Below are 120,718 nucleotides of genomic sequence, written 5' to 3' on the forward strand. Positions count from 1 at the left end.
GTTCAGCACTCATCCTGGTTGCATTAATGATCCCATGGACCCTGGGGGGCGTGGTCCGTGGTCCGGTCGGGCATGTGAGAGGACGCAGCACTGAGAGGCTCCCGTTCAGCCTTCCTGTAATCCAACAACATCCTCAGTCTGCAGCGCTACTTATCGCTTCTACAGACCCCGGGCAGCTTCCCCGAGCTGTGCGGTTCCCTCCTGTGCCGAAATGACTCGCACCGGGAAGAAGGAGAGGGAGCAGAGAGACGTCGGGCCTCCGGCAACCACGAAACAAGATGGCACCGCTGCAGAGGTGCCTGGGTAAATACGCTCGCTCCTCCTCTGTGCTCCCTTTGACACTAGCGGTCGACACCCCTGTACACCCCTTAGAGGAGCCCATGCCAAACCCCTCTGGAGGCTCTGAAAAGGTTCACATGGCCCCGAAAATGGCAGCCTTACAATCAGCAGGAGTAAAGGTTATACAGGAAAACGCCCCAGCCTGTGAAGTACTAGTCAAACTTATGGAGTTGGAGCACTCTGTTACTACTGGAGATGTCTTTACTGCTGTGCAACACTCCAGCTGCTCACTACATATTCTTAATACAAATATGGGCAGTCTGCAGGAAAATGTCTCCCTCATCAGGCGAGACCTCAGACAGGTGAATGAGAGGCTCAAAGAGGTGGAAGATAGAGTGAGCAGTATTGAGGATCAGCTACCCCCAGAGAAGGGGGATCTCGGCAGAATTATACATAATGTGTCTTTATTAATGTCCAAAACTGACGACCTAGAAAATAGGTTGCACAGAAATAATCTCTGGCTGATTGGGGGTCCCTGAAAAGGCTGAGGGATCTGACCCAGTAGTGTCTTTTGAAGATTGGCTGACCCTTAAATTTGGCAAAGGACTCTTTGCCTCGTGTTTTTGCCATTGAAAGAGCACATAGGGTGCCATTCCACGCTCTGCCACCAGGGGCTCCCCTCGTCCAGTCCTGATGAAGCTGCTGCACTTCAGGGACAGACATGCTATCATCAAGAAGGCTAGAGATCATCCTGATCTCTTAATCAATGGAAATAAAATATCTATCTTCCTGGATTTTTCCGCTGAGGTCCAGTGCAGAAGAGTGAAATTCCAAGATGTGAAACGTCGCCTACGGGACTTACAGATTCCCTATTCTATGTTGTACCCTGCCAAGCTGCGGGTGGTAGCGCATGGAGAAGTTTGCATATTTGTAACACCGCTGGATGCGGTGCAGTGGTTGGAAACCAACGAACGCTCCCTCAAAGCTTCAGCGAGCACAGGCTGAATACGTCTTCTACAATTCCGTGGGACTTTTGTGAATCCCGCTCAGTTCACAAGACGCGCCCTATAAATGCAATATATTGTTTGTTTGATTTTTACCTTGTTACTGTGGTCTCTATCTTTAGTATTAGACCTCTTAGAACTGTAATAATACTTACTATTGGTTCACAAGAGATAGTAGTATACTTTTACTAGAGTGTATACGTCCGTCTGTTTTAGGCCACTCGGTTGAGGACGCATTTTATATAGTACATAATTCGTCTATATGCTGCAGACTGTACTGCCTAGGAGGCAGGTTAGGGAAGCAACCTTGCTTACTGTTAGTTCAAAATATGTTTTTGATAGTTTTTTTTACTAAGCCAGTGCCTGGCTACAGGAATGTTTTTTTGCCCCATATATATATTTTTTTGTTACATTCTTTATGGAGCGCATTTCTGGAAAATGACTTTATGTTTAAACTGTTTATATGGGTTTGGGGAGTGGGTGGGTTGAGCGGTGAGATGGGTACACTGATAAGCGATAATTGGCAATTTCAATACTTGCCCGTCCGCAAGGTTGGACAGGATAGGGGCATCGGGTGCAGATAGAGACACTAAATTTGCCACAGTACTATGAGAGCTGGATTTGCATGATATCTGGCGAGTGAGAAATCCGGACATACACCGATTCTCCTGCTTCTCCAGCTTTTACCACTCTCTCCCTAGGATAGACCTAGCTATAGGGTCCCCGGATATGTTGTCTTTGGTAGTGGATGCTATCTACCTGCCGAGAGGTCTATCTGACCACTCCCCTATTAACCTAGTGCTTAAATTGGGTGAAAGGAGACCTTTTGGGGTTGGTACATGGAGGCTCAACCCTTTTTGGTTGCAGCTGGTGGATGGTGGGGAGGGTATCGCAGGAGAGCTGCGGGAATTTTTTACTAACAATGAAGGGTCGGCACCTATGGGAGTAGTGTGGGATGCCTGTAAGAAATGTATCCGTGGACAACACATCCATCGGATTAGTCAACACAAAACTAGGTCCAGAGACACTTTAAAACAGCTCCAGGACCTAGTTATGGAGATGGAAAAGAGATTTGTTGAACATCCCTCACGTTAGCATGAGACGTCATTGGTGACGGCGCGGACAGACCTAAAGAAACATTTACTCCATAACGCTGATAATAGACGCTTTTTTCTCAAGCAACAATATTTTGAAGCTGGGGGGAGTTCTGACAGGCTTCAGAGAGCTGATGGATCTTTGGTTACGGCAGACTGATATACTGGCGGTATTTCATACGTATTATAAAACTCTATATAAGTCTAAGTTAACGATGGGCCCCACAAATATTGCAGATTACCTTGCTGGGATCTCTACCCCACGGTTCTCAGCAGAGTGTGCGTCTAACTTAGATAAACCTCTGTCATTGACGGAATTAGAAGTGGAGCTTAAATCATTCCTGAGTAAAAAAAGTTCCCGGGTTAGATGGACTACCGGCAGAGTTCTTTGAAAAATATAGCACCCTTTTACTACCTCAGTTGCTATTGGTGTTCATCGACTCCCTTCAAAAAAGAGAATTGCCCGGTTCTATGAAGGAGGCAATAATCGTTGTATTGCCAAAACATGGGAAAGACCCGACTCTCCCTGATTCGTATAGAACGATCTCCGTTAACATCTGATGTTAAGATTCTGTTGAACAGGCTACAAGCCGTAATCTCGGCCATTATACATAGTTATCAAGCTGATTTTATGCCTGATAGATCTACTTCAATTAACCTTCGACGGCTATTTCTTAATTTCCAGAGGCGGTCGGAATCGGCAGGAAGTCGGGCTATACTATGCCTTGATGCCACCAAAGCCTTTGATCGTATTGAATGGCGCTACCTATGGGAGGTATTAAGAGTCATGGGATTTGGGGATACTTTTATTTCCTGGGTTCAACTACTATATTGCGGTGCCAAAGCTAGGATCAGAGCTAATGGTGGTACATTGGAAGCCTTTGAGTTGGGGAGGGGTCCCCGTCAGGGATGCCAGTTTTCCCCTCTTTTATTCGCTATTGCAATTGAGCCACTTCATGCCTGCTTCGATTATCTAATAGAATTGTGGGGTTCCCAATGGGAGTCAGAGGAACGCGTCTCCTTATATGCGGACGACATGCTCATATGTGGGGGATGTGGAGGGGTTGATAGGCCCATTAATGTCCCTTATACAAGACTTTGGAGACCAGTCTGGTCTTCGTATAAATTGGGACAAGTCTATTCACCCAGGTCACTCCTCTATGGAGAAATCCCCAGTTACTTCAAATGTATCGCCTAGAGGGGTTCTCCCAATGGAAACGGAAGGGTGTGGTGTTCCTGTATCAACTGCAAAGAGATGGTGTGTTTCTTTTGAACAATTCAGGAATGAGTTTGCCTTTCCTCATATGGCCTTTTTTAATTTTTTGCAATTAAGACATGCATTCCAGGTACAGGCAAAATCTATGTGGCTTACATGTACAACAGTCCAATTGCTGCAACAGATTCTCACCTGTGGCTCCTCGAGTGGACTAATATCGTCCATATACAGGAATCTGTTTGTGAAATCTCTGAGGCATGACTCCTTGGTGGTCAAACAAAATGGGAGGGGGAGGTTGGTTATATATCAGAGGATCAATGGAAAGCCATACTGGCACTAACACCTCAGTTATCAGTCTGCGAGGGCCAGCGTATGTTCCAATTCTGGAACATCCTTTCTGTTCAAGATCAGGGTTAGGAATGATGCTTCCTGTCCTAGATGTGAGGAGAGTCCTGTATCCCTGATGCACATGTTCTGGGAGTGTGCGGAGCTTCGGAATTTCTGGAAAGGCGTTCTAACCTATATTAAAGATGCTTACCACATTGTGGTCCCGCCTGGTCCGAGGACATGTGTGTTGGGACCGTTGGACATTACAAATCGCAATTCGCACCTGGGGGTGCAGTGTTTGCTCTTCCAGGCCAGGAAATGAATAGCTAAATACTGGCTTAGACCCCAGCCCCCTTCTAGATTCTTCGTCTGGAAAAAGGAGTATATATTAAAAAGCCAGCACTTGGCCAAGTTCACAAAAATCTGGGACAAGTGGGTATCTTATAGCAGTGGTCCCCAACCACCGGTCCGCGGCCCAGGACAGGGCCCTGGATTATTGTTTGCCAGGCCGCGAAAATACAGACAAGTGGAAATGCAAGAGCCGGCAATCTCCATACCAGTATGACCATCATTCAGGCAGCTTCTCCCAGCCAATCCCAGTGCTTCTTTCATGTACACCTGATGTGAGAGCAGCTATAACAGGCCCACTGATTGATTAATGGTAAGACAAATGCTGATTGGCTATAAATGGATTGGGGGTGGGGCTTATCACAGTCAGAAGTGTAGTGTTTTCAGGTTAGTGTGGCTTGCTGTACATTACTCTGGCTGGTGACGACCTGCAGTGCATGACCCTGTGTGCTGTGTGGGCCCTGGCTGCTGTCATGGGGTTGTCGCTGTTACTGCCTGAGGTAGGTGATGCTCTGTGTTTGCATCATACAATAGGTTAGTTAAAAAAAAGCAACCTATGGCCTTAAGTGCACTACAAAGCCCAGCAAGCCCTCAGCTATTCATGCCATGCAGACACTGAATAGATATTGTATGGGGGGAGGAATTGTTGCCACATGCAGTATAATATCACCATTTGGCCCACCCCATGCAGTATAATGTCACCATTTGGCCCACCCCATGCAGTATAATGTCACCTTGTCCCAAGCCGCCTCGTACAGTATAATGTCTTTGTGGCCCCATGCAATATGTCACCTTGGCCCCAGCCGCCTCATACATAGTGTTATATATTTTAATATGCACCTTGTGTTTTGTTATGCGCGTGAATCAGTCAGTGCCGACCAGATCCCCCCCCCCGGTCCCTGGGAAAATTGTCTTGCATGAAACCGGTCCTTGGTGCAAAAAAGGTTGGGGACCACTGTCTTATAGGATCAATGCGGCATAGTTTGGCTTATGATTGCCGTGGCTGTGATGGGAGGTGTGGCCTCAGAGCTGCGTGTGGTTTCTGAGTTTGCACATACGAGACCGGAATTGGGAATGATGACTATGGTGGGTGATCCTGGGGAGAAGGAGTTGAGAGACAAGTTTATCATGGAAAGTGAAGGGGCTAAAACCTTATTCAGGGTGACAGTTCTATCTTCTTCAACGTTCTGACACACGCTACCTATACAAGTGTTGGAGTACCTGTCTCATCGCTGGTAGGTGGGTTGTGGGGGGGCGGTTTATTTTAGGGTATATTTCTGTTTCTTTTGCTTTCACTATTGAAATATGGATGTCAATTATGGAAAAAGTCTTGACAATTATCTAAATGCCAAATTTGATTGTCTATACCCATCCCTTTATTTATTTTTCGTTTATTTTTTTCTGTATCTTGAATACTTGTTTAATTAAAAAAAATATCTGATTTAAAAAAAAAAGTATCCCATGGACCTGTCACGGACGTTCCCGTGACAGGTGCCAGGAGATCTGTGAGACTGTCAACAAGTGGTTTGATCTGACAGGTTTCTTATGGATCAATTTGTTTCTGGTATGGTCTCACCCCTTGCCTCAGGAGTTGCTTATGTAGTCATTTAACCTTCCCTATTTATTGTGGCTTCTCCCACCATGCTGTGCGCTTTATAGCTTCAGTCTTGTTTTGGATTTCTAGTGTTTGGATCTCGGCGAAGTTCCTGTGCTTCCATAGCCATTTGAAGTTAAGTGTCTCCTTCCCCTGTTTATTGTTGGGGTTTTCTTGTGTTGTTCTTTTCCCTGCCATTTTTGTTTAGGCCTGAGGGAGACTCCTCTTCGTCCTACAGTTTTGAGGAACAGGTTGTCTCTTATCCTGACATTAGTACCAGGGTCCTACAGGGTGAGTTAGGATTTTAGGTTCCTGTGTATGAACTCGCCTACCTCTGGGGTCAGTTCATACTTGCAGTCAGTCAGGACTTTCATTAGGGTTTCTCTAGGAGGTGACCTGCTCCTTTCCCTAGTTACTAAGCCTTTCCCCTCACCCCTTTCCTTCCTGTGTTCGGTGTGGGTTTCCCTCCTACAGCAAAGCGTGACAGGACTCCCATCATCTCTGTCTCCTTCCTTCTTTCAGTCAGCAGCCTAGAAAAATGCTGCATTTACTGTCAGGTCCCCAGCTCCAGAGACCTCCTGTGGTATTAGTACAGGAAGGAGGAAGCACCACCTACAGGTCACAATAATTATATCTCCTCCTAATAACCTAGGAGAGGTAATTATTCCAGATTTTACACCGCCAGACATGGTGAACCTTCTGCACAAGTGATCTGTCCATCCCTGCATACACAGGACAGCAGCTCGGCAGATGCCTTCACACACCATAGGCTTTGACACACTGGGGCCTGACACACATTTACAAAAGTGTCACCGCCTGTTTTCATGAGTTAAAAAATCCTTATTTTTTTAAGTCTCATTTATCAATTAATTTTGCACCCATGTTGGAGGCATTTGAACCTGTTTTCATTTTTAAGACTAATTCAGAAGTTTTCAAACTTTTGCACTAATTACGTAGGTGTGCCTAATTTAGTCGTAAAAACAGTCTAAGGCAGGCATAATTTTCTTCATGTTTTGAGTGGTGAGTTGCGCCACATTTTGCCTACTTTCATGGAGACATGTCAGTATGATTTCATTGCAGAAAGGTCACGCAGAAGCACGCAGCATTATCAATCATGATAATACCGTCCACTTCCTAAGTCCAGAACACCCAATCCCTCTCCCACACGGAGCGTGATTCCTCGTGTGAAAGAGCCCTTAGAAGTGCAGAAATACAGGCCTGGATTTAATGCTGTCAGTGTTAGCGTCCATTCACACGTCTGTATTTCTGGCTCCGCATCTGTTCCGCAATTTTGCGGAACAGGTGCGGACCCATTTATTTCAATAGGGCCTCAAAAGATGCGGACCACACATGTGTGCTGTCCGCATCCGTAGTTCTGCAAAAAAGATAATGCATGTCCTAGAATAGGCATTTCATCCATGGGGCCGGCCATGTGTGGCCCGCAAAATGCAGAACGCACACAGACGGTATCCGTGTTTTGGGGGTCCGCAATTTGTGGACCACAAAGCGCCTATGGACGTCTGAATGGACCCTTACCCAATACATTCCAGAACTGTTACATAGCATCAGGGGCGGATTGGCCATAGACCTTACAGGAAAATTTCCCGGTGGGCTGATTCCCAGGGGGTAGCCCAAGTCCCCCATCTCTGCTGCTGGCTGGATACATAATAGGCTATCAGTGGTAATTAACTCTGTGAAAATCAGGTACTCGGGTACTTGGCCAGCAACATGCCCTCCTGAAATCAACTATGTCCCGCATCTCACCTCCTAAGCACCCTGCTCCATATCTTAATCAGAGACAACTGGAAGATGTCAAAATTGCCTCTATTGATGACCAACTCAGAAGGACAGCTTTTGGGGCAACATATTGAGCAGCACTGTGGTATGTGGTATTTTGCGCTATGGTATTGCTGACACCCCCTGCCTCCTGTCAATTTATGGGGTCACTTTTAGGTATTTTTTTTTCCATGGCCACTTTTGGCATAAATCTATATAATACTATGAGCCCATCAGTGATGGGAGGTAAGGGTGGAAGCTGCCGCGTACTCGCACTGCGAGTCCGATGCATGGAACTCGCTAATCTGAAAGGGGCCTTATGGTAGTATAAGATGTCTGGATCTAATGGACGTCTGATGACAATTTAAATTGACCGCACAGGTAAAAGTAGAGAGTTAGGAGTGTGATGTATTTGGACTTCCTGTCTAGTGCAGTTGTTAAGTCTCTGGATGTGACTCTTGTGCTCATATACGGTCTTCTTGGATCATCCGCCATATCACTCATTCTTCACGTTGCAGAGCCTCAGCTGTTGTTCTGGGTGCAGTCGTTGCAGTGTCGTATTTAGAGTTGGTATTCGCCATTTGCTGGAGTACAAACTTGCCAACTCTCTCGTCACAAAGGAGAGACCTATCATCTTCCCAGATGAGTTATCAAGGCACCAGTGAAATCTCCCAGAAGGGAGCTCTGCAGAAAGCTGGCCTCTTCCCTGGCGTCAGATGCTGCATCATCAGGCTCAGCCCCAGCTTGAGGACTGTGGGCGCCACTACAATAGGATATACAATCTAACCATGGCGACAGGAACATGATTTCTAACCATGACTGATCTGTCACACATAGGTTGGTCTGATCTGATGTTGGGTTTTGGGTAAAAAAAAAAAAAATGAAAATATTAAGAGAAGACTCTCTGTGTGGTCTGAACAGAATTTGTAGGAGTGGTCTGGAGTCATAGTGGGTGGATCTTGGCTGAGGTCTGTATTAAAGGGAGGAGTCTTGACTTGGGTCTGTATTGGGCCCCAGTCACACAACCGTATTATTGGTTCGCATCCGATCTACAAAAAAATGCGGATTGGACCCATTCATTTCAGTGGGGCCACCAAAAATGCAGACAGCACACCATATGCTGTCCACAACTGTATGTTCGTTCCACAGCCCCGCAAAAAAAAGATAGAGCATGTCCAATTCTTGTCGGTTTTGTTACAATGAGTCTGCAAATAAATAAAAAAAAAAGGACACATAATAAATATGGTTGTGTGAATGCACCCTTAAATATAGATGGGAAGGTCTAATCTGTGGGTCATATTCATTATTTGACTATTTTCACTATTTCAGTTTTCCGAATCTCTTTGCTGTCCCTTCTCAAAAATTGTCATGTATGATTATTAGTGCCAGCCGCCTCTGTAGATTTTTTTTTTTTTTTTTTTTGCATGGTTTTAAATAACCCCTTAAGGACCCCAAACAAACAAGTTTGATCTGGCTTTTTTTTTTTTGCTTACTGAAAGAACAGCGCTCTTTTTTTTTTTTTTCATATTTAATGCGTTTATGTTTTTTTTTTGTTTAGTTTTTTTTGCAAAACTATTTTTTTTTTTTTTTTTGGGGGGGGGGGGGGCTTTCTCATCTACTCTGCATCTCATATTTTGCATCCCTCTTGCTCCATTGGCTCCATGCGTTCTAGTGGCAGGATTCTGATGGTTGCCATCACACCCGGAAGCCTTAAAAAGGCTTTTGCCATGTACGGAATCATATGAGGCCCATAAATAAAAAAAATTTAAAAAGTGTTTTATAATAGAAAAAAAATTAAAAGACATACTAGGTACCGCCACATAAATTTATCTCTCTATAAAATTTGCTCTATAAAAATATCACATGATCTACCCGTCAGGTGAATGCTATAAAATACGGTAAACACGGTGACAAAAATGCCTCTCTCTTCACAAAAAGTGTAATATCGAGTGATCAAAAATGGTTCAAATGAAAAGGTCACCACATCCCACAAAAAATAAACCCTCACACAAAGCGTTTGCCAAAAAATAAAAAAGGCATCACAAAAACATTATAATTTTTTTTTCAAAAATGCTTTTATTGTGTAAAAAAAAAAAAAAAGTTTAATTAGATATTACTGCGTCCATAATGACCTGTTCTCTAAGAATGTCACATTATCTATCCCGTCAGCTAAATGCTGTATAAAAAAAAAAAAAAAGTTAAATAAAAACTATGCCAACCCAAAAAATTCTATCTTTCCTTCTAAAAATCATTTCAAGCAATCAAAAAGTCACATGTACCCCAAAATGGTACCAATGACAATTATGCTTCATCCCACAAAAAATGAGCCCTTACACAAGATCATCATCATAAAAAGTTTCAAAGATATGGCATTCAGAAAATGGCAACACAAAAACAGGTTTTTTTTTTGTTAGTTTTTTTATGCGTTGTGTAAAAGTGGTAAAATAAAAGATATGAAAATGGTATCTCTGTAATCGTACTGAACAGCAGAATAAAGATAATGTAATTTTTCCTGCATGGTGTATGCCACAATAACAAAATCCAAAAAGCAGTGACAAAATTGCTGCTTTTTCTTTATCCTCCTTCCTAACAAGCAAAATAAATAATTTTGATTTAGTTCAAAACGCTAAGGCTACTTTCACACTAGCGTTGTTTAAATCCGGCGTTCAATTCTGACACCGGAACTGCCTGCCGGATCCGGAAAAACGTGTGAAAACTGATTACATTTGAATCCTGGTCAGGATTTTGATCACAATGAAAAAATGCATTGGAAAAAACGGATCCGCCATTTATGGACTTTAACTTTTTTTTAAAATTTTTCGGGTTTAATGAACACATGGTGCCGGATCCGGCGTTAATGCAAGTCAATGGGAAAAAGACCGGATCCGGCGTTCAGTCAAAGTGTTCAGGATTTTTGTCCGGAGGTAAAAAATACAACATGCTACGGTTTTCTGAAAAGCCTGATCAGTCAAAAAGACTGAACTGAAGACACCCCGATTAGGGCTGAAACGATTATTCGAATAACTCGATTAAATCGAGTCAAAAAATTCATCGATGCAGTTTCCCTGCATCGAGGAATCGTTCAGATCACGTGATCACGGAGCGGGAGTGAAATTAAGCGTCTCACTCACCGCTTCCGTGTCCTCCGGAGCCAGAGAGGCAGGACTGAGCGGCCGGCACAGCTGAGGGAAGAGGAGGAGGGAGTCCCTCCCTCCCCACTGTGCGCGGCTGCCGCTGAAGACCAAGTAGGAGGAGGGGAGGGACGGAGGAGGAGGGGAGGGGAGGGACAGGACTGTGGCCACTGCGCCACCAATGAATGTGCCGGACATATCCCACAGGGTCCCCCTCCTCCCCCCCATCATTGGTGGCAGTGTCAGTTCCGATTGGAGCCCCAGCAGTGTAATGCTGGGGCTCCGATTGGTTACCATGGCAGCCAGGACGCTGCTTAAGTCCTGGCTGCCATGGTATGTTAGTGAGCAGACAGCAGCACATTATACTCACGTGCGCTGTGGCCGGCGGTCGCTCCTTCTCATAGGTCTGTGCGGCGCATTGCTAATGCTGTAAGCAGAGACAGAAGAAGGAGCGACCGTCGGCCACAGCGCACGTGAGTATAATGCGCTGCTCTCTGCTCACTACTAACATACCATGGCAGCCAGGGCTTCAGTAGCGTGACTCCTGGCTGCCATGGTAACCGATCGGAGCCCCAGCATTACACTGCTGGGGCTCCGATCGGAACTGACACTGCCACCAATGATGGGGGGGAGGAGGGGGACCCTGTGGCCACTGCCACCAATGATTAATACTGGGGAGGGAGGGGGGGGGTTGCGTTACCAGAGGGGGCATATCAGAGGCTGGGGGGAGGGGGGGAGGCAGATCAGAGGCTGGGGGGAGGGGGGGAGGCAGATCAGAGGCTGGGGGGAGGGGGGGAGGCAGATCAGAGGCTGGGGAGAGGGGGGAGAGGCAGATCAGAGGCTGGGGGGAGGCGGGGCAGATCAGAGGCTGGGGGGGAGGCAGATCAGAGGCTGGGGGGGAGGCAGATCAGAGGCTGGGGGGGAGGCAGATCAGAGGCTGGGGGGGGAGGCAGATCAGAGGCTGGGGGGGGAGGCAGATCAGAGGCTGGGGGGGGAGGCAGATCAGAGGCTGGGGGGGGAGGCAGATCAGAGGCTGGGGGGAGCCAGATCAGAGGCTGGGGGGGGGAGCCAGATCAGAGGCTGGGGGGGGGAGCCAGATCAGAGGCTGGGGGAGGGGAGCCAGATCAGAGGCGGGGGCAAGCAGATCAGAGGCTGGGGGCAAGCAGATCAGAGGCTGGGGGGAGGCAGATGGAGAGAGAGTGGTTAATGGAGGCTGCAAGCACCACCTTGGCATGTATAAAGTTATTGGTTTAGAGAGGGGTTAATGAAGGCACCTCCAAGGTGCTTTCATTAACCTCTTCAGACCAATAACTTTATACATGCCTAATGCCAAGGTGCTTCCATTAACCCCTCCAAACCCAATGGGCATGTATAAAGTTATTGGTTTGGAGGGGTTAATGGAAGCACCTTGGCATTAGGCATGTATAAAGTTATTAACCCCTTCAAACCAATAACTTTATACATACCTAATTACGTACGTTATTTTAAGTAGCTTTTTCTTATTAGATTACTCGATGAATCGAGAAATATAATCGATAGAATACTCGATTACAAAAATATTCGTTTACTGCAGCCCTAATCCCGATGCATACTGAACGGATTGGTCTCCATTCAGAATGCATTAGGATAAATCTGATCAGTTGTTTTCCGGATTTGAGCCCCTAGGACGGAACTCAGCGCCGGAAAAGAAAAACGCTAGTGTGAAAGTACCCTTACTCCACCCCTTAATACTTTTAATGGACAAAGTTTCCAAAAAGGGGTCACCTCTCAGGGGTTACGAACCTCTACAGTTGTCAGCACAAGATGTGTAAATCACGACATGGGCCCTCAAATGTGCATGGTGCTCTCTTGTATGTCCAGGGATAAGATTAGGGCCACATGTAGGGGATTTATAAAACCAGAAGACCATGTTTTCACACTGGCATATGCTGCGCACTAAATTCTATGAAACATCTATGGCAGTGATGGTGAACCTTTTAGAGGCCGAGTGCCCAAACTGCAACCCAAACCTCATTTATTTATTGCAAAGTGCCAACACGGCAATTTAACCTGAACACCAGTATAATATATCTACCATGTACTTTATCATTTAGCTATAACAGCCTGCCTACATTCAGTGCGCTGCCTGTGCTGTTCATAGTGCACCCTGCGCTGATGAATGGCAGGGAAAGGCATATTGGTACACCATAGACTTTTTCCAGGGTGTGGGTGCCCACAGAGAGAGCTTTGAGTGCCACCTCTGGCACCCGTGCCATAGGTTCCCCATCACTGACCTATGTGGTCAAGGCTTCCACTGTAGGGATACCACAGGTTCTCATCAAATGTTGCATGGCACCCAAAAAACCTTTCCAGCAAAATCTGCCCACCAAAAACCATGTGGCGCTCCTTCACCTTTGAGCTCTACCGTGTGCCCATACGGCAGATTACAACGACATATGGGGTGTCTTTGTAAAATTCAGAATCGGGGTAATAAATATTGAGGTTTGTTTTGCTGTTAACCCTTGCTGTGTTACAGGAAAACATGGATTGAAATAGAAAAATCTGCAAATTGACATTTTCAAATTTCACCACCATTTTCCTTTCATTCTTGTGGAAAACCTGAAAGGTTAACTAAATTTGTAAAATCAGTTTTTGAATGATTTGAGGGGTGTTTTTTTTCTAAAACTGATGTTTTCTATTATGTAAACCCCTGAACGTGACTTTAAAACTAAACCTGGTCCTTTGCTTTTAACATTTTAAGTCTTCTCACCTCACCTAAAAAATAAAATAAAATGACGTTTGCAAAATGACGCCAACATAAAACAGACATATGGTGACTGTTAAAAGTATTGTGCAGCCTGTTAATATTGATGACCTATCCTCATCATCAATATTTGATCGGCAGGGGTTCAACACCCATCACCCCTGCTGTTTGAAGAGGAGACGGAGTTCCATGTGAGCGTTGCTTCCTCTTCATGACGCTACACGTTGTCTCTTCTCTAATGGTGGCATAGTGTAAATACAAGTACTCGCTCCATTCAAGTAAATACTTCTAATTACACTGCACTTACAAGACGATGGGCAGTGTAATAAATAAGAAGCAGTGCTCACATGAAGCACTGCCTCTTCTTCAAACCGCTGAATGGAGGGGGTTCCAGGTGTCAGACTCGCGCCGATCAGATACCGATGATGTCCTATCCTTCAATATAAACAGGCTCGCCAACCTCTTTAATTAGTGAGAGGTATCACTATCTGTCCTAAATGCAGAGAAATGAAGATTGCTCACTTTTTGCAAACTTTCGGTAAATTTTAGATATTTTTTTATAAATAAAGGTAAAACATAAAAATCATATTTACCACTAACCACGAGCTTTAGCAAATAAACGGTCTCAGAATTGGTTAGATAAATAAAACCATTACACAGTTATTATTACCACCAAAAGTAATACATGTCAGAGTTGCAAAAATAGGCTCTGTCAGGAAGGTGAAAATGACGGGTGGGTTAAATGGGTTTTTCCAGGAGTATAATATTGACCTATCATATAAAATCATAATACAGACTACCAGAATTGCCTTTTTTTGTCACTTTGCCGCGACCCCCTTCCCCCAATGAGTAAAAAATTCTCAAGTTGTATGCACCCGAAAATGGGGTTGATAAAAGCTACAGGTCAGACAGCATGGCAGAAAACTAAAAAGTCATGGGTGTCAGAATATGGTGACTAAAAGCAAATTTTTATTTTAAAAAGTCTAAGCTTTGGTATCACCATAATCGTAGTGAAATGCAGAATAATGGTATCATGTCATTTTTACTGCATCATAAATACGGTTGAAAAAAAATTAAGGAATTGCTGTTATTCTTACATTTTTCTGATCCATGCCAACGAGTGAACAGCCAGAATGTGTTTAAAAAAACTAAACTAGATTTAGTTGTTCTCGTCTCCACCATTTGTGCACATGTCACAGATGAGGCCAAGAATTGAATCTTGTGAACTGATATGGAATGTCATACCTTGCGGTAGGGACAGGAAAGGTAGCACTGGAACATCAGGACTTTCAAAAGGTGAGTGTTTTAGGTTTTTTTTCCCTTCCCCCCCAAACTCTTTCTAGCCCTCTGCTCCTTTTTTGTAGATGTTTAACAACCCTTTTAATAAAGAGAAGGAAGATCTCCCTGGGGATTGTGAGGAATATGTGGAGTTATGATTTAACTCCTGCCATTTGCTCAGGGTGAGGGGTAGTTGGGCAGAGGAAGGCTCCACAGGTGGCCCTGCTTTAAAACCCGGCCACATGTTTACATTTCACATCCCACACAGCCACATTGGCAGCTCAGCTCCTCTTTCAGGATGAATGCCTATGGGGGGCAGATTTGGTCTGCAACAACAAAGAAACTCTAGACTTCAGGGAAAAGGCAGTTTATAAGAAATTATGAACTAACTGCACATCTCAGAAATAAACTGTTTATGTCTCTGCGACCCTGGGACCGAGACGGATGTTCTCCCGGTCTACGTTTGCTTGTGGGACACAGGGAAAGGGAGATATGGGGAACCCCTAACTGGAACCAAATATCAATGCCATGTTTGGTCTCCACGTGCTCCAACGGTCCAGGCGGATCCATTGGCACCAGGGGTGTGAGTGACTAAGGGTTAAAGTGCCCATGCAGGGCACAGGCCATTGTCTTTCTCTGAAGGGGGTCACGTCATGTAATGTGTTTGGAGGGACCTTGGAAGACATGCTCACGTCACTGCCTCCCATGTGACTGTAACAACCAACCATCCAAGAATACAGCAAAAAAACTGCAGCTTTCAAGAACCACTGACTTCTTTCTTGCCCTGTTCTGTATCTCGATCACGAAATCCCCACGTCCGTGTCTCGGCATAACCTGGGTTTCTGGCCCGATATAATCCCGTTAACGTACCGGGCTTGTATCTAACAAGAAACTGGTGTCAGTCTACCGGGCTGGAAGAGCTCTGTTTCACTGAGGCAGTGAAAAAGCTCTCTCAGCTTGTCAGGTTTGTGAGCGAGTGTTGTGTCACGCCAAAGGTATCGTGGACCACCCTCTATCACTCCCCGTGTGGAAAACTGTGCCAAGCTGACCTTACGTACTCCCAGGAAGGGCGGAACGTCACATCTTGGTAACCTGTGACAAAACCGTACCACATGATCCCGACGTACAGTGGTGTCAGGCAGGGCTGTGAGGTGCGGTATCGTCACAGGGATATTTTAGTTAGGTGGGAAATAGATGTAGGTTATTTGTGTGAAAAGCAGTGTAGAAGGATCTTAAAGGGGTTGTCTCACTTTAGCAAATGGCATTTATCATGTAGAGAAAGTTAATACAAAGCACTTACTTGTATTGTTATTGCCCATATTGCCTCCTTTGCTGGCTACCTTCATTTTTCCATCACATTCTACACTTCTCGTTTCCCTGGTTACAACCACCTTGCGATCCAGCAGTGGTGGTCATGCTTGCCCACTATAGAACATCCTGTGCACACTACCACAGTCCTGGCCACCAGAGAGGACAAAACACCACCCTCTCTGGTGGGCAGGCCTGTGGTAGGGTGCACAGGATGTCGCTTTTTCCTATGGTGTGCAAGCACAGCAACCACTGCTTGTTGGCAAGAGTTGTAGTTCTCTCCTCTTATACCCCCGCACTGAAATGTCCTCCGATATTACACTAACAACCTGTTGTAGTTCTTTCCTCTTGTACCTCCTCCCTGTAATGTCCCTTGATATCCCATAATAATGGTCTGGACATGCTGGAAATTGTAGTCCTCTCCTCTTACATCCCCTCCATTCCTCTATTACACAATATCACCCTGGACATGCTGAGAGTTGTACTCCTCTCGTCTAATGCCTCCTCCCTATAATGTCCTCTGACGCTGATGTATAGATTAGTTTCCATTCTGAGTGTTGTATCGGCATCCTCTGTCCCGTGTCCAAGTGGTCCTTGTAGCTATATTTAATGTGGTATTTCTCCATTGTGTAACATACATCACTTCTTTGGGTAGACCGGAAAATGATAAATTCTGTGGTTAAGGGGGTTATTACTGTACACGTCATTTAGTGAGTCTCTCATGTTAAGAATGGTGCTGGGTATTTCCTGGTCCCTGTAGGCCGGTGACCTCACAGATATAAATATAAGGAGGTGTGAAACCTCCAGGGCGGCTCCAGACGGTTTAACTCTCCTCAAGCTGCTGTAAGTAAAGATGGCTATTACACCACAATGTCATAATTGAGTATAGCTTATAACTTGTCATGACTTATAATGTTACAGGTATCTTAAATACTAATGATTGGAGTATTAATCTTTTCATGTACAGGTCAGTTTCCTTATCCTCATTGTATGCAGGGAAAAGCGTTTTCTAACAACTACGGTATAACTTTTTTAAAAGTCAGCAGACAGAAAAGGATTTAGTGATAGGCATCATTTCACCTCATGGAGCAGAATTATCCCAGAGACAAGGAGAATTAGAAGGAATTGCTCTAATTACTGAAAATAAGGCTACATGCACACAAACTGCGGATCCCCAAAAATGGAAGCCGCAATTTGCTGAACGGAATGGGCGGCCTATTGTAGACCTGCCTATTCTTGTCTGTAAAACAGACAAGAATAGGACATGTTTTACGGCAGCTCGGATGCGGACCCATTCACTTAAATGGGGCCGCAAAAGACGCGGACAACACACCGTATGCTGTCCGCATCCGTGGCTCCGTTCTGCAGCCCGCTAAAAAAATATAACATGTCCTATTCTTGTCCGCGCTTTGCGGACAAGAATAGGCATTTATATTGCTGGCTTCCGTTCCGCAAATTGCGGAAGGCAACACGGACGGCTTCTGTTTTTTCCGGATCCGCGGTTTGCGGACCTAAAAAAAAGGCACGGCCGTGTGCATGAGGCTTAAGGATGAGAAAACATTTGGATGTGGCAATTTATGAAGTTTCTGGGGAAAATGTAGTAAAAGGTGTAAAGAATAAAGGATGCATTACAATTCTCCTTAGTTTCTAACTACAATATAATGAAAATGTAAAATCTTAAGAAACTTTAAGGGTAAAATTATTACTAAAAGTCCTGTATTTTACTACAAAAGTGCCCGTAATATTAGGGACGTTTTGTTATATAATTATTATTATTATTAGCTGAAAACGAGTGGATGGAGCCAGGCGCAGAAAGCTCCATCCACTGTGTAGTGGTCACGCCGTGGTAAGGGTGGCTGCACACTAGTGTAGGTTTACAAACAGAAAATCCACACAGATTTCTGTGTATCCAAACTAAATCTGCATGTTATTTGCCGTTTTCGTGGTGGACTTGATGTGATGTTATGGCAGATCTCACCGTTGCATTGAGAAGCGTGAAATCTGCAAGGTAAAAAAAAAAAAAAACACAACAAATTGACATGCTGCAGGTTTCAGAATCTGCAGGTCCGGTTAATTCCTGCATGGAACAAAAAAGCAGAGTATACAGGAGATTTTTCTAATCTCATGCATTTTGCTGGTACTGTGTTTTTTTTTTTTTTTTACGAAAGTGGAAAAAAAAAATGTTAGTGTGCATGACCCCATATTCTGCAACATGTGCTTATGCAATTCACTTACAGATCTCCACCCATCCATTTCTCCATTTCACTGCTACTCTAAACACTGCACAATCTCGGGACATAATTATGCTGGGGAAGTAACGCTATGTACTCTAACACTGCCTCTGGGTACAAGGATATAGCTAGAATAATAATGCCACTGTGTACAAGCATATAAATACTATAAAAGTTCCTCCTACTGTACCTTACTAGGAAAATTCCCTTGGACATCTGCCCATGGGGCCACTTGAGCCCTCCTTAAGGCCGCTGGCTGGGTACATAACAGTCTGATGCTCTCAGTATTAATTAATATATATACCTGGGCATCAGCCACAGATGACCTCCTGAATTCAACTTCATCACCGTCCTCAGTATTTTATGCGGCACTGTGGCATTTGGTTCTGCTGGGGCGGTATTTTATGCTGCTCTATTGTATTGCTGGCCCCGCCTACTTCTGTTGTCCCTGCCTACTTGTGTTGGCCTGCCTTCTGTAAATTTGGTCTCGCCTACAACATGGGGCCACTTTTAGGGGAGTTTTTTCCAGGGCCACTTTTAGGGGAGTTTTTTCCGGGGCCACTTTAAGTTCCCTGTCTGCCCCTGAATGTAACTACTATAATATTACCCCTATATACCAGAATATAACTATACCTATTATAATACTGCCCTGATGTACAATAACATAACTACTAGAATACTGCCCCCTTATGGACATGACTTTTCTTTACATTTTGCTTTGTCTCCATATTTCAGGTCCCTTCTTACAAGGATGAGCGTGGAACTCATTTTTGTCGCATTCTTGGAGCATCAGAAGACCGTGGACGTTGAGTTTAAGGCAGAGCTCCAGTTATTAGTACGGTCACTCAATCAAGATGGTGAACTGGAGACGGACAGTCATGGTGGCGTATCCTTTCACTGTGCAGAAATGTCCGGTAAGATGCAGCAGTCTCTGATGTAATGCACATTCTCAGATGGGGGGGATCACTCCCCAATTCTCACTCCAGGCCACAGCTCACAGACTTCAATTTCAAGTTGCAAAAGTCTCTTCTGGTTTATACCACCACATATGAGCACACAACGTGTAAGCTGGTTACTAATCATATACAGTGTTAGCAATTCATCAATAGAGAAGTGTCATAAATATTTTAACAAAAACATACAAAATTAGCTCTGTTCATACATCAGACCAATCTAAATGTCACAAAAAGTGCTGGTTACTCCTGCATTTTTATTTTTGTACCGGCGCTTTAAGTGATTTCCTTGCATAAATTTTTTTACCCCTTGTTTTTTTTACCCCCCTAATCAGAGCAGTCTTTGGGAGTGGTGTATATTTTTTCATGTTTTTCCATAGATCTCTTTATAGGGGGGGTGGGGGAAGTCTGCAAGAAAAAATGTGACTAAAAACGCCACAAACAAAAAACAAAACAAAAACAACTTGCAAAAACCAAAGGACTTTGCTGTTTTTTATAAGCTAAAAAAAGACCATGAAAAAAATCAGTATGGGAGCACTGCCGAGTATACAGAATTTGCGCCATCGCCCGTTATAAGCGGTACAGATCTGACTACTGCGTTGTACCTGTCTGATCATTTGGTGGTGCGGTGGCGCTCCTATTATGTACAGGGAAGGCTGGATGCCGATGCATTATTATTTCCATCAGTGGTAAAAGTTTTTGGCTGTCATAATACGTCTATCAAAGATTGTTGGTGCCCAACATCAGTGCCCAAAACCTATAAAGTGGGAATAGGTGATAGATCAGACCCAGGCTGGACATTAAGGCCTCTTTCACACGGGCGGCATGTTTTTTGCCCGGATAAGAGCCGGGTGCGTTGCGGGAAAATGCGCAATTTTTCAGCGCGAGTGCAAAACATTGTCATGCGTTGCACTCGCGTGAGAAAAATCGCGCATGTTTGGTACCCAAACCCGAACTTCTTCACAGAAGTTCGGGCTTGGGATTGATGTTCTGAAGATTGTATTATTTTCCCTTATAACATGGTTATAAGGAAAAATAATAGCATTCTGAATACAGAATGCATAGTAAAACAGCGCTAGAGGGGTTAAAAAAATAAATAAATAATTTAACTCACCTTAGTCCACTTGATCGCGAAGCCCGGCATCTCCTTGTGTCTCCTCTGCGCTGAACAGGACCTGGGGTGAGCTGCTATACCGGTTAAGGACCTTTGATGACGTCACTCCGGTCATCACATGGTACGTCACATGATCTTTTACCATGGTGATTCACCATGGTAAAAGACCATGTGATGACCGGAGTGACGTCATCAAAGGTCCTTAACCGGTATTTAATGCAGCAGCTCACCCCAGATCCTGTTCAGCGCAGAGGAGACACAAGGAGATGCCGGCTTCGCGATCAAGTGGACTAAGGTGAGTTACATTTTTTTTTTTTTTTTTTTAACCCCTCTAGCGCTGTTTTACTATGCATTCTGTATTCAGAATGCTATTATTAAATTAATAATTAATAATAATGATTGGGTCTCCATCCCGATCATCTCCTAGCAACCGTGCGTGAAAATCGCACCGCATCCGTACTTGCTTGCGGATGCTATGCGATTTTCATGCTTCCCATTCACTTCTATGGGGCCTGTGTCGCGTGAAAATCGGACAATATAGAGCATGCTGCGATTTTCACTCAACGCACAAGTGATGCGTGAAAATCACTGCTCATGTGCACAGCCCCATAGAAATGAATGGGTCAGGATTCAGTGCGGGTGCAATACGTTCACCTCACGCATCGCACCCGCACGGAAAACTCGCCCGTGTGAAAGGGGCCTTACAGTCTATATAGTGAATAGTTCCTCTATATGAGATGTTCCATGATCATGCACTGGGCTTTGGCCCTGCACATATGCAGTATCACAGGTGGCGCATGAGCCTTTTCACGTGTGGTGGCAAATAGTCTTTTGCAACTTGAAAATGGAATCTCTACAGTTTCCTCTTTGAGCAGGGAGGCAAGAATATGACTTGTTCAGGAGGGATGGGATTGCGCCCATTACTTTCTGTCTGCACAACCAGAAAAATGACCGCTCTGTTATTACTGGGAAGCCCCCCCCCCCCTCCTAAAGCCATTATAACTGTTGGAATATAAAGGAAATGAATCTGATGAGTCACTAAGACTTTAGACTGCATCTGTAGTAGTAGCGGTCATGAGGACAACTGGCTATGCCCGAGAAAAAGGTTGTCAGAACTGTGTGTAATGGTGGGCACCCAGAATCCTGGTAGTCACCCAGCTTTCCCAGAAACAGATATTACTAATTGTAATCAGTTGTTATAATAAGCTGACTGCAGGTGAGCGCTAAAGGACTTTTATTTTTTTTCCTCAGTAGGGCCGCAGCATGTAGTTGATGAAGATCTTTGCCGCAGGATAGGTGCTCAGTTGGCAGAGATGGGAGACCGATTTCAAAAAGAAGGGAGAATCAAAACGGAAGTTGTGGAAAGCTTGGTGCACGATATTCTCAATGAGTCTCTGACGGAGGATGTACGTATGAAAACGCAGCAGGAGCCAAACCAGTTTGTTGTAGCTTTGGCTGTGAATGGTGAAAAACAAATAGAATCAGGCTGGCCTTACACATTAGACAGCTGAACACTACTTCAACTGGAAGCTCACGTTCAACTGATATACAGATGCGTGTTCGGATAAGTATGCATGTGTCCTGAAGAGGGAAGAAAACTGCTACTAGACACGTGTCAACGACTTATCGCCACGTGAAAAATAGAATTGGGCAGTTAAAGGGGTTGTCCAGGATTTAAAACACATGACTTCTTTCTTCCAGAAACAGCACCACCTCTGTCCACAGGCTGTGTGCAGTATTTCAGCTCTCACTCCAATGGAGCTGAGATGCAATTTCAGACACAGGCTATGGATAGGTGTTTTCGGAAGAACGCAGCCATGATTCTGCCCTTTGGTCGTCTGATGTGTGGCAGGCCCCCCAATCAGTCCCGCTGAATGATGAGTTTGCCTGACATTAAGCTAATGTTTATGGTCAGCTTACCACAAAATGGTAATGCTGTCCATTTTGCAGTCAGTAGAATACAGATGCAGTCCGTGTGCCCTCTGCATTTTGTTGCAGATGCATTGATACTCGTGTGCATGAGGCCTAACTTGGGATCTCAGCAGTGAGACCTCCCACAATCCAATATACTTTTTGTGGGATAACCCCTTAACCACCGCCCACTATTTTTTGATGGCAGGCAGTGCAGATACTTGGTCTGCAGCAACAGCTTTTTCAGTAGCGACTATAGCATCTGTGGGGTTAGATGGGGGAAGGTGGCGCCCTCTGTCCCACAATTAAAATTGTCCACTTTCCCCATAATAAAAATAAACGTAAAAAAAAAAAGTTATTTGCACTGCCATCTTCCCAAATTAACATTTATCCCATACAGTGAACCCAGTAAAGGAAATTTTTTTTTTTGTTACGTCACCTCTCTAAATATTGAACAAAAAAGTCATACACAGTGCAAAATGGTATCATACAGCTCCATACATGTAAATTGGAAAAAAAAAGTTATTGGGGTCAGAATATAGTGATGCAAAGAAAAAACTTTTTTAAAACTTTATTTTTTTATTTTTATTTTACAAATATTAAAACACAGGAAAAACTATATAAATGTGCTATCGCTGTAATTATACTGACCTGGAGAGTGAACTGAACAGATTAGTTTTACCACAAAGGGAATACTGTAAAAACAGATTCATAAAACTATGGTGGAATTGCGTTTTCAATTTTACCCACATCGTATGCTATATTAAATAGAACTATTAGAAAATGTAACTTTTCCTGCAAAAGACAAGTCCCATATGGCTATATGAATGGAAAAATAAAAAAATGATGGCTCTGGGAAGGCAGGGAACAAAAAAGCGAAACACAAGAACGCAAAATCCCAGGGTTTTGAAAGGGTAATGTCATGGAACCATGAACCAGACGTACAACAAGAGATAAGTGGAAATAAGAAGGCTTTATTGAAAACCAAGCTGTAGGGCAAAAGTCCAAACGGATGGCTAAACCGAAGCAGGGTCTTGCGAAGCCAGAGGTCAGGAACCAGAAGGGTAGTCAGACGAAGCCTGCATCAGGAACCAGCAGGGTAGTCAGACGAAGCCTGGATCAGGAACCAGCAGGGTAGTCAGACGAAGCCAGGATCAGGAACCAGAAGCAGCAGCAGTCTTGGAAGCATGTGAACACAGGAGGACCAAGCAAGGAACTGAAGCCACAGACCTCCTATATATATGAGCTAGGCATCCAGCTCCTCCCAGTGGGAAGGAGAAGCCGCAGGGTGGGAGGCTACAAGAAACCCAGAAACCAAGATGGCCGCCAGCACATGTCAAACGAAGGAGAACAGCAAGAAGGTAAGACCATGACAGTACCTCCCCCTCAAGGGCCCCTCCTCCGCGGAGTAAAGAACGGTTTCTGAGGGAAGCGTGCATGGAAGGCTCGGAGCAAGGCAGGAGCATGGACATCTGCGGAGGGAACCCAGGAACGCTCCTCTGGACCATAACCACGCCAATGGACCAAAAACTGCACCCGACCGCGGACCAGGCGTGAGTCCAGGATATTGCTCACCTCATACTCCTCATGATTGCCCACTTGGACCGGACGAGACCGAGGAAGTGAAACGATTACACACCAGTGGCTTCAACAGGGAGACATGAAACACGTTGGAGATCCGCATGCCAGGAGGAAGCGCAAGGGCATAGGCTACCGGGTTTACCCTGCGAAGCACTCGGAAGGGACCAACAAAGCGAGGCGCCAGCTTGGGAGTGGGCACTCGAAGATTGAGGTTGCGGGTGGACAACCATACGCGGTCTCCGACCTGGTAGGAAGGAGCGGGCGCTCGTCTGCGATCAGCCTGGAGTTTCTGGCGCTGCGCAGAGACCTCAAGGGACCTCTGGATCTGTACCCAAGAAGCACGTAGGACGGAAAGGTGATCCTCCACAGCCGGAATATCCTGGGGAGAGAATACCTCCGGTAACACGGCAGGTTGGAACCCATAATTGGCCATGAAGGGAGACGTCCCAGAGGAAGAGTTCACCGCCGTGTTCCTGGCAAACTCAGCCCAAGGCAGGAGGTCAACCCAATTGTCTTGGTGATCGGAGACATAGCAACGAAGGAATTGCTCCAAGGCCTGATTGGATCGTTCTGTGGCCCCATTGGACTGAGGGTGGTAGGCCGAGGAGAAAGAGAGATGAATCCCCAACTGGGAGCAAAAGGCGCGCCAGAACCTGGACACAAACTGACTCCCCCGATCCGACACAATCTCCTTGGGCAAACCGTGCAACCGGAAAACCTCCCTGGCAAAAATCGTGGCCAACTCTTGTGCAGAGGGTAACTTCTTGAGAGGAACACAGTGGCACATTTTGGAAAACCGATCCACAATCATGAGAATGACCGTATGGCCTCGGGATGCAGGGAGGTCCACAATGAAATCCATCCCCAGGTGTGACCATGGACGCTCCCCGGTGGCTATGGGTTGCAAAAGGCCCAACGGAAGGTGCCGAGGGGACTTACTCTGGGCACAAACGGAGCATGCCGCTACATATGCGGCGATGTCGGAACGTAGAGAAGGCCACCAGAACAGACGTGAAACAGCCCAGGACAGCTGATTCTTTCCAGGATGCCCCGCGGCCTTGGAGTTATGGTAGGTTCGCAACAACCGAGTGCGCAACTCCTCAGGCACAAAACATCTGCCGTTGGGTCTCCCAGAGGGAGCACCAGATTGAGCCGCCAAAATCTGCTCACCCAGGGGAGAGGTCAGGCTGGTGCGAATGGCGGCCAGGATCTGATTCGGAGGTATGACCGAAGTCGGAATCGACTCCTCCCCGGACAGCTCGGAGTACTGCCGTGATAAGGCCTCCGCTCTGATGTTCTTGGAACCGGGTAGGTAGGAGACCACGTAATTAAAACGTGACAAGAACAGAGCCCATCTGGCCTGACGTGGTGTCAATCTCTTGGCCTCAGAGAGGTAGGTCAGATTCTTGTGGTCCGTCAGGATGAGAACCGGAACCACCGAGCCCTCGAGCAAGTGCCTCCATTCTTTAAGGGCCTGCACGATGGCCAATAACTCCCCGTCACCAATCTGATAGTTGCACTCCGCGGAAGACAGTTTCCGGGAGTAAAACCCACAAGGAAGCAGAGGACCCTCTGGTGTTCTACGCTGAGACAGAAGGGCGCCTACTCCCGTCTCAGACGCGTCCACCTCGAGGACAAACGGCAACCCAGGGTTGGGATGCGACAGAATCGGAGCAGACACAAAGGCGGACTTTAGACCCTCAAAAGCTTGGATGGCCTCGAGCGGCCAGACCTGGGGATTACTGCCCTTCCTGGTCAGATCCGTGAGAGGCTTGGCTAGCATGGAAAAGTCCCTGATGAACTTCCAAAAATAATTGGCGAAGCCCAAAAAGCGCTGCAGGGCACGAAGACCACTGGGCTGGGGCCACTGTAAGACAGCCGAAACCTTCTCAGGATCCATGGAGAACCCCTCAGCGGAAATGATGTAACCTAAGAAGGTTACCTGGGATCGGTGAAATTCGCATTTCTCAAGCTTACCGAACAGCTTGTTCTCTCGTAACCGTTGCAACACTCGTCTGACATCCAGAATGTGGGCCTCCATGGATTCAGAATATACCAAGATGTCATCCAAATAGACCACCACACACTGCTGCAACAGGTCACGGAAAACATTGTTGATGAATTCCTGGAAGACTGCGGGCGCATTGCACAACCCAAAGGGCATAACCAAGGATTCATAATGACCGGTCCTGGTGTTAAACGCGGTCTTTCACTGATCGCCCGCCTTGATCCTTACCAGGTTATATGCCGCCCTCAGGTCGAGTTTAGTAAAGACCGTGGCCCCTTTGAGGCGATCGAACAGCTCGGAAATCAAGGGTATCGGGTAAGCGTTCTTGATCGTGATGCGATTGAGACCCCTGTAATCGATGCAAGGCCTCAACTCACCGCCCTTCTTTTTCACAAAGAAAAATCCAGCCCCTGCCGGGGACGAGGATTTGCGAATGTGTCCGCGTGAAAGCGCCTCCCTCACGTACTCCTCCATGGCCTCATTCTCCGCTACCGACAGTGGATAGACTTTGCCACGAGGAGGAACGGCACCAGATTGTAACTCTATGGCACAATCGTATGGGCGGTGCGGAGGTAGGGCAACCACACGCACCTTATCGAATACATCCCGGTACTCCTCGTATTCAGGAGGCAACAGAGAGTCCGAGGAAGTACACAGCAACTTGACAGACCCATGGATGCAACTAGCCCCACACTGCGGTGACCACGAGAGGATCTCGGCCGACCTCCAATCGAAAGTCGGATTATGCTTCTGGAGCCAGGGGTACCCCAAGACCACCGAGTAGTGTGGAGACGAAATAACCTGGAGACAGACCGACTCTCTGTGAACGGCACCAATGGCCATCCCCACTGGAAGGGTCTCCTGAGTCACGTGTGGCGGCAGAAGGGGTCTGCCGTCTATCGCCTCAAGAGCCAGTGGGGAACCTCGAGGCTGCAGAGGAATGGAATTGGCGGCAGCGAACACACTATCAATGAACAAACCACCAGCACCAGAGTCCACCAACGCCTGGGTCGTCACCGAGCCCCCGACCCAGGAGAGGACAACAGTAATCAGTGGTTTGTCAACACGGGAAACCGGGGACGAGGAGACTCCACCCAAGATCTGCCCCCGACAGGATCTCAGGTGCGAGAGTTTCCCAGACGGTTCGGGCATGCCAACCGAAAATGCCCACCGAGACCACAGTACATGCATCGGCCCTCGCGTCTCCGGAGTACCCTCTCCCCCTCGGACAGGCGAGCAAACCCCAGCTGCATGGGTTCACCCCCAGACAAGTCATCCCCAGGAGGCGTGGGAGGAGAGGGAGGCACGGGTGGGACAGCAAACATAGGCGCCAATCTGTTAGAAGACCTCCGCAGGCTCTCCTTAAAGGAAGGTCTCTCCCTGAGTCTGGTGTCAATCAAAATCAGGAAAGAAATAAGAGACTCGAGCTCCACTGGTAGGTCCTTAGCTGCAACCTCATCCTTCAAGGCATCCGAGAGACCATGAGAGAAAGCAGCGACCAGAGCCTCATTATTCCAGCCCACCTCTGCTGCCAGGGTACGAAACTCAATGGCGTATTCAGCTACGGATCGTGAACCCTGTCCGATGGACATAAGGAGCTTCGCAGCAGAGGCGGCACGAGCCGGCACATCGAATACCTTCCGAAGAGAAGCAACAAAACCGGAAAACTCGGCAACCACCGGATTGTTGTTCTCCCATAAAGGGCTGGCCCAGGCCAAGGCCTTGTCCGAGAGCAGCGAGATCAAGAAGCCCACCTTTGATCGCTCAGTAGGAAAGGCATGTGGCAGCAACTCGAAATAAATGCCCACCTGGTTAAGGAAACCTCGGCACTGAGTTGGCTCTCCCCCAAAGCGCTGTGGAAGGGGGGCAGAACCGGTCATACCCCGAAACACCGCAGGCGCAGCAACAGGTGTCGGGGTAGACTCTGGCGCAACAACCGGAGCGGCAGTAGGAGCGGGCCCAGGAGCGACAACCGACCCATCGGCAACGGAAGCTAAATGAGCCGTGCGTTCAAGCAGGGTTTGCAACGCCACAGCGAACCGACCCAACAGGTGATCCTGCTGATCAAGTCTGGCAACCAGCGTAGGTAGCGAGGATGGCCCTGTACCGTCAGAATTCATGGCTTGGTCCTAATGTCATGGAACCATGAACCAGACGTACAACAAGAGATAAGTGGAAATAAGAAGGCTTTATTGAAAACCAAGCTGTAGGGCAAAAGTCCAAACGGATGGCTAAACCGAAGCAGGGTCTTGCGAAGCCAGAGGTCAGGAACCAGAAGGGTAGTCAGACGAAGCCTGGATCAGGAACCAGCAGGGTAGTCAGACGAAGCCTGGATCAGGAACCAGCAGGGTAGTCAGACGAAGCCAGGATCAGGAACCAGAAGCAGCAGCAGTCTTGGAAGCATGTGAACACAGGAGGACCAAGCAAGGAACTGAAGCCACAGTCCTCCTATATATATGAGCTAGGCATCCAGCTCCTCCCAGTGGGAAGGAGAAGCCGCAGGGTGGGAGGCTACAAGAAACCCAGAAACCAAGATGGCCGCCAGCACATGTCAAACTAAGGAGAACAGCAAGAAGGTAAGACCATGACAGGTAAAAAATTCAAGTTGCCTCCCTTTTCCCTAATTTTACATATTAAAATAAACAATAAAAAAAATTAACTGTGTACCAGAATGCCGAAACTATTAAAATAAAAAAATATTTTTCCTGGCTGGAAAAATAAAAATCCCCTATTCATCATTTTTGATCACCTTGCCCCCCTAAAATAGAATAAAAATAATTTTTAAAAAATTGGACACACCCCAAAGTGGTAGCAATAAAAACTGCAGTTCGCCCCACAAAAACAAGCCCTCTTACAGCTCTGTAGATGGAAATATAAAAGCTACTTGTGTCAGAAAATAGCGATGCAAAGACATTTTTTTATAGGTAGTAAAAGAAAACCCAAAACAAAAACTATACAAATCTGGTATCGCCATAATCGTACTGACCTGCAGAAAATAGAGGTCATGTCATTTTTAGCCCATGGAATGCCATAATATCAAAACCCCAAAACTTGGTGGAATTGTGTTTTTTTTTTTTTTTTTTTTTTTTTCCAGTTTCAGCCCACAAAGATATGGCAAATGAAACAGTGCCATTAGAAGGGCTTTTGGAAGGTATATAGGAACAAACGAAAACACAAAAATTGGCCTGGTCCTTAAAGGGTTAGGCTAGTTTTACATCTACGGCACAAATTCCCCGGATCTGGCATTGCCGAATGCTACTGGAATCCAAGATCTGTCCGCAAGCCCTGCAAAAATAGTTAGAATTGGCCGGACAGAAACTGATATGCACAACAGTTTTTGTCCGGTCAATTCCTGGCTGTAGTGAACATGTGAAAGTAGCCTTAAAAAAAAAAAATATGGCTGCTGCTAGTCATTAATGGGTTACATAAATCTGGTTCCAAATACAACTCTCCTAGTAATGAACTTTTGTAACCCAACTTTTTTTTGCAGCGCTTTGAAGATGCCGTCAAGAGTTTGCTGAACAACCTTCCCCCTGGGACGGAAATGGAGCAGGCCACACTGGTAGTCGCCATGTCTTTAACTAGCAAAGTTGGTTCCAGCGTCCCCGATCTACTGCAGAACTGCTTCACCACCGCCCTGACCTTCATCCAGAGGAACTACAGGTCTTATATTGAATGTCTTACCAGTCAGGTGAGTGGAGGATTGAGTGCTAACACCTTTCAGCAGAAGTCAATTTGCCCTATTTTTTTAATCTGACGTGTCACTTCATGGGGTAGTAACTCTAGAACAAGTTTATGTAGCCAAATGATTGTTTTTTTTTTTTCGTTTTTTTTTTTCATTACACATTTTACTTTATGTTGGTCTGCTTTAGGTTAGCATGAACCCATGAAGTAGCACCTTATGGATCTGTGGGTCGTCTTTGTCATAGGATGTTTTCCAGACACCAGAAAAGGTTTGCAGAGGTGCCAAAATATAAGAACTTTCCCTCTGCCCAAATTACCCCATTTTGAAAACCTCAAGGGGTATAATGAGCTATTTGACAACAGATGTGTCATTAGAAAAATCTAATTTTTTCCAATCCGTTGTTTTATCCCAAAGTTTTTAGGGGTATTAAAGTCAAAATCTCCCAACAAGTTGTTAAACAATACCCCATATGTGGTCGTAAATGGCTGTATGGGCACAAGGCAGGGCTTAGAAGGGAGTGACCCTGAGGTAAAAGTACTGTGGAAACCCCCAAGACCCCATATTGGAAAGTAAACACATGAAGGAATTTATATTGGGATGTAGTGATTGTTTTGACCCCATAAGTGTTTCATAGAATTTATGAACACTGCGCAGTGAAAATGAAAAAAATTTTTTTTTTCCACCCAATAAAATGTTGCTTTAACCCCAAATGTAGCATCTTCACAAGAGGATAAAAACCACTCCACCATTTGTTGTGCATTTTCTCCTGAATACTGGCAATATGTGATCATAACTGTTTTATTGTCACGCTTCGGTGTGTGAGGGAAGGGGGGTAACAGGAAATCAGGCCTGAGAACTAGGAAAGGAAAATGGACACTTCCTAGTGAAAACCCTTACCAAAATCCTGACTGACTACCAGTATGAACAGACCCCAAAGGTAGGCGAGTTCAAATGCAGGAATACCTAGATTCCTATCTAGCCCTATAGGACCCTGGTACTAATGGCAGGGAAGAGACTACCTGTTCCTCCAAAAGGAAGGACGAACAGGAGTCTCCTTCAGGCCTAATACAAACAATAGGGAAATGCAACATACCGAACCCAAACAAAATACAAAAGGGAAATGAAAGACTTAACTTCAAAGGAGCAATGGAAGCACCAGGAAAACTCAGCCAAGATCTAACCACAATCTATCCAAAGGTCCAAACAGAAGCTATAAACCGCACAGCATTGTGGGAGAAGCAACTATAAATAGAGACGGTTAAATTACCCTAATAGCCACACCTGGGGAAAGAAGGTGTGGCAAGCACCAGAAACAACACAGACGTCATTTGATCCAAATGGAAAACATGTCAGTCTCAGTCTGACGTCAGAAAGCTAGAGCGCCGTAATCTCGCGATGGGTGAGCTAGCTAGTGCATTGCGAGATTACGGCGCTCTAGCTTTCTGACGTCGGGGAGCAAGGAGGAGATTCTGAGGATGTAGGGCGGTGCTGGGCTCCTTCACGCTGGACTCATCTCAGGGACAGGACACATCTCAGGTTAATTTGCATATGTATCAAATCGTAGTTTTTTTTACACAATAAAAGCACACAGAGCTATGGGGACTGGGTATTCGGAAGTGCTAGCGGCCATCTAGCAACCCACGTCCTCAGCTTTATACACAAAATCCCGGTGACAGGTTCCCTTTAACCACCTCAGCCCCCTGGACCCCGCCGATCAGAAGCTGATGATCTATCCAGAGGATAGATCATTAGTTAAATGAAAGTGCAGAACCCCTTTAATGACAGACCACTTTTTACAATTCTGCACTACACTACTTTCACCGTTTATTGCTCGGTCATGCAACTTACCACCCAAATGAATTTTACCTCCTTTTCTTCTCACTAATAGAGCTTTCTTTCCAAAATGGGGTCACTTGTGGGGTAGTTATACTGCCCTGGCATTTTAGGGGCCCTAATGCGTGAGAAGTAGTTTGAAATCAAAATGTTTAAAAAATGCCCTGTGAAATCCTAAAGGTGCTCTTTGGAATGTGGGCCCCTTTGCCCACCTAGGCTGCAAAAAAGTGTCACACATGTGGTATCGCCGTACTCAGGAGAAGTTGGGCAATGTGTTTTGGGGTGTCATTTTACATATACCCATGCTGGGTGAGAGAAATATCTCGGCAAAAGACAACTTTTCCCATATTTTTTTTATACAAAGTTGGCATTTGACCAAGATATTTATCTCACCCAGCATGGGTATATGTAAAATGACACCCCAAAACACATTGCCCAACTTCTCCTGAGTACGGCAATACCACATGTGTGACAATTTGCAGCCTAGATATGCAAAGGGGCCCAAATTCCTTTTAGGAGGGCATTTTTAGACATTTGGATCCCAGACTTCTTCTCACGCTTTAGGGCCCTTAAAATGCCAGGGCAGTATAAATACCCCACATGTGACCCCATTTTGGAAAGAAGACACCCCAAGGTATTCAATAAGGGGCATGGCGAGTTCATAGAAAAAAAAAATTTGGGGCACAAGTTAGCAGAAATAGATTTTATTTTATTTTTTTCTCACAAAGTCTCCCTTTCCGGTAACTTGGGATAAAAATTTCAATCTTTCATGGATTCAATATGCCCCTCACGGAATACCTTGGGGTGTCTTCTTTCCGAAATGAGGTCACATGTGGGGTATTTATACTGCCCTGGCATTTTAAGGGCCCTAAAGCGTGAGAAGAAGTCTGGAATATAAATGTCTAAAAAAATTTACGCATTTGGATTCCGTGAGGGGTATGGTGAGTTCATGTGAGATTTTATTTTTTGACACAAGTTAGTGGAATATGAGACTTTGTAAGAAAAAAATAAATCAAAAATATTTCCGCTAACTTGTGCCAAAAAAATGTCTGAATGGAGCCTGACAGGGGGGTGATCAGGGAGTCTATATGGGGTGATCACCACCCTGTCATTGATCACCCCCCTGTAAGGCTCCATTCAGACGTCCGTATGTGTTTTGCAGATCCGCTGTGTCCGTGTTTTGCGGATCCACTGATCCGCAAAACACATACGGATGTCTGAATGGAGCCTTACAGGGGGGTGATCAATGACAGGGGGGTGATCACCCCATATACAGTGATCAGGGAGTCTATTTGGGGTGATCACCCCCCCCTGTAAGGCTCCATTCAGACGTCCGTATGCGTTTTGCGGATCCAATCCATAAAACACATACGGACGTCTGAGTGGAGCCTTACAGGGGGGTGATCACCCCATATAGACTCCCTGATCACCCCCCTGTAAGGCTCCATTCAGACGTCCGTATGTGTTTTGCGGATCCGATCCATGGATCCGCAAAACACATACGGACGTCTGAATGGAGCCTTACAGGGGGGGTGATCAATGACAGGGGGTGATCAGGGAGTCTATATGGGGTGATAACCCCCCTGTCATTGACCACCCCCCTATAAGGCTCCATTCAGACGTCCGTATGTGTTTTGTGGATCCGTAAAACACATACGGGCATTTGAATGGAGCCTTACAGGGGGGTGATCAGGGAGTCTTTATGGGGTGATCAGGGGTTAATAAGTGACAGGGGGGGGGGGTGGTGGTGTAGTTTAGTGTGGTGCTTGGTGCTACTTATCACAGAGCTGCCTGTGTCCTCTGGTGGTCGATCCAAGCAAAAGGGACCACCAGAGGAGCAGGTATATTAGACGCTGTTATCAAAACAGCGTCTAATATACCGGTTAGGGGTTAAAAAAATCGCATCTACAGCCTGCTAGCGAACGATCGCCGCTGGCAGGCTGTAGATCCACTCGCTTACCTGCCGATCCTGTGAACGTGCGCGCCTGTGTGCGCGCGTTCACAGGAAGTCTCACGAGATGACGCATAGATGCGTGACTGTGCCTGAGACAGCCGCCTCCGGAACGCGATCCTGCGTTAGGCGGTCCGGAGGCGGTTAAAGAGGACCTTTCATGGGTCCAGGCATGATGAAATAAGTAGCGGGTTGTGTAGGGCATAATTCATGGATGTAATATCACTTACTAGTGTGTCTGTCCTGCAGTCCGTTCCCCCACTGTGGCCCCCGTTCACTTTGCCCACCTGGTTTGCTAATGAATATCATCGGTACTGGGAGGAGACTGTCCTGTTTCTCAATGGTCGTCTCCTTCTCCCTGGCTGTAGTGCGGTCCAATCACAGTGGAGAGCGTCACAGCCAGCGAGGTGTTTTTTTTTTTTTTCTCCTCGAGCCAGGGAGAAGGAGATATGAAGTACAGAGAGGATGGACAGGACAGACTGTGATGATATGGATACTGCATAAAAGTGCTGCTGCTTCTCATTAACCACATTCCCATTTCCAAGATCTTATCAGCTGTATATAGGATCAGAGGATGTGGCAGCTCTTTAGCTCACGGTTCTGTAGTAACTTGTCCTCCTGTGTGATTAGGACAGGTTCTGTGTGAACTAAAAGGATGGCGGCCATTTTTTTCTCTCCTAATGATTGCTCCCTAGACAAAACTAGCCATTATAACTAATGGAAGGTATTTGGGAATATATTTAGTATTTTAATTTTCTTAATTCCCGGAGAACCCCTTTTAACTTGAATGAAAACACAAACTGTGCTTCATCTTCACTGGGGCTGTTCGTGTCAGAGCAGATCATTTCATATACCTGCTCAGCTGGAAAAAGCATGCTGGCCTTATCATGCAAGTGAAAAAGCGGGAAAACTATTATCGGAGCGAACTGACGACTCTGCCCAAATGTTTAGTATAGGAGCACGCTGCTGACTAAAGTCTCCTGTTTCTGAAGGAGACTTAATAATAATAAATAAATAAATAATAAATAAATATTGCCACATGGCCAGGGTTACAGCCACACGTAGCAGATTTTCTGAATTTCCGCAGAGGAAATTTCGCTGTGGATTTGCATTGCAAAGAGTGATATACTTGGTGGATGTCTGCAGTATAACGGACGTGCTGTGAATTAAAAATTCACACTGCAGGCTAAGGCTACGAGGCGATATGTGTCACACGCGACAAAAGGGTTCATATGTGCCCACATTGATGAGAAAAATGTTTTAATATATGCGAATGAGCCTCTTGGAGCAACAAGGGCGTAGCCGTTACACCTAGAGGCTCTGCACTTTAACTGACAGAACCAGGCAGTGAAAACATAACTCCTGGCACTGTCAATCACAGTGGAGAGGGCAAAGCCGTTGCAGAGATAGCAGAGCCTCTAGGAGTAACAGCAACGCCCCCGTTGCTCCTAGAGGCTCATTTGCGTATACTAAAACGTTTTTCTCAGCAATGCAGGCACATGGGACCAACATAGATGCCTTCAGCTGCCAAGCACACATGCAACAGGTCAGCCAGTTAAATGGCTACAAATCTGCCGCCAGATGTCCTTTAGGCCCCTTTCACACGGGTGACTTTTCAGCGCGGGTGCAATGCGTGACATTGCACCTGCACTGAATCCTGACCCATTCATTTCAATGGGGCTGTGTACATAAGCGATGTTTTTGCACACATCACTTGTGCATTACGTGAAAATCGCAGCATGTTCTATATTCTGCATTTATCACGCAACACAGGCCCCTGTGGCAGGAGCAGCACTATGAAGTGGCTTTTGCGCTGTGGCATTAGAAGAATTTTGATATCTCTGACCTTTTAGTCTAACCAAACTGTATTACTCTGTAATTCCTCTAGCGCCGTTCTATGGAAACAGTAAGTTTAAAGAGCACACCAAATGCTTCAAATATCTTCTTTATTAACTTCAACTTTTCTTCATATATAACACTGCCACATCCGCAGCAGATAGTCCATGTACATAACACACATAATGGCGGTATGCATAAGATGGTGGTTCAACTGTTCAATCTTGTCATTCAACATAAAATGGATATATTTCTCTCTTCAGTATCTGTACTCTCAGTTTAAGTTATTTGAGCACTTTATAATCTCTCTGAGAGGTATATCTGAGGTCTAACTAATAGTTCTACTTGCTGAGTTTGGTCGCAATTTGCAGTTAGCAGTAACTATTTGCAGATTGGTTGAGTATGAGCTAGTATGAGCAGTTCACATTTGTATGCATTTTGTTTGATTGTATGGTATTTGGTGGAATTTGCAATTGGTGAAACTGTGAGGAAACACATATATAACTGGTTTAGTATACAGTTCTATTCATTACATTAACAATAGGAACATTATATAACTGTTCTAAATACGTATTTTAGGCTACTTTCACACTAGCGTTCGTCGGTCCGCTCGTGAGCTCCGTTTGAAGGGGCTCACGAGCGGACCCGAACGCAGCCGTCCAGCCCTGATGCAGTCTGAATGGAGTGGATCCGCTCAGACTGCATCAGTCTGGCGGCGTTCAGCCTCCGCTCCGCTCGCCTCCGCACGGACAGGCGGACAGCTGAACGCTGCTTGCAGCGTTCGGGTGTCCGCCTGGCCGTGCGGAGGCGTGCGGATCCGTCCAGACTTACAATGTAAGTCAATGGGGACGGATCCGTTTGAAGATGCCACAATATGGCTCAATCTTCAGGCGGATCCGTCCCCCATTGACTTTACATTGAAAGTCTGGACGGATCCGTACGAGGCTATTTTCACACTTAGCTTTTATATGCTAAAATAATGCAGACGGATCCGTTCTGAACGGAGCCTCCGTCTGCATTATTATGATCGGATCCGTTCAGAACGGATCCGATCGAACGCTAGTGTGAAAGTAGCCTTAGCCTCTCTGCTTCCATAAAACACAGCTCTTAGTGGAGTGAATGTGTGTTGGCTTCTCTCCTGTGGTGTAATCATTCCATCTATGGGAATTTCCCACACAGGCTGTGTGTGAGGCTGGCTGTGATTGGTTTAGACTCCTGCCCAGCAACAACAGTTTAACTCCATGCTTTCCGTTGTTTCTGCTGTGTCATTGAGCTTACCTCACATCATATAATGAATCTTAAAGGAATATATATTGTGTTCACAGGAGAAAAGATAATAACAGTTATAGGACATCAAAAAATGAAGTCACTGTAAATAACTCTGCTTTTGTCTTTAACACACAAACATAGGAACTGTATTAAGGTTATTGGCAGGTCTTAGCTGGCCAGCTACAGCCCCATAGAAGTAAATGGGGCTGCATGAAAATCACATTGCATCAGCAAGCAAGTGCGGATGCAATGCGATTTTCACGGATGGTTGCTAAGGAGATAATGAGATGAGCCCGGGACCCCATTTACTTACCTCATCCACTTGATCGCGCAGCCGTTATAGTCTTCTTTCTTCTTCTTGCAGGACCTGCGCTGATGTCATCATGCTCACCATGTGGTGAGCGTGGTGACGTCAGCGCAGGTCCTACTGAATGAAGATAGAAGATCCTTCTATCTTCATTCAGCAGGACCTGTGCAGACGTTACCACGTGGTGAGTGCTATTACATCATGAAAGGTCCTTTTGCAGGTCCTGAAAGAAGACTATGCTGGCTGTGCGATCAAGTGGATGAGGTGAGTTAACTTTATTTTTTAACCCTTCAAATCGACATTTTACTAAGCATTCTGTATTAAGAATGCTATTATTTTCCCTTATACCATGTTATAAGGGAAAATAATACTGTGAATTTACTTTAATGGGGTCCGGGGTTGCTTATCCCCATCATCTCCTAGCAACCATGCGTAAAAAAAATTAACACAGCCCCATTCATTTATATCGGGACTGCGTTGTGTGAAAAACGCTGAATATAGAACATGCTGTGTTTTCACGCAACGCACAAGTGATGCATGAAAATCACCGCTTATCTGCACAGCCCCATTGAAGTGAATGGGTCCGGATTCAGTGCGGGTGCAATGCGTTCACCTCATGCATTGCACACGCGTGGAAAACTTGCCAGTGTGAAAGGGGCCTTAAGCTGCAGATTTTCTTTTTTCACAGCATGTGGATGAGACTTCTTTAAGGGTGCCTTCACAAGTGGCAAATCTTTTGTCAGAAAATGTTGCCACTGAAAATCAGTTCTATTCATTTGAATGGGGAATCAAGCACATGGATTTCTGCAAGCCCAATTAAGGTGAGCGGAACTGATTTGCTGGCACACTTAAAACGTTGCAGATTTACAGCAGCACCCTTAGCGCTCATGCACGCAACCATAATCGGCCCGGGAAACATAGACCGTGTCAGCTGCATCTCCCTGGCCAACCGTGGCCCCCCTGACCTGACCATATCATAGTAACTTATGATACAGTCAGTTTTTAACTGATCGCAGGTCTGTTGCAGTGTAATCACTACCACTATGAGCAGACAGACGAGCTGTATCATAAATTACCGATAGTGTCAGTAGAGATGAGTGAATTTCATATTTTGAAATTCGTTCACACTTCGTTTGTTGGTTAAAGGTGAACTGCGTTATGGATTCCGTTACCACGGACCATAATGCAATTCTATGACAGAATGCCTTTAGAGGACTCCCCTGCATAACGGAAACAAGACGGATCCGTTTTGCAGCCCATAGACTTCTATTATGACGGAATGAATAACGTAATACCTCTAAAGGTATGCATTCCGTCATAGAATTGTGTTATGGTCAGTGGTAACGGAATCCATAACGCAATTCACCTTTAACCAGCAAACTAAGTGTGAACGAATCTCATAAGCGGAAATTCGCTCATCTCTAATAGTCAGTTCCGGACAGGAGAGCCGCGCTTGTCCCAGGAGATGCAGCCGACACACGGGACATGTTTCCTGGGCCAATCAGCTCTTATGGAGTATTTCCTGCTTAAAGTGCACCTACCAGAAATAATGTCCTTTTCATATTTGTGAAGGGGTGGGCTCTTCCTGATGTGCTGCACCCCCTTTGGTGTCTTCGCCTGCTGCCAGCACCTGCCATAGCCATCTGAGCTCTTCAGACCATCTCTCGCACCTTGTGTGCTCTCTATCACATAGGGAGTATACTACAGCAGTGGCATTCCACCTCCTCCTTGTTCAGAATGTACTGAATTACCTTTATCTTGTGCTGCCGCTGAAGTTGGTGAACATTTACACCTTAGATACCCTTAAAAAAAAAAAAAATCTACTTCTGCTGCCTATCACCAGGTTTATGTTGCCTGAAGCGGTGGCACTGGTTGTCTTGCTGTAGTTTTCATAAAATCATTCTTTTTCACTAGAGATGAGCAAATTTCAAATTTTGAAATTAGTTCACGCTTCATTTGGTGGTAAAAGCAGAATCGCGTTATGGATTCAGTTACCAAAGGCCATAACGCAATTCTATGACGGAGTGTATAACGGAATGCCTTTAGAGGCATTCTGTCATAATAGAAGTCTATAGGCTTCAAAATGGATCTGTCCCATTTCAGCTATGCAGGGGAGTTCACCCCATGCATAACGGAAACAGGACGGATCCGTTATGCAGGCCATAGACTTCTATTGTGACAGAAAGAATAATGGAATGCCTCTCAAGGCATTCCGTTATGCATTCCGTCATAGAATTGCGTTATGAATTCCGTTACCATGGACCATAGCGCAATTCTGCTTTTACCACCAAACGAAGCGTGAACGAATTTCATAACATGAAATTCGCTCATCTCTATTTTTCACCCATGACCAGAGCAGAGTCCACAGTATTCATGAGCTGGCAGTTCTCCAGCCCACTTGCCCGAGGGCACTGTATAGAGAAAAAGTTGTCAATCAATGCTGGGAGGGACCCGCCCTTCATAAATACTAGAACCTTGGCGCTGGGCACCACCTGCAGGCAAAAAAGAAAATTACAGCAAGACATCCAGTGATACAAGGATGGAATCAAGGGCTCCATCTCTACTTTATGCTCCTTCACATTGGGTAGCATAAGCTTAATGACAGACCCCCTTTAAGGAAACTACAGGGGCAGATCTGTGATGATCTTTTGCAGGCATGCTCAACCTGCGGCCCTCCAACTGTTGCAAAACTACAACTCTCATCATTCCCGGACAGCCTACAGCAGGGCATGGTGGGAGTTGTCGTTTTACAACAGCTGGAGGGCCGCAGGTTGAGCATCCTTGATCTTTTGTTGTCGCCAATCTTTGTAAATCAGAATTGTCATTTTTTTTTGTTTTTTCTTCCACTTTCTTGTAGGGTGCCCACTGACCATCATCAACAGCAACGTTCCAAAGAAATGTGAAGCTATCCTGCTTTTTTTTTTCTTTTTCATCCATGTGCTGCAGCAAAGCTGGACATTTGACGTCATCCATGTTTATCCCCCATTCTTTATATTCTCCTACGTGTCTTTGCTGTACTGTGCTTACATAATAATGCATTTTTATGTTGAATTTGGCCATGTTGTCAGAAGAACCAAGAAAATTAATCTAACTTAATTCAGACAAATCCCAACAGAGCTATTCTACCTCCATGGCAAACCATTTGAATTTTGTGACTAAACCGCCTCTTCACCGGCACCTTTAGTGATGTCACTTGTTCCTACCCACCTGACTGGTTTACCTAAAACATGGTCGTCTGCCGTGTGTAGGATACAGCTACGGTACTTATGTTAAGGCTACATGCACACAACAGCATGCGCTGTCCGCATCCACAAGCTATAGAACATGTCCTATTTTGGTCAGGAAAATGCTGTCCACTGACCCATTGAAGTCAATGGATCTGCAAAAAAAAAATAATAATAATGCAGATGGCACATGGACATTATCCGCATTTTGCAAACCACAAAATACAGATGGTCGTGTACATGTAGCCTATTTTTTTTTTTTATATTTTGGCTTATAAAATTTTCTTCTCCGTTATTCACAGCCAAATTTTTCTCCAGTATAGAAAAAATACTTTTGTACTTTAAGCTACCCAGAGGATTAAAGGGGGAATTTCAATAAAGGTTTTTGTGGTTATGAAAACATAACTTTTTTTTAAAACTTCATTATACTTTCTCTTGCTTCTAGTATAATGTTGTTCAAGTTGCATACTGCGCAATCGTCATTTTGGCTACATACACACCAATGCATGTACATGTGGGTATTTGTACAGCAAACCCAGTGTAATACCGTACCAGCTGAGTGGATCAGAATTTAAAAATCTCCTCTCTATACTTCTGTGTGTAAACTGCCCTGCGGTGTCAATTTCTGATGTGGCACCGATGTGACTTGTTGCAAATTTTCCCCACGGTGTTCGATGAGGAAGCGAAAATCCACACCATAATCCAATTATTACACATTTTGTGCAGCAGGAAATATAGGCTCCTGGCAGACTAGCGTGTCTGGATGCGTTCAGTGAAAAATGCGCAATTTCATAGGCAAAGTCAGTTATGCCTGCGATCGCGTTCAGTTTTTATCACAAAGGTGCAATGTGTTTTGCACGCACGTGATAAGAGTGAATGTATACAAACATCATCTCTTAGCAACCATCTGTGAAAAACGCATCGCTTGCGGATGCGATTTTCACGCAGCTCCATTGACGTCTATGGGGCTGTGAAAAATCGCTGAATATAGAACATTCAGCGCTTTTCACGCAACGCACAAGTGATGCGTGAAAACCAACGCACATGTACACATGCCCCATTGAAATCAATGGGTCCGAATCCTGTGCGGGCACAATGCGTTCATATCACTCATTGCACCCGCACAGAATACTCGCTCGTCTGCAAGGGGCCTACAGCCATTAAAAAAAAATATATATATAATTATATATATAAAAAATTGCCTCCCTTCTGCGATGATATTTCTTCCCATGTAACCGCTGCAGACTGACAAGGAACAAAATGTTTTTTTCCGCAGGTGAAATCTGCGCCAAAATCTGCATGATTTAGTGCAGAACTGCTGTAGTGCGCTAGAGTGCATGTAGGTTTCTGCAAGATTGTCCTGCAGAAGAAACTACTTCAAAGTGGATGGCGCTTATTCATATAGGACACAAAATGAGCACTTTGGGTTTATTTCCTGGACTTCGCGTGGGCTTTGCTTCACAAACAGGGATTTAAAAGGGAAGGTATGATACTGACCAAATTTATCAAAGTAGTGCACACCATACAGTATAACGTATTTGGTTCGACTCATGACATACTAGAAACAGTTCACACCTCTCGGCCCCTGTAAACTTGCAGAGGAAATAATTCGGCCAGTACAGCCATACCCCTTCGAGGCAGCTTGTTTTACCTGTATATAACCAAGCGCCTGACGGGCTGAACCCTTGCAGTGGAAGAATGTGTTGCTATGGACCTGCTGCAACCAATTATATCATATTTTAATTTACTAAAACCAATCAGATCTCTGCTTTAACAAAAACAGAATCCGATTGTGAATTTATACCAACCAATCAGATCCGTGTTTTCAACTATTGTCTGCTGCGGCCAATCATACCAGTTTTCATTTTTCAGTCTGCCCCAGAAGAACAAGAGCACAACCTGATTGGGTGGCATCGGCAATGTAAGGTCTGAAACCTCCATACGATAGCATGATTATTATAAGAAACATAGGTTTCCAGCACAGCATATAACTGTACATCTAATATATAAAGCTTAGTGTGTGTGTGTGTATACGGGCAAGTTTTCTACACGGGTGCAATGCGCGAGGTGAACGCATTGCACCCGCACTGAATCCGGACCCCTTTATTTCTATGGTGCTGTGCACACGATCGGTGATTTTCACGCATCACTTGTCCGTTGCGTGAAAATCACAGCATGCTCTACATTGTGTGTTATTCACGCAACAGATACCCCATAGAAGTAAATTGTATAAAAATCGCAAGCAAGTGCGAATGCGGTGCGATTTTCACGCATGGTTGCTAGGAGATGATCGGGATGGGAACCCGATCATTATTTTCCCTTATAACATGGTTATAAGGGAAAATAATAGCATTCTTAATACAGAACGCTTAGTAAAATAGGAATGGAGGGGTTAAAAAAATAAAATAAAAATTAAACTCACCTCATCCACTTCTCTTCTTTCTTCTTCTTTTATGACCAGAGAGGAAAAGGACCTTTAGTGACGTCACTGCACTCATCACATGGTCCATCACATGATCCATCATCGTGGTGATGGATCATGTGATGGACCATGTGACAAGCACAGTGACCAAAGGTCCTTTTCCTCCCAGGTCATCAAAGAAGACAGAAGACCAGCCGGGCAGCGCGAACAAGTGGATGAGGCGTGTTTAATTATTTAAAAAAATTATTCCTATTTTCCTAAGCGTTCTGTATTAAGAATGCTATTATTTTCCCTTACAACCATGTTATAAGGGAAAATAATAAAATCTACACAACACCCAACCTAAACTTCTGTGAAGAAGTCCAGGTTTGGGTACCAAACATGCCGATTTTTCTCAAGCACGTGCCAAACGCTTTAAAACGCTTTGCACTCGCTCGCAAAAATCACGCATTTTCCCGCAACGCACCCGCATCCTATCCGGCCCTCACACGCGACGCCCATGTGAAAGAAGCCTTAAAGGAGTGGAGTGCTGTGGAGGTCACAGTTCAGGTAGGGTGGCCATTCAGGCCAACCTCAAAAGACAGACTTTAAAACGCCCACGGTCCTACTAAGTCACGCCTTTGACCTGGTTAGGCCACACCCCCTCACACTCCACAGCCGACCAGGATTAAAAAATGAAGGGAAAAATAAACTTGTCAGCTGCAGGGGTGGGAGGGAGGGTGACTTTTTCCCTGCAACTCACGCTCAGACAGCACAGTGCTGATGTCTGAGAGTGAGCTGTTCAAAAGGACATCCGCAGATGTCGGGGCACCCCACACTTTTTATGGTGCACAAGCTTTGGCAAAAATACCGGGCGCTGTTATCAGTAAGGTTTTTTTTGCAGTTTTCCCCTATTTGGAGAAATCCGCACCTTCCTGAACTATTCCAGTTAGATGGCTTCTCACCCTGGGCGCGCAAAGGAGTGAGATATTTAAGTCAACTTCAGAGTGCCGATGTTTTTAAGTCCTTTGAACAGTTGAGAATTGAATTTGGTCTCCCACACACGGCCTTCTATCAATTTCTACAACTTCGTCATGCCTTTCAGACACAGGCTAAATCTGTGTCGTTGAAATGCACTACGGTCCCATTGTTTCAGCAGCTTCTCACAAACGGCTCCTCGAGCGGTCTGATATCCTCTATGTACAGGAACTTGTATGCGAAATCACTGAAGCAAGAGGTCTTAGCAGTCAAATCTAAATGGGAAAGGGAGGTCGGGCCGATCTCAGAAGAGCAGTGGAAATCGCTTTTGGCTCTCACTCCACATTTGTCAGTTTGTGAGGGGCAGCATATGTCCCAGCTGTTTTTAATACACCAGGTGTATAGGACGCCAGAGTTTTTATGCCGGATAGGTGTTCGGGAGGATGCGGATTGTCCTAGATGTGGCAGGGGTCCTGCATCCTTGTTACACATGTTCTGGGATTGTGCGAAGCTCCGGAACTTTTGGTCTGCGGTTCTAGCCCTAATAAAAGATGCATATAATATTGAGGTCCCGTCTGGACCAAGAGCATGTGTGGTCGGGATATTGGACATCAAAAATCGACATCACCGTCTGGGAGTACAGCATCTGCTATTTCAGGCTAGGAAACTAATAGCTAGATATTGGCTTAGACCTCAATCCCCAACTAGGGGAGAATTCCTCAATAGAATATCAGATATATTACGCTTAGAGAAAGGTGTGCATGTTAAAAGAAACCGTGTTGTGAAGTTTAACAAAATATGGGATAATTGGGAGAAATGCAGGGTACAGTGTCCGGTTTAGCCTCTCCTTGCAGTCGAACAGTAGGGTAGGTAGTGGCACAGGTCTTGTTTCTGCGTGCTTTCTATCTCCTCTATCCTATTTTGCTCTGGATGTATGCTGTATGAAGGTGTGTGGTACTACGTAGGTCGAAGGTCTGCTACACAGATGGGAAGAGTACACCAAGAGATATGCCTTTGTTATGCTAATAGGTTGACCAATTTTGGAGTTCAGATCCGCTCCATCGCTCGGGTAGGGGGAGTTGGGCTTTAGGTGGGTAGGGAGCGATGGTTTCCTGTTTATAAATTATTGGATGGGAATTCCGGTTCTGTATCAGGTATGCTTTGTAACTGGATTACGTGCTTTTATGTACCTCTTGTACTATGGTTGATGTTACTTGGGATACTCATAGGAGTACCTACTTGTCTGATTGTGTAATGCTATGGTATTTTTGTCATCAACTGTTGCATGTATGCTGTGCAGACTGTCTTCCTTTGTATTTTAGTGATTTTCAAAAAAACAAATAAAAATTATCTGATTCAAAAGGACATCAGTGTACGTCGAGGCCCTGTGCCGGACCGAGGACAGGAAGTCTGAAAGCCGGACTGTCTGCCCTAAAATCTGACCTCTGGACACCCTAGGGGCAGGCCGCTGTGGAGGTCACCGGTAAGGGAGCAGGCCGCTGTGGAGGTCACCGGTAAGGGAGCGGGGTGCTGTGGAGGTCACCGGTAAGGGAGCCAGGAATGGTGGATGCCACAGTTAAGGGGACTATAAGCTATGGTCAGTGTTAAGGGGCGGGTGCTGTAGAGGTCACTGTTAAGGGGGCGGGCCCCTGTGGAGGTCGCTGTCAAGGAGGTAAGGTGCTGTGGAACTCACTGTTAAAGGGGCAGGCTGCTGTGAAGGTCAAAGTTAGGGGGTGGGCTGCTGTGGAGGTCCCATTTTAAGGAGACAAGGCAATGATGCGGGGGGGGGGGGGATCAGTGTTAAGGGGTGGGGGACTGTGGAGGTCACTGTTTAGGGGGCGGGGTACTGTAGATGTCACTATTATAGTGGATAGTGTCGATGTCTTTTAACAACACACACAAACACTAAATGCAATATATAAAATCTACCCGTGCGAAGCCGGGTCCTTCAGCTAGTCATTATATATTTTACAGGTCATGTACACGAACGTACTGTATTTTGTGGTCCGCAAAACACAGATGCCGCCTGTGTGCCCAGTATAGAAATGCCTATTGTCTGCAAAATGGACAAGGATAGGACATGATCTATCATTTTTGCGGCCCCCCTGAAGTGAATGGGTCCGCATCAGAGCCGCACAAAATGCGCTATAAGGGAAAGCCAGGTAACTACTCCCTTGGGAGCTGTAATGGCGGCCATATTGGTCATCACCAGCTATCCCAAATGCATATATAACACCAGAGAACAGCTCGTCGCAGCTTCCACACTCACACAATCAGTCAAAGTTCAAGCAGCAGAGGTTGGGCAGTTTTTCTTTTCATCTTTTAATACTCTACAATTTACAATTTCTCGATTGCTCCATAAAATAAGTGCTTTTTTTCCCCATTTGTTAAAAATAAAATATATATCTTTGCAATGCAGGAAACCCAACCCATCCCACATCTGAGTGACCACCGACCGAGAGACGCCATCTTATCTCCACAATCAGAGGTGGAACGGTCGTCACTCACGGGCAAAAATAAGAAATGATCAAATTAAGTTTTGGGAATTTTATTTTTTTTCTTCTCTTTACCTTTCATCAAAAATAAATCAGTGCGGTGTAATTGATCGTTCTTGAAAAAGAAAATAAACTGCCTTACGTCTAAACCTGCGTATTTAAAATGCATCTTGTGCCTTTTATACATGTGGCCTGTTTTTAAAGGGCCACACATAGAAATCGTTTGGCCTGTGGCAAGATTGGGTCCATAGCAGAGGAAAAGGTATCCTGCCCCTTTAGCGCTGTCCTATGTTGGGGGGGGTTCATGCGAGATTGATCAGAGGTGGGATTGTGCCATCAGACCTTACTGGGTGTCAGACGAAGATGGAGAATTAGCCATTGCATAGCTCACCTCTAGTCACCGCCAAGACTCATCTTGGCAAAAAAAATAAAATAACTAAAAGTTATATCCATATAATAAATGGTTACATCTTTCCCTGATACGGGATTAGTTACAGCCTTCCTATGGAAAGTGGGGATCATTCTACAACGACAGGTTCAATATATTTCTACCCATATTTGGTATATTTTTAACGGCCACTAGCAATACATGCCTTGGTCACTGTTACTCAATTTATGCAGCACAATGAGGCATTCTGGTGGCAGCCCTGGCAGTGATGGCAAAGGAAGAGTTAACAGCTTGGTCAAGCCTGTGCAGTGAATTATAACAGCAGCAGGGAAGTCTAACACAGACTCCCTGACCAAATCACCGGAGCTTCTCGCACCCTCTCCTCCTCTAGGTTTCGGTCATTTTTACTGCTTGGGGTATGAACGACACAGGTGACACAGGTGGCACAAGAGGGAATTGGGCAGACTTAGAGAGAGAAGCAACCTTCTGCTGTTTACTTTTACTTTTTTCTCAGTGCCATTACCGTGGCCACAGCTACTGCCAAAATGGCGACAGCAGCTGCCCCTCCGACTAGGAGGATGGATTTTCCTTCTGAAAAGAAAACAGGTTTTTCTTCCTCCATTTCGGTTTGTTGAGGCAGCAATGGGGATATGGGAGATTCAAACTTTTCTTTTGGCTCCAATGGTGAAGGATCGGAGACGCCTTCTTTCCACTCCTCTGCAGGAGCTGGAGGCTCTATTCCTGAAACTTCCATTATGGCTATGTCCACCTTTGGGGGCTCTGATACATGGGGAGTGGGGCTCTCCTCTTCTACTTGAGATGGAGGTGATGGGGTGCTCAGTGTGGTCAGTGCAGCAGAAGGGATGAACAAGATTTCCCTTTCTTCAGCCTCAACATCCTCTTCCTCCTCCTCCGATTCTTGCTGCTGCTGTTCAAGTCTCTCCTCCACCACCGCTGCCTCCTTTATGACTTCAGCAATCTCCTCCTTCTCCACGTGGACGATGTCAGAGTTAGAGGAGTTGTTCTCGCTGCGTTCCTCCCCTCCGCCGTTGCTGTCCAGGCTTTTTAGCTCCTCAGGATCCATAACCACCTGCTGCCAGGACTCGGGACCCAGGGAAGTGGGTAAGCTTTCAGTTTGCCAGGAGGAAGAGATGGCGAGGCTCTCAGGAGGACTCACCTGTTCCAAGGTATCGCTAGTTAGGATGTAGATGTCGTTACTGTCTTCAGCAATCAGGCCTGGAACATCTTCCTCTTCAGTTTCCAGGCTGAAAGCTGTGCCCTGAAACACACAAGACACAACAGGCACCATTAAAGGAGTTCTGCAGTGCAGTATAATTTATGACTACATATCAATAGAGCCTTTGGTGGTAAGTAAGAGACAAACATTAGCCACAATTTCTACCGTTGCACCATCCACGGTGCACTGATCTAACAATTAGGTAAAAAAAAAAAAAAAAAAGCCACTAGGGGACACTGTCTTAATACTCCATTACAAAATATTTGTCAACTACAGATTGCCATTGGGTGAGCCATGTTCTGTTTTTCTGCTAGATTTGATTAAAGCAGTTCATCTACAAAGTAACGAGCACTAGAAGGCCATGTTGTAATATAGCCTAGAGCTCAAAAATGGACACTAGGGGCCACTATTGTAATCTATAGCTGAGAAATTGACAATAAATTGACACTAGGGACTGTGACTACAAGAGGCTAACTTGCTTGATGGAAGTGAATAGAATCCAGTCAAGATGGCTTCTGCAGGGCCTGGCACAGTGAACACCGACTCATTAATAAATGAGTACATTCTTCACTGAACTGCTGCTCAGAAAGGTCAAGGGAACTAATGCAATTAGAGTGCATTCTGGGCTGCAATTACTGGAACACAAACTGCCAAGAAATAACAGGTCCAGAATGTGGCTGTAACCCAGGAATAATCATCAGAAGGATCTGATGCCCGGTGATTACTGGATCCACAAGTGCATCACATGTCCAAGTTGTGGAAGGGAGGACAACCTTCATCATACAAAACCAAACTTCCACTACTTCTTCTAATGGACTGAAAAGTGACTGAGTTACACCCAAGCAATTAACTTAGTATAATATTTATAATCATCTTGCACCGCAGCCAAGATCTAATCAATGCTGAATAAAATACTATAATACTGTCCTGTATGTTCAAGAATATAACTAATTTAATTCCACCACCTATGTGGAAGAATATAATTACTATATTATTGCCTTGTATGTACAAGAATATAACTACTATAATACTGCCTCCTATGTACAAGAATATAACTACTATATTACTGTCTCCTATGTACAAGAGTATAACTACTATAATGCTGCCTCCTATGTACAAGAATATAACTACTATATTACTGACCTTATGTACAAGAATATAACTACTATAATACTGCTCCTATGTACAAGAGTATAACTACTATAATACTACCCCTATGAGCAAGAATATAACTACTATAATACTGGCCCTATATACAGTAATATAACTAATACTGCTTGTATGTACAAGAATATAACTACTATAATACTGCCTCCTATGTACAAGTATATAACTACTATAAAACTGGCTCTATATACAAGAATATAACTAACACTGCTCCTATGTACAAAAGTATAACTACTATAATACTGCACCTATGTAAAAGAATATAACTAATACTACTAACAATATACTAGAATATATTTATAATACTGCTCCTATGTACAAGAATATAATTACTATAATCCTGCCTCCTATGTACAAGGATATAACTACTATAATACTGCTTCCTAGGTACAAGAATATAACCACTATAATACTACCTTCTATGTACAAGAATATAACTACTATAATACTGCAGTGCACCCATGTACAAGAATATAACTAATACTACTAACTATATACTAGACTATAACTATTATAATACTGCTCCTATATACTAGACTATAACTATTATAATACTGCTCCCATGTACAATAATATAACTACTATAATACTGCCTCCTACGTATAAGAATATAACTACTATAATACTACCTCCTATGTATAAGAATATTACTACTATAATACTGCCTCCTATGTATAAGAATATAACTACTATAATACTGCCTCCTATGTACAAGAATATAACTACTATAATACTACCTCCTATGTATAAGAATATAATTACTATAATACTGCCTTCTAGGTACAAGAATATAACTACAATAATACTGCCCCTATGTAAAAAATTATAATTACTATAATACTGCTCTTTGAGCTGTGAGGTATGAATAGTCAGGATGCAGCAGATATGAATATGAGAAGCGCCTCCTTTGTTTCTTCCAGGATTTAGATTTCAGAGACCCCGGGGACAGACCAAGAGATGCTCATCAGTAATAAGTTCTGATTTGCACAGTAACTTCTGAGAGGCAGTAAAGTCTCCACGGACCTGAGTAACTACCAGTAATAATTAAAGCTTTCCAGAGAGCGCTTAACCCAGAGCAGACGGGAAGGGAGGATATCAGTCTCGCTCTCTCCAAAAACTTGTGATTTACCGACCAAAACTCCACTTTTCATTAAAACTGGCAGTGATGGTGAAACATCCACATCGGAACGCCACTATAGTGAAAGGACCAAAAACACAAAAAAAATATATCAAGAGCAGATTCTTCATGGTTTATGGAACCTCTGATAATATTCTGTGCATTGCTTCTCAGAAAGTGAAGTCCTTTTAAAAACTGCTAAAAAAGGTAAATGTATAAGGGTGGTTTCAGATAAATCTTTTCCAAAACGCAGCTTTTTTTTTTTTTTTTTTATGCAAAAACTGCTGTGGCCAGATGTTACATTATAAAACACTCTACAAACGCGGTGTTTTTTTCCAGTGGCATTTTAAGACCCCATTCACACGGCAAAATCTGTTGGAATTTTAGCACAGATTCAGTGCCAAAATTCTGCTGATGCCGTTTACCTAGCTAGAAGTTTAAAGGGAACCCGTCGTCAGATCTGTGCCATGTAACTAATCACACGCTGCCCCTGAACTCATCTGTAATTGTTTTATTTTTTTTTTTTTATCTCCTCAGCCATTTGGAAGAAATTACCTTTATAAAACGTACCCGACATGCCCGAACTCTGTGACCTAGAGTCACGGAGGGACATTTATTAAGCCAATTACGCTACTATTGTGGCTTCGACAGTTTTCCGATGGGCTTAACAGAAGTGGGCGGGGCTTTGTGCCGCCAGCAGCATTTACTATAACCTTCGACAGAAAGTGGTGGAAGTTATAGCTGAAGTCTACTCCCCATTGGGGCGGCTCTGTGCAATTGCCGAGTCACTGCTGTGAGACCACCCATCCAATTAGGTCATCCCTCTAGCCTGGCGCATTCGAAATCTTGCTCATGGCCAAGCTAGAGGAATGTCAACCAGAGCTGGATCGGCGGTCTTACAGCAACTGCACGGAGCTACCCCAGTGACTCCATGTGTCTAGGAGGAAATAAAAAACAACAATTACCGATGCAGAGAGCAGCATGTTGTTACTTACATAGCCCAGATCTGATGACGGCTTCCCTTTAAAGTCACAACTGTGCCAAGAAAAAGCATGTCCCTTTTTGGTGCGGTTTCCTGACTGACTCTGTGGCGGGTGTCTGCTGCCAGTTTAGCTCTCATTCAAAGAAAAAAACTGAGGCAGAAACTGCTTCTGCAGCAGAATAAGTATCAGATTATGACTATCAAAATCCGCCATGTTACCGTGCCCTACCGTGATTTCCTTGCTTTTTTGTGCTCACTTAACTTTTTATCTTTTTTTTTCCTCCCTCTGCATTTTTTGTTTAATCACAGTATGCTCTGCTGCGATTCAGACAGTTTCCCCGAAAACCTTACTATTGAAAAATAAAATCTGGAAGAATAAATAAATGAATGAATACACAGCACATTCAAATACGAACAGAGGAAGATTATGGAGGGGGGCTGAGGATCATTAAATGTGGAGCACACAAACGTATTTTTTTCTGTTTCAGTTCCTTTTTTTTAGGTCCGTATGTGGAATCATAAAATGATGTCCTAGTTTTTTTTTTTTTGGGGGCAGATTTGTGTTTTGCAGAATGCAAAATACATATGGTCGGCTACACGACAATCTTTGTCACATCCAAGGATCGTGGAGTAGCGGTGCTAGCACAGAAATTAATGGGGTCACAGCAGGATGCTCTTGTTTGGTGTGACTGCAACCCTAGAATAAAAAAAAAAAAAAAAAAAAAAAAAAAAAAAAAAGAGAAATCCAGCAGTGTTGCGATTTGGGGGTTGCAAAGTCGGACTGCGACCCCCATTCGTTTCTATGGCAGCTCCGCTACACTGCAATCCTTGGGCGCGACTGCTGTTGCACAACCAATATCGCCGTGTAGCCAAAACCCCGATTGGTCAGTAGCGATTTAAATACGTATAATTGTCCAAAAGAAGCAAAATCAGCCAAACATCATCTTGGGGAGGTTGACTGACTGACAGGAAGGATCAAAAGAGGTTTGTAATGTAATATCGCCCTCTAGCGCTAAAGGAAAAAGAAAAATGAATCAAAAAGGCACAATATACAATGAATAAAGGGAATCTAATAAAATACAACATTAATGTCACAGGGGGAAACTTGGGACACGATTTGAGGTGGACGTATCTCTTTAAGGATCGGAGACAAACTAAAACTCATCAGTGCAGACAGTAAAGCTGCTTTATTTGCAGGAATGCCACAGAACAGCTACCCAGTATCCTCCTCTCCTCATTGCTGCCAGCCCCGGGCAGTGCCTTATGTAACAGGCAGTCTGGGAATCACATAAGAGACATTTTTAAGATGTTGCTAGTGGTTCAGATTTTCTGTATACATTAAAAATGGAAGCCATGCATATCCACTCCAGATCAAAGTATAGGTATAGCTCCAATATAATCCTGCACATCAGCGAGTATGTCTAATGACCACCCCGGTACCTACCTTTATAATGAGGCTGGGAGACGCTGTGCTACATCATTTCCGTAACGTCTAGTTAACGGCAAGGTAGAGTGGGGGGGTGACGAAACATTATTGACATGAGACTTGATTGTCACATGGCGGGGGGGACAAGCGTCCCACAGTGGCCATCCGATCACAATGACACAATACAATGAGATCATGTCTCCATTTAGATCACATCATCTAAGCCAGGGACATCGCTGCTCTTGGCTCCCCTTAATAAAACCACATTAGAGACAAGTTAGAGCCATTAACAACAAGATGGGAACTCAAAGATCAATGTGTTGCTGCCCCGGGACTCCCCACATCACAATAGATATTTCATATTGTAACAGCGACTTAAAGGGGCACTGACGTATACAGCATATGTGACAAGTGGGCGTTGTGGGTTATGTAGTACACCAGTGGTCACCTGACAGAATGCAATTCATCAGAGCTACTGTGAGGGGTATCGTCCGTTGTCCTGGCAACTAGAAGTATCGTAAATGCAGCTTTGGAGGTGATTGGAGTATAAGACAGTGGAGAAGATTTATCAAAACTGGTGTAAAGGAAAACTGGCTTAGTTGTCCATAGCAACCAATCAGATTCCACCTTTCATGTTCCAAAGGAGCTCTCAAAAATGAAAGTGGAATCTGATTGGTTGCTATGGGCAACTACGCCAGTTTTCCCTTTACAGCAGTTTTGATAAATCTCCTCCACTGAGCAGTAGATGTAAGGCAAAAGGATTTCCAGTAAGGTAGAGTTTAAAGAAAGATGAAGGGGTTAACCAAGGACTGAGCGTCTGCACCTGGAAAATGGGTGTGAGAAAGTCGGGGCTAACGGAGCAGAAGAAGTGGAGCTGACAGAACCCAATACAATGTGCGGGTAAGGGGGGCCTGGGAGAGGATTTCATTAAGAACCGGCAACCAGACAAGACCACCCAGCAATCAGTAAGGGGCATATTGAGCTGGGTCATTCAATGTCAACCTCTGGCCCCAAATGAGTAATGTCACAGATACTATAACATTCCATTAATCTGGCATCTGATTGTATTGGCTTCCACCAGCAGGACTTTAGCCAGTGTCCATTCTATTCATGAATCAGCAGGCCCAGGATGAACAAAGCTGTAGGACCTCTCCAATACATTGGCTGCAGGGCAGGGAATGGTGGGAGGACACAGCTGTGTCTGTGGGGGCTCCGAAAATTTCCCCCTAGTGTTCCCTAGCCCTTATGTTAGGGGTCACTTCATATCTCTGTCTACAGTCAGAGCTTCAGAGCTGAATTCAAGCTGTTTACATTAGCATCCTCTGTAAGGAATGCACTCCATATTACCTCGGTGGTGCCAAAAACGCTGGCAAGAAAAGCAGGGACATTGCAAAGTTCTCTACATTGAGACACCGTAAGAACCAGAAAGATGCCAAATAAGTAAGGCTACTTTCACACTAGCGTTCGGGCGGATCCGTTCAGAACGGATCCGCCCATAATAATGCAGACGGAGGCTCCGTTCAGTACGGATCCGTCTGCATTATTTTAGCAAAAAAAAGCTAAGTGTGGAAATAGCCTGGGACGGATCCGTCCAGACTTTCAATGTAAAGTCAATGGGGGACGGATCCGCTTGAAGATTGAGCCACATTGTGGCATCTTCAAACGGATCCGTCCCCATTGACTTACATTGTAAGTCTGGACGGATCCGCACGCCTCCGCACGGCCAGGCGGAAACCCGAACGCTGCAAGCAGCGTTCAGCTGTCCGCCTGTCCGTGCGGAGGCGAGCGGAGCGGAGGCTGAACGCCACCAGACTGATGCAGTCTGAGCGGATCCGCCTCCATTCAGACTGCATCAGGGGTGGACGGCTGCGTTCGGGTCCGCTCGTGAGCTCCTTCAAACGGAGCTCACGAACGGAATACCGAACGCTAGTGTGAAAGCAGCCTAACTAGTGATTGCCCTCTAAATGACAAAAGCGATCTATGATAACTGCTGGACACGAACACATCGCAGTATTATTGTGACGGCGAAAACAGGCCACCAAATGTCACTACTCCCTATTCTCACATTAATAAAAAATAAAGGGTTATATGTAATCTAAGGGTTAAAATACTGCAGACTTCAAGCAGAACCCCGCTGCCAAATTATATAAGAGGAGCCACATAAGTGACAGTCTTACCCGGCGAGACGGCTGGAGAGCTGCAGATTCCAGTGAAGAGACTGTAACATCTGCGCTGGGAGCAGTGACGAGGGGCGCGCGCGCGCTTGACACACACACACACACACAGCAGAGGGAGGGAGCGCGCAGCGACCCAGTTTTGTTTAGGCTTTGACTCAGCTGCAGGGCAAATGGCAACGTGATGCCAAAGCGATGCTGGGAAACAACAAAGCAAGAGCGAGCGGGGAGAGTAAACAGACTGTGGATCAATAGATTATGAAATAAAAGGTCTGGTCACAGGGATCATGTGGCTGACTGCAAGCAATCTGGGAGACGCCGACTGTAAGACCGGTGAATGCAGTGCTCTACAATGGGATAAGTGAACGTCCCGGACCCCCATGATCACTACTTTATGTCACACCTCCAGAGCTGAGGACCCCCAGAGACATTTATATCATATGTGACTGATATCAGCCACACCTGTTATAACGCTCCTTTCATTCAACTGCATGGTTCGTGGTGGACTGGGGTCTCTAAGTGTCCCCCAACTGCAATGAAAAGCAGCTGGTATATTTACACGATCTGCAAGAACACGTGCAGAGCGTGAACACTTCAAGGTCTCCTAATAGTGCAAGCAGCTGTATAATAAAAGCAGTGCCCTTGTGCCCACCCCAACATTGCTTCACCGTCTAGATTCTTATACCCACAGATGTGTCCAGTCCCAGATCAGCTGCCAAAAAAGGAACCACCGCCTTCGTACGGTATATCTGAACCCTGAGGAATGTGGTTAATGGACTGGAGATTTCAAGCAAAAGGAGGTCACCCTGAGAGCGCTGGAGATCCTCACGTGTCTGACATCTGCACAGGGAGCAATGAAAGGCTCTTATAATCCATCAGGAAATGACTCTGTCCGCCGAGGCTTTAGCCGGGGAGAATTTACCTTATATCCAGCTGGACGGCCACGTCCTATAATCCTGGGTATGAACGCAGAGACTGATTTTGTGGCTCAGCGACATGGTGATATGGAGGGCACTAAGGAGGCTGGCACATCCAAGGTGAAGACACCTCTCTGTGGAGAGCCAGCAGGCACTGAGCGCAAAGGCAACAATGTAGAACTGACCAGAAGACTCAAGATATCACTGTCCAAAATCTCACCTCCCAGAGATGAAAGGGAACAAATCTATTCACTGTAGTATTATAGTAGTTATATTGTTGTACATAGGAGGCAGTATTATAGTAGTTATATTTATATACATAAGAGGTAGTATTATAGTACCGTATTTTTCGCTTTATAAGACACACCTAAATTTAGGAAAAAATGGTCTGCTTTTGGTGGGTTTTGAACTATGGGGAATTTGGAATCTGTTGATGTCGCAGCGTTATGAAGGGGGGGGGGGGGTCCGTGGAGGATCTGGGGAGGACAGTGTTATGAGGGGGGGGGGGGGATCTGGGGAGGACAGTGTTATGAGGGGGGGGAATCTGGGGAGGACAGTGTTATGAGGGGGGGGAATCTGGGGAGGACAGTGTTATGAGGGGGGGGGGGGGAATCTGGGGAGGACAGTGTTATGAGGGGGGGGGGGGGAATCTGGGGAGGACAGTGTTATGAGGGGGGGGGGGGGAATCTGGGGAGGACAGTGTTATGAGGGGGGGGGGGGAATCTGGGGAGGACAGTGTTATGAGGGGGGGGGGGGGAATCTGGGGAGGACAGTGTTATGAGGGGGGGGGGGGGAATCTGGGGAGGACAGTGTTATGAGGGGGGGAATCTGGGGAGGACAGTGTTATGAGGGGGGAGGAAATCTGGGGAGGACAGTGTTATGAGGGGGAGAATCTGGGGAGGACAGTGTTATGAGGGGGAGAAATCTGGGGAGGACAGTGTTATGAGGGGGGGGGGGGGGATCTGGGGAGGACAGTGTTATGAGGGGGAGAAATCTGGGGAGGACAGTGTTATGAGGGGGGGGGGGGGGATCTGGGGAGGACAGTGTTATGAGGGGGAGAAATCTGGGGAGGACAGTGTTATGAGGGGGAGAGATCTGGGGAGGACAGTGTTATGAGGGGGAGAAATCTGGGAGGACAGTGTTATGAGGGGGAGAGATCTGGGGAGGACAGTGTTATGAGGGGGAGAAATCTGGGGAGGACAGTGTTATGAGGGGGAGAGATCTGGGGAGGACAGTGTTATGAGGGGGAGAAATCTGGGGAGGACAGTGTTATGAGGGGGAGAAATCTGGGGAGGACAGTGTTATGAGGGGGAGAATCTGGGGAGGACAGTGTTATGAGGGGGAGAAATCTGGGGAGGACAGTGTTATGAGGGGGAGAAATCTGGGGAGGACAGTGTTATGAGGGGGAGAAATCTGGGGAGGACAGTGTTATGAGGGGGAGAAATCTGGGGAGGACAGTGTTATGAGGGGGAGAAATCTGGGGAGGACAGTGTTATGAGGGGGAGAAATCTGGGGAGGACAGTGTTATGAGGGGGAGAAATCTGGGGAGGACAGTGTTATGAGGGGGAGAAATCTGGGGAGGACAGTGTTATGAGGGGGAGAAATCTGGGGAGGACAGTGTTATGAGGGGGAGAAATCTGGGGAGGACAGTGTTATGAGGGGGAGAAATCTGGGGAGGACAGTGTTATGAGGGGGAGAAATCTGGGGAGGACAGTGTTATGAGGGGGAGAAATCTGGGGAGGACAGTGTTATGAGGGGGAGAAATCTGGGGAGGACAGTGTTATGAGGGGGAGAAATCTGGGGAGGACAGTGTTATGAGGGGGAGAAATCTGGGGAGGACAGTGTTATGAGGGGGAGAAATCTGGGGAGGACAGTGTTATGAGGGGGAGAAATCTGGGGAGGACAGTGTTATGAGGGGGAGAAATCTGGGGAGGACAGTGTTATGAGGGGGAGAAATCTGGGGAGGACAGTGTTATGAGGGGGAGAAATCTGGGGAGGACAGTGTTATGAGGGGGAGAATCTGGGAGGACAGTGTTATGAGGGGGAGAAATCTGGGGAGGACAGTGTTATGAGGGGGGGGGGGGGGAATCTGGGGAGGACAGTGTATGAGGGGGGGGGGAATCTGGGGAGGACAGTGTATGAGGCGGGGGGAATCTGGGGAGGACAGTGTATGAGGCGGGGGGAAATCTGGGGAGGACAGTGTATGAGGCGGGGGGAAATCTGGGGAGGACAGTGTTATGAGGCGGGGGGAAATCTGGGGAGGACAGTGTTATGAGGCGGGGGGAAATCTGGGGAGGACAGTGTTATGAGGCGGGGGGAAATCTGGGGAGGACAGTGTTATGAGGCGGGGGGAAATCTGGGGAGGACAGTGTTATGAGGCGGGGGGAAATCTGGGGAGGACAGTGTTATGAGGCGGGGGGAAATCTGGGGAGGACAGTGTTATGAGGCGGGGGGAAATCTGGGGAGGACAGTGTTATGAGGCGGGGGAAATCTGGGGAGGACAGTGTTATGAGGCGGGGGGAAATCTGGGGAGGACAGTGTTATGAGGCGGGGGGAAATCTGGGGAGGACAGTGTTATGAGGCGGGGGGAAATCTGGGGAGGACAGTGTTATGAGGCAGGGGGAAATCTGGGGAGGACAGTGTTATGAGGGGGAGGAAATCTGGGGAGAACAGTGTTATGAGGGGCGGGAAATCTGGGGAGGACAGTGTTATGAGGGACGGGAAATCTGGGGAGGACAGTGTTATGAGGGGGGGGGGGGGGAATCTGGGGAGGACAGTGTTATGAGGGACGGGAAATCTGGGGAGGACAGTGTTATGAGGGGCCCTAGTCATAGCAGCCATCACATATAAAGTGTATACAGCAGCCCCTAGCAGTGCTGTTTTGCTAAACTTGAAGTAATCACGTATCTGTAAGCAGTACTCGCCATGCACGCAGCAGGCAGGCCGGCAGCGCACATAACTCCCTCAGTCACGCTCTGGACCCGCCCACTTCATTAATGAAGTGGGCGGGGCTGTAGTGTGACTGAGTGACGTGAGATGCCGGCCTGCCTGCTGCGTGCATGGCGAGTACTGCTTACAGATACGTGATTACTTCAAGTTTAGCAAAGCAGCACTGCTAGGGGCTGCTGTATACACATTATATGTGATGGCTGCTCTTACCCGCTACTACCGCAGGCCGCTACGCCGATACAACACAGCACGGCCTGCAATGTGCCGGCCATGTAATACCGCTGTATTTGCTGTATAAGACGCACGTCCATTTCCCCACCACTTTTGAGGTGGGGGGGTGGGGGTCTTAAGCCTCTTTCACACGACCGTATGGCTTTTTCAGTGTTTTGCAGTCCGTTTTTCACGAATCCGTTGTTCCGTTTAGTTTTTCTGTATGGCATATACAGTATACAGTAATTATATAGAAAAAATTGGGCTGGGCATAATGTATTTCCGTATGTGTTCAGTTTTTTTTTTTGCGGACCTATTGACTTGAAAGGAGCTACGGAACGTAAGGCTACTTTCACACTTGCGCTTGATCGGATCCGTTCTGAACGGATCCGATCATATTAATGCAGACGGAGGCTCCGTTCAGTACGGATCCGTCTGCATTAATAACTTAGAAAAATTTCTAAGTGCGCAAGATGCCTGAGCGGATCCGTTCAGACTTTCAATGTAAAGTCAATGGGGGACGGATCCGCTTGAAGATTGAGCCATATGGTGTCATCTTCAAGCGGATCCGTTCCCATTGACTTACATTGTAAGTCTGAACGGATCCGCTCGCCTCCGCACGGCCAGGCGGACAGCTGAACGCTGCAAGCAGCGTTCAGCTGTCCGCCTGGCCGTGCGGAGGCGAGCGGAGCGGAGGCTGAACGCCGCCAGACTGATGCAGTCTGAGCGGATCCGCTCCATTCAGACTGCATCAGGGCTGGACGGAGGCGTTCGGGTCCGCTCGTGAGCTCCTTCAAACGGAGCTCACGAGCGGACCGACGAACGCTAGTGTGAAAGGAGCCTAATTTGCAGGCAATAATAGGACATGTTCTATCTTTGAACGGAACGGAAAAACGGAAAGAAAAACGGTCATATGAAAGAGGCCTTATAAAGGGGAAAATACGGTAATTATATTCTTGCACATAGCAATAGTATTATAGTAGTTATATTCTTCTATATAGGGAACAGTATTATAGTAGTTGTATTTTTTGTATATAGAGCCGTATTATAGTAGTTCTATTCTGGTACATTGGAGGCAGTATTATATTAGGTATATACTGGTACGTAGGAGGCATTATTATAGCAGGTATAATATTGTACACAGTAGTTATATTCTGGTACATTGGAGGCAGTAGTATAGTAGTTATATTCTTGTACATAAGAGGCAGTATTATAGTAGTTCCTTTCTTGTGTATAGGAGGCAGTATTCTATCCTTATACATACGAGACAGTTTTATAGTAGTTATATTCTTATACAAGGGGGAGTTTATAGTTTTGTATATAAGGGCAATATGATAGTTACTTTCTTGTACATAAGTAACAGTATTATAGTAGTTATATCCTTGTGCATGGGCGTTAGTATTACAGTAGCTATAATCTTGTACATAGGAGGCAGTATTATAGTAGTTATAGTCTTGCACATAGGGACAGTATTCTAGCAATATTCATACAGATGCTGGATATCCCCTGTGGTTTGTTATTACAAGCTCTTTCAACTTAGAGTCATAATTCAGTGATCTGGCAATCAAGCTGGTCAGGGGAGCTGCTGTATACCCTGATCAGCATGTTGTTTGGGCAGGCATTTCATTTTGTAGTAGTTTACATTCTTGTATATAAGGGCAATTTGATAGTGGTAACATTCTTGTACATAAGTAACAGCGTTATAGTAGTTATAGAGGACCTTTCACTAGTTTAAAAACTAAAAACTAACTATATCAGTGGGCAGAGCGGCGCCCAGGGGTCCCCCTGCACTTACTAGTATGTCTGGGCGGCGCTCCGTTCGCCCGGTATAGGCTCCGGTGTCTGCAGCTCCCTCTGTTGTACTGGACGGAGTTTTTGTATTAGGCATGTCCCTTGCTGCAGCGCTGGCCAATCGCAGCGCACAGCTCATAGCCTGGGAGTCCCAGGCTATGAGCTGTGCGCTGCGATTGGCCAGCGCTGCAGCAAGGGACAACCCTAATACAAAAACTCCGCCCAGTACAACGTATATTCTTGTACATAGGGGACAACATTATAGTAGTTGCTGCAAAAAATAATCTGGATAAATGTCTTTACAACTTTTCACTAATAAATCCTGCATTCATACCCATCCTCCTTGCTGGATGATGAAGTCTGCGCACATGTCCTCCAGATAAGAGACCCCAAGTTGTACGAGATTGTCTAGTTGGCAATTGCCACGTCTTGTCTGCTCCCACAGGAGGCGCTGCAGGAGGACAAGAGGTACCAGTACCTGCAAGATAAGGAAATACTATATCATTTTTTTGTTCTGCAGGAAACAAATTGTGTAAAGAATCAGATAGAGAAGCAGCTATATTGTAACTGGCTAACTGGAGAGAGTGATCATTAACCTCCTAGACACCAGCAATTGTGGAACTACAACTCTCAGCATGCCCTGACAGCTGAAGACCCCTCGAAAGCAATTCTGCCTGGTCATGCAGTGATATGACAGCAGAGGTGTATTACTGCATAAGGAGGAAGATTCATCCTTGGAGAAGCTATGTGACAGCCAATGTTAGGCTACTTTCACACCTGCGTTCGGTGCGGATCCATCTTGTATCTGCACAGATGGATCTGCACCGATAATGCAAGATAATGCAAACACTTGTATCCGTTCATAACGGATCCTTTTGCATTATTCATTAAAAAAAAAAAAAAAAAAAAAAAAGACGGAACGGATCCGTCTGGACTTACACTGAAAGTCAATGGGGGACGGATCCGTTTTCAATTGCACCATATTGTGTCAGTGAAAATTGACCCGTCCCCATTGACTTACATTGCAAGTCAGGACGGATCCGTTTGGCTCCGCATCGTCAGGCGGACATCAAAACGCTGCAAGCTGCCCTTTAGTGTCCGCCTAAAAAGCGGAATGGAGGCGCAACAGAGCCAAACTGATGCATTCTGAACGGATCCTTATCCATTCAGAATGCATTGGGGCTTAACCGATCTTTTTTGGGCCGCTTGAGAGAGCCCTGAAACGGATCTCACAAGCGGACCCTGAAACGCCAGTGTGAACCTTCACCCAGCAAATATAAGAAAAGAGGACAACAGAACAGTGTCTTGTCCTCAGCTTCCTCGGCAAATTGTATATGCTGGGTGCTGGACTCCTTTTCGGCAATTTCTTGTACTAAACAGAAATAGACAATTTTGATATGGGCAGGTTTAAAAAAAACTAAACCCCAGTTACAAAAGAACATATTGGTGGTCGAGTTGCTCCAAATCTACCGACAGGTTCATTGTAAGCTCTAAATCTTGAAAGGACATGTAATTAATTCATAGTGTAAAGTTATGTGCTTGAGGCAAAGGAGGCAATGCAGCTGGTACCTCAAACATGCCCCAAGCACAATTACAGGAGTGGGTACAGACATTGCTCACCTTATTCCAGCCAGTGGTCTGTAAAGCAGCGTCATCCGATTCCTTCTTGAATAACTCATAAGTCAGGCTCCTGTGACAATGAACTAAAATTATTATATTACTTATATGGTGCCAAAGCAGGCCCCCCTGCCATACCCAGTTATGGAATACCCACGCATCAATCACTCCCATGCAATGCCGAGTACAGAGGGCAACACCACAGATTGATGATTAATTTACTATACATTTTAATAAAGTCACACCGTGCCTCACTTTATCCAACTTCTATGTCACAAAAAGTGAAATAGGGGCGTCATGGAGCTTATTCTGACCACCATATTTCTTAATATATTTACACCAGACAACTGGTATACATACTCAGATCAATCTCCTGCTTCCCTTCTATTACAAAGCTGGCTGCCTGCAGCCACCAGTAGGGGGAGCTCAGTGCATAGAAATGTATGCAGTTATTGTAATGACCGGTTTCCTCTGAGTTCACATTAGAAAATTTCGTTCAGTTCAGTGCTGGGCCCCCGAAGCAGTTGCATACCTCCATTTTTAAGGTATGCAATTTGCCGCTAAGGCGGTTGATAGTGTAGAGTGGAATTATCTGTGGGGGATTCTGAGGGCTATGGGCTTTGGCGCACGTTTTATCCAATGGGTACAGGTGTTATACTCGAGTCCTAAGGAGCGCGTTAGAGCTAATGGGGGTTGTCGGATAGCTTTACTCTGGCTAGAGGCACTAGACAGGGATGCCCACTGTCGCCTTTGTTATTTGCTCTAGCTATTGAGCCACTAGCAGCTTTAATACGCCTGTCACCTCATATTTTGGGGTTCAGATACGGTGTGGTGCAGAATAAAGTGGCTATGTACGCTGATGACACCTTGCTGTTCTTGGGCGATACTGGGACATCCCTGGATGCGGCCAAGGCTCTAATTGATCGGTTCGGGAGCTTCTCTGGACTTACGATTAATTGGCAAAAGTCTGCTCTGGTGCCTGTAAGATGGGCAGGTTCCGTCGGTCGAGCAAGTAAACAGTAAGGTACCCTGGGTGGATAAATGCAAATATTTGGGGTTGTACATAACACCTAGATTGTTGGAATTTGAAGAATTAAAATCTGACCCCTTAACCTGCTACTTTTAGACTAAAGGTACGGACGCGGTGTAGGCTCTTTCTATCTGTAGTGGGTAGAGTGAATCTTTTAAAGATGGTAATGATGCCTCAGCTGCTTTATGTACTCAACAATGCCCCTGTGTGGATCCCTTTGGCTAGGTTTAGGAGGATACATTCTATGTTCAGGGACCTTATTTGGAAGTGTGGTCGAGCAAGGATCAAACTGGAAACGTTGCCTAGACGGAAGGAGGTTTGGCAGTCCCGAATGCCTGGATTTATTGCTTGGCCTCTCGGTGTCAGCACTTTAAGGGCTGGATTGATTTTCAGACGCCGGATGTGACAGGTAGGATACTGCAGCCCTGGTTGGGCAGTCGTGACCTTATGTGTATACTGGAGGGGGCGGGAATGCATGAGGGGAGGGACAAGGTCCTGCTTATCGAGCTTATGAAGAAGGTATGGGCAAAGGTGAAGACACTTAGAGGTGTGGGAGGCATCGGAGACCTTTCCCCAATATGGAACAATAACCTATTGCCAGAATTCACGTCTCTGTCAGGACTTTGGAATTGGGAATCTCATGAGGATAGGTCAACTGCTGGAGGGTGACGTGTTCAAATCATTTCAGGGGCTGCAGCAAGAATTTAACGTCCCCAAGGTTTGGTTTTATCAGTATCTGCGATTGAGGCACGCCTATGATGTCACGGTGAGGAAGGGATGTGTCATAGCCAAAATGGATGTGGTACATAAACTTATTCTGCCGAAAGGGGGGGGGGGGGGGGAGAGGATTGTTATCACAGGTGTATACTTTATTGCTGGACAAGTTCTTAGCTGGGTTCCCTCTGACGCGGATGATGAAATGGGAGGGTGATTTGGGGGCCGTGTCTAAAGATCAGTGGGAGGATATACTGGAGGTAGTTCCCAAAGTGTCCTTAAGTGAGCAGGGTAAATTGTCACAATTCTTTATCATCCACAGAGTATATAAAACGCCGGTATTTTTACGGAAAATTGGTGTTAGGACTGATGACAAGTGTCCCAAGTGTATGGAGGAGGGAGCGGACCTGTTGCATATGCTCTGGTCGTGTCCAGTGATAGGTAGATACTGGGATGAGGTGCTGAACATGATTAAAAATAACTTGACATTGAAAAAGGACCCCAAGATATGTGTGTTGGGCTATATGTCAGAGATTGGTGGGAGTGAGATGGTTAAGGTGGCAGTGGGAAGGCTGCTATATGTGGTCAGGAAACTGGTGGCACAGCGGTGGATCCAGGGGAGTCCGCCAACAGTGGGTGAATTCGTGTGAAGAGTGCATGACATGTTGACTATGGAAAGAGGTGTGTTTGTGAAGAGAGATTGTCCTCAGAAGTTTGAGAAATTGTGGAATGAATGGTTATCGCATACCCATATTGTGATATAGGATATGACAGAGGTATTCATGCTCCTATTCATGGGGGGGGGGGTTGGGAGGAGTTAGGCTTATGTTATGTTTTGAGTCTACAACTGGCAATATTTGCTCTTGATTGGGTACATTGTATACTGCTGAGATTGATTTGTCATCAGATTTTGTACTTGTTTTAATTTCTGTATAATTATAGAAGAGACAGTGTACTGTCAGAAAAAGTTAAATATACTTGATCAATAAAAATGATTTAAAAAAAAAAAAAAAAAAAAAAGGGAAGAAGGTGGTATGCTACTGCACTAAACTATTCCGCAGTGATGTACACAAAACATGGGTCCATCTAATTTCCTCATCTGACCAGAATGTATTGAGCTCTGATACCGGATATGAATTGTGAATGTTTTATATATATTATTATTTATGTATGTTCTTATAAATATTTGTGGTCCTAAGGAAGAGTATGTAACATGTGCGATGGAATATGAAAAAAATTGATTTAAAAGAGTGTATTTTATAGGGTGGGTGTTTCTGCAAAGAAAGGGGAGTGGAAAGTTTGCAGATTAACCCTATATAAATGAAGTGCGTTGAGGAGGGTGTTATGGTCGCCCCTGAGGAAGCCTTAGCGGCAAAACCTAGGTCGGGCAGTGTGATTGATGGACCTGATTTTATGATTATTATAAGGCGTGTGTTTCACGATTTTATTGGGAATATAATAAAAGTTTTGTTAACTCGACTTTGTCGCCCTTCACTATGTACCCGAAACTTTGATTCCGTAGGAAGGTTGCTTTGAGGAAAGGCTACTTATCCAGCGGGACTCAAGTGTGTTGGTTGTGTCGAAGAAGATTGCCGCTTCTCTCGAGCTTGTGAATTGAGACGTCTACCTGGCAGCGCGACCACCTTTTGTACAAAGACTGATATCATCTGACCAGAACACTCAGGAGAGGGAGCAACCAGCGTATATAATTGTAAACGGTCACACGGGCTGAAGAGAGCAGGGTGGCAATACTCACCCACTCAAGAGGCTTTGTGAGGCTTTGTCCAGGGCAGCAGGGATCTCAAGACACATTCTCTCTGCAAGCTGAGCCAAACACTCCTCAATGGTGCTGTCTGGGCTGGCGGGACTGAAGACTGGTGATGTGTGCATATCAAACCCAGTGCTAGGAAAGGCTAAAACCAGAAAAACATCACTGAGAATGCAGCCTATCCATTCACTACAGAACAGCAGTGACATCACTGAGAATGCAGCCTGTCCATTCACTAGAGAGCAGTGGTGACATCACTGAGAATGCAGCCTGTCCATTCACTAGAGAGCAGTGGTGACATCACTGAGAATGCAGCCTGTCCATTCACTAGAGAGCAGTGGTGACATCACTGAGAATGCAGCCTGTCCATTCACTAGAGAGCAGTGGTGACATCACTGAGAATGCAGCCTATCCATTCACTACAGAACAGCTGTGACATCACTGAGAATGCAGCCTATCCATTCACTAGAGAGCTGTGGTGACATCACTGAGAATGCAGCCTGTTCATTCACTACAGAACAGCAGTGACATCACTGAGAATGCAGCCTATCCATTCACTAGAGATCAGCAGTGACATCACAGAGAATGCAGCCTGTCCATTCACTAGAGAGCAGTGGTGACACAGAGAATGCAGCCTATCCATTCACTAGAGCGCAGTGGTGACATCACAGAGAATGCAGCCTGTCCATTCACTAGAGATGAGTGGTGACATCACAGAGAATGCAGCCTATCCATTCACTAGAGATGAGTGGTGACATCACAGAGAATGCAGCCTGTCCATTCACTAGAGAGCAGTGGTGACATCACAGAGAATGCAGCCTATTTATTCACTAGAGATCAGTGGTGACATCACAGAGAATGCAGCCTATCCATTCACTAGAGAGCAGTGGTGACATCACAGAGAATGCAGCCTATCCATTCACTAGAGATGAGTGGTGACATCACAGAGAATGCAGCCTATCCATTCACTAGAGAGCAGTGGTGACATCACTGAGAATGCAGCCTATCCATTCACTAGAGAGCACACTTTACTGACACTCACACTGACCTGCAGAAATTTCCTCCTCCAGACTCCTCAGCTCCTCCTCTATCTCAGACTTAAGCTTACCCAGTTCTTCTTTGGCCAATGCCGTGGGGACTGGAGCATCCCGGGTGCCTGTAATGGAGATCCAAGTCTGGATTATAATATCATAGACCTCTACTGTTGCATTCTCCTCCCTTACTTTCTTCTACAGATCTACCCATGAAGTAGTTCTTGCATTCTATTCATGAACCAGAAAACTCGAGAAGAACAGATCTGTAATTGCTTCCCAGAAAGAGAAGTGCTGAAAGTGAACTGACCTGATTGAGGTCAGCCATATTGGTTCCTGCTCTAACATGGAGACATGCAGATAGAGGGGGTGACTGATCTCCTCGGTAATGGATTGTGCAGGTCTTGTGTTCAGTGCACCGGTGAGAGTCTGATCTTCCTCGACAGCCTGTCAGACTGCATCAGAAGCCAAGCAGAAAACATGGGAGGAGAAGAGGCCGCCGCTGAGAATTCCCAGCAAGCTGCATCTACAGACACTGCACAGGTTGGGGGCGCCACGGCTTATTATTCAGAAGACTAAATACCATCCCCCAGGCTGCCAGGTGGGGTACCTACCTCAGAATGAATGCAGGATTACGGATACAAGATGATACAGCTTAATTGATATGTTGCTACTGCTCATTTTCCTGGTGTACAAATAGAATGCTAGACCAGCAGTGATGACTGACACCAACAAGCATTCTGAATATTCTTTAATAGCAGTATTTAGAGTCTATGCCAATATACCCAGTGCTTACAAGAAACTACAAGTCCCAGCTAGGCGTGCAGACTAGCAATGACAAGGGCTCACCAGCTCCAGATGTAGAGGGCGCTTCCCTTGGAGCCTCCTGCACTGGGTAACCCAAGTAATTGAGCACAACATATTTGGTTTCATAGTGGAACCCAACAGGCACCGAGGACGCTGACGCCATGAGCTTGTCCAGAGGTATGGGGGACGGCAGAGCTCCTGAAATCAGAAGAGACATTGAAATCAATTTCATAAGGATCTGACACCAGGAACCTCAAAAATAAGCAGCAATACATCATGTTACACGCAGCATTGAGTGGCCATTTCTCTAGTCACATCGAGAGCTGCATACACAATGCAGATTTTCTTTCAAACTGCAGAACCTGAGCCTCTCCCTGCCTTGCTTCTACTGCTGTCTACTCTGCGTGATGCATTGTGGGAGATGTAGAGTTTACTTCAGACTTGTGAATGCAGCTTGGGATGTTACCGGAGTACAAGATGTGACAAGCAGCATTGTGGAGACAGCAGAATGGTTAATGCTGCTCCGGTTGCGACTGGAGTACACGACCTGATGTGACTTGGCATCAAAACATGTTCATAAATTGGTGGGGGGGGGGATTTATCACAAGTGGAATTGAACTCTGGGGGGACATAAAGAGTCCCCCTTCTTAATTACCACTACCATTTTGAAGGTACAGCCCAGATTATGGAATGCACCAGGAGGCTCTGCCCTGACAAGTCTCAGCAGGATGAAAGGAAGCGTGTAATCTGTGTCAGCTGGGTTATAGAGATTCTAGTCCGAAAATGACATTTGCAGCAGTCACAAACTGTTAAAAAGGGCAGGAGAACAACATTAGACGGACCACTGAGCCGCTCTGTCTAATGGGGGCTATTATCTAGCAATATATCCTGGGACCCAAGAGGAGCCGACTCCAGGAGGCCTCGGCACGCCCCTCTCCATGAAACTATTTTATGAGACGTTCAGTGTCCTTTCCCTGAGCAGAGGACACGACCTTCAGCAACTTCTGCAGCTGCAGTCCAGTCATGGCTGGCAACAGGGAAGGCCGGCACCTCCACGCCAGGGTCGCAGAGGGCCGCCCGCATCACACACAAAGTAACGCTACACAGCTCATGTGTGGAACTTCTGAGGACAACTCAAATCTCACCACTTTCACGCTTTCTGCCTGCTGTCAGTGAATAGGGACCTTCTTACTTCCCCATGAATACCTCTCACAGCTGAGTGTTTGTTACAACTGCACACAGACTAGGAGGAAGACAGAGCAGACACCAGACAGATACAGGGCAGCAACATGGTACAGGACTAGGTTAGGGAGGGGGAGGGGCAGTGTTTGGGGAAAAGTAAAAAAGAAAAGAAAGCGCAGCGACCCCCTCCTTCCAGGCATTGACGGGGTCAGATAAAGAGTTATCTAAATGTGTTGCACCCAGAAATGTTGGGCGCTCCCTACTGTTACAGCATTCCCACCCCCCTCTTTACAGTATTACACTACATGGACTGCAGGCCTGTTCTGTATACATCTATATACGGCATATACTCAACAGTACAATAGATTGTTTCCCTTAGGCCTCATGCACACTGCCGTGTTTCACGGCCGTGTGCGGGCCGTGGAACCGCGGCCTGGATCCCTCCTGAGAGCAGGAGCGCCCGGCGTCACTGGTTGCTATGACGCCGTGCGCCCCCTGCTGCCGGCACAGTACAGTAATACACTGGTATAGATCGTACCAGTGTATTACTGTACTGTGCCGGCAGCAGGGAGCGCACGGCGTCATAGCAACCAGTGACGCCGTGCGCTCCTGCTCTCAGGAGGGATCCAGGCCGCGGTTCCACGGCCCGCACACGGCCGTGAAACACGGCAGTGTGCATGAGGCGTTAAAGGGACCGTAACCCTCACAGTCTAGCTGATGCTGCTCACATAAGTAGTAATCATGGGGGCAGGGGGGGCTTCTACATATACAGGTGAAACTCGAAAAAGTAGAATATCGTGCAAAGCACATTTATTTCAGTAATGCAACTTAAAAAGGTGAAACTAACATATGAGAGACTCATTACATGCAAAGCGAGATATTCCCAGCCTTTATTTCTTATAATTTGGATGATTATAGTTTACAGCTTATGAAAACCCCATAATCCCAGTCTCAGGTGCCCTTTGCTCAGGGGGTATGGATCAGGCCTCATGCACACAACCGTATTTTGTTTCCGTGTCCGTTCAGTTTTTTTTTTTGCGGATAGGATGTGGACCCATTAATTTCAATGGGTCCGCAAAAACGTCCTATTTTTTTCTAGTTTGCGGACAAGGATAGGCATTATTACAATGGATCCGCAAAAAAAACTGATGCCATACGGAAAGTCATCCGTTTTTTTTGAGGACCGCAAAACACATACGGTCGTGTGCATGTAGCCTTAATTAGCTGACTACAGTGTGACACTTTGAGCTAGAATATTGAACCTTTTCACAAAATTCTAATTTTAAGTTGCATTACTAAAATAAATGAACTTTTGCACGATATTCAAATTTTTTCGAGTTTCACCTGATTATCCTTGAAGAACACCACAATCAGTCTCTTTCCAGTCAAACATGGAGTAATAGATGACAACTGTACAGGGGAAAGAGAGGAAACGGCAGGTGGAATGTGCCTTTAACAGTCAAAACCAATAACTTTGTGTGATTAATGTAAGACTTGGCGGCAGCCATATCTGTCCGATTTACGGGGCAGGTATAAATAATGACAGGCACCGGTATGCAGCAATCGATACTTCTATAGGATGCTGATAGCGGAGCTGCCGGGGTATGGTGCAACAGAATGTGCTGTGTAATGCCATATGTATACTGTGTATACTCCTATACAGGGCGGCGGCGGTCAGCTCAGTGGACGGCTGAAGGCAGGCCAAGCGTATAATGTGGTCTGTCAGACTGGGCTCTGGGGGCTTAGCTTCTGTCTGCAGAAAACACAGCAGTGGATTTACTTCCAACAACAGGGCCCCATGTACAGTGACCTGCGCTGCAAGAGCAGACCGAGAACAATACCATATTGTACTTATAATACACAATGGTGGTGCGCAATATCGATACTGTACCCCAATAATGGTACCAACCAGCAGTCTATGCCATCATTTATAAAAATACCCCATAGTCCATTACATCTGCACCGTACCCCGACCCTCTATTACACTGAACAAAAATATAAAAACACCACTTTTGGTTTTGCTCCCATTATGCACGGGCTGAACTCAAAGATCTGAAACATTTTCTACATATACAAAAGACCCATCACTCTCAAATATCGTTCACAAATCTGTCTAAATCTGTGTAAGTGAGCACTTCTCCTTTGCCAAGATAATCCTTCCCACCTCACAGGTGTGGCATATCAAGGTGCTGATTAGACAGCATGAATATTGCACAGGTGTTCCTTAGACTTCCCACAATAAAAGGCCACTCTGAAATGTGCAGTTTGATCACACAGCCAATGTTTGTGGGAGCGCGCAATTGGCATGCTGACTGCAGTAATGTCTACCAGAGCTGTTGCCCGTACAATGAATGTTTATTTCTCTACCATAAGCCGTCTCCAAAGGCGTTTCAGAGAATTTGGCAGTACATCCAACCGGCCTCACAACCGCAGACCACGTGTAACCACACCAGCCCAGGACCTCCACATGCAGCATTGGCTGTGTGATCAAACTGCACATTTCAGAGTGGCCTTTTATTGTGGGCAGTCTAAGGCACACCTGTGCAATATTCGTGCTGTCTAATCAGCACCTTGATATGCCACACCTGTGAGGTGGGAAGGATTATCTCGGCAAAGGAGAAGTGCTCACTAACACAAATTTTTGAACAATATTTGAGAGCAGGGTGGATAAAATTCAATGATAAAAAAAATATAAATAAATTTGAGGAAAATATTTTACCATCCAAATGTTATTTCATTATGAAAAAAAGATTACTTTTTTAATTATGAAGAATAAGGCTGTATATGTTAAATTTTTTGTTAAATTCCATTAATCCATTCACAATGTCATGCTCTTGCAGAGGTTTTTGTAAGATTATTGGGCAGTTTCTCTGCCTACAAGATATTATCACAGATGCTTGGTTTAATTTTGGAGTTCTCAAAACTGAATTTATAACATGGACAGAGTTGAGAAAAAGATCTTAATCCTAACTTCTACAAACCTATAAATACAGAATCAACCACTTCAGTGCTAAGTTTAAGGTTCAGTGAATAGAATATAAACAATATTTCTTCATCACTTTCACTTCATATCACTTTCTCGTGTAGGCTGGGCTGACAGTCTAAGTTTCTTAAAATATATATATATTCTTTAGCCAAATTAGTTAACAAAAACATGGATGTTTAAGCAAATAACATGCTGTAATGTTATTGTTGCAGTTGAATAAATCCTATTTAAATTGTTATTATTAAGGTAATGATTATTTTTCTCCTAAGTACAACAGAAAAATTGTCCAAATATGAATCTTTATGTAAAAAAACTATGATTTAAATCAAGCCTTACTGACTAGTGATTTAAATCGGTTTGATTTAAATCAAATCCACCGTGTTTGAGAGTGATGGGTCTTTTGTGCATGTAGAAAATGTTTCAGATCTTTGAGTTCAGCTCATGCAAAATGGGAGCAAAACCGAAAGTGTTGCGTTTATATTTTTGTTCAGTGAAGATCTAATAGTGTATTATAGCTACAATAAACCCGGGGCAGTCTATTACATTTCTAATTCACCCCAACAGTATATTATATCTATATTATACACCCACAGTCTACCATGTCTGTACTATACCCCCTGACTATCATATCTATACTCCGTGTCTGACTGGGGTACCTAGGGCCCACCAGTAAAATTTATTTTGGGGGCCCACGATACGGATACATTCAAATATAATAAATAATTTAACAAGTTTTTTTATATGAACATAGGCTGGTTGAGGCTACTTTCACACTAGCGTTCGGGCGGATCCGTTCTGAACGGATCCGCTCATAATAATGCAGACGGAGGCTCCGTTCAGAACGGATCCGTCTGCATTATTTTTAGCATAGAACAGCTAAGTGTGAAAATAGCCTAGTACGGATCCGTCCAGACTTTCAATGTAAAGTCAATGGGGGACGGATCCGCTTGAAGATTGAGCCACATTGTGGCATCTTCAAACGGATCCGTCCCCATTGACTTACATTGAAAGTCTGGACGGATCCGCACGGCCAGGCGGACACCCGAACGCTGCAAGCAGCGTTCAGCTGTCCGCCTGTCCGTGCAGAGGCGAGCGGAGCGGAGGCTGAACGCCGCCAGACTGATGCAGTCTGAGCGGATCCGCCTCCATTCAGACTGCATCAGGGCTGGACGGCTGCGTTCGGGTCCGCTCGTGAGCTCCTTCAAACGGAGCTCACGAGCGGACCAGCGAACGCTAGTGTGAAAGCAGCCTGAGCTGTACATTGAATATATGTATGTTGTGCAGTAAGTCTACTGTGTTATGTGCCACTTGTGTAAGGGGGTGGGAGACTAGGGGCCCACCTTGCTCAGGGGCCCAACGGGGGATTCCCCTGTACCCCTGTGGGCCAGTCCAAGCCTGTCTATACTATATACCGCAGTCTATCATATCTGTACTATATACCGCAATCTATCATATCTATACTATATACCGCAATCTATCATACTATACCCTCACAGTCTATTACATCCATTCTATACCCTAAAAGTCCATTATTTATGTGTACATTTCCTGAATGGATATCACACCTGAGGCGTGACATTCTAATATTACACCAGCAACCTATGATCCCAATGTTACATTACACCTACAGTATGCCCAGCACTAGGGGTCTGCAGCTCGAAGAGCCACGAGCTGCAGACCCCTAATATAACCCACCCGGCTGAAGAAGCACTTGTACTGAGCAACAATGCCTGTGGAAATATGTCTATATAATTAACCTCCACACGACGTGACGACACTGGCTGGCAGAGCAGCAGACCTCGGTGCAGCAGTGTTCTGGGCTGATTACAGGCCTCAGTCACCGGCTGACATGTTATGAGAGATAATGGCATTGCAAAACGTGCCGCTCACTGAATGTAACCACATCACGAGTATACTGCCGCTACAAGCAGTCGGCTCTGCTATGCGGTGACACATATATATATATAGCATGGAGGAGAGGGTGTGAGGCGAGCACATGGCATGGTCGTGGCAAGCGGCACCTACAGCAGAGGCTACCAATATAGAGATTATAGGACTATAATAACACAACAGGCCCAGGGGGTAATCTAAAGAAAATACATTATGTTTAGACCTTCCACTAGGGGGCAGGCACTTCTGCAGAGATCTGAGAGTCAATAACTAGGGCAGAAGGCAACATGCAGAGAGAACTTACAAATGTTCTACTCGTCCACTAGAGGGCAGATAAAGTTGCAGAAGATGGCGCCTATGGGAAAGGAAACTGCTGACTACAAGATGTTATCTTATGCCCCACCACCAGAGGGAGATGTCTCAACGACTGGTGTAGACAGATTATAGAATAAGGGATCATTCAAGATGTAATTCATTGATCCTCCACTAGAGGGCAGCGGTCAAAACTGTATAGAAAAGCCTAGATTGTAAATAACCCAGCATGGTTATTCCCGTCCCTTCACTAGGGTCTTTCATCAAGCCTCCTGCCTTAGAGCCGAGGCAGTCACCCCCCCAGAGGGGGAACTATGCGAGCACGCACCAAACACGGAGATCTGCCCCGGCTCCTCGTACCAGGGATGGCAGACTGCACGAACTCCCCGCCCCCTCACCTGTGGCCGCAACTAGGGCTGAGCGGTGCCTCCTGTCCCGGCTCCAGTTCTACACAGGAGCCGCAGCCATGATGGGAGGCGGAGCTCTCCGAGGCTACGTGCGAGGCGTCACGTCACGTTAGGGCGCAAGGCTGGCAGAGACACACCCACACCTGTCAGCAGCTGACCAATCGGAGACAGCAATAAACAACGTGGGTGTGGCCGGGAGAACCAGCTACTAATGAAGATGAGGGCTGAAACGCGGAAAGGCGTTTTCTGCGCTCACATTGGAAAGAATGGGTGGGGCTACTGACGTCATCACCAGCTGGGTTGGACTGTTAAAGGGGCACTGCGTCCTCTGGCTGTGTCACCTCTGGCTGTCAGTCATGCTCTGTCCATTATTATATAGTGTCATACATGTGTATAGGACCTGACAGGGGCTGGGCTGGCAAATGATTCACGTCAGATTAAGTAAAATAAGATGGACTTACATACATGTGAAATCACCTGTCCTTGCCAACAGTCATGGATTTGCAAAGACTGTCCCTATTTTTCAGAGGAAGTCCTAGGAAATTCAGGCTGTCTTGGGCTTGACTGCCCCACCTGTACATGGGCATTTCAGCTTGGTTTGGGGGTGTTCCTGGGGGCAGGCTTTACATACCTAAAATTTACCAACCACAGTGTTCTATGTTGATACACCATGTGTGACATGTGATCTGTTACGTAATGTGCTACGTTGGGCCTGGTACCACGCCTGCCACAATACTCACTAGATGTGGCAATAGGTAGGTGACAGTGCCAGATCCCCTGCCTGGATTGTGCAGCACTAGCTGGACGGTGGCAGCCTCACACTAGCTGCACCTTCTCTGAAGAAGAAAGATAACAGCATGGAGCCATATGATCAGACCCAGGAGACGACAGAGATGCTTGGCATGGGATGGAGCTGAAACAGATAACACAATATGGAGAAAGGTCTTGGGGCACCTACACACTACATCTACAGGGGCTTTTGTGACATCTCATTCTAAATCTATAGGTAATGATATGTAGTTGGTCCCCTCTTGCAGCTAAAACATCTTCCACTCTTCTAGGAAGGCGTTCTACAAGACTTTGGAGTCTGTGGGAATTTTTGCCCATTCTTCCAGGAGAACATTTGGAGAATGAGAAGGCCTTGCTCATATTCTCCATCCCAAAGGTGTTTGATGGGGTTCAGTTCAGGGCTTTCTGCAGACCAGTCAAGTTCTTCCACACCAAACTTACCTAACCATGCCTTTATGGACCTTGCTTTGTACACTGCGGCACAATCATGCTGGTACAGAAAAAGACCTTCCCCAAACTGTTGTCACAAAGTTAGACACATACAATTGTCCAAAATGCCTTGGAACTAAGAGGCCTAGGCCAACCCCTAGTACACAAACCCATAGTATTATCTCTTTTCCTCCAAACATTACAGTTGGCACAATGCAGTCAGGCAGGTAACATTCTGGCATTCACCAAACCTAGACTCATCCTTGAGGTTACCAGTCAGAGAAGTGTTATTAATCACACCACAGAACATGTTTCCACTGCTCCACAGTCCAGCTTTGGCATGCTTCACACTACTCCATCTCACGCTTGGCATTGTGCGTGGTCATGTAAAACTTGCATACAGCTGCTTGACAATGGAAACCCATGTCATTAAGATCCTGGCCCATAGTTTTTGTGCTGATGTTAAAGGGATTATCCAATATTATAAAAATGTCTCCAGATGCCAGGCCCCTTACAGTGAATATACTTACCCCGTTCCTAGCGGGTGATGCTAGGGAAGCTCATCCCCGTCCCTGCCAGCCATTGGCTGCTTCCCCCCGCGCACGGGGAGAAGCTGCAGCGGAGGTGCGGGATCCAGGAGTGGCGCGGGGAACAGGGTAAGTATATTCACTGTGAGGGGCACAGAATATGGGGGACATTTGTATATTATTGGATAACCCCTTTAATGCCAGAGGAGATTTGGATCTCTGCAGTTATTGAGTCAACAGAGCAGTAGTGACTTTTATGTACCATATGTCTCAGCACTCCATAAGCCCGCTCTGTAAGTTTAAATGGTTTCCACTTCATGGCTGAGTTTGCTAAACACTTCCACTCTCCAATAATCCGACTCACAATTAGGCCTCATGCACACGGCCGCCGTTTTGGCGGCTCGTATGCAGAATTATTCACTTCAATGGGGCCGTAAAAGATGCGGACAGCACTCCGTGTTCTGTCCGCATCCGTTGCTCCGTTCCGCGGCCCCGCGAAAAAAAATATAACCTGTCCTATTCTTGTCCGCGCATTGCGGACAAGAATAGGCATTTATATTGAAGGCTGTCCGTGCTGTTCCGCAAATTGCAGAACGCGCACAGATGCCATCCGTGTTTTGCGGACCACAAAACACACCATGGTCGTGTGCATGAGGCCATAATAGTTGAATATTTAGGAGCAGTAGGACATTTCATGAACTAGCTTGTGACAATCGTGGCATCCTATTACAGTATCATGCTGGATTTTAGTGAGCTCTTTAGAACAAGCCATTCTTTCACAAATGTTTGTAAAGGCAGACTGCATGGCAGGGGGCTGGATTTTATACACCTGTGTCAATGGAACTGAATAAACACAGAAATTTAAAGACTAAGATATGTGTTCTAATATTTTTGTCCATTTAGTGTATGATGCTATTCCTAAGTCTTGCCAAATAAACTTTTCTGGGTCAGTACTGCTCAAGCTCCTACAGAAGATGTATCCACTTCCAGGAATAAATACCTACTGACATCAGGATGCAAGATGGATGCAGAGGAGAAAACCTCTTTTACGGCTTGGAAAGCAGATTTTTTTTTTGAGGTAACCAATCTTTGGTGTTCACTCCTTTTCTTGTGAGAACAGAGTTAGGCCTCATGCACACGACCGTTGCGTGTTTTGCGGTCCACAGCTCGGATGCGGACCAAAACAACTATCGTGTGCATGAGGCCTTAGGTGCAGTGAGTATGAAGAAATGTGAAATGAACTGTTGATAATAGTTGTCAAAACTTGAAAAAAAAATGCTATGTGGCTCCTAAGCCCTAAGGATGAGGCGAGTCTAGTGCCTCATTCGCACAGTCAGTGTTCGGTCAGTGATTTCCATCAGTGATTATGAGCCAAAACCAGGATTAAAGCCTCCATAAACATAAGGTAGAAGGGAAAAAACTGCACCTGTTCTGTGTTTAGAGCCGCACCTGGTTTTGGCTCACAATCACTGATGGAAATCACTGACCGAACACTGACGTGTGAATGAGGCATAGGACTGTAGACAGTTTTTCACGATCCATCTGTAGGCTGTGGACTGTCACATATCCCAAAAAAGTAAGCAATGATTTCTCAAAGTGGCTTTTTTCAAGCTTCTCTCTTAACCGTTGCAAGACACTACAACCAAACTTCCAAGGAGAGTTGATCAGGATGCCATCTAGTTAAAAAATCATGTTGATTTACAGCAGATTTTGGAAGATGTCTTTGAAAAACTCATGTAATGCTGCCATGCCATTGTTAAAGCCAAAGAGCATGAAGAGGCATTCATAATGGCCATCACAAGTGTACATGCTCCATTTTTCACCCTCTGAAATACGTAAATGCAATTTGGAGAACACTTTTGGCCCCACTATTCTGCCACCATTGTACATGAGAGAAGTCTCTGATGTACAAGTACAAGCAATGGAAGAAAGTGAACTTGCTATAATCATTCCCCTAGAGACACCAGTTGGATGTAGAATTCCAGTGAGGGAGATGCAATGGCTAATCCATAAGGTAATTTATTGACTGTACCGTGAGAAATGATGATAGAGGTGAAAGTAAAATCCTCTCTCCAGCTCTGTGATGCATGACTGATAAACAGGAAAAGACTGGAGGACACATGATCTTACAGAGGATGAGAAGTTACAGGATGAATGACATGGAAAGTACAGTATAGATAACTTACAAAAACAAAATATAACAAAAGCCATTAGATGGCAGCAAAGTAAACTAAGTATAGTGGATAACAAATAACGTAGAATATAATTATGAATTCTAGTTCAGAACCCATGAGCTGGAACAGCACATATCCTAACAAAAGTGGCAGATTATAATAGGCTCGTTCGGGTCGGTAGCCCCGGGCCCGGCATCCCTGGGGGGCCCAACGCCGACCCGAGCGCCCACATACTGCAGCGGGGCACGGGAGCGAATAGTTCCCTGCCCCGCTGCCAATCATAGCCATAGGCTTCAGGCCTAGTAGGCCTGAGGCCTATGCGGTAGTGAAATCCCGGCGCAGGCATGCGTGATGACGTCATTGCGCGCCTGTGCCGGGAGGGACGCAGGACAATGAAGAATGCGCGTCTGCCTCACCATGCCAGACACAGGTAAGTATTAGCTTTTAATTTTTTTTTGTTTCTGTATGTGCCAACTTTTTGGGGGGCAGAGGAGGACATGGGGCAGTGTGGTAGCAAATCAGTTCGGGGGGAGATTATTAAATGGGGGCAAATTACTTCATGTGGGGCAGATTATTACTTGGGGCAAATCACTTCATGGGGTGCAGTGTGGGGGAAAATTCTTCATGGTAGGCAGTGTGGGGCCAAATTACCTAAGGGGGTGCAGTGTGGGGGCAAATTACTTAAGGGGGTGCAGCGTGGGGGCAAATTACTTTATGGGCGCCAGTGTGGGAGCAAATTATTTCATGGGAGTGCAGTGTGGGGGCAAATTGCTTTATGGGGCAGTGTGGGGGCAAATTACTTCATGGGGTGCAGTGTGGGGGCAAATTTCTTCATGGGGCAGTGTGCGGGGCAAATTATTTCATGGGAGTGCAGTGGGGGCAAATTATTTCATGGGAGTGCAGTGTGAGGACAAATTATTTCATGGGAGTGCAGTGTGGGCGAAATTACTATATGGGTGAAGTGTGGGGGAAATTACTATATGGGGGTGGTGTGGGGAAATTACTGTGTGGGGGCAGTGAGGGGGAAATTACTGTGTGGGGGCAGTGAGGGGGAAATTACTGTGTGGGGACAGTGAGGGGGAAATTACTGTGTGGGGGCAGTGTGGGGGAAATTACTATATGGGGAAGTGTGGGGGAAATTACTATATGGGGCAGTGTAGGGGTAAATTACTATATGGGACAGTGTGGGGGAAATTACTATATGGGGTAGTGTGGGGGAAATTACTATATGGGGTAGTGTGGGGGAAATTACTATATGGGGTAGTGTGGGGGAAATTACTATATGGGGGTACTGTGGGGGAAATTACTATATGGGGGTACTGTGGGGGAAATTACTATATGGGGGTAGTGTGGGGGAAATTACTATATGGGGTAGTGTGGGGGAAATTACTATATGGGGGTAGTGTGGGGTAAATTACTATATGGGGTAGTGTGGGGGAAATTACTGTGTGGGGGCAGTGAGGGGGAAATTACAATAAGGGGCAGTGTGGGGGAAATTACTGTGTGGGGGAAGTGAGGGGGAAATTACTATATGGCATAGTGTGGGGGAAATTACTATATGGGGCAGCGAGGGGAAAATTACTATATGGGGCAGCGAGGGGGAAATTACTATATGGGGAAGTGTGGGGGAAATTACTATATGGGGGTGGTGTGGGGAAATTACTGTGTGGGGGCAGTGAGGGGGAAATTACTGTGTGGGGGCAGTGAGGGGGAAATTACTGTGTGGGGGCAGTGAGGGGGAAATTACTGTGTGGGGGCAGTGAGGGGGAAATTACTGTGTGGGGGCAGTGGGGGAAATTACTATATGGGGAAGTGTGGGAAAAATTACTATATGGGGAAGTGTGGGAAAAATTACTATATGGGGAAGTGTGGGGGAAATTACTATATAGGGCAGTGTGGGGTAAATTACTATATGGGGCAGTGTGGGGTAAATTACTATATGGGGCAGTGTGGGGGAAATTACTATATGGGGTAGTGTGGGGGAAATTACTATATGGGTAGTGTGGGGGAAATTACTATATGGGGGTAGTGTGGGGGAAATTACTATATGGGGGTAGTGTGGGGGAAATTACTATATGGGGGTAGTGTGGGGGAAATTACTGTGTGGGGGCAGTGAGGGGAAAATTACTGTGTGGGGGCAGTGAGGGGGAAATTACAATATGGGGCAGTGTGGGGGAAATGACTATATGGGGCAGTGAGGGGAAAATTACTATCAGGGGCAGTGTGTGGGAAATTACTATATGAGGTAGTGTGGGGGAAATTACTGTGTGGGGGCAGTGAGGGGGAAATTACAATATGGCATAGTGTGGGGGAAATTACTATATAGGGGCAGCGAGGGGGAAATTACTATATGGGTGCAGTGTGGGGGAAATTACTATATGGGTGCAGTGTGGGGGAAATTACTATATGGGGCAGTGTCGGGGAAATTACTATTCGGGAGTAGTGTGGGGGAAATTACTATTCGGGAGTAGTGTGGGGGAAATTACTATATGGGGGTAGTGTGGGGGAAATTTCTGCGTGGGGGAAGTGTGGGGGTGTGGCGGAACCCGCCTCGCCACTGGGCATTGGAGAGGACTGGCTACCCGCCTCCTACCTGCTGACTATGGCCCCTGGTGATTTGGTACGTTTGAATGCAATATTTGGGCATGTGCTATTTTATATTGCTGCTACTGGCCCTTTAATGGCCATCCGTGGACATGTCTGACTTTTAGGAGCAATGCCCCTTTAAGACTGTGTAGCAGATTGCATTCAGGCTGTCTTAAATACTATGCATGTTATTATGTGTTCAGTTGAATTGTATATGTGTATTCCAGGGTTCAAGTTAGTCCATTACGTTTGATAATTGTATTTTGTGGATTGCGTCTGAGACAATGCTATTGTGTTGGTAATTACGTCTCAGACAATGCTCATTGTGTTTTGTTTATTGCGTTACAGACAGAGGGAAGGGGATTTTGTGTACAATTGCTGGGAAGGTTTAAATACTGTAGATACATATGATTGGCTGTGGGTGGTACCTTGCTGGAAGATGTGTATAAATCAATGCTTGTGTTAAAATAAAGTGAGTTCCTGTTTTAAACCTCAAGGTGAAGTGTCGTCTCATCCTTGGGGGAGGATTAATTGCATGCTGTCCCAGTTTGACTGCTAGGAGTGAAAACCTATTTGTATGGTTCCTATTCAACTGCCTACAGCATTCATTGCTGGGAGAGGATTTATATGCTGGTTCGGTGATTGTGGTGTCTGCCAGAGTGCTTGGAAGCCTCAGGAAAACGCTAGGCGCATCCGTAAACGGAGGTACTCGGTCGGGGTGCCAGGAGATCCGTTACATTGGTGGCAAGCGGTGGGATGGCGTCCTAGTGCGAGGAGAAGCAGCTCAGAGACACCGGTAACTTGTGGAGTTACAAATTGAGGGCAAACGCTAGCACTCGTGCAGCGCCCCTGGGAGCAGAGGTATCCAGCGACTTGGAGCAGACAAGTATGGAAGACTCTGAAGATGACTGGCTGGCCGAGGTGAGGCAGCGAGTGGACCAGTATGGAGATAATGTGTCCATGGATATATGCCAGGCCATCTGGAACCAGGTCACAGCCAAGCGACACGCAAGGATGGAACGAGAATTCCGACTGGCGAAAGAGAGAGAAATTGCCCAGCAGAAGGAGTGTTACAGCAGCCGAGCAGAGGCTGCATCCGAGGAGGTAAGCCGTTTCCCCTTGAGGCGGCCAGAGGAACCCGAAGTAGGGGTCCTCATAGACTGGTCCTGTGAGGAACCACAACAGGCAGGTGGAGACGGGACCGAGGTCTCTCCACCGGGATGCTGGGCAGCTGGCCCAGACCCTCAGCAGCAGCCGGAGTTGCCAGGTGTGGACGCAGGTGGTCCTTACTCGCAAATGTTGAGGGACCTCACAGACTGGTCCTGGGAAGACCCACAGATGGCAGGTGGAGATGGGAACGAGATCTCTCTACCGGCCCTACAGGGATACTGGGCAGCCGGCCCAGATCTCCAACTCCAGCAGCAGTACCAGGAGGAGGAGGTAAGCAACTCCTCCCCTCCACAGCCAACTCCAAACCAGGTACTGGGGTCAGTAGAGGAGTCGTTAGCCCCCTCTGGCCCCCTCCCAGCAGAAGAGCTGGCATCTGGGCAGAGCGCCGCTGGCCTCTGCCCTACTTGTCCCCTTACTACCCAGCAGGACTGTACTCCAGTCCCTCCAGCAGAAGAGCTGGCATCAGGGCAGAGAGCCGCTAGCCTCTGCTCCACCGACCCCCTTGTTACAGGGCTGGCTTGTACCCCCCTCGCCCCAGCAGAAGTGCTGGCATCAGTGCAGAGCACCGCTGGCCGCTGTTCCCCAAGTAGCCCCAGCGGTTTGCCTAGCACACCAAGGGGAGACAGCAAGCCCCACAACAGTGCAGATGGGACCGTAGTCTCTGTACCTGCACCACTGGAGATATGGACAGTCTGTCCTGGTCCACAACAACAGGACAATGTATTGGAAGGAGAGGCAGTCTGTTTTCCCCTACAACAAGGGAGGATGTCGCAGAGAGAGGAGCCTGTTACCCCTTCCCCCCAGCAACAGCTTTTTTCAACCAGGGGAGAGGGCACCCTGGTTACCTTCCCCCCAAGTCATGGATCTACAACTGGGAACAAGTGGCAGGGGGCCATAGGGACAACTACACCCTTGGAGAAAGGCCGGCTGACTATCAGAGCCCCAGACCGCCTGGAGGTCTGGAGTCTGGATAGTCTCAATGGGAAAGGGGAGAAATGTGGCGGAACCCGCCTCGCCACTGGGCATTGGAGAGGACTGGCTACCCGCCTCCTACCTGCTGACTATGGCCCCTGGTGATTTGGTACGTTTGAATGCAATATTTGGGCATGTGCTATTTTATATTGCTGCTACTGGCCCTTTAATGGCCATCCGTGGACATGTCTGACTTTTAGGAGCAATGCCCCTTTAAGACTGTGTAGCAGATTGCATTCAGGCTGTCTTAAATACTATGCATGTTATTATGTGTTCAGTTGAATTGTATATGTGTATTCCAGGGTTCAAGTTAGTCCATTACGTTTGATAATTGTATTTTGTGGATTGCGTCTGAGACAATGCTATTGTGTTGGTAATTACGTCTCAGACAATGCTCATTGTGTTTTGTTTATTGCGTTACAGACAGAGGGAAGGGGATTTTGTGTACAATTGCTGGGAAGGTTTAAATACTGTAGATACATATGATTGGCTGTGGGTGGTACCTTGCTGGAAGATGTGTATAAATCAATGCTTGTGTTAAAATAAAGTGAGTTCCTGTTTTAAACCTCAAGGTAAAGTGTCGTCTCATCCTTGGGGGAGGATTAATTGCATGCTGTCCCAGTTTGACTGCTAGGAGTGAAAACCTATTTGTATGGTTCCTATTCAACTGCCTACAGCATTCATTGCTGGGAGAGGATTTATATGCTGGTTCGGTGATTGTGGTGTCTGCCAGAGTGCTTGGAAGCCTCAGGAAAACGCTAGGCGCATCCGTAAACGGAGGTACTCGGTCGGGGTGCCAGGAGATCCGTTACAGGGGGAAATTACTATATGGGGGTGGCGTGGGGAAATTACTGTGTGGGGGCAGTGAGGGGGAAATTACTGTGTGGGGGCAGTGAGGGGGAAATTACTGTGTGGGGGCAGTGAGGGGGAAATTACTGTGTGGGGGCAGTGAGGGGGAAATTACTGTGTGGGGGCAGTGAGGGGGAAATTACTGTGTGGGGGCAGTGAGGGGGAAATTACTGTGTGGGGGCAGTGGGGGGGAAATTATTGTGTGGGGGAAATTACTGTGTGGGGGAAATTACTGTGTGGGGGCAGTGTGGGGGAAATTACTGTGTGGGGGCAGTGTGGGGGAAATTACAATATGGCATAGTGTGGGGGAAATTACTATATAGGGGCAGCGAGGGGGAAATTACTATATGAGTGCAGTGTGGGGGAAATTACTATATGGGGCAGTGTCGGGGAAATTACTATTCGGGAGTAGTGTGGGGGAAATTACTATTCGGGAGTAGTGTGGGGGAAATTACTATTCGGGAGTAGTGTGGGGGAAATTACTATATGGGGGTAGTGTGGGGGAAATTTCTGTGTGGGGGAAGTGTGGGGGAAATTACTATATGGGGGTGGCGTGGGGAAATTACTGTGTGGGGGCAGTGAGGGGGAAATTACTGTGTGGGGGCAGTGAGGGGGAAATTACTGTGTGGGGGCAGTGAGGGGGAAATTACTGTGTGGGGGCAGTGAGGGGGAAATTACTGTGTGGGGGCAGTGAGGGGGAAATTACTGTGTGGGGGCAGTGAGGGGGAAATTACTGTGTGGGGGCAGTGAGGGGGAAATTACTGTGTGGGGGCAGTGAGGGGGAAATTACTGTGTGGGGGCAGTGAGGGGGAAATTACTGTGTGGGGGCAGTGGGGGGGAAATTATTGTGTGGGGGAAATTACTGTGTGGGGGAAATTACTGTGTGGGGGAAGGGCAGTGTGGGGGAAATTACTGTGTGGGGGCAGTGTGGGGGAAATTACAATATGGCATAGTGTGGGGGAAATTACTATATAGGGGCAGCGAGGGGGAAATTACTATATGAGTGCAGTGTGGGGGAAATTACTATATGGGGCAGTGTCGGGGAAATTACTATTCGGGAGTAGTGTGGGGGAAATTACTATTCGGGAGTAGTGTGGGGGAAATTACTATATGGGGGTAGTGTGGGGGAAATTTCTGTGTGGGGGAAGTGTGGGGGAAATTACTATATGGGGGTGGCGTGGGGAAATTACTGTGTGGGGGCAGTGAGGGGGAAATTACTGTGTGGGGGCAGTGAGGGGGAAATTACTGTGTGGGGGCAGTGAGGGGGAAATTACTGTGTGGGGGCAGTGAGGGGGAAATTACTGTGTGGGGGCAGTGAGGGGGAAATTACTGTGTGGGGGCAGTGAGGGGGAAATTACTGTGTGGGGGCAGTGAGGGGGAAATTACTGTGTGGGGGCAGTGAGGGGGAAATTACTGTGTGGGGGCAGTGAGGGGGAAATTACTGTGTGGGGGCAGTGAGGGGGAAATTACTGTGTGGGGGCAGTGAGGGGGAAATTACTGTGTGGGGGCAGTGAGGGGGAAATTACTGTGTGGGGGCAGTGAGGGGGAAATTACTGTGTGGGGGCAGTGGGGGGAAATTACTGTGTGGGGGCAGTGTGGGGGAAATTACTGTGTGGGGGCAGTGTGGGGGAAATTACTGTGTGGGGGCAGTGTGGGGGAAATTACTGTGTGGGGGCAGTGTGGGGGAAATTACTATATGGGGAAGTGTGGGAAAAATTACTATATGGGGGAAGTGTGGGGGAAATTACTATATGGGGCAGTGTGGGGGAAATTACTATATGGGGCAGTGTGGGGGGAAATTACTATATGGGGCAGTGTGGGGGAAATTACTATATGGGGCAGTGTGGGGGAAATTACTATATGGGGCAGTGTGGGGGAAATTACTATATGGGGCAGTGTGGGGGAAATTACTATATGGGGTAGTGTGGGGGGAAATTACTATATGGGGGTAGTGTGGGGGAAATTACTATATGGGGGTAGTGTGGGGGAAATTACTATATGGGGGTAGTGTGGGGGAAATTACTGTGTGGGGGCAGTGAGGGGGAAATTACAATATGGGGCAGTGTGGGGGAAATTACAATATGGGGCAGTGTGGGGGAAATTACTGTGTGGGGGCAGTGAGGGGGAAATTACTGTGTGGGGGCAGTGAGGGGGAAATTACTGTGTGGGGGCAGTGAGGGGGAAATTACTGTGTGGGGGCAGTGAGGGGGAAATTACTGTGTGGGGGCAGTGGGGGGAAATTACTGTGTGGGGGCAGAGTGGGGGAAATTACTGTGTGGGGGCAGTGTGGGGGAAATTACTGTGTGGGGGCAGTGTGGCGGAAATTACTATATGGGGAAGTGTGGGAAAAATTACTATATGGGGGAAGTGTGGGGGAAATTACTATATGGGGCAGTGTGGGGGAAATTACTATATGGGGCAGTGTGGGGGGAAATTACTATATGGGGCAGTTTGGGGGAAATTACTATATGGGGCAGTGTGGGGGAAATTACTATATGGGGCAGTGTGGGGGAAATTACTATATGGGGCAGTGTGGGGGAAATTACTATATGGGGTAGTGTGGGGGGAAATTACTATATGGGGGTAGTGTGGGGGAAATTACTATATGGGGGTAGTGTGGGGGAAATTACTATATGGGGGTAGTGTGGGGGAAATTACTGTGTGGGGGCAGTGAGGGGGAAATTACAATATGGGGCAGTGTGGGGGAAATTACAATATGGGGCAGTGTGGGGGAAATTACTATATGGGGGTAGTGTGGGGGAAATTACTGTGTGGGGAAGTGAGGGGGAAATTACTATATGGCATAGTGTCGGGGAAATTACTATATAGGGGCAGCGAGGGGGAAATTACTATATAGGGGCAGCGAGGGGGAAATTACAATATGGGGCAGCGAGGGGGAAATTACTATAAGGGGCAGTGAGGGGGAAATTACTATATGGGGGTAGTGTGGGGGAAATTACTGTGTGGGGAAGTGAGGGGGAAATTACTATATGGCATAGTGTGGGGGAAATTACTATATAGGGGCAGCGAGGGGGAAATTACTATATAGGGGCAGTGTGGGGGAAATTACTATATGGGGTAGTGTGGGGGAAATTACTATATGGGGTAGTGTGGGGGAAATTACTATATGGGGTAGTGTGGGGGAAATTACTGTGTGGGGGCAGTGAGGGGAAAATTACAATATGGGGCAGTGTGGGGGAAATTACTATATGGGGGTAGTGTGGGGGAAATTACTATATGGGGGTAGTGTGGGGGAAATTACTGTGTGGGGAAGTGAGGGGGAAATTACTATATGACATAGTGTGGGGGAAATTACTATATAGGGGCAGCGAGGGGGAAATTACTATATAGGGGCAGCGAGGGGGAAATTACTATATGGGGCAGTGTGGGGGAAATTACTATTCGGGAGTAGTGTGGGGGAAATTACTATATGGGGGTAGTGTGGGGGAAATTACTATATGGGGGTAGTGTGGGGGAAATTACTATATGGGGGTAGTGTGGGGGAAATTACTATATGGGGGTAGTGTGGGGGAAATTTCTGTGTGGGGGAAGTGTGGGGGAAATTACTATATGGGGGTGGCGTGGGGAAATTAGTGTGTGGGGGCAGTGAGGGGGAAATTAGTGTGTGGGGGCAGTGAGGGGGAAATTACTGTGTGGGGGCAGTGAGGGGGAAATCACTGTGTGGGGGCAGTGAGGGGGAAATCACTGTGTGGGGGCAGTGGGGGGGAAATTACTGTGTGGGGGCAGTGGGGGGGAAATTACTGTGTGGGGGCAGTGTGGGGGAAATTACTATATGGGGAAGTGTGGGAAAAATTACTATATGGGGGAAGTGTGGGGGAAATTACTATATGGGGCAGTGTGGGGGAAATTACTATATGGGGCAGTGTGGGGGAAATTACTATATGGGGCAGTGTGGGGGAAATTACTATATGGGGCAGTGTGGGGGAAATTACTATATGGGGCAGTGTGGGGGAAATTACTATATGGGGCAGTGTGGGGGAAATTACTATATGGGGCAGTGTGGGGGAAATTACTATATGGGGTAGTGTGGGGGAAATTACTATATGGGGGTAGTGTGGGGGAAATTACTATATGGGGGTAGTGTGGGGGAAATTACTGTGTGGGGGCAGTGAGGGGGAAATTACAATATGGGGCAGTGTGGGGGAAATTACAATATGGGGCAGTGTGGGGGAAATTACTATATGGGGGTAGTGTGGGGGAAATTACTGTGTGGGGAAGTGAGGGGGAAATTACTATATGGCATAGTGTGGGGGAAATTACAATATGGGGCAGTGAGGGGGAAATTACTATAAGGGGCAGTGAGGGGGAAATTACTATATGGGGGTCGTGGGGGGGGGGAAATTACTGTGTGGGGAAGTGAGGGGGAAATTACTGTGTGGGGAAGTGAGGGGGAAATTACTATATGGCATAGTGTGGGGGAAATTACTATATAGGGGCAGCGAGGGGGAAATTACTATATAGGGGCAGCGAGGGGGAAATTACTATATGGGTGCAGTGTGGGGGAAATTACTATATGGGTGCAGTGTGGGGGAAATTACTATATGGGTGCAGTGTGGGGGAAATTACTATATGGGGCAATGTCGGGGAAATTACTTTTCGGGAGTAGTGTGGGGGAAATTACTATATGGGGTAGTGTGGGGGAAATTTCTGTGTGGGGCAGTAAGGGGGAAATTACTATATGGGGCAGTGTGGGGGAAATTACTATATGGGTAGTGTGGGGGAAATTACTATATGGTGGCAGTGTAGGGGAAATTACTATATGGGGGTAGTGTGGGGGCGTTTCTATTAGGGGACATTATTTTTGGGGACATTATACGGGCATTATTACCTGGAGCGCAATATAGGGTGTTATTATTACTGGGGGCACTCTAGGGGACATTATAATTGCTGTAGACACTGTAGGGACCTTTGGGGTAATTTATCAAACTGGTGTAAAGTAGAACTAGGTTAGTTGCCCACAGCAACAGATTTCACCTTTAATTTTTCACAGCTCCTTTGGAAAATGAAAGGTGGAATCTGATTAGTTGCTGTAGGCACCTAAGCCAGTTGTACTTTACACCTAGTTTGATAAATGACCCCAATTATGAGAAATCTAACGTGTCTGTGTAATAAACTCTGTAGAGACGAGATGCGGCTGAAAGAATTTGTCATGGCGGTCTGGGTCAAACGGAGGAGAAGAGGAAAGAGAAGATCTACATGACAGGAGATGTCACTGGATGTAACAGGTATGTGGTGCTGTATTCCCCTATATGTAGAGCTGGCTCACTACTGTGACGTGCGTTTCATCTTCTCCTCCAAGTCTTTTTTTTTATCATAATCGTATGTATTTTAAATTTGGCAACTAAAATTTGTATTTGTTACCTGCAGTCCTATGTAACAGCCCAGATAACACAATAGTTTACTGTGTTATGTGGGGTGTTACATAGGACTGCAGGTAACATCTATGAAATCTGTACTCAGAAAGTTATGAGATGGTGGGGATCTGACTCCTGGTACTCCCACCAATCAGCTGTTTAAGGAGACCGCGATGTTCCAGTGAGCGCCGCAGCCTCTTTGCTCCTTACAAAGAACATCGCTGTCCATTTGTTAGCACTGTGCTTGGTATCGCAGCTCAGACCCAATAACTCAGATGAGACAGAGCTGCACCTAGGCCATGTGAACAATGTCATATGGCCTAGGAAGAGACTTTGGCGCTTACGAAGCACCGCAGCCTCTTCATACAGAAAAATAAACTAAAACTAAAATGGAAGGTGGGGACCGAGTTGGGTAGACAGCCCTGGGCCTAATATACACTTAATCCGCCCCTGCCTATCAAAGAGCTCTGATATCAATGGTAAGGGATACTTGTTTTTATGGTGATCTTGTTCCGACCCTGGTATTCTATGCAGGGTCATAGTAAATCATCTTTTTGTAACAAAAAAAAGGAGCCAGCACAAACAGGCCTTGAGACCTCCAGACCAGATGAACTGTAGCTAGACAGAGAGATTGACATTCACAGCTCACAGGACTTGCCCATGTGTCCGAATCAATGACAGTAGCTGAGGATGTAGAAGAAAACCTTTCCATACGCAGAACTCCCACCTGGAGATCTATAACCAGAGTAGAATGTATATAGCGGGAATGCAATATTGGATAACCAAGACCTGATGTAAGAAGTTGCCAGCAGAGTCTAAAAGTCTTGGCCAGAAAAATGGACATTACCACAGGACCGAACTACAGGAACAGTCAGTTCTGGAGAGAGATCTTTTTCTCCTAGAGTAGTCTTTTCTACCAACCCTAGGCTTTGGAGTTTCCTAACTTGAGAGGGCAATTGTTTACATATTGAGCCTTTCCACTGCAGTAGAGACATGAATTGTTATTGTGTCTACCCCGACAAGCCTCCTGGGACAGCTTAATTTCTTCCAAAATGCATAGATTCCTTTTGAGAAGTAGACAAGGAGGGAAGTGATGGCTTTTGAAACAATGGTGTCAGACGAGTTGAGTCTCTTAGACATTCTATAAAGTATGAGTTGACACAAGTAGCCAGAGTAAATCGTCCAGAGTAGACGTTAACCCTCTGCCTGCAAGTTCGTCTATAATTCAGCCTGTCATACCTTCTAGGGCTATGTTATTCCAGGATAACTCAAAAGAGAGGGTGCAGAATTAGATGGCATACTGACCTACAGTCAAGTTGCCCTGGTGGGCTTAGCATAGAAAGTGTATAGTAAACTGATATAGAAAGCCACTGCAAGTTTTGGGGTCTCCCTCGTATAGAGGCAGCAACGTCAGCTGTAATCTAATACCAATGGAATGAGGGATAGATCATGGCTGAGGTAAATAAGCTATGGCTTAAGGAGGCAGAGCTGGAACGGAGGCAGCCATGGTGGCAAGATGGGCTGAGATGATATTCATATACTCAAAAAAGTGATCCCAGCAGCTTCAATGACTAGTTAGCTTCTAGCATAGATTTTGTATCGCAAGCCCGGGGGTGCCAGCTGGATCCATGACTTATGCAAACTGTAATACAGAGAGTGTGGACTCACTGTCCTACTGAACAAATGAAATTGGGGCTACTCCCTTGGTATTCACCCTTATACCAGCATACTGGGATCTGGACTTAGCTGCAGGGGCTACCAGGCTGCTACTGTCATGGTCTTACCTCCTTGCTGTTCCCTTCGTTTGACATGTGCTGGCGGCCATCTTGGTTTCTGGGTTTTCTTGTAGCCTCCCACCCTGCGGCTCCTCCTTCCCACTGGGAGGAGCTGGATGCCTAGCTCATATATATAGGAGGTCTGTGGCTTCAGTTCCTTGCTTGGTCCTCCTGTGTTCACATGCTTCCAAGACTGCTGCTGCTTCTGGTTCCTGATCCTGGCCTCGTCTGACTACCCCGTTGGTTCCTGATTCCGGCTTCGTCTGACTACCCCGTTGGTTCCTGATTCCGGCTTCGTCTGACTACCCCGTTGGTTCCTGTTCCTGGCTTCGTCTGACTACCCTTCTGGTTCCTGACCTCTGTCTCCGCAAGACCCTGCTTCGGTTTAGCCATCCGTTCGGACTTTGCTACGGCTTACTCTTCAATAAAACCTTCTTATTTTCCACTTATCTCTTGTTGTACGTCTGGTTCATGGTTCCATGACATTAGGACCAAGCCATGAATTCTGACGGTACAGGGCCACCCTCGCTACCTACGCTGGTTGGCAGACTTGATCAGCAGGATCACCTGTTGGGTCGGTTCGCTGTGGCGTTGCAAACCCTGCTTGAACGCACGGCTCATTTAGCTTCCGTTGCCGATGGGTCGGTTGTCGCTCCTGGGCCCGCTCCCACTGCCGCTCCGGTTGTTTCGCCAGAGTCTACCCTGACACCTGTTGCTGCGCCTGTGGTGTTTCAGGGTATGACCGGTTCTGCCCCCCTTCCACAGCGCTTTGGGGGAGAGCCAACTCAGTGCCGAGGTTTCCTTAACCAGGTGGGCATTTACTTCGAGTTGCTGCCACATGCCTTTCCTACTGAGAGATCAAGGGTGGGCTTCTTGATCTCGCTGCTCTCGGACAAGGCCTTGGCCTGGGCCAGCCCTTTATGGGAGAACAACAATCCGGTGGTTGCCGAGTTTTCCGGTTTTGTTGCTTCTCTTCGGAAGGTATTCGATGTGCCGGCTCGTGCTGCCTCTGCTGCGAAGCTCCTTATGTCCATCAGACAGGGTTCACGATCCGTAGCTGAATACGCCATTGAGTTTCGTACCCTGGCAGCAGAGGTGGGCTGGAATAATGAGGCTCTGGTCGCTGCTTTCTCTAATGGTCTCTCGGATGCCTTGAAGGATGAGGTTGCAGCTAAGGACCTACCAGTGGAGCTCGAGTCTCTTATTTCTTTCCTGATTTTGATTGACACCAGACTCAAGGAGAGACCTTCCTTTAAGGAGAGCCTGCGGAGGTCTCCTAACAGATTGGCGCCTACGTTTGCTGTCCCACCCGTGCCTCCCTCTCCTCCCACGCCTCCTGGGGATGACTTGTCTGGGGGTGAACCCATGCAGCGGGGGTTTGCTCGCCTGTCTGAGGGGGAGAGGGTACTCCGGAGACGCGAGGGCCGATGCATGTACTGTGGTCTCGGTGGGCATTTTCGGTTGGCATGTCCGAACCGTCCGGGAGAACGCTCGCACCTGAGGTCCTGTCGGGGGCAGATCTTGGGTGGAGTCTCCTCGTCCCCGGTTTCCCGTGTTGACAAACCACTGATCACGGTTGTCCTCTCCTGGGTCGGGGGCTCGGTGACGACCCAGGCGTTGGTGGACTCTGGTGCTGGTGGTTTGTTCATTGATAGAGTGTTCGTTGCCGCCAATTCCATTCCTCTGCAGCCTCGAGGTTCCCCACTGGCTCTTGAGGCGATAGACGGCAGACCCCTTCTGCCGCCACACGTGACTCATGAGACCCTTCCAGTGGGGATGGCCATTGGTGCCGTTCACAGAGAGTCGGTCTGTCTCCAGGTTATTTCGTCTCCACACTACTCGGTGGTCTTGGGGTACCCCTGGCTCCAGAAGCATAATCCGACTTTCGATTGGAGATCGGTCGAGATCCTCTCGTGGTCACCGCAGTGTGGGGCTAGTTGCATCCATGGGCCTGTCAAGTTGCTGTGTACTTCCTCGGACTCTCTGTTGCCTCCTGAATACGAAGAGTACCGGGATGTATTCGATAAGGTGCGCGCGGTTGCCCTACCTCCGCACCGCCCATACGATTGTGCCATAGAGTTACAATCCGGTGCCGTTCCTCCTCGTGGCAAAGTCTATCCACTGTCGGTAGCGGAGAATGAGGCCATGGAGGAGTACGTGAGGGAGGCGCTTTCACGCGGACACATTCGCAAATCCTCGTCCCCGGCAGGGGCTGGATTTTTCTTTGTGAAAAAGAAGGGCGGCGAGTTGAGGCCTTGCATCGATTACAGGGGTCTCAATCGCATCACGATCAAGAACGTTTACCCGATACCCTTGATTTCCGAGCTGTTCGATCGCCTCAAAGGGGCCACGGTCTTTACCAAACTCGACCTGAGGGCGGCATATAACCTGGTAAGGATCAAGGCGGGCGATGAGTGGAAGACCGCGTTTAACACCAGGACCGGTCATTATGAATCCTTGGTTATGCCCTTTGGGTTGTGCAATGCGCCCGCAGTCTTCCAGGAATTCATCAACGATGTTTTCCGTGACCTGTTGCAGCAGTGTGTGGTGGTCTATTTGGATGACATCTTGGTATATTCTGCATCCATGGAGGCCCACATTCTGGATGTCAGACGAGTGTTGCAACGCTTACGAGAGAACAAGCTGTTCGGTAAGCTTGAGAAATGCAAATTTCACCGATCCCAGGTAACCTTCTTAGGTTACATCATTTCCGCTGAGGGGTTCTCCATGGATCCTGAGAAGGTTTCGGCTGTCTTACAGTGGCCCCAGCCCAGTGGGCTTCGTGCCCTGCAGCGCTTTTTGGGCTTCGCCAATTATTATCGGAAGTTCATCAGGGACTTTTCCATGCTAGCCAAGCCTCTCACGGATCTGACCAGGAAGGGCAGTAATCCTCAGGTCTGGCCGCTCGAGGCCATCCGAGCTTTTGAGGCTCTAAAGTCCGCCTTTGTGTCGGCTCCGATTCTGTCGCATCCCAACCCTGGGTTGCCTTTTGTCCTCGAGGTGGACGCGTCTGAGACGGGAGTAGGCGCCCTCCTGTCTCAGCGTAGAACACCAGAGGGTCCCCTGCTTCCTTGTGGGTTTTACTCCCGGAAACTGTCTTCCGCGGAGTGCAACTATCAGATTGGTGACAGGGAGTTATTGGCCATCGTGCAGGCCCTTAAAGAATGGAGGCACTTGCTCGAGGGCTCGGTGGTTCCGGTTCTCATCCTGACGGACCACAAGAATCTGACCTACCTCTCTGAGGCCAAGAGATTGACACCACGTCAGGCCAGATGGGCTCTGTTCTTGTCACGTTTTAATTACGTGGTCTCCTACCTACCCGGCTCCAAGAACATCAGAGCGGATGCCTTATCACGGCAGTACTCCGAGCTGTCCGGGGAGGAGTCTATTCCGACTACGGTCATACCCCCGAATCAGATCCTGGCCGCTATTCGCACCAGCCTGACTTCTCCTCTGGGTGAGCAGATTTTGGCGGCTCAATCTGGTGCTCCCTCTGGGAGACCCAACGGCAGATGTTTTGTGCCTGAGGAGTTGCGCACTCGGTTGTTGCGAACCTACCATAACTCCAAGGCCGCGGGGCACCCTGGAAAGAATCAGCTGTCCTGGGCGGTTTCACGTCTGTTCTGGTGGCCTTCTCTACGTTCCGACATCGCCGCATATGTAGCGGCATGCTCCGTTTGTGCCCAGAGTAAGTCCCCTCGGCACCTTCCGTTGGGCCTTTTGCAACCCATAGCCACCGGGGAGCGTCCATGGTCACACCTGGGGATGGATTTCATTGTGGACCTCCCTGCATCCCGAGGCCATACGGTCATTCTCATGATTGTGGATCGGTTTTCCAAAATGTGCCACTGTGTTCCTCTCAAGAAGTTACCCTCTGCACAAGAGTTGGCCTCGATTTTTGCCAGGGAGGTCTTCCGGTTGCACGGTTTGCCCAAGGAGATTGTGTCGGATCGGGGGAGTCAGTTTGTGTCCAGGTTCTGGCGCGCCTTTTGCTCCCAGTTGGGGATTCATCTCTCTTTCTCCTCGGCCTACCACCCTCAGTCCAATGGGGCCGCAGAACGATCCAATCAGGCCTTGGAGCAATTCCTTCGTTGCTATGTCTCCGATCACCAAGACAATTGGGTTGACCTCCTGCCTTGGGCTGAGTTTGCCAGGAACACGGCGGTGAACTCTTCCTCTGGGACGTCTCCCTTCATGGCCAATTATGGGTTCCAACCTGCCGTGTTACCGGAGGTATTCTCTCCCCAGGATATTCCGGCTGTGGAGGATCACCTTTCCGTCCTACGTGCTTCTTGGGTACAGATCCAGAGGTCCCTTGAGGTCTCTGCGCAGCGCCAGAAACTCCAGGCTGATCGCAGACGAGCGCCCGCTCCTTCCTACCAGGTCGGAGACCGCGTATGGTTGTCCACCCGCAACCTCAACCTTCGAGTGCCCACTCCCAAGCTGGCGCCTCGCTTTGTTGGTCCCTTCCGAGTGCTTCGCAGGGTAAACCCGGTAGCCTATGCCCTTGCGCTTCCTCCTGGCATGCGGATCTCCAACGTGTTTCATGTCTCCCTGTTGAAGCCACTGGTGTGTAATCGTTTCACTTCCTCGATTCCTCGGCCTCGTCCGGTCCAAGTGGGCAATCGTGAGGAGTATGAGGTGAGCAATATCCTGGACTCACGCCTGGTCCGCGGCCGGGTGCAGTTTTTGGTCCATTGGCGTGGTTATGGTCCAGAGGAGCGTTCCTGGGTTCCCTCCGCAGATGTCCATGCTCCTGTCTTGCTCCGAGCCTTCCACGCACGCTTCCCTCAGAAACCGTTCCTTACTCCGCGGAGGAGGGGCCCTTGAGGGGGAGGTACTGTCATGGTCTTACCTCCTTGCTGTTCCCTTCGTTTGACATGTGCTGGCGGCCATCTTGGTTTCTGGGTTTTCTTGTAGCCTCCCACCCTGCGGCTCCTCCTTCCCACTGGGAGGAGCTGGATGCCTAGCTCATATATATAGGAGGTCTGTGGCTTCAGTTCCTTGCTTGGTCCTCCTGTGTTCACATGCTTCCAAGACTGCTGCTGCTTCTGGTTCCTGATCCTGGCCTCGTCTGACTACCCCGTTGGTTCCTGATTCCGGCTTCGTCTGACTACCCCGTTGGTTCCTGATTCCGGCTTCGTCTGACTACCCCGTTGGTTCCTGTTCCTGGCTTCGTCTGACTACCCTTCTGGTTCCTGACCTCTGTCTCCGCAAGACCCTGCTTCGGTTTAGCCATCCGTTCGGACTTTGCTACGGCTTACTCTTCAATAAAACCTTCTTATTTTCCACTTATCTCTTGTTGTACGTCTGGTTCATGGTTCCATGACAGCTACCTCTAGGTGTAGTCTCTGTTCAGTGATTGCTGACCTAGGCTGTTCAAGACATACTGGTGTGTGGCATCAAGGGGGTAGGCAGAGGTGTGGTCAGAGGGCAAGCTGAGGTCAAGGCAGGCAGAGGTCATTTAACACGGTAAAACAGACAGTAGGTCAAGACAGGCAGCATGGGGCTGTAACTATTAAGCCTGTTGCCTGGCAAGGACTGTTGTAACTATAAGCTTGTTACTCCGTAGTCAATAAAAAAATGGATAATTTAGATTGCATCTGTGTCCGCGTGATTCCTTCTACCATCCTAGTATGGGTGGCAACGCGCTCAGCCTTAAAGGGGTTCTCCGGGAATTAAGAAAATGAAAATACGCAAATATTACTTTATTATAAATATATTCCCAAATACCTTCCATTAGTTATAATGGCTTGTTTTGTCTAGGGAGCAATCATTGGGAGAAATAAAATGGCCGCCGTCCTGTTGGTACACACAGAACCTGTCCTAATCACACAGCAGGAGAAGTTACTTCACAACACTGAGCTAAAGAGCTGCCTCATCCTCCTCTCCTACTTGTCAGCGATTGTGATCCTGAATACAGATGATAAGCTCTTTAGCTGAATCTCTATAGGAATGAAGTTCATGAGCAGATGGGGCTAATAAGCAGCAGCACTTGTGTACAGTCTCCATTACCACAGCCTGTCCTCTCTGTACTTCATGTGTCCTGATAAACTCTATTCCCACAAAGATTCAGCTAAATATCATATTAAACTGTAGTCAGGATTATAATCCCTGACAGTCAGAGCAGAGAGGAGGATGAGGCAGCTCTTTCTCTCAGTGTTGTGAAGTAACTTGTCCTCCTGTGTGATTAGGACAGGTTTTATATGTACTAACAGGATGGCGGCCATTTTTTTCTCTCCTGATCATTGCTCCCTAGACAAAACGAGCCATTATAACTAATGAAAGGTATTTGGGATTATATTTATAATAAAGTAATATTTGCGTATTTTCATTTTCTTAATTCCCGGAGAACCCCTTTAACCTGCATGGTATACTAGCAGACTTCCAAGCTTAGCTCACCATCTGCTCCATGGTAACCAGGCAGGGCCGTATTTAACGTGGGCCAAAAGAGGCAGGTCCCCCGGGCCCAGTTGCTCCTGGGGGGCTCAAGGCAGCTGCCTCTTGAGCCCTGCTGGATCCATCCTAAAATTAGGTGGGCACAATGGGGGCTGGAACCCACAGGGGTGGGGATATATTGTGGGGATTTGTTCTGGTAGACAGGGTGTGCGGACGCAGTACAGAGGCAAATTACCAGTTCTTAAATCAAACTTCCGTGTTTATTCACACATAAATCTAAAACAAAACGTCACTTTGCAGTCTGTTAGTTCACACACAATGGAAAGTCCACATAGCAAAAAATCACTTTGTTGGCAGTTCTGCCTCCAGCAGTCCACAGCAGGATTTTAGGGGGCCCGTTTCCCTTACAGACAGGTCTCAGCCCTCCAGCACGGCACAAGCCTCAGATCCCAGCACCCACACCTCCTGAGCTGCACTGTCAGACTGAGGTAATCCCACTCACCTGGCAGTGATGGCTGGTTTTTAGGCCTGGCCAAACCCGGCCTGGAACATTGGAAGTGATCACCCACCCAGCACTTTGACAACCCCCTAGTAAGAGCCGTCCCGGATCAGCTATACAGCCATACTAACTATTAAGGTGTCAAACACATAAAAACCTGTGTGCTGACACATAAAAACCAGCTCTTACTCCACCGAGGCCAGGAACCTCGGTGACACGTACCTATCATCCACGATGATTCCTTGTACCTTCTTACAATATACACACATTTTAAAAGGTTCTGATCCCCACAGTCACGGACTGTGGGGACCACAACCTTTCAGCCGGCATTAGGATCGTGTGATTGACTAGTCTGTACAGGTCGCCGGGGGGCAGACTGGACATGCGCTGCTCTTAGGCAGATTAGGAAAAGCAGCGCATGTGCAGTTACAATAAAGGCCTGGACAAGTTTTCTCCATGTCACGTGCAGCCATGGACGAACAGGCTGCACGGCAGAGCGGGGCTCAGGGGGCGTGGCTTACTATTTACTATAAAAAGATTACCAGACATATTTTATGAAATAAAGTATATTTGGAATCTCTTTTTTACCCTGCCTCCAACAATGTTGTGTAAAGTACTGATATAGTGGGCAACCCCTTTAACACACCTGCTCCCCATTCACACCTGAGACCTTGTAAAACTAACGAGTTACATGACAGCGGGAAGGGAAAATGGCTAGTTGGGCACAATTTGGCAATTTTTAGTTAGGGGTATACTCTTTTTTGTTGCCAGCGATTTAGACATGAATAGCTATGTGTTTAGTTATGTTGAGGGCACACCACATATACACTGTTATACAAGCTGTACACTGACTACTTTACATTGTATCAAAGTGTCATATCTTCAGGTGACTGAGGTGACTGATGTATATGGAGCTCCTCCTAGAGACTGGGGTGACTGATGTATATAGAGCTCTTAGATACTGGGGTGCCTGATGTATATGGAGCTCCTCCTAGACTCTGTGGTGACTGGTGCATATTGAACTCCAAGAGACTAGAATGACTGATATATATATGGAGCACCTCCTTGAGACAAGGGTGACTGATATATATGGAGCTCCTCCTAGAGAATGAGTTGACTAATGCATATGAGCCTCCTAGAGACTGGGGTGACTGATGTATATGGAGCTCCTCTTAGAGAATGGGGTGACTGATGTATATGTGTAATATCCTGAAGTATGTCACTAAACTACTGTCACCCTGCTTCATAATACGTTAAGTGTATGTTATTAATATCCTGTGTAATCTTGCTTTACATTTACCAATATATGTATTTTTAGGCCTGAGTTATGTATTAGTTGTCATTTTAATGTACACCAGCGGGTGGCAGCAGTGTGTAACAGGTCATAGTTAGTATTTCTAGCCTGGAATAGTCCATTCCAGGTTAGCTTCCCCCTTTCTGAGGAGGAGTGGAATGTTCCCACTTCCTACCTCATGGGGAGGAAGGACAGTTCTAGTAGTGTACCAGCCACCCCTGCTGGGGTAGGTTGTGTTAGTAGGAGCTCCCAGAAGCGTCATCCTTCACTTGCAGGGCTCCGTTGTCGATATAGGTGCGGGTCCCAGCGGTGGGACCTGCACCTATAAGACAATGGGGGCATATCCTAGCGATATGCTCCCATTGTCCATGATGAGACAACCCCTTTAAAGTATTAGAGTTAGAATTAGGGTTAGGCCTCTTTCAGACGGGCGTTGCGGGAAAAGGTGCGGGTGCGTTGCGGGAACATGCACAATTTTTCCGCGCGAGTGCAAAACATTGTAATGCGTTTTGCACTCGTGTGAGAAAAATCAGCATGTTTGGTACCCAAACCTGAACTTCTTCACAGAAGTTCGGGCTTGGGATCGGTGTTCTGTAGATTGTATTATTTTCCCTTATAACAAGGGGTAAAAAAGATCATGTGATGGACCATGTGATGACCGGAGCGACGTCACCACAGGTCATGTTCCTGCACACAGCAAATAAGAAGACAGAAGGAGATGCCGGGCTGCGCGATCAAGTGGATTAAGGTGAGTTAAAAAAAAATTATTTATTTTTTTAACCCCTCGAGCGCTATTTTACTATGCATTCTATATTTGGAATGCTATTATTTTCCCTTATAACCATGTTATAAGGGAAAATAATAATGACCGGGTCTCCATCCTAGCAACCGTGCGTGAAAATCGCACCGCATCCGCACTTGCTTGCGGATGCTTGCGATTTTCACGCAACCCCATTCATTTCTATGGGGCCTGCGTTACATGAAAAACGCACAAAATAGAGCATGCTGCGATTTTCACGCAACGCACAAGTGATGCGTGAAATTCACCGCTCATGTGCACAGCCCCATAGAAATGAATGGGTCGGGATTCAGTGTGGGTACAATGCGTTCAACTCACGCATCGCATCCGCGCGGAATACTCACCCGTGTGAAAGGGGCCTTAGTGTTAGACCCGGCCTCTTCTGGCAGGTCTGCTCCTGTGGAACGCCGCAGGTGGTGCGATGATGTCATCACGTCGCCTAGTTCACATTGATGCGCTGGGAATGGGTCGGTGGCAGTGTTGTGAGGGTTGAGACTCCATGTTGTGCCTTGTACAGCCATTTTATTTTATAAGCCTTAAAAACCTTTGTGTGTAGAATCTGTGTGTAGTGTCCCACTAGGTAAATGTGGGCACTTCACATGGGTCAATTGGGCCACATTATCTTCCTACTCCTGAGGGACAGTGGCAGTGTATTTAACAGTCCATTTTAATTAGGGCTGCACAATAAATCGAAAAAATAATCGAATCGCAATAATCGGCAAATGCGATATGGCGATTTGGCCGACCCGAAAATGCCGCGATTATATATAAAGGGGCCCCGCGCACATAACTGCCTTTGCGTGTAAAGTATTTTACTAGTGTGTGAAACAATCTCTCTCCTATTGATAACAGGTCCGGCCTTTGTACTCACTGTCACTATGAATGCAATGCACTGCAGCGAATGGCAGCGAGCTGGCCGGCCGGCGCGTGACTGACGTCACTTAGTAACGCTCCCGATTCCTGAAGTGGGAGGAGCGTTACTTAGTGACGTCAGTCACGCGCTGGCCGGCCAGCTCGCTGTAGTGCATTCAAAGTGACAGTGAGTACAGAGGCTGGCCATGTTATCAATAGGAGAGAGATTGTTTCACACACACACTAGTAAAATACTTTACACGCAAAGCCAGTTATGTGCGCAGTTTAGGACACATGAGGGGACACATAGGGCCATGAGGGGGACCAGCATATATATGTCTTATGCTGGCCCCCCTCATGGCCCTATGTGTCATAGCACACATCCCCTATAACAGTGCCATCCACAGGTCTCCCATAAGTGTCCTCCACAGATCCCACATAACACTGTCCTCCACAGATCCCCCATAACAGTGTCCTCCACAGATTCCCCATAACAGCATCCTCCACAGATCCCCAGATCCCCCATAACAGCGTCCTCCACAGATCCCCCATAACAGCGTCCTCCACAGATCCCCCATAACAGCGTCCTCCACAGATCCCCCATAACAGCGTCCTCCACAGATCCCCCATAACAGCGTCCTCCACAGATCCCCCATAACAGCGTCCTCCACAGATCCCCCATAACAGCGTCCTCCACAGATCCCCCATAACAGCGCCCTCCACAGATCCCTCATAACAGCGCCCTCCACAGATCCCCCATAACAGCGCCCTCCACAGAAACCCCCATAACAGCGTCCTTCACAGATCCCCCATAACAGCATCCTCCACAGATCCCCCATATAACAGTGTCCTCCACAGATCCCCCATATAACAGCGTCCTCCACAGATCCCCCATAACACTGTCCTCCACAGATCCCCCATAACAGCGCCCTCCACAGAAACCCCCATAACAGCGTCCTCCACAGATCCCCCATAACAGCATCCTCCACAGATCCCCCATAACAGCGCCCTCCACAGATCCCCCATAACAGCGCCCTCCACAGATCCCCCATAAAAGCGCCCTCCACAGATCCCCCATATAACAGCGTCCTCCACAGATCCCCCATATAACAGCGTCCTCCACAGATCCCCCATATAACAGCGTCCTCCACAGATCCCCCATATAATAGCGTCCTCCACAGATCCCCCATATAACAGCATCCTCCACAGATCCCCCATAACAGCGCCCTACACAGATCCCCCATAATAGCGCCCTCCACAGATCCCCCACATAACAGCGCCCTCCACAGATCCCCCATAACAGCGCCCTCCACAGATCCCCCCATAACAGCAACCCTCCACAGATCCTCCATAACAGCGCCCTCCACAGATCCCCCATAACGGCGCCCTCCACAGATCCCCCATAACAGCACCCTCCACAGATCCCCCATATAACAGCATCCTCCACAGATCCCCCATATTACAGCGTCCTCCACAGATCCCGCATATAACAGCGTCCTCCACAGATCCCCCATATAACAGCGTCCTCCACAGATCCCCCATATAACAGCGTCCTTCACAGATCCCCCACAACACAGCGCCCTCCACAGATCCCCCACAACACAGCACCATCCACAGATCCCCCACAACACAGCGCCATCCACAGATCCCCCACAACACAGCGTCATCCACAGATCCCCCATAACTATGTCATACCCAGCCGCGCCAGCGGCTCATATGGGAAAATCTAAGCAAATAGACCTCTAGCACAATTCCCTTAAAATATCGCATCGCATATCGTTATCGCAATTTTTAGGGCTCTAATCGCAATCGCACAAAATTTCCATATCGTGCAGCCCTAATTTTAATGTATTTTTATATGCTTTTATGTGTATTTTCCCTGTGATGTGTGTAGCAGGCCTATTAGGGTGTAGTTCCTCCTCCTAAACACTAGAGGGAGCTAGGGAACCCCTAATACATATAGTCAGGCCCAGACAGGCAGGAGAGAGTCTGTAGTCAGGAGTCTGTGGAGAGACAGAAGTGAGAGGGCACCAGCCAGAGAGAAGCTGAGGGCCTCCTCCTGACATGCAGCTAGACAGCCCAGGCTTCTAGTTGCCACCAGAAGGCTAGTGGATGCAGTCCAGCCTGCCTGAGGATATTGAGCCAGAGTTAGCTCAGAAGATTGTCACCAAGAGAAGAGTTTACCTCTTTAGAAACCTGCAGTTTCCACAAAGCAAAGTGCAGAGCAGAAGAGTATTCCAGCCAACCTGAGGGCTGAAGGGCAGAAGGATTATTTACCTAAAGCAAGTGGTATATACCTGAGGAAGTTTTCTACCAAGGATAAAGCCAGCATTAGGGCATACGGGCCTTGGGATTGAGACAGCCAGGAGTTCTGAGGAATAGTGCACAGGATTTCTGAGGAAAAGTACAGCCTGGTCTGTAAGTGTTTTTACCCTCTGAGTATCTTGCAAAGAACATTGTACCTGCCATTGATGTAAAAGCCTGCTTATAACTGCTGCTGCCAAGTGGAACTGAACCTAGACTGTACAAACTTAACTGTTTTCTAGTAAAGGAAGTTTGGTTCACCACAACATCGTGTTCCTCACTTATTACTACTATAAATCGGTGTGCCACCGTTACAGGCACTGGCGTCACGAATCTTAAAGGGACCTTGCTCCCGGCACATTAAACATCTGCAACATCCAGGGCACCTCGCCCACCATCAGGCCTGGTCCCTATACACTGAGAGTGCCCCAGAGGTCTCCTGTGCCAGCCTCTCCATCACTGCTGTACGCCTGCCCTGGGTCTTCCAAGAAACTGTGAGTAACCCAGAGCAACCCTCGTTTGCCTAAGTAACCGTGACCTCACCATCGCAATACCCTGCAGGTCTGCGTACTGCATGTGAATTTCTCTGTGCGAGACTACTGTGACTTCAAGTTTTGTACCTTAAAGGAATTTGTACAATTATTAAAAGAACATGTCAGTGACGAACACCCACATTTAAGATTAAGGGGACGCTTCAGGCGTATAGCCAAGAAATGCTTATTTCAGATTGTGAGTTATGATGTAAATACTTAATTATGTCTCCCACTTTGGAAGTGATCCAGAAATTTGCCTTTTAATCTATGCTGTCAATAAAGTTTAGAGAAACTTGGTACATGGCATTGCGCATGTGTATCAGTTATTCTCTCTGAGTACTCATATAATTGACTAATTAGGAGTCCACCGCTCATCCGGCATTGGGGTTTTTGCCCCAACAAGTGTTTACCCTTTTAATACGATATACATCTCCCTTTGCAATGCAGCAGTGGATCAGTCCCGAGTGGATGTGCCTAAAACATATGTGACTACATGTGTCAGCCTAGTGAATGACTACTACTCCCCACAGGCAGCGTGTAAAGTGACACAGGCAAGTTACGGGTATAAATGGCACAGACACAATGCATGAGCAGAGGACATGGCAGGACAACAATACAGTTCCACTCCAGCAGCAGGGGTTCAGTCAGCAGTATGGGGTGCGCCACAGTCTTACTTACCTATAAGTAGATATGTACTGAGCACCCCCTGGTGGTGACTGCAGGCAGCCGGACGTTTTCAGCTGAATTTTATGATTACATAAAGGGAGGCCCTGCTGGTAATATTAGACCTCCAGACTTTTGAAAAGCCCAAGCTGATAACAAAAAAATCTGTGGCGAGTGTAGCACATCATAACAATATATTTTTTTTACACTAAGCCTAACCTCTTACTCCACCCAGCAGGACTGCTCCAAGTCTCCGGTCTATGTCGCCTATGGCTAAGCACATCAAGTTCGGTGATGTCACTGTTTTGCGCCCACCTGCAATGAACCTCTGGCAACAGCTAAAAAGTGGAGCTGATGGTTCCTTCTTCACCACTGTGTCCTGAGGATGCACATACAGATGAAGTCGGAATATGCGGCAGCTCTCTGGGACCGGAAGACAGAGAGCAAAATTAGGGACAGTTCTGCAGGATCTGGAATGGGTGGGAGGCATGGTCATACTGTTTATAGGGACACTGTGCTGACACTAATAGTGGGGGTCACTCTAACAGTGATCTTAATGTAGGCACTATGGCTGTTATTAGGGTGTGGCTTTTACTTGTGGGTACTCCTTGTACCATGTGCATAGACTTAAACTAAATAAATAAAAAGGAACCAAAAAACTTAGAAAACCCAGAAAGAATTTATTAACTGAGTTCATTAATAATAAAGAAATGCTGGAAATGTTAGTGGAGCTCTGGCAGAATGGTGGTCCTTCGCATCATGGGATATCTGGCAGAATGGTGGTCCTCTGCATCACGGGATGTCTGGCAGAATGGTGGTCATCTGCATCATGGAATGTCTGGCAGAATGGTGGTCCTCTGCATCATGGGATGTCTGGCAGAATGGTGGTCCTCTGCATCATGGGATATACGGCAGAATGGTGCACATGTGCATCATGGGATATCTGACAGAATGGTGGTCCTCTGCATCATGGGATGTCTGGCAGAATGGTGGTCCTCTGCATCATGGGATGTCTGGCAGAATGGTGGTCATCTGCATCATGGAATGTCTGGCAGAATGGTGGTCCTCTGCATCATGGGATGTCTGGCAGAATGGTGGTCCTCTGCATCATGGGATATACGGCAGAATGGTGGTCATGTGCATCATGGGATATCTGGCAGGATGATGGTCCTCTGCATAATGGATATCTGGCAGAATGGTGGTCATCTGCATAATGGGATATCTGGCAGAATGGTGGTCATCTGTATCATGGGATATCTGGCAGGCAGGGGCGGATTGGCCATAGACCTTACAGGAAAATTTCCCAGTAGGCCGATGCCCAGGCAGCTGCCTGAGTCCTCCTCACAGTCGGCAAGTAGAAGTTTTTGGGGATGTGTTTTGTGCTACTGGCAGTATTTTGTGATGAACTGTGGTATTTGGCTCTGTTGGGGGTGCTATAATGTGCTACAATATGGTATTGTTGGCCCTGCCTTCCATCAATTTGGACCCAACTACAAAACGGGGCCACTTTTAGTATTTTTTCCAGGGCCACTTTAAGTTTCCAGTCTGCCCCTGCTGGCAGGAGAGTGGTCCTCTGCATGATGGTGTTTCTCAGGTATGATTAGCTAATCAAATCAGATATATGATCCTGTGATATATCTGGCAGTAACACATCTGAATAGAAGGTGGTATTTGTGTAATCTTCAGCCCATTCAGGACCCACAAAACAGATGTTCTTAATGGGACATTGTTCTATTTCTGTTATGTCGTTTTTGTAGACTTTGCTATAAGGCACTGAATTGTCTTGGTTTAGAAAGTCACTTAGATCATCTGCTGGCATTGTTACTGGGCACTCAGTTCTTCCAGCCTTCAGGTCCGCCCAGTTGATAGAGGCAAAAAATGGCTGCTGACAGATGTTCTCGTTTTCACCTAGACTGAGGAAATCCTGCTTGCACAAAAGTTTATTTAAGAGGTTCATGCTGTCTTGGTCAAAACCTGTACATGCTGGTTCTTTGTCCATTACTGCTCTGCGAATATCTGCTTTAGTTTTCCCTGAAAAGGGACACCTTCTGGTCAGAATCCGATAGAACGTGATGCCAAAAACAAACATTTCCGAGGCCATGTATCTTGTAGTGCCATATCTTCCTCTGGCTGTGACCCGACCAAGCATCTTGTGAAGGGCAATGCCAAAATCAGTAATCTTCACGTGACCATCATGGCTGAGGAGGATGTTTCCCGATTTGATGCCACGGTAGACAATCCCCTTGGAATATAGAATGCCACAAACGATTTACGCAGCCAAGAACTTGATGGTGAGAATGTCCACCTTTGGCGTCTTCTTAAAATAGCCAGCAAGGCTTCCACCTCTGGCCAGCTCCATGACATAGAATACGTAGCTGGTTGTGTGGAAGACTCCATATTTGGTTTGAGACAGCATACCAGATGATCTTCAAGAAAAATTGATACTTTTATAGATTTTTCAACATCGGTGGTACATAATATAACAACATTTCGGGCCCAAATTTGGTGCCCTTCATCAGGCTGTAAAATAGATAAAAACACACAGTGAAAATAAAATCTACTTGGAAATTATACATAGTTATAAAGGGGGGGGGGGGGGAGAGAACAGACCACATATTCTTTACATGATTAGGATATTCGCATATTTCATGACTATAGAAGTGAGCGGCTAGCATCATCAGATAAATTAAGGTGAGTAGGTAATATACCATTGTAATGGTTATACAATATTAGCGTTATATACATAGTGACATAATTGTACTTAGCTATAAATATATAGCAATTATAAAAATGTCCTGCATACTCATATAGTCTTCATAACTAGAGTCATTGTGATAGGCCACCATATATTTAGGACAAAGCATTGTCAGCTTGATGGTGGCACTGTAGCAGTGGTGACTCTCAACCCCATTATCTAATATTGGCAAGCTCTTGTATATTGGATGTGGAGGTGATACTAGTCACATAAGAGTTGGTGTAGATGGTATTTTCTGTACCAAACGGCTGCCAAGTGGGTACTTATTGCACCTAATGTAGCAATGTTGTGAAAAAGGAGGACAGGAGAAAGGAAAAGAACAAAAGAGAGAGGAGCAGGTTTCAATGGAAGATGGTCACAAGAAGTCAGTCCAAAAATCTCTGAGTACAATACCCTGATATCATGGAACCATGAACCAGACGTACAACAAGAGATACGTGGAAATAAGAAGGCTTTATTGAAAATCAAGCTGTGAGGCAAAAGTCCAAACGGATGGCTAAACCGAAGCAGGGTCTTGCGAAGCCAGAGGTCAGGAACCAGAAGGGTAGTCAGACGAAGCCTGGATCAGGAACCAGCAGGGTAGTCAGACGAAGCCTGGATCAGGAACCAGCAGGGTAGTCAGACGAAGCCAGGATCAGGAACCAGAAGCAGCAGCAGTCTTAGAAGCATGTGAACACAGGAGGACCAAGCAAGGAACTGAAGCCACAGACCTCCTATATATATGAGCTAGGCATCCAGCTCCTCCCAGTGGGAAGGAGAAGCCGCAGGGAGGGAGGCTACAAGAAACCCAGAAACCAAGATGGCCGCCAGCACATGTCAAACGAAGGAGAACAGCAAGAAGGTAAGACCATGACAGTACCTCCCCCTCAAGGGCCCCTCCTCCGCGGAGTAAAGAACGGTTTCTGAGGGAAGCGTGCGTGGAAGGCTCGGAGCAAGGCAGGAGCATGGACATCTGCGGAGGGAACCCAGGAACGCTCCTCTGGACCATAACCATGCCAATGGACCAAAAACTGCACCCGACCGCGGACCAGGCGTAAGTCCAGGATATTGCTCACCTCATACTCCTCACGATTGCCCACTTGGACCGGACGAGGCCGAGGAACCGAGGAAGTGAAACGATTACACACCAGTGGCTTCAACAGGGAGACATGAAACACGTTGGAGATCCGCATGCCAGGAGGAAGCGCAAGGGCATAGGCTACCGGGTTTACCCTGCGAAGCACTCGGAAGGGACCAACAAAGCGAGGCGCCAGCTTGGGAGTGGGCACTCGAAGGTTGAGGTTGCGGGTGGACAACCATACGCGGTCTCCGACCTGGTAGGAAGGAGCGGGCGCTCGTCTGCGATCAGCCTGGAGTCTCTGGCGCTGCGCAGAGACCTCAAGGGACCTCTGGATCTGTACCCAAGAAGCACGTAGGACGGAAAGGTGATCCTCCACAGCCGGGATATCCTGGGGAGAGAATACCTCCGGTAACACGGCAGGTTGGAACCCATAATTGGCATGAAGGGAGACGTCCCAGAGGAAGAGTTCACCGCCGTGTTTCTGGCAAACTCAGCCCAAGGCAGGAGGTCAACCCAATTGTCTTGGTGATCGGAGACATAGCAACGAAGGAATTGCTCCAAGGCCTGATTGGATCGTTCTGCGGCCCCATTGGACTGAGGGTGGTAGGCCGAGGAGAAAGAGAGATGAATCCCCAACTGGGAGCAAAAGGAGCGCCAGAACCTGGACACAAACTGACTCCCCTGATCCGACACAATCTCCTTGGGCAAACCGTGCAACCGGAAGACCTCCCTGGCAAAAATCGTGGCCAACTCTCGTGCAGAGGGTAACTTCTTGAGAGGAACACAGTGGCACATTTTGGAAAACCGATCCACAATCATGAGAATGACCGTATGGCCTCGGGATGCAGGGAGGTCCACAATGAAATCCATCCCCAGGTGTGACCATGGACGCTCCCCGGTGGCTATGGGTTGCAAAAGGCCCAACGGACGGTGCCGAGGGGATTTACTCTGGGCACAAACGGAGCATGCCGCTACATATGCGGCGATGTCGGAACATAGAGAAGGCCACCAGAACAGACGTGAAACAGCCCATGACAGCTGATTCTTTCCAGGATGCCCCGCGGCCTTGGAGTTATGGTAGGTTCGCAACAACCGAGTGCGCAACTCCTCAGGCACAAAACATCTGCCGTTGGGTCTCCCAGAGGGCGCACCAGATTGAGCCGCCAAAATCTGCTCACCCAGGGGAGAGGTCAGGCTGGTGCGAATGGCGGCCAGGATCTGATTCGGAGGTATGACCGAAGTCGGAACCGACTCCTCCCCGGACAGCTCGGAGTACTGCCGTGATAAGGCATCCGCTCTGATGTTCTTGGAACCGGGTAGGTAGGAGACCACGTAATTAAAACGTGACAAGAACAGAGCCCATCTGGCCTGACGTGGTGTCAATCTCTTGGCCTCAGAGAGGTAGGTCAGATTCTTGTGGTCCGTCAGGATGAGAACCGGAACCACCGAGCCCTCGAGCAAGTGCCTCCATTCTTTAAGGGCCTGCACGATGGCCAATAACTCCCTGTCACCAATCTGATAGTTGCACTCCGCGGAAGACAGTTTCCGGGAGTAAAACCCACAAGGAAGCAGAGGACCCTCTGGTGTTCTACGCTGAGACAGAAGGGCGCCTACTCCCGTCTCAGACGCGTCCACCTCGAGGACAAAAGGCAACCCAGGGTTGGGATGCGACAGAATCGGAGCCGACACAAAGGCGGACTTTAGAGCCTCAAAAGCTCGGATGGCCTCGAGCGGCCAGACCTGGGGATTTCTGCCCTTCCTGGTCAGATCCGTGAGAGGCTTGGCTAGCATGGAAAAGTCCCTGATGAACTTCCGATAATAATTGGCGAAGCCCAAAAAGCGCTGCAGGGCACGAAGACCACTGGGCTGGGGCCACTGTAAGACAGCCGAAACCTTCTCAGGATCCATGGAGAACCCCTCAGCGGAAATGATGTAACCTAAGAAGGTTACCTGGGATCGGTGAAATTCGCATTTCTCAAGCTTACCGAACAGCTTGTTCTCTCGTAACCGTTGCAACACTCGTCTGACATCCAGAATGTGGGCCTCCATGGATTCAGAATATACCAAGATGTCATCCAAATAGACCACCACACACTGCTGCAACAGGTCACGGAAAACATCGTTGATGAATTCCTGGAAGACTGCGGGCGCATTGCACAACCCAAAGGGCATAACCAAGGATTCATAATGACCGGTCCTGGTGTTAAACGCGGTCTTCCACTCATCGCCCGCCTTGATCCTTACCAGGTTATATGCCGCCGTCAGGTCGAGTTTGGTAAAGACCGTGGCCCCTTTGAGGCGATCGAACAGCTCGGAAATCAAGGGTATCGGGTAAGCGTTCTTGATCGTGATGCGATTGAGACCCCTGTAATCGATGCAAGGCCTCAACTCACCGCCCTTCTTTTTCACAAAGAAAAATCCAGCCCCTGCCGGGGACGAGGATTTGCGAATGTGTCCGCGTGAAAGCGCCTCCCTCACGTACTCCTCCATGGCCTCATTCTCCGCTACCGACAGTGGATAGACTTTGCCACGAGGAGGAACGGCACCAGATTGTAACTCTATGGCACAATCGTATGGGCGGTGCGGAGGTAGGGCAACCGCACGCACCTTATCGAATACATCCCGGTACTCCTCGTATTCAGGAGGCAACAGAGAGTCCGAGGAAGTACACAGCAACTTGACAGACCCATGGATGCAACTAGCCCCACACTGCGGTGACCACGAGAGGATCTCGGCCGATCTCCAATCGAAAGTCGGATTATGCTTCTGGAGCCAGGGGTACCCCAAGACCACCGAGTAGTGTGGAGACAGACCGACTCTCTGTGAACGGCACCAATGGCCATCCCCACTGGAAGGGTCTCATGAGTCACGTGTGGCGGCAGAAGGGGTCTGCCGTCTATCGCCTCAAGAGCCAGTGGGGAACCTCGAGGCTGCAGAGGAATGGAATTGGCGGCAGCGAACACACTATCAATGAACAAACCACCAGCACCAGAGTCCACCAACGCCTGGGTCGTCACCGAGCCCCCGACCCAGGAGAGGACAACAGTAATCAGTGGTTTGTCAACACGGGAAACCGGGGACGAGGAGACTCCACCCAAGATCTGCCCCCGACAGGATCTCAGGTGCGAGCGTTTCCCGGACGGTTCGGGCATGCCAACCGAAAATGCCCACCGAGACCACAGTACATGCATCGGCCCTGGCGTCTCCGGAGTGCCCTCTCCCCCTCGGACAGGCGAGCAAACCCCAGCTGCATGGGTTCACCCCCAGACAAGTCATCCCCAGGAGGCGTGGGAGGAGAGGGAGGCACGGGTGGGACAGCAAACGTAGGCGCCAATCTGTTAGAAGACCTCCGCAGGCTCTCCTTAAAGGAAGGTCTCTCCCTGAGTCTGGTGTCAATCAAAATCAGGAAAGAAATAAGAGACTCGAGCTCCATTGGTAGGTCCTTAGCTGCAACCTCATCCTTCAAGTCATCCGAGAGACCATGAGAGAAAGCAGCGACCAGAGCCTCATTATTCCAGCCCACCTCTGCTGCCAGGGTACGAAACTCAATGGCGTATTCAGCTACGGATCGTGAACCCTGTCTGATGGACATAAGGAGCTTCGCAGCAGAGGCAGCACGAGCCGGCACATCGAATACCTTCCGAAGAGAAGCAACAAAACCGGAAAACTCGGCAACCACCGGATTGTTGTTCTCCCATAAAGGGCTGGCCCAGGCCAAGGCCTTGTCCGAGAGCAGCGAGATCAAGAAGCCCACCTTTGATCTCTCAGTAGGAAAGGCATGTGGCAGCAACTCGAAATAAATGCCCACCTGGTTAAGGAAACCTCGGCACTGAGTTGGCTCTCCCCCAAAGCGCTGTGGAAGGGGGGCAGAACCGGTCATACCCCGAAACACCGCAGGCGCAGCAACAGGTGTCGGGGTAGACTCTGGCGCAACAACCGGAGCGGCAGTAGGAGCGGGCCCAGGAGCGACAACCGACCCATCGGCAACGGAAGCTAAATGAGCCGTGCGTTCAAGCAGGGTTTGCAACGCCACAGCGAACCGACCCAACAGGTGATCCTGCTGATCAAGTCTGGCAACCAGCGTAGGTAGCGAGGATGGCCCTGTACCGTCAGAATTCATGGCTTGGTCCTAATGTCAGGGAACCATGAACCAGACGTACAACAAGAGATACGTGGAAATAAGAAGGCTTTATTGAAAATCAAGCTGTGAGGCAAAAGTCCAAACGGATGGCTAAACCGAAGCAGGGTCTTGCGAAGCCAGAGGTCAGGAACCAGAAGGGTAGTCAGACGAAGCCTGGATCAGGAACCAGCAGGGTAGTCAGACAAAGCCTGGATCAGGAACCAGCAGGGTAGTCAGACGAAGCCAGGATCAGGAACCAGAAGCAGCAGCAGTCTTAGAAGCATGTGAACACAGGAGGACCAAGCAAGGAACTGAAGCCACAGACCTCCTATATATATGAGCTAGGCATCCAGCTCCTCCCAGTGGGAAGGAGAAGCCGCAGGGTGGGAGGCTACAAGAAACCCAGAAACCAAGATGGCCGCCAGCACATGTCAAACGAAGGAGAACAGCAAGAAGGTAAGACCATGACACCTGATGGTATAACCAAGGACCTATCTAGTGCTTCTCAAGTGCCCCCACCCGGTAGTAGACATAGTCATGGTCCTAGAAGGAAAGAAAAGAAGACATATTTAGAATTGTAAAAGTACAGTAAATAGTATATAGATACATGACATGGGTTTATACAGTAAATAGTAAATGACAAATACATGACATGAGTTTACAGGAACCAATACTCTTTATACAGACCACCCGGACCCAAAGTACCTAGGCGCCAAATCGATTGCATCTCTTTCGTATTTAATAGTTCCTCACGGTTCCCCCATCTTCTTGGTATAGGCACCCAGTCTATAACTTAAAAGCGGAGCTGGCTGGGTGTGTGTTTGTACTCATACAGATGTTGTGCTAATGCCTTCTTTCTTATTTGTCCGTATGTTGGACCTATGCTGGCTTATTCGATCTTTCATTTTTTTGTGTTGTCTCAACAACATAGCCCAATCCGCATGGACATTTGATGAGGTAAATGACATAACTTGAGGTGCAACAAAAGTGTCCCCTAATGGAATATTTCTTCCCTGATAAGGGGTGAGTTAATGTTTTGCCTTTAGTCACATAGCTGCATTGGGCACAGCCTAAGCATGGATAGGAGCCAGGGTTTGAACTACCTGTGATGGTGGTTTGTGGGTCAATCTTTCTGGAGCCCAAATCAGATCGGATCAACCGATCCCGTATGTTCACTGGTCGTTTATACAACATCAGAGGCTTCATATGGAAAATATTAGGAGCACTTTTTTGTAAGATGTGCCAGTGTTTGTACACTATTTTCCTAATTGCCGAACCTTGTGTGGAATATCTTGTGACACAGGGGACTCTGGTGTTCTCTTCTTTCCTTGTAAGTTTAGGCTTTAACAAATCATCTCTAGATAAGTTCTTGGTCCGATCTAGGTGTTTCTAGAGAAAATGCAATGGATTCGGTGCATGAGTTCAGGTCCGAGTGGAACTTCAGGAAATCGTCGGATTCTCCCTGCCAAACACAAAATACGTCATCAATATATCTTAACCAGATTTTAACACATTTTTTGAAAAGAGGATGGGTATATACAAAATGTTCCTCAAAGGAGTTCATGTATATTACTGCAAAAGTCGGGGCCACATTACATCCCATTGCAGTCCCGGCTATCTGCAAGTAAAAGTCATCCTCAAAAAGAAAGTAATTGCTTTTCAGCACAAAGTTCAATAGATCCAGGATGAATAGATTTTCAACAGTTAGGAAGTCATTTTGTTGTATTAGTACCTCCATAACGCAATTTATGCCTTCTTCAGTGGGGATGTTCGTATATAGACTTGTTACGTCCATAGTAACCAAAAGACAATTGCTCCACTGAACTTCTAGGTTTTGGGATTTGTTCAGAATGTCTGTAGTGTCTAGGATAAATAACTTTCCAGATTGCGCATATGGGCGTAATAGTTGATCAAGCATAACCACGGCTGGCTGAAAAACAGATCCGCAGTCTGATACAATAGGACGGCCAGGGGGGTTAACTAGGCTTTTATGGATTTTTGGGAGTACATATATTACTGGAACTCTAGGGTAATCTACTCTCAGGAAACCTGCCAGTTTCTTTTTGATGACCCTCTCCTCTAAGGCTGCAGATACGATGTTGTTAAGTGTTTGTTGTAAACTAATTGGTGGATCCTGTTCTATCCTCACATATGTGTGGGTATCATTTAATTGTCTTAAAACCTCCTTTCTATAGTTCTCCCTGTCTAGAATCACAATTCCTGAGCCCTTATCAACTGTTTTTATGAAAATGTCTTTATTCTCCATAAGATTAGTTAATGCAGCTCTCTCAGACCTTTTCAAATTATTTCTTACCTTTTTTAGATGGGAGTTCTTTTCTAATTTCATCAGGTCAGTTTTTACGAAGGAGATGTAGGTCTCTACTGCATCATTGTCATATTGGGGTTCATATGTGCTTCTGGGTTTACATTTCTGAGTTCTAATACCGAAGGTTGATGACAGTGGTATATCTTGAGTGGTTGTCAAAATTGGTTTGACGATCTCGATATGGGCCTTTAGACGGAGGATGCGGTAAAACTTGGCCATTTCGGAATCCAGGAGGAATAGATTCACATTATTCGTTGGAGCAAAGCCAAGTCCCTTATTCAGTAGTGTGATTTGGCTGGAATCAAGAGGTGTGTTTGATAGATTTATCACTAAGTTCTCTTGTTCCCAAGGTGTTATCGGTCTCATCTTTGCTGGGTCCTGTTGCTGGATCTGGTCAGGATTGGTTCTCTGCTGGATGTAGCAGTGTTTGGATTGCGTCCAGTGTTTGCGCCCGGACCTCCTCGATGTCCTCTTCTTCGGGACAGAAGTCCTTCTAAAAAATGAGATTCACTGGTGCTAGAGGAGCCAGATGCTCTGGATGTAGACCGTTGATAGGTAGCTTGTCTTTGTGGAGGGGTCTTATAGACAAAGCCTGATTCGTAATCTTGAGTGTCCCGCAAGAATTTTGTACGTTTTTTGTCTTCTAAGTTTCTTTTAAAAATAGTTGATTTTTTTGTGTCAGGTGTGTTTTAAGCATGTTAGTTTCTTCCTCAGAAATTTTGCGGAAAAGGTTATTTTCTTGGGTATTGATTTCTTCTTGGGTTTTCTTTAGTTCGCGATCTGCTAGCTCTAAAATCAATAGAATAATGTCAAATCACGCTTTATTCAGAATCTTTTCGAATTGCTGGCAAAACTCAGGATCTTCGGAAAATAGAGTAGGGCGTAGGTTGCACCTTAGTCCTCTTGGGATGCGTCTGAACTTATAATACTCTGCCAGTGTTACTGCATGTAATTCCAGGGAAGTTGCCTTCTTATAGGATTTCTCGAGAGTCGACATAGAGACGTTAGACTCTAGATTCATCAGAAAATCGTTTGATGCAGTCACACTTGAGGTGATTCTTCTGGCATCTTCATCCGTGAATGAAAAAGTACCACTGGTGTCAAGTTGAACGTTGATTCTACTAAACGACATGAAGGCCGTGAGTTGTAGCCGAGAAAGGTATCACGTAGTCAGGTTGTGTGGAAGACGCCATACCCGTAGACTAGGTAGGAGCTCTCATTGGACAACTCTAGGATGTATCTCTCGGTAAGGTGGGACTTTAATGGCTTGGATTTTGGCTGTATCTTAATTGCCACTTGCTCTCTATGGACGACATCCGTCGCAAGATGACTTTGATGAACCTACCCTCTCCGAGTATGTGATGATAGAAAAATGTATCCGCATTTAAAGCGGCACAACTCTCTGGTGGTTGGAGCAGGACTGGCTGAGGTCTAGCACAGGTTCCTCACTTGATTTTTTTCTTACCCTGTCTGAGTTCTCCGGTTTTGCTAACGTCAAGTTGCTCACTTGATCTTTTCCTCTTTGGTGGTAATGGACTGGACAGCGATTTTCCATTTGGTGCTTCTTTTTCAGTTCCAATTCTGGGTCTCTTATGTGGAACTCGCTCTAAATATTTTTCTTCCTCATTTTTCGGCCGCAGCCTCCTCTTTGTTTTTTCTTCCTCTACGTCTCTTCCTAGATCTCATTGTCAATAAGACCAAAAGATGCAAATAACACAGAAGTTTCATGCTAGTTTGAAGTGTCTGTAAGACTGAGCTTCAGTAGTTTCGGAACTGTAAAAAGGAACTCTATGACATCATTGGTGATTGTGATGTCATAGTCAACAGGAGGTTGCCAAGTACTGGTTTGTGATGTCATCATATTTGCATATTCAGTGGACGGAAGCTGGCACTTGATTGTGAGTCATGAGATTTGCATATTCAATGGATAGAGGTCAGTAGTGGATTGTGATGTCATGAACTCCATCTTGGAGGGAAGGGGAATGTGCGGATGAGGCAAACCAAGGCCCACCGCTAACATATCTGATCTGGTTTCACATAGGGGCAACATATAGTAACCACATGCCGGCTCACAAGACCCTGACCCTCTGAATTGATGTGTTGAAAGGGTCTTTTTCGCAATTAACCCCTTCATCACCAGCCTGTTTTGGGCTCTATTGACCAAGAGATTTATTTTTTTATTTTTTCATCGTTGCTATAAGACCTATAACTTTTGTACTTTTTTATCTATGTAATTGTATGAGGATTTGGTTTTTGTGGGACAAGTTGTAGTTTTTAATGGCACCATTTTAAGGTAATCATAACTTACTAATTAACTTTTGTTAACTCTTTACAGACGGGAGATACATCATACATTTTTCTGCATTCACAAATAACATGATGACATTACTCTCTGGGCGATTACCATTACTAATGCCACTTACCTGATGCTCCAAAACAGCTGCTATGTAGCAACCATTACACTGGCGATAGAAGGCATGTCAGTTCTGGCAGTGCAATGCATGGGCTAGAAATCTGCATCAAAATCCTAATGTAACACATGTGGATTTTGATGTCGATATGCAGGGGTGCACCGCCAATGAGGCAAGGTGAGGCGATTACCTCAGGAAGCACCATGTAGGGGGTAGAGGGGGTCAGCTGAAGAGCCATGGGCAATAAGCGCTTCCATTGTGGAAATGCTTATCTCTACATATTCAACTGCATTGCTGTATTCAGGACAGCAATACAGTTGAATGCTGAAACGGGGCAAGGAATGATGTCTCCCTGGCCCACTGTTTCCTCTAATAGGATTAGTCCTAGTTTCTATAGTCTATCAGAGGCCGGTGCCATCATTATAGCGCTGCCCGAGCCGGGCTGCATAGAGCTCAGGCCACAGACCGGAAGCGGCATGGAAGTACAAACCGGATTCCCAAAAAGTTGGGACACTAAACAAATTGTGAATAAAAACTGAATGCAATGATGTGGAGATGGCAAATGTCAATATTTTATTTGTAATAGAACGTAGATGACAGATCAAACGTTTAATCCGAGTAAATGTATAATTTTAAAGGAAAAATACGTTGATTCAAATTTTCACGGTGTCAACAAATCCCAAAAAAGTTGGGACAAGTAGCAATAAGAGGCTGGAAAAAGTAAATTTGAGCATAACGAAGAGCTGGAAGACCAATTAACACTAATTAGGTCAATTGGCAACATGATTGGGTATAAAAAGAACTTCTCAGAGTGGCAGTGTCTCTCAGAAGCCAAGATGGGTAGAGGATCACCAATTCCCACAATATTGCGCAGAAAGATAGTGGAGCGATATCAGAAAGGTGTTACCCAGCGAAAAATTGCAAAGACTTTGCATCTATCATCATCAACTGTGCATAACATCATCCGAAGATTCAGAGAATTTGGAACAATCTCTGTGCGTAAGGGTCAAGGCCGTAAAACCATACTGGATGCCCGTGATCTCCGGGCCCTTAAACGACACTGCACCACAAACAGGAATGCTACTGTAAAGGAAATCACAGAATGGGCTCAGGAATACTTCCAGAAACCATTGTCAGTGAACACAATCCACCGTGCCATCCGCTGTTGCCAGCTGAAACTCTACAGTGCAAAGAAGAAGCCGTTTCTAAGCAAGATCCACAAGCTCAGGCGTTTTCACTGGGTCAGGGATCATTTAAAATGGAGTGTGGCAAAATGGAAGACTGTTCTGTGGTCAGACGAGTCACGATTCGAAGTTCTTTTTGGAAATCTGGGACGCCATGTCATCCGGACCAAAGAGGACAAGGACAACCCAAGTTGTTATCAACGCTCAGTTCAGAAGCCTGCATCTCTGATGGTATGGGGTTGCATGAGTGCGTGTGGCATGGGCAGCTTGCATGTCAGGAAAGGCACCATCAATGCAGAAAAATATATTCAGGTTCTAGAACAACATATGCTCCCATCCAGACGTCATCTCTTTCAGGGAAGACCCTGCATTTTTCAACAAGATAATGCCAGACCACATTCTGCATCAATCACAACATCATGGCTGCGTAGGAGAAGGATCCGGGTACTGAAATGGCCAGTCTGCAGTCCAGATCTTTCACCTATAGAGAACATTTGGCGCATCATAAAGAGGAAGGTGCAACAAAGAAGGCCCAAGACGATTGAACAGTTAGAGGCCTGTATTAGACAAGACTGGGAGAGCATTCCTATTTCTAAACTTGAGAAACTGGTCTCCTCGGTCCCCAGACGTCTGTTGAGTGTTGTGAGAAAAAGGGGAGATGCCACACAGTGGTGAAAATGGCCTTGTCCCAACTTTTTGGGGATTTGTTGACACCATGAAATTCTGATTCAACATATTTTTCCATTAAAATGGTAAATTTTCTCAGTTTAAACTTTTGTTCCGTGATTTATGTTCTATTCTGAATAAAATATTAGAAGTTGGCACCTCCACATCATTGCATTCAGTTTTTATTCACGATTTGTATAGTGTCCCAACTTTTTGGGAATCCGGTTTGTATTTGAGTTTATTATTTTTATTTGGCAGCATGCTGTTGGGCCACAATGGGGTGGAAGGGTCATTATTTTGTAATTGGAGAAAGCACTATGGGACATTGCAGCTGTAAAAAAGAGCACTTTTGTACCGGCACGCATTATAAGGGGGCCACTATGGGTACATTCGTTCCACTGTTGGAACTAAAAAGTGGTAGTTTTTTTTTACTAACACATGTTATAAGCAAGCATTTTTTGTACTGGCACACATTCTAAGGTGGCCACTACGGGGACATTTGTTCTACATGGGGCACTAAAAACTAGATTTTGTACTTACCGTAAAATCTGCTTTCTCTTCTGTTAATTGGGGGACACAGGCTTTGACCATGGCTATAGCTGTTGCCACTAGGAGGCGGACACTTAGCACACAAAGTGTAAGCTCCTCCCCTTCAGCTATACCCTTCCTGAAGGATCAGGAAAAGCGACCGACATGACAGAGCCACGAGTACAGACACCATACGGATGGACGTGATTGTCACCAAAAACGCCACCTTGTAAGACAGGAAGTGAAGTGACACCTGCTGCAAGGGCTCAAACGGAGAAGACTGGAGAGTGCTGAGCACTATATTAGGATCCCAAGGATCCAACAAAGGCCGAAAAGGGGGAGGAGCATGTGCCACCCCCTGCAGAAAGGTCAGAACCGCCGAAAGTTAAGCCAAATTCCGCTGAAAAAAAATGGAGAGAGCCGAAACTTGTCCTTTAAGGGAGCTGAGAGCCAGCCCCAAGAGTCACGGCAGAAAAGCCAAGAGTCACGGCAGAGAGAACTGAACAGAAGGCAGCTGATGCCACTCACACCAACTAAAGTAGGACTTCCAGGTCCGGTGGTAGATTCTGGACGACGATGGCTTCCTGGCCCGAATCATGGTCTGGACCACTGCATCCAAAAAAAAACAGAGCCTTCAGTACGGCGGCGTGAACAGCCATAGCAACTCTAAATTCAGGTGGAAGATCGGACCCTGTGACAGAAGGTCCTCCCGAAGAGGAAGATGCCAAGGTTCGTTGGCGAGAAGGGTGACTAGAGACGCGTGCCACACCCGGCGCGGCCAATCTGGGGCCACAAGAATTACAGGCAGTCCCACGGACTTGATCTTCCGGAGGAGATGCGTAAAGTGAGAAAGAGGCAGGAACACGTAAGGAAACGTGAACCAACTCCACGGCATCACCAGCGCGTCGCACGCCAGGGCCATGCACATGTTGCAGGGCGACTGTACAGTCACCCTGCATAATCCCCCTCCCCCAGCCACTTGGACCAGGTAACCTGGGGAGGGGAGGGTACTGAAAGAGGGAGCACTTAGGGGCAAATTTCCTCCTTCTTTTTATTTTTTTTATACTCATCTGTCCGGCGTCTTCTTCTGCTCCCCTACCTTCGGTGTGCGGCCCCTTGGTGAGAGACGCTATACCGGAACAGAGGGGACTTGCGGTGGTGATCCGAACGCTGGCGGGATACAGAGGTTTTGTGGAAACCTCTGGTCATCCTTTGCTTCTGGAGAACGGGAAGGAGCAGGGAGCTTGGGGGACCCCCTGGTCTCCTGTCTCCTGGGTGGGAGTGCAGGCAGTTTTAAGCTGCCTGAAACTCCTGCTAGAAAAAAAGGAAAAAAATAAAAAATCCAGCAGAGGTCTGCCTCCTACAGACACTAAACTAAAACTGATTTAGCTTAGTCCCTGTAGGAAGGGTATAGCTGAAGGGGAAGAGCTTACACTTTGTGTGCTTAGTGTCCGCCTCCTAGTGGCAACAGCTATAGCCATGGTCAAAGCCGGATGAGAAAGTTTTTGCTTTTTTTGTACTGGCACACACCATAAGGTAGCATTTTTTGTATTGGCACACATAAGAGGATATTTTAGTACTGCCACCCATTATAAGGTAGTATTTTTGTACTGGGAAACATTGCAAGGGAGAATTATTTTACTGGCAAACATTATAAGGAGTTGTTTTTGTACTGGCATTATAGGGGAATTATTATTAATGG

At 46.8% G+C, this 120,718-nt stretch overlaps 2 protein-coding genes across 5 annotated transcripts; one reads left to right on the forward strand and one right to left on the reverse strand.

Annotated features, from left to right (window-relative positions):
* Positions 1-428: 428 nt before the first annotated feature.
* LOC122926099 lies at positions 429-39,828 on the forward strand. The gene is made up of 7 exons (XM_044277485.1): positions 429-674; positions 3,063-3,152; positions 16,859-16,941; positions 19,065-19,243; positions 21,648-21,802; positions 29,387-29,587; positions 39,635-39,828. Exons 1-7 carry the CDS (start codon positions 429-431, stop codon positions 39,644-39,646), a joined length of 966 nt encoding a protein of 321 aa, XP_044133420.1. The 3' UTR covers positions 39,647-39,828.
* Positions 39,829-45,678: 5,850 nt separating this feature from the next.
* BCL2L13 (BCL2 like 13) lies at positions 45,679-74,120 on the reverse strand. 4 transcript variants are annotated; one of them, XM_044281354.1, is made up of 7 exons: positions 73,969-74,120; positions 67,243-67,398; positions 66,471-66,518; positions 65,351-65,507; positions 61,854-61,923; positions 60,568-60,711; positions 45,679-47,542 (listed from the first exon to the last, which is right to left on the reverse strand). In XM_044281354.1, exons 2-7 carry the CDS (start codon positions 67,361-67,363, stop codon positions 46,763-46,765), a joined length of 1,320 nt encoding a protein of 439 aa, XP_044137289.1. In that variant the 5' UTR covers positions 67,364-67,398; positions 73,969-74,120; the 3' UTR covers positions 45,679-46,762. The 4 variants fall into 4 exon arrangements, with proteins under 4 accessions (XP_044137289.1, XP_044137288.1, XP_044137286.1 ...); XM_044281353.1 differs by having other exon boundaries at positions 66,411-66,518; XM_044281351.1 differs by having other exon boundaries at positions 66,405-66,518.
* Between the last annotated feature and the right edge of the window lie 46,598 nt (positions 74,121-120,718).

This window comes from Bufo gargarizans, chromosome 2, assembly GCF_014858855.1.
Source record: "Bufo gargarizans isolate SCDJY-AF-19 chromosome 2, ASM1485885v1, whole genome shotgun sequence".
NCBI classification, from domain to species: Eukaryota; Metazoa; Chordata; class Amphibia; order Anura; family Bufonidae; genus Bufo; species Bufo gargarizans.

Bases quoted from the DNA above. Each gene is read 5' to 3' on its own strand.
- BCL2L13 (XM_044281351.1), bottom strand. From the start codon at position 67,363: ATGGCGTCAGCGTCCTCGGTGCCTGTTGGGTTCCACTATGAAACCAAA. The intron at 65,508-66,404 runs GTGAGTGTCAGT...TTCTGGTTTTAG, and splicing joins GGAAATTTCTGCAGGTCAGT to CCTTTCCTAGCACTGGGTTT. The intron at 60,712-61,853 runs GTGAGCAATGTC...CTTATCTTGCAG, and splicing joins AGACCACTGGCTGGAATAAG to GTACTGGTACCTCTTGTCCT.
- LOC122926099 (XM_044277485.1), top strand. From the start codon at position 429: ATGGCAGCCTTACAATCAGCAGGAGTAAAGGTTATACAGGAAAACGCC. The intron at 675-3,062 runs GTGAGCAGTATT...CTTAATTTCCAG, and splicing joins TCAAAGAGGTGGAAGATAGA to AGGCGGTCGGAATCGGCAGG. The intron at 19,244-21,647 runs GTAAGATGCAGC...TTTTTTCCTCAG, and splicing joins TCACTGTGCAGAAATGTCCG to TAGGGCCGCAGCATGTAGTT.